Genomic DNA, 144,179 nt, shown 5'->3' on the forward strand with positions numbered 1-144,179 from the left:
GCAGTGCCACTGACTTATAGAGTAATAGATGCAGTGCCACTGACTTATCGAGTAACAGATGCAGTGCCACTGACTTATAGAGTAACAGATGCAATGCCACTGACGTATAGAGTAACTCATGCAGTGCCACTGACGTATAGAGTAACTCATGCAGTGCCACTGACTTATAGAGTAACAGATGCAGTGCTACTGACGTATAGAGTAACACATGCAGTGCCACTGACATATAGAGTAACTCATGCAGTGCCACTGACTTATAGAGTAATAGATGCAGTGCCACTGACTTATCGAGTAACAGATGCAGTGCCACTGACTTATAGAGTAACAGATGCATTGCCACTGACATAGAGTTACAGATGCAGTGCCACTGACTTATACAGTAACAGATGCAGTGCCACTGACTTATCGAGTAACGGATACAGTGCCACTGACTTATAGAGTAACAGATGCATTGCCACTGACGTATAGAGTAACTCATGCAGTGTCACTGACGTATAGAGTAACTCATGCAGTGCCACTGACTTATAGAGTAATAGATGCAGTGCCACTGACTTATCGAGTAACAGATGCAGTGCCACGGACTTATAGAGTAACAGATGCAATGCCACTGACGTATAGAGTAACTCATGCAGTGCCAATGACTTATAGAGTAACAGATGCAATGCCACTGACGTATAGAGTAACTCATGCAGTGCCACTGACTTATAGAGTAACAGATGCATTGCCACTGATGTATAGAGTAACGGATGCATTGCCACTGACTTATATAGTAACAGATGCAGTGCCACTGACTTATAGAGTAACGGATACAGTGCCACTGACTTATAGAGTAACAGATGCAGACTTATAGAGTAACAGACTTATTTAACAGATGCAGTGCCACTGACTTATAGAGTAACAGATGCAGTGCCACAGACTCATAGAGTAACTCATGCAGTGCCACTGACTTATAGAGTAACATATGCAGTGCCACTGACTTATAGAGTAACAGATGCAGACTTATAGAGTAACAGATGCAGTGCCACTGACCTATACAGAAACTGATGCAGCGCCACTGACCTATAGAGAAACTCATGCAGTGCCACTGACTTATAGAGTAACAGATGCAGACTTATAGAGTAACAGATGCAGTGCCACTGAACTATACAGAAACTGATGCAGCGCCACTGACTTATAGAGAAACAGATGCAGTGCCACTGACCTATAGAGAAACTCATGCAGTGCCACTGACTTATAGAGTAACTCATGCAGTGCCACTGACTTATAGAGTAACTCATGCAGTGCCACTGACTTATAGAGAAACAGATGCCGTGCCACTAACTCATAGAGTAACTCATGCAGTGCCACTGACTTATAGAGAAACAGATGCAGTGCCACTGACTTATAGAGAAACAGATGCAGTGCCACTGACTTATAGAGAAACAGATGCAGTGCCACTGACTTATAGAGTAACAGATGCAGTGCCACTGACTCATAGAGCAACTCATGCAGTGCCACTGACTTATAGAGAAACAGATGCAGTGCCACTGACTTATAGAGAAACAGATGCAGTGCCACTGACTTATAGAGAAACAGATGCAGTGCCACTGACTTATAGAGTAACAGATGCAGTGCCACTGACTCATAGAGTAACTCATGCAGTGCCACTGACTTATAGAGAAACAGATGCAGTGCCACTGACTTATAGAGAAAAAAAATGCAGTGCAACTGACTTATAGAGAAACAGATGCAGTGCCACTGACTTATAGAGAAACAGATGCAGTGCCACTGACTTATAGAGAAACAGATGCAGTGCCACTGACTTATAGAGAAACAGATGCAGTGCCACTGACTTATAGAGAAACAGATGCAGTGCCACTGACTTATAGAGTAACAGATGCAATGCCACTGACTTATAGAGTAAAAGATGCAGTGCCACTGACTTATAGAGAAACAGATGCACTGCCACTGACTTATAGAGTAACAGATGCAATGCCACTGACTTATAGAGTAAAAGATGCAGTGCCTTTGACTTATCGAGTAATAGATGCAGTGCCACTGACTTATAGAGAAACAGATGCAGTGCCACTGACTTATAGAGAAACAGATGCAGTGCCACTGACTTATAGAGTAACAGATGCAATGCCACTGACTTATAGAGTAAAAGATGCAGTGCCACTGACTTATAGAGAAACAGATGCAGTGCCACTGACTTATAGAGTAACAGATGCAATGCCACTGACTTATAGAGTAAAAGATGCAGTGCCTTTGACTTATCGAGTAATAGATGCAGTGCCACTGACTTATAGAGTAACAGATGCAGTGCCACTGACGTATAGAGTAACACATGCAGTGCCACTGACATATAGAGTAACTCATGCAGTGCCACTGACTTATAGAGTAATAGATGCAGTGCCACTGACTTATCGAGTAACAGATGCAGTGCCACTGACGTATAGAGTAACTCATGCAGTGCCACTGACTTATAGAGTAACAGATGCGGTGCCACTGACTTAGCGAGTAACCGATGCAGTGCTACTGACGTATAGAGTAACTCATGCAGTACCACTGACTTATAGAGTAACAGATGCAGTGCCACTGACTTATAGAGTAATAGATGCAGTGCCACTGACGTATAGAGTAACTCATGCAGTGCCACTGACTTATAGAGAAACAGATGCAGTGCCACTGACTTATAGAGAAACAGATGCAGTGCCACTGACTTATCGAGTAACAGATGCAGTGCCACTGACTTATAGAGTAACAGATGCATTGCCACTGACATAGAGTTACAGATGCAATGCCACTGACTTATACAGTAACAGATGCAGTGCCACTGACTTATCGAGTAACAGATGCAGTGCCACTGACTTATAGAGTAACAGATGCATTGCCACTGACATAGAGTTACAGATGCAATGCCACTGACTTATACAGTAACAGATGCAGTGCCACTGACTTATCGAGTAACGGATACAGTGCCACTGACTTATAGAGTAACAGATGCATTGCCACTGACGTATAGAGTAACTCATGCAGTGTCACTGACGTATAGAGTAACTCATGCAGTGCCACTGACTTATAGAGTAATAGATGCAGTGCCACTGACTTATCGAGTAACAGATGCAGTGCCACTGACTTATAGAGTAACAGATGCAATGCCACTGACGTATAGAGTAACTCATGCAGTGCCACTGACGTATAGAGTAACTCATGCAGTGCCACTGACTTATAGAGTAACAGATGCAGTGCTACTGACGTATAGAGTAACACATGCAGTGCCACTGATGTATAGAGTAACTCATGCAGTGCCACTGACTTATAGAGTAATAGATGCAGTGCCACTGACTTATCGAGTAACAGATGCAGTGCCAATGACTTATAGAGTAACAGATGCATTGCCACTGACATAGAGTTACAGATGCAATGCCACTGACTTATACATTAACAGATGCAATGCCACTGACTTATAGAGTAAAAGATGCAGTGCCTTTGACTTATCGAGTAATAGATGCAGTGCCACTGACTTATAGAGTAACAGATGCAGTGCCACTGACGTATAGAGTAACACATGCAGTGCCACTGACATATAGAGTAACTCATGCAGTGCCACTGACTTATAGAGTAATAGATGCAGTGCCACTGACTTATCGAGTAACAGATGCAGTGCCACTGACGTATAGAGTAACTCATGCAGTGCCACTGACTTATAGAGTAACAGATGCGGTGCCACTGACTTAGCGAGTAACCGATGCAGTGCTACTGACGTATAGAGTAACTCATGCAGTACCACTGACTTATAGAGTAACAGATGCAGTGCCACTGACTTATAGAGTAATAGATGCAGTGCCACTGACGTTTAGAGTAACTCATGCAGTGCCACTGACTTATAGAGAAACAGATGCAGTGCCACTGACTTATAGAGAAACAGATGCAGTGCCACTGACTTATCGAGTAACAGATGCAGTGCCACTGACTTATAGAGTAACAGATGCATTGCCACTGACATAGAGTTACAGATGCAATGCCACTGACTTATACAGTAACAGATGCAGTGCCACTGACTTATCGAGTAACAGATGCAGTGCCACTGACTTATAGAGTAACAGATGCATTGCCACTGACATAGAGTTACAGATGCAATGCCACTGACTTATACAGTAACAGATGCAGTGCCACTGACTTATCGAGTAACGGATACAGTGCCACTGACTTATAGAGTAACAGATGCATTGCCACTGACGTATAGAGTAACTCATGCAGTGTCACTGACGTATAGAGTAACTCATGCAGTGCCACTGACTTATAGAGTAATAGATGCAGTGCCACTGACTTATCGAGTAACAGATGCAGTGCCACTGACTTATAGAGTAACAGATGCAATGCCACTGACGTATAGAGTAACTCATGCAGTGCCACTGACGTATAGAGTAACTCATGCAGTGCCACTGACTTATAGAGTAACAGATGCAGTGCTACTGACGTATAGAGTAACACATGCAGTGCCACTGATGTATAGAGTAACTCATGCAGTGCCACTGACTTATAGAGTAATAGATGCAGTGCCACTGACTTATCGAGTAACAGATGCAGTGCCAATGACTTATAGAGTAACAGATGCATTGCCACTGACATAGAGTTACAGATGCAATGTCACTGACTTATACATTAACATATGCAGTGCCACTGACTTATCGAGTAACGGATACAGTGCCACTGACTTATAGAGTAACAGATGCATTGCCACTGACGTATAGAGTAACTCATGCAGTGTCACTGACTTATAGAGTAATAGATGCAGTGCCACTGACTTATCGAGTAACTCATGCAGTGCCACTGACTTATAGAGTAACAGATGCATTGCCACTGACATATAGAGTAACGGATGCATTGCCACTGACTTATAGAGTAACAGATGCAGTGCCACTGACTTATAGAGTAACGGATACAGTGCCACTGACTTATAGAGTAACAGATGCAGACTTATAGAGTAACAGACTTATTTAACAGATGCAGTGCCACTGACTTATAGAGTAACAGATGCAGTGCCACAGACTCATAGAGTAACTCATGCAGTGCCACTGACTTATAGAGTAACATATGCAGTGCCACTGACTTATAGAGTAACAGATGCAGACTTATAGAGTAACAGATGCAGTGCCACTGACCTATACAGAAACTGATGCAGCGCCACTGACTAATAGAGAAACAGATGCAGTGCCACTGACCTATAGAGAAACTCATGCAGTGCCACTGACTTATATAGTAACTCATGCAGTGCCACTGACTTATAGAGTAACTCATGCAGTGCCACTGACTTATAGAGAAACAGATGCCGTGCCACTAACTCATAGAGTAACTCATGCAGTGCCACTGACTTATAGAGAAACAGATGCAGTGCCACTGACTTATAGAGAAACAGATGCAGTGCCACTGACTTATAGAGAAACAGATGCAGTGCCACTGACTTAGAGTAACAGATGCAGTGACACTGACTCATAGAGCAACTCATGCAGTGCCACTGACTTATAGAGAAACAGATGCAGTGCCACTGACTTATAGAGAAACAGATGCAGTGCCACTGACTTATAGAGAAACAGATGCAGTGCCACTGACTTATAGAGAAACAGATGCAGTGCCACTGACTTATAGATAAACAGATGCAGTGCCACTGACTTATAGAGTAACAGATGCAATGCCACTGACTTATAGAGTAACAGATGCAGTGCCACTGACTTATCGAGTAACAGATGCAGTGCCACTGACTTATAGAGTAACGGATACAGTGCCACTGACTTATCGAGTAACAGATGCAATGCCACTGACTTATAGAGTAAAAGATGCAGTGCCTTTGACTTATCGAGTAACTCATGCAGTGCCACTGACTTATAGAGTAACATATGCAGTGCCACTGACGTATAGAGTAACACATGCAGTGCCACTAACGTATAGAGTAACTCATGCAGTGCCACTGACTTATAGAGTAACAGATGCAGTGCCACTGACTTAGCGAGTAACAGATGCAGTGCCACTGACGTATAGAGTAACTCATGCAGTGCCACTGACTTATAGAGTAACAGATGCAGTGCCACTGACTTATAGAGTAATAGATGCAGTGCCATTGACGTTTAGAGTAACTCATGCAGTGCCACTGACTTATAGATAAACAGATGCAGTGCCACTGACTTATAGAGAAACAGATGCAGTGCCACTGACTTATAGAGAAACAGATGCAGTGCCACTGACTCATAGAGTAACAGATGCAATGCCACTGACTCATAGAGTAACTCATGCAGTGCCACTGACTTATAGAGAAATAGATGCAGTGCCACTGACTTATAGAGAAACAGATGCAGTGCCACTGACTTATAGAGACACAGATGCAGTGCCACTGACTTATAGAGAAACGGATACAGTGCCACTGACTTATCGAGTAACAGATGCAGTGCCACTGACTTATAGAGTAACAGATGCAATGCCACTGACTTATAGAGTAAAAGATGCAGTGCCTTTGACTTATCGAGTAATAGATGCAGTGCCACTGACTTATAGAGTAACAGATGCAGTGCCACTGATGTATAGAGTAACACATGCAGTGCCACTGACGTATAGAGTAACTCATGCAGTGCCACTGACTTATAGAGTAATAGATGCAGTGCCACTGACTTTTCGAGTAACAGATGCAGTGCCACTGACTTATAGAGTAACAGATGCATTGCCACTGACATAGAGTTACAGATGCAATTCCACTGACTTATACAGTAACAGATGCAGTGCCACTGACTTATCGAGTAACGGATACAGTGCCACTGACGTATAGAGTAACACATGCAGTGCCACTGACGTATAGAGTAACTCATGCAGTGCCACTGACTTATATAGTAATAGATGCAGTGCCACTGACTTATCGAGTAACAGATGCCACTGACTTATAGAGTAACAGATGCAATGCCACTGACGTATAGAGTAACTCATGCAGTGCCACTGACGTATAGAGTAACTCATGCAGTGCCACTGACTTATAGAGTAACAGATGCAGTGCCACTGACTTAGCGTGTAACAGATGCAGTGCCACTGACATATAGAGTAACTCATGCAGTGCCACTGACTTATAGAGTAACAGATGCAGTGCCACTGACTTATAGAGTAATAGATGCAGTGCCACTGATGTATAGAGTAACTCATGCAGTGCCACTGACTTATAGAGTAACAGATGCAGTGCCACTGACTTATAGAGTAACGGATACAGTGTCACTGACTTATAGAGTAACAGATGCAGTGCCACTGACGTATAGAGTAACTCATGCAGTGCCACTGACGTATAGAGTAACAGATGCAGTGCCACTGACTTAGCGAGTAACAGATGCAGTGCCACTGACGTATAGAGTAACTCATGCAGTGCCACTGACTTATAGAGTAACAGATGCAGTGCCACTGACGTATAAAGTAACTCATGCAGTGCCACTGAGTAATTATTACTATCATCACAGTGATCACAGGGTACACTATGCATTGTGACGCCTCTGTAGCTTGTGAAGATGTCGGCATTACTCTATATCCCAGGGATGATGCATTTACATCGTACACATTAATCTAAGAAGGTTGTTGGTGCGTATGTCTGCATGTGTATGTACTGCACATGTGTGCGCTTCTGTGTGTGCGTATGTACTGCACATGTGTGCGCTTCTGTGTGTGCGCATGTACTGCACATGTGTGCGCTTCTGTGTGTGCGCATGTACTGCACATGTGTGCGCTTCTGTGTGTGCGCATGTACTGCACATGTGTGCGCTTCTGTGTGTGCGCATGTACTGCACATGTGTGCGCTTCTGTGTGTGCGCATGTACTGCACATGTGTGCGCTTCTGTGTGTGCGCATGTACTGCACATGTGTGCGCTTCTGTGTGTGCGCATGTACTGCACATGTGTCTGTATGTAGACATAGAGGGGAAAGGACTGTAAGCTCCTCTGCGCCAGTCATGCACAGTGCTGTGAGTGAGGTTGATGCTACAGACAGTAGTTATTATGAGACTATAATTACAGATAATAGAATTAGGTTAGACGGACCCCTGGGCTATGCAGAAGAATGAGAAGATATTTTATATTAATTTCCGAGCAGTAGGCCACAGGGATTATACACTGAGAGCTGCTGAGCCCCGAGACGTTGGCGTCCGGCTAATGAGTCCCCCACGTATCTCCTCATCTGGACTCTTCTCAAATGAAGTTTTCAAGGATTTCCTAAATTGAAGCCTGTGGCGCGGTCTGCAGCGTCTGCAAAGTTTGTCTCTCGTTATTCCAAAGTTACTGCTCAGCCGACGTCTCCTGAGCAGGGATCACGTGAGATCTGTGGTGAGATCACCTGCAGGATCGGTGCAGGATCCATGACAGTCTATAGCTGACCACACATCAGGACGACCAGCATCAGATCCGAGTCGTCTCCCGATTTCCCAGACACACCCAGACACACGATAGATCTACTGCATGTGTGTGATTCCTCATAAGATCTATGGTAAGATCTGCAACTCCAGCACACTGGTCATTGGAGGCATCCTCAGACCTTACGTGCAGCACAGAAGATCTGGGGATCGACCCGCCGGACGGTGCATCATACTGAAACTCCTCAGCCAGTGGCGTAACTATAGCTCTGCAGCCCCCGCGGTGGCGGGGAAGCGCAGAGAAAGTGTGGGCGCCAGGGGTCTGCGGGGCTATAGTTGCCCGCTGCTGTCTGCTGTTACCTGGCCTGCCGTCACGGTCCCGTGTCTCCCGGCGCCGGCTCCTGCTGCTATAATGAAAACTGGCACTTAGAAAATGGCTGCCCCCTCTAGCATTCTTAAAAACTTTCTGCAGTATGGGGGCAGCCATTTTCTAAGTGTCAGTTTTCATTATAGCAGCAGGAGCCGGCGCCGGGAGAGACCGTGACTGCAGATGCGGCCGGGCAGGTACGAGCATGGGGGGGGGGGGGTTTGCGAAAAATTTGCAGCGGGGGGGGGGGGGGGCGCGCAAATTAGGTAGATTAGGTAGTCACATCACTGTCCTCAGGATGTGCACTCACACACTCACACACATACGTGTGTGCGTGCGGGCCGGAGATCGCTCTGATGTATGGCGAGGTTACCGCAGCAGTCGCTGTCTGTGGTGCCGCATCCATTGTGTAGGTACATGGGGTGTCCCTGGGAACTGAGGGTGATGGCATGCATGCCCCCATCAGATTACATGGGGTCACACACATCCACACGGCACAGACCATGGGGCTTTTTATGTAAAGTGCTGCGTGTGACGGAACAGGGCCACGCCCCTGTCCGCTATGTGTTTTTCTTCCGCCTCTTTCTGCGCTTCAGCAAGAGGATTGTAAAAATATCACTGACTGTATTTGCTTCTGGGCTTTATTCCCCAGGCTTCTGTATACCAGGGACATCACAAGACTGTGTTCTCTATAGCAATAGAATGTGACTTATTATATACCAGATGTATCGGGAAATAGTCCCTTGTTTTTATAAGTGTTGCGCCTATCAGGGCATATACCCCTGAGCCTGACAGGTGTCTGGCATAGTATGTACGGGTTATTGCACGTGTGTGATTTCTTCCTGTCCCCCCCATGGTCACAAACCCTCCTGCATAGGAAACAGCAGTCAGCTGAGGGGGCTGTGACATCACAAATGACTACAAGGGGTTAACAGGATTCATTATACGACCAGAAGGTGGACCTCCCCCTTATCAGCATAATTACCTGGCCTTTGTTCTAAGGGGAATCATTGCAGTCTACATGTCTCCAAAACCACAGGGGGTCTCAATATAGCTCTGAGACACCTTCTAAAGAGCAGGATTGAAATCCCTCCAATCAGGACACTCCGTGAGGTCACCAGGGGAGCGGAGCATTCTGGGAGGGTGGAAGTTTTGAAGAGGGCACGCACCAGGGGTGGGGGTTGTTGTTGAGCTGGGAGACTGCAGAGGACACAGGTGGCTGCCAGGACCCAAGCCTGTCCACCTGGGAGATGGGAACACAGCCAAGCGTATTGCCCCACCAGAGCAATCACATGCCCCGGGCTTAGGTGTTTTACTTTCTGCATCCATCCAGGATCCCTGACCCGGTGAGGCAGGATCCCAGGGGAGGAGACTGAGGTCCCTCCAGACCCCACCAGAACATCAGCAGTGGGCAGTCGGCCCTGGCGCAGTGGATCCCATACCACAGTCAGCGGTTGCATCCATCGTGCCAGCACCCCGACGGCACCCACAGGCCAAGCGGCTGGGATTCATCACCTGCAGGACCGGCAGCGGGCATCGGCCCTGGCTCAGTGGAGCCCATACCTCCGCCGGGGTTTTGCATCCCCCTCACCGAGGCTCCACCAGCCTCAGCTCAGAGACTGCCCAAGGTGATTATTGACTGTGGAAGGGAAGGGGAAGTGTTCATCTTTGTGTGGTTCTGATATAGTTAGTGTGTGCTGTGTATATTGTAGGCTACTTGTATTGTGTAGTATTAGTGGTGGGGTTATGGTTTTCATATGTATTGATAATATGAAATAAAGGTGCGTTTTGTACCTTCGCTTTTGTGGCCTTACTGTGTGATCCACGAACCGAGGTCCTCCCGGGACTGTGCACTGCTGTAAACACTGCCTTTCTCAAGGCGGATACGCATACCTCCCAACTGTCCCGATTTTCGGGTCCTGTCCCGCTGTCCCACCCGCGGCAGGCATTGTCCCGCTGTGGGGGGTGGCAGTTGGGAGACCCCCCAATGTAGTAGAATAGACGCTGTGCGCATGCGCACAGCGTCTATTCTCGTATGAAAATGAGGTCGCGGCTAATTAGCATAAGCCACGCGAGTGTCCCTATTTCGTCCGGACTGAAGTTGGGAGGTATGGATACGAGCGCTAGGTCCCTACGTGCACCCATGAGCCCGGGAGTCCTCACACTGCAGAAGTCTGATATAGGGACCGATTCAGACCAAATTCTGCCCCATCCACAATGGTGGGTGAGTGCACTAAGGCATAGTCGCTCATGTTCACACCCCCCCCCACCCACCCACCCCCAGGAGCGAACGCATTCGCCGAGTCATACACTGATGGGCAGGCAGGGAGAGGACGCCGGGGGGCGGCAGGGAGAGGACGCCGGGGTGCTTGTGCCGGGCGGCTGACGTCACATGACCCCCACCCCCAATTCACCAGTCTCTGTGCAGGTATGGACTATTATCTGCGAGGTGAGTAACTATCGAATGGGAAATGCAAGCGAACACATACACTCGCATCATGTCGCAGCGATTCAGTCAGCGGATGGGCGTGCGTTTGGCGGGGTGGTGTTTACCTGTGCACGAGTATATGCAGTCTAGTGAGCAGGCCTGAATCACCCCATTGTTTTCTTGTTTGTGTTCAGAGCAAGGCTGTGCCGCTTTGTGCAGCCGAGGATACAGAGAGCAGGCCTGAATAACCCCATTGTTTTCTTGTGTGTGTTCAGAGCGAGACTGTGCCTCTTAGTGCAGCCGAGGATACAGAGAGCAGGCCTGAATAACCCCATTGTTTTGTTGTGTTCAGAGCAAGGCTGTGCCTCTTAGTGCAGCCGAGGATACAGAGAGCAGGAGGCCTGTGAGTGAGCTGGCATTGTGGGGCAGATACCGCTGCGGCAGGCGATACATATCTGTGGTTATGTGAACAGCAGCTGCTGTAACGGCATCTTGTAGGCCAATAATGAATTTATATTGTAACCTTCCAGTACAGGTAAGGAATGGCTATTCTGATGGAATACGGTTGGAAGGACACCGGTCCTCAGTGGACTATCTCACACCAGACACATTGACGGCCCACTGGCCATACTACAATTCAGCCTATTTAGTCAATTAAACAATTAAATTAACTTACTAATGAATGAATCCTTCTTTCTTAGGAGAGAAAAGGCCATAAAAGAAGAATGTTTGGTACTTATATGTTAGTTGGGCGCCCACTGAGCTATTTGCTTAGTGGGCTATTCTGCGTAGGGAGATTTTTAATGTCATTTATTCACTGCTCTGTGTGCCCCCAAGGTATCGCATCGCACCTGCCGCAAAATCGCATGGGATCGCATGCAATTTTATAGGGTATGCAATGCCATTAAGTTAGGTATACAATAATATGATTGCATGTCCTAAAAATAGCTTTTACGCACCCCCCACCCCCCCCACTATCCACGCCACCCTGAAGCGTGGCGAGCGGTGGTGGAACGCGTCCTCCGAACTTTCCATACCCCCACTATCCACGTCAGCGTGGAGTTGACCTTATATCCGTGTGTTGAGCGCAGCGAGCCCCGCGTGGGGACACGGAAGACATGTAAGGTAATCTGCGTCCCCTCGTGGGGCTCACCACGCTTCGGGCTCAGTGGCTCGCCACACTATATAAAATGATCTTCACGGCGACGTTGATAGTGGGGGTATGAAAAGGTTGGAGGACGCGTACCGCTGCGCTCGCCACGCTTCGGGCTCCGTGGCTCGCCACACTATATAAAATGATCTTCACGGCGACGTTGATAGTGGGGGTATGAAAAGGTTGGAGGACGCGTACCGCTGCGCTCGCCACGCTTCGGGCTCCGTGGCTCGCCACACTATATAAAATGATCTTCACGGCGACGTTGATAGTGGGGGTATGAAAAGGTTGGAGGATGCGTACCGCTGCGCTCGCCACGCTTCGGGGTGGCGTGGATAGTGCGTAAAAGCTATTTTTAGGACAAACAATCATAATATTGTATACCTAATGTAATGGCATCGCACACCTTATAAAATCGCATGCGATTTGCGGGAGGTGCGATGCGATGCGATCCCCCGGGGCTAAAAGAGCAGTGAATAAATGACATAGGAAAATCGCATTGCATCGCATGCCCCTTAAAATGGCCCATGCGATGAGATGCGATTTTCCTAAGTTAGCGTACGTATGCTAATCAGGCGCCCAACTAACATCTAAGTACCGAATTTTGTGATCAAAAATACCATTTCCCAATACCACTATTGATTACACATTTTCTGAATCAAACAATTAAATGAGATTAACTTCCGAATCCGTCCTTCATTCCTCTACCTGCCTCCCACTACATACAAACTTCTTGTCGCTTGGGCCTCTTATATTGATTGATGGAAACATTCTCGATTACTTCCTATGGGGTCATACACAGATGTGTCGCTGCTGCAGATAGTGGCGGTGTGTAGTCCCAGCGTCATGCGCACGAGTCGCAGCTGGAAAGGCCTGTAGGGTGATCGAGCTGGAAATCGATGTTATTGGCTGTAATAATGCCGCAGGGACATACACAGGCCCCAAATGACCTGATTTTAGCAGTTGTTATAGCATCTGCAATATACTGACCTGTACCGTGGTCAGAGAACGTCCCTATCCATTCAGTAACAGAACCTCCGGACGTCGGATAATTAATGTGGCTTATGGCTAATTAGTGTCGTATGATAATGAGCTGGATATTATATCGGCTAGAGGCGAGATCAGTAACAATATGTCACGTTCACCCCACAGGAGGATGAGGAGGGGGGATGGGATTCTGGGCAGACTGTTCCCTGTGGTGTCTCCAGTTCCTCTGCACGTGTCCCATATTATAATGGGCGCTTCCAGCCACGAGGTCGTTGTGATTAATGAATGAGACTATTAAAAGGTATCCAGGGGACACTGTCACAGAGATCGTCCCCGGCCTCCCGCCATGTCCTAATCCGGCACTTATACCACAATGTCTTCATTTAAATCCTATGGAGAAATACATTTATATATATATATATATATATATTGCGGCAGGGGCAGCATTAGCAGCACCTGTGCTCTCCTGATAGAAGTGTTTCCAGGGCAGGAGATCATTGTTCCTGATGCTGGAACAGCTGCCCAGGTGATGGGCCGGGGGTGTGGGATATGGTAGGGACCCATGGAACATACTGAGGAGTTTGTACTGTGCTGTGACACCTGTATGCTGCAATGCTGGAACCATCCATGGCCTATGCTGTGCACCTGCTACAAAATAAAGACCAATACTTTATCTTATACAGTGTATGTGATTCTTGTCACTACGACCCTTCTTCAGGACATCCAGTCTGCTGTGAACCTGACTCACTGGATGTCTTGAAAAAGGGTCGTAGGAGGACCCGAAACGCCGACTGTCATGTCTGATTATTATTGGAGAAATTAAAGAATTGGATTTTAAACTATCTGAAGTCGCGCTCTATGGCTACCTTCCTGTTGTGGATATCTATACAAACTTTTTTACAAGAACCATACATATATTCACGTATAAAACTGTTTATTAAAACTTAGATTTCTTTAAAACAGGTTCTTCTTGTCATAGAAGTACAATCTTTGTTTTATAGATAAAACCCTGTATATATATACACAGTATATACGCATCATATATTTCATCAGCCCTAGTCCATAATTAATGAGTTGTTGTTAGCCATAATCACCCAGCACATAGATGGTGCACAGCGGGGTATACTCAGCACTGATTTATATTGTAGCAGAGCACATTAGAAAGGGGTCGGCCACCGGTCCTGTAATAATAACCATCACTTATCCCAATTACACACACCAATAATTTTCAATTAAGAAGACATTGAAAATATGATGAACCTCTCACTGAATCCACCACTCCCCCATGTAATCCTCAGTGATGAGATACCCAAACCTACCAGACACAAATAACACACTCACACTAACACATTCCATCACAAAAACACACCCATACTAACACACTCACACTAACACACTGACATTCACACTAACACACGCCCTGCACTAACACGCTCACACTAACAAACTGACAGTCACACTAACACACTCCATCACACTAACACACTGACACTCACACACTCCCTGCACTAACACACTCACACTAACACACTCCCTCACACTAACATATTCCATCACACAAAAACACCCATACTAACACACTCACACTAACACACTGACATTCACACTAACACACGCCCTGCACTAACACACTCACACTAACACACTGACATTCACACTAACACACGCCCTGCACTAACACGCTCACACTAACAAACTGACAGTCACACTAACACACTCCATCACACTAACACACTGACACTCACACACTCCCTGCACTAACACACTCACACTAACACACTCCCTCACACTAACATATTCCATCACACAAAAACACCCATACTAACACACTCACACTAACACACTGACATTCACACTAACACACGCCCTGCACTAACACACTCACACTAACACACTGACATTCACACTAACACACGCCCTGCACTAACAGACTCATACTAACAAACTGACAGTAACACTAACAAACTCCATCACACTAACACGCTCCCTCACACTAACACTCACACACTCCCTGCACTAACACACTCACACTAAAACACTCCCTCACACTAACATATTCCATCACACAAAAACACTCACACTAACACACTCACTCACACTAACACACTCACACTCATACACTGACACTCACACTAACACACTCCCTGCACTAACACACTCACACTAACACACTCCCTCACACTAACGCATTCCATCACACAAAAACACTCACACTAACACACTCCCTGCACTAACACTCACTCACACTAACACCTTCCCTCACACAAAAACACACACACACACTCACACTAACATACACACTCACACTAACACATTCCATCACACAAAAACAATCACACACACTCACACTAACACACTCACACTAACACACTCCCTCACACTAACTCGGTCACACTAACACACTCCCTCACACTAACACACTCCCTCACACTAACACACACACTCACACACTCACACTAATATGCTTCCTCACACTAACACGCTTCCTCACACTAACATGCTTCCTCACACAAAAACACTCACACTAACACACTCCCTGCACTAACACTCACACTAGCACACTCCCTGCACTAACACACTCACACTGACACACTCCCTGCACTAACACACTCACACTAACACTCTCATACTAACACTCTTATACTAACACACTCCCTCACACTAACACTCTCACACTAACACCCTCCCTGACACTCCCTCATGCACACATTACAGCAGCCGCTCCCTGGTCTGTGAGTGTACTGTCTGGCCCAGTCCACTATGTCTGTCTGTGATTACCCCGTGTGTATCATCACTGTAACTGAATCTGCTGCGCTATATAAGACGCTGTAACGGAATCTGCTGCGCTATATAAGACACTGTAACGGAATCTGTTCTGCTATATAAGACGCTGTAACGGAATCTGCTGCGTTATATAAGACGCTGTAACGGAATCTGCTGCGCTATATAAGACACTGTAATGGAATCTGTTCCGCTATATAAGACGCTGTAACGGAATCTGCTGCTGCTATATAAGACACTGTAACGGAATCTGCTGCGCTATATAAGACGCTGTAACGGAATCTGCTGCGCTATATAAGACACTGTAACGGAATCTGCTGCGCTATATAAGACGCTGTAACGGAATCTGCTGCGCTATATAAGACACTGTAACGGAATCTGCCACCCTATATAAGACACTGTAACTGAATCTGCTGCGCTATATAAGACGCTGTAACGGAATCTGCTGCGCTATATAAGACACTGTAACGGAATCTGTTCCGCTATATAAGACGCTGTAACGGAATCTGCTGCTGCTATTTAAGACACTGTAACGGAATCTGCTGCGCTATATAAGACACTGTAACGGAATCTGCTGCGCTATATAAGACACTGTAACGGAATCTGCTGCGCTATATAAGACGCTGTAACGGAATCTGCTGCGCTATATAAGACACTGCAACGGAATCTGCTGCGCTATATAAGACACTGTAATGGAATCTGCTGCGCTATATAAGACGCTGTAACGGAATCTGCTGCGCTATATAAGATGTTGTAACAGAATCTGCTGCGCTATATAAGACGCTGTAACGGAATCTGCTGCGCTATATAAGACACTGTAATGGAATCTGCTGCGCTCTATAAGACACTGTAACGGAATCTGCTGCGCTATATAAGACACTGTAACGGAATCTGCTGCGCTATATAAGACGCTGTAACGGAATCTGCTGCGCTATATAAGACACTGTAACGGAATCTGCTGCTCTATATAAGACGCTGTAACGGAATCTGCCGCGCTATATAAGACGCTGTAACGGAATCTGCTGCGCTATATAAGACGCTGTAACGGAATCTGCTCCGCTATATAAGACACTGTAACGGAATCTGCCGCTCTATATAAGACGCTGTAACGGAATCTGCCGCGCTATATAAGACGCTGTAAAGGAATCTGCTGCGCTATATAAGACGCTGTAACGGAATCTGCTGCGCTATATAAGACACTGTAACGGAATCTGTTGCGCTATATAAGACACTGTAACGGAATCTGCTGCGCTATATAAGACGCTGTAACGGAATCTGCTGCGCCATATAAGACGCTGTAACGGAATCTGCCACCCTATATAAGACACTGTAACTGAATCTGCTGCGCTATATAAGACGCTGTAACGGACTCTGCTGCGCTTTATAAGACACTGTAACGGAATCTGCTGTGCTATATAAGACACTGTAACGGAATCTGCTGCGCTATATAAGATGTTGTAACGGAATCTGCTGCGCTATATAAGACACTGTAACGGAATCTGCTGCGCTATATAAGACACTGTAACGGAATCTGCTGCTCTATATAAGACGCTGTAACGGAATCTGCTGCACTATATAAGACACTGTAACGGAATCTGCTGCGCTATATAAGACACTGTAACGGAATCTGCTGCTCTATATAAGACGCTGTAACGGAATCTGCTGCACCATATAAGACACTGTAACGGAATCTGCTGCGCTATATAAGACCCTGTAACGGAATCTGCTGCGCTATATAAGACGCTGTAACGGAATCTGCTCCGCTATATAAGACGCTGTAACGGAATCTGCTGCGCTATATAAGACGCTGTAACGGAATCTGCTGCGCTATATAAGACGCTGTAACGGAATCTGCTGCGCTATATAAGACACTGTAACGGAATCTGCTGCGCTATATAAGACGCTGTAACGGAATCTGCTGCGCTATATAAGACGCTGTAACGGAATCTGCTGCTCTATATAAGACACTGTAACGGAATCTGCTGCGCTATATAAGACACTGTAACTGAATCTGCTGCGCTATATAAGACGCTGTAACGGAATCTGCTGCGCTATATAAGACACTGTAACGGAATCTGCGGCGCTATATAAGACACTGTAACTGAATCTGCTGCTATATAAGACACTGTAACGGAATCTGCTGCGCTATATAAGACACTGTAACGGAATCTGCTGCGCCATATAAGACACTGTAAGTAAATAGACAGTCCATGTTGTGGCCACCATAGTGCTGGTCTGTGCCCTTCTGGTGCCAACTTGACTATCACATCATAGCAATCCTGTGGGCAAACGCTGAGCGAGAAATGGCCGGGAGAGACGCTGGGTGACATGCCGCTGCCGGGGCTGGAGATAAGGACCTTGGGGCAGATGTAGTAAGCTTTAAAAAGAGATAAATCCAAGGGTGATAAGGAGAGATAAACGCCCAGCCAATCACCTGCTAGCTGCCATGTTACAGGCTGTGTTTGAAAAAAGTCAGTAAGGAGCTGATTGGCTGGACGTTTATCTCTCTTTATCACCCTTGCATTTATCTAGTTAACGCTTAATACGTCTGCCCCATGACCCGATGCCAGGACCACCCGGACCAGCTTATTGCAGCACTATGTGTTATAGGTAGTAAGGAATGGGGAATGGTGCCACAGGTTACGATAATGTCCGGTTCCCATATACACCTGGGTGGGTCTCCAGTGGATTGTATTGTCCTGGATCAATGTGTATCTCCGTCCGTCTGACACCTGCCCTACACCTGCTCGACACCTGCCCGACACCTGCCCTACACTTGCCCTACACCTGCCCGACACCTGTCCTACACCTGCCCGACACCTGCCCTACACCTGCCCTACACCTGCCCGACACCTGCACGACACCTGCTCTACACCTGCCCGACACCTGCCATACACCATTCCGACACCTGCCCGACACCTGCCATACACCAGTCCGACACCTGCACGACACCTTCCCTACACCAGTCCGACACCTGCCCTACACCTGCCCGACACCTGCCCTACACCTGCACGACACCTTCCCTACACCAGTCCGACACCTGCCCTACACCTGCCCGACACCTGCCATACACCAGTCCGACACCTGCCCGACACCTGCCATACACCAGTCCGACACCTGCCCTACACCTGGCAGACACCTGCCCTACACCAGCCCGACACCTGCCCTACACCTGCCCGACACCTGCCATACACCAGTCCGAAACCTGCCATACACCAGTCCGACACCTGCCTGACACCTGCCCTACACCTGGCAGACACCTGCCCTACACCTGCCCGACACCTGCCCTATACCTGCCCTACACCTGGCAGACACCTGTCCTACACCTGCCCTACACCTGCCCGACACCTGCCCTATACCTGCCCTACACCTGGCAGACACCTGTCCTACACCTGCCCGACACTTGGCAGACACCTGTCCTACACCTGCCCGACACCTGGCAGACACCTGCCCTACACCTGGCAGACACCTGTCCTACACTTGCCCGACACCTGCCCTCTACCTGCCCTACACCTGGCAGACACCTGTCCTACACCTGCCCGACACCTGGCAGACACCTGTCCTACACCTGCCCGACACCTGGCAGACACCTGCCCTACACCTGGCAGACACCTGTCCTACACCTGCCCGACACCTGCCCTACACCCGGCAGACACCTGCCCTACACCTGGCAGACACCTGCCCTACACCTGGCAGACACCTGTCCTACACCTGGCAGACACCTGTCCTACACCTGCCCTACACCTGCCCGACACCTGCCCTACACCTGGCAGCCATCTGCCCTACACCTGGCAGACACCTGTCCTACACCTGCCCGACACCTGCCCTACACCTGCTCGACACCTGCCCTATACCTGCCCGACACCTGCCCGACACCTGGCAGACACCTGCCCTACACCTGTCCGATACCTGCCCTACACCTGGCAGACACCTGTCCGACACCTGCCCTACACCTGTCCGACACCTGCCCGACACCTGCCCGACACCTGCCCTATACCTGCCCTACACCTGCCCGACACCTGCCCTACACCTGCCCGACACCTGCCCTACACCTGGTTCATAGGTCAACATTGCCAAAAGGTCACAATTTAATTTCATCATTTTTTGGACTATTTCATACTTAAACAGCTAATCCCACATCTGCCCCTGCTCTGACCACAGACGGGCAAACACCCCCCTGCTAATCCCACATCTGCCCCTGCTCTGACCACAGACGGGCAAACACCCCCCTGCTAATCCCACATCTGCCCCTGCTCTGACCACAGGAGGGCAAACACCCCCCCTGCTAATCCCACATCTGCCCCTGCTCTGACCACAGACGGGCAAACACCCCCCCCCCCTGCTAATCCCACATCTGCCCCTGCTCTGACCACAGGTGGGCAAACACCCCCCCTGCTAATCCCACATCTGCCCCTGCTCTGACCACAGACGGGCAAACACCCCCCTGCTAATCCCACATCTGCCCCTGCTCTGACCACAGGAGGGCAAACACCCCCCCTGCTAATCCCACATCTGCCCCTGCTCTGACCACAGACGGGCAAACACCCCCCCCCCCTGCTAATCCCACATCTGCCCCTGCTCTGACCACAGACGGGCAAACACCCCCCCCCCCCCCTGCTAATCCCACATCTGCCCCTGCTCTGACCACAGGCGGGCAATTAACCCCCCTGCTAATCCCACATCTGACCCTGCTCTGACCACAAACGGGCAATTAACCCCCCTGCTAATCCCACATCTGCCCCTGCTCTGACCACAGGCGGGCAAACACCCCCCCTGCTGATCCCACATCTGCCCCTGCTCTGACCACAGGCGGGCAAACAGCCCCCCAGCTAATCCCACATCTGCCCCTGCTCTGACCACAGGCGGGCAAACAGCCCCCCTGCTAATCCCACATCTGCCCCTGCTCTGACCACAGGCGGGCAATTAACCCCCCTGCTAATCCCACATCTACCCCGGCTCTGACCACAGACGGGCAATTAACCCCCCTGCTAATCCCACATCTGCCCCGGCTCTGACCACAGGCAGGCAAACACCCCCCTTGATAATCCCACATCTGCCCCTGCCACTAGTAGATATTTCTGCAGATGGATTGGGCAGCGTTTTGCTGTATCCATCGGGAATAACATCCCAAATGTGCAGGTGCATGTGATCGCTGAGCTGTCAATCACCAGAGAGAGGTACAGTACGTCATCTTCCCTCTGTGACTATGGGAGAGGTACAGTACGTCAGCTTGCCCCTGTGACTTGGGGAGAGGTACAGTACGTCAGCTTGCCCCTGTGACTCAGGGAGAGGTACAGTACGTCAGCTTGCCCCTGTGACTCAGGGAGAGGTACAGTACGTCAGTCTGTCCCTTGACTCCAGGAGAGGTACAGTACGTCAGCCTGCCCCTGTGACTCCGGGAGAGGTACAGTAAGTCAGCTTCCCCTTGTGACTCGGTGAGAGGTATAGTACTTCAGTCTGTCCCTGTGACTCCGGGAGAGGTACAGAACGTCAGCTTCCCCCTGTGACTCGGTGAAAGGTACAGTATCTCAGCTTTGCCATGTGACTCGGAGAGAGGTACAGAAAGTCAATCTGTCCCTTTGACTCCGGGAGAGGTACAGTACGTCAGTCTGTCCCTGTGGCTCCGGGAGAGGTGCAGTAAGTCAGTCTGTCCCTGTGGCTCCGGAGAGGTGCAGTACGTCAGTCTGTCCCTGTGGCTCCGGGAGAGGTGCAGTGCGTCAGTCTGTCCCTATGACTCGTGGAGAGGTACAGTATCTCAGCTTTGCCCTGTGACTCAGGGAGAGGTGCAGTACGTCAGCCTGCCCCTGTGACTCCGGGAGAGGTACAGTAAGTCAGCTTCCCCTTGTGACTCGGTGAGAGGTACAGTACGTCAGTCTGTCCCTTGACTCCAGGAGAGGTACAGTATGTCAGTCTGTCCCTGGGACTCCGGGAGAGGTACAGTACGTCAGTCTGTCCCTGTGACTCCAGGAGAGGTACAGTATGTCAGTCTGTCCCTGTGACTCCGGGTGAGGTACAGTACGTCAGTCTGTCCCTGTGACTCCGGGAGAGGTACAGTACATCAGTCTGCCCCTGTGACTCGGGGAGAGGTACAGTACATCAGTCTGCCCCTGTGACTCAGGGAGAGGTACAGTACGTCAGTCTGTCCCTTGACTCCAGGAGAGGTACAGTACGTCAGCCTGCCCCTGTGACTCCGGGAGAGGTGCAGTACGTCAGTCTGTCCCTGTGACTCCGGGAGAGGTACAGTACGTCAGTCTGTCCCTGTGACTCCGGGAGAGGTGCAGTACGTCAGTCTGTCCCTGTGACTCCGGGAGAGGTGCAGTACGTCAGTCTGTCCCTGTGACTCCGGGAGAGGTGCAGTACGTCAGTCTGTCCCTGTGACTCCGGGAGAGGTGCAGTACGTCAGTCTGTCCCTGTGACTCCGGGAGAGGTACAGTACGTCAGCCTGAGGGTCAGCAGGGGGAGACATTATTCCATCTAGAGTCGTTTTACAGAAGTAAAAACAAAAGATCTTGTGACCACGTCTGATGTAATCTGGATCCCAGCTGCACTGCCGGTCCCATCCCCACATATCATATCATTATCAGTACTTACCCGTACCTACCCTGGGCCGGCATCACTCAGACTCCACTCTCCTTACAGGGCATGCCAGGGACTATCACTGGCTAAGCATAATGTGGGTCCAGCACATTGCCTACCCTCACCCCCTTTTAAGCAGTGTTTGTGGGTCATAGTCGGCTTCCTGATAGATGGTGAGGGTAATGGTTAGGTTACTGGGAAAGGAGAGTGGGTTACGCTAAGGGGGATGGGAGGGTAAGGGTTAGGTGGCGGGATGGGAGGGTAAGGGTTAGGTGGCGGGATGGGAGGGTAAGGGTTAGGTGGCGGGATGGGAGGGTAAGGGTTAGGTGGCGGGATGGGAGGGTAAGGGTTAGACTATGGCAGGAGGTGTAAGGGTTAGGCTATGGGGGAGGGATAAGGGTTAGGCTATGTGTAAGGGTTAGGATAAGGGGGTGTTATGATAAGGGGGGAGGGGTGTTAGGATAAGGCAGTGGGGGTTTAGGATAAGGTGGGAGGGGCAGGGCCAGCGCCACCACTAGGCAGGACTAGGCATTTGCCTAGGGCGCCGGCCACTGGAGGGCGGTACTGAGCCGCCGAGGTACCATAGAGAGGTACCAGAAAGCGGGGAGCAGGTAAGACTGTAGTCCTCCTCCCCCTCCCCGACCCCCATCCCGCCTGTTAATTAACGCTGTGCCCCCGCGCCGCCCACTCCCTGCTCCCCGCTGGGGGGATTTCAGCGTGGCAATATTGCCAGCGCACACACCATCCCCCCCGTGCCGTATCGCACCCCCTCACACCCCCCCCCCTCCCTGTGCCGCATTATCGTCTGCACCCACCCCCCCGGCGGGCAGCGGGCGGCGTGGGGATTTTGCCTTAGGCGGGTAGGGGGCTTGCACCGGCCCTGGGGAGGGGTGTTAGGATAAGACAGTGGGGGGTTTAGGATAAGGGGGAGGGGTGTTAGGATAAGGGGGGAGGGGTGTTAGGATAAGGGGGAGGGGTGTTAGGATAAGGGGGGAGGGGTGTTAGGATAAGGGGGAGGGGTGTTAGGATAAGGCAGTGGGGGGTTTAGGATAAGGGGGGGGTGTTAGGATAAGGGGGGAGGGGTGTTAGGATAAGGGGGAGGGGTGTTAGGATAAGGGGGAGGGGTGTTAGGATAAGGGGAGGGGTGTTAGGATAAGAGGGGAGGGGTGTTAGGATAAGGGGGAGGGGTGTTAGGATAAGGGGGAGGGGTGTTAGGATAAGGGGGGAGGATAAGGGGGAGGGGTGTTAGGATAAGGGGGAGGGGTGTTAGGATAAGGGGGGAGGGGTGTTAGGATAAGGGGGGAGGGGTGTTAGGATAAGGGGAGGGGTGTTAGGATAAGGGGGAGGGGTGTTAGGATAAGGGGGGAGGGGTGTTAGGATAAGGGGGAGGGGTGTTAGGATAAGGCAGTGGGGGGTTTAGGATAAGGGGGGGTGTTAGGATAAGGGGGAGGGGTGTTTGGATAAGGGGGAGGGGTGTTAGGATAAGGGGGAGGGGTGTTAGGATAAGGGGAGGGGTGTTAGGATAAGGGGGAGGGGTGTTAGGATATGGGGGGAGGGGTGTTAGGATAAGGGGGAGGGGTGTTAGGATAAGGGGGGAGGATAAGGGGGAGGGGTGTTAGGATAAGGGGAGGGGTGTTAGGATAAGGGGGGAGGGGTGTTAGGGTAAGGGGGAGGGGTGTTAGGATAAGGGGGAGGGGTGTTAGGATAAGGGGGGGTGTTATTAGGCAGTGGGGGGTGTTATTAGGCACTAAGGACAGTGGGCTGGGTGCGATGTTGTGTGATAGTGACTTTTTACCTGGGTCTGATTCAGTCCTGCTCGTAGATGCCCTAATTCTAACCCTCCAGCGATGTTTGCGGTCTGCGCATGCGCACCTTCAGTAGGCTTGCCTACCCTCCCATAATTCGGGCAGCCTCCATGGGAACAAGTGACGCAATGTGAGTCTTTATAGCCCCGCCCCCCGCTGGGCAATGCCTGAAATACCGGCCATGAGGATGCTATTGCATTGGCCACACCCCCACACTCATTATCTGCCGGCTGCCCCGCCCCTCCCTGTCAGTGCCCCCCCCCCCATGCCTTCAGCTAGCTTTTTCTTTGCAGAGGCAATCACAGCCTGAGTGACAGGCAGGGGGGGCTCTTGGGTGGACCCCCGAGGTTTCATGGGCATGCTCTCATAGAAACACTGGGCGGGAGTCGGGACCCAGCAAATGGTTTCTCCTCCTCTGCCCAGTGGTCGCAGCCGCCGCAAAAACTGGACAAATTCTGTCTCTAATGGAGAAAACCATGTGCACTGCAGGTGGGGCAGATGTAACAGGTGCAGAGAGAGTTAGATTTGGGTGAGTTATTTTGTTCCTGTGCAGGGTAAATACTGGCTGCATTATTTTTACACTGCAATATACTGTAGATTTCAGTTTCAACACACCCCACCCAAATGTAACTCTCTCTGCACCTGTTACATCTGCCCCATCTGCAGTGCACATGGTTTTGTCCATTAGAGAGAGAATTTGCTCTGGAAAGTGAACCAGAATCAGGCCCATAGTGTAGCGACTTACACAGATGGGACATGCAAGCCCGAGACACCCCCCCCCCCCCCCCCCCGGAATTCCCAGAACAGAGACCAGCCCTGGGATATGTTCTGTAAGGAAACAATTACAGAGATGAAAGGAGGAAGAGAGTTCTGTGTGTGACCCGGGACCCCGAATCCCCCCGGAATATCTGCTAGGAATTATCTCTCTGTGGGAACTGGCGGACACTTTGGGAATCTCTATTCAGCCTGTCTAGAAGTTTCTATGAGATGGTAGCGCAGAGTTCCCGATGTGTGACGTTGTTTGGGCTCTGCGTCCCCGTCCCCCTGTCCCCACCCAACAGCCCCGCCCCCCCCCCCCCCCCCCTCTTCCGTCCTCCCCGGTGGTGCTGGTGATGATCTCATTATTCTGGGTACCAGCATGGCATATACTGTATATATATATATATATATAGAGAGGCTGGCAGGACCAATGCTGGGTACACACTAACACACTGCGCCATCCGATGCCATGGCAGAACGCGGTGCACCGTTTATCAGCATGGTGTCATCATTGCGTCGTCTGATCCGCTGTGGGATGAACCACTGCTGGGCACGCAGGTTCTGGCGCACTCACTATATGATCTGTGCAATGTATTGCTCCAATACACCGCGCCGCAGCCAAATATCAGAAGATGCGCGGCGAGGACACTAGGTCTACTATCAGCCGGGACTGACCTGGGCTCTATAGTGCATAAGGTCAAAATGAAATCGGTCAACATGGTGAAAAGGTCGGCATGGGTAATAGAAAAACAGTCGACATATGAAAGGGTCAACATTTGTTTTTCGCAATTTTTTTTCTTTTCTTGGGGAATGTTTTCAGAATTTACCATCCACGAGGACGAGAACTGAGAATGGTAAAGTGTGCCGAGCGGAGGGTACGCGTTACATTATTTGGGTGTCCATGTCAACAGCTGTTGACATTAACACCAAAAACTGTGAAAAGCTCAAGTCAACATTTTTATGTGTCAACCTGTTGACTGCCTATCTAGACACAGTCTATGTAATAATTCCCCCCAGTCTGACCCCAATCGGCCCATGGATTTATACCATCATCAGATGGCGCAGCCACGCCTATGACCAATCAGAGCAGCCCCTGGCACACATGGTTGCATGTCTATGGCAGTGTCCATCATGCAGAAACCTGGTGCCAACAGCGCCCCTAGTGGTGGCGATGTCATTATATAAAAATAATAATATTGTTTTCAACAGGAACTACAAGTGCCAGCATGTCTAGACATCAAGGGACTGCTGGTACTTGCAGTCCACATGTAAATAAAAATGACGGCAGGAGACACAAGGCATATAATAATATAGACCCCGCCCCCCCAATTGTTGCCCTGTAAGTGGCGGCACTGCCGGATTGCGCGCATACTCCCGCTATCACACCGGAGCTGGCCAACATAATGGTGAGCATTAGGCATGGCCATCGATGGTGATAGTGCATATGGTAATCAATGGCAGCATAATATGTAATGGATGACCATCGATGGTTTAAACTATCGATGGTAATACATTTTGTTTGACTGACTGGCCTGTGGGCCAATAAGAACCTGGGGGTGGGGTTTCATGGGTGTCAGGGGCAGAGCCATGCTTCAGGATAATAAAAAAATAGCTATTGTGGAACTACCAATCCCAGCTTGCCCTGCCACAGATTATATATAATGGATTGCTAAAACTGTGGCAGGGCATGCTGGGATGTGTAGTTCCACAACAGCCGGAGGGCCATGAGTTTGATACCACCGAGTAGGGGAACCATCGGGTTGTCCCCCATCTATGGCAAAACTATTCTACATCAGCCATAAACCATCGATGATTATGAATCATCGATGGTCAATGGATATTGCGCCCGCTATGGTTAGGAGGCACGGGGGGGGGGATTGGGGAGCTGTGCACACAGTCAGTAGTAGGGTCCCATTACCATAGCGGCCCATGGGGGAGGCACCACAGCAGTGGCAGGGTAAGCAGCATTATACCTGTACCCAGTGGCTTAAGTTTGTCCCAGTTGCCCGGAGGCAAGATAAATATTGGTCCCCCCCACACAAACACACATACACCACCTTAAATAAATACAGGTTATGTATATTATGTTTAAAATTTAGAGTGTAACATTTATGGTCCTGCTAGGAGGTGGAGTCAGCCACTTAACCGTTATCGACAACTTTCAATTAACTGATTCAAATGTGCAGGGGAAGAGAGGTGCCCCTTTGGGAGCAGGAGCCCGGCTGCAGATGACTCCATTGCCTCCCAGAGTTCTGCCTCTGCCTTTACCCCATTATTGCTGTCTCAGAGCAAGGTCACATGACTTAGGGGCGTATTTACTAAGGCCGACGCCCGCGGTTCTGTGGATCGATGCTGTGATGGTTTTCAGTATTAATCTTACATGTTAGTAAATGCGTTTTAGCCCCTGAAACACAACATTGACTTAGAACGATGTTATATCAATAGGAAACGGCCTCAGTAAATACCCCCGGTAGTGAGAGGCCGGCGGCTTGTGTCCTGCTGATAAGAGGACGGGGGCCGGTATACAGATCCAGTAAATCCGCGGGGCGCCTGTGCGTGCCTGGGGTCGGGGTCACACCACTGCCAGAGCACTACACAGCCGCCGGTGCTCTCACATTCGCCGCCTCTATCAATTTCAAGGGTAATTGCAGATAAAGGACGCGCTAATTCCTTATCAAACAGCAATTGGCAGCAGAATGACATCACAGGGGTGAGAGGGTCCCGCGCAGCGGTGCAGAGGCAAACACAAAGCACTGAGGCTGGAATGATTAAATAAAAAGCTTTTGTGCGCTCGGCCAGGGAGCGTAATGAGAAAGATAAGAGCCAGGATTACGGGCCCGCGGCAGGTGCCAATTCCTCCATTAGGCCGGTAAATGTGTTTACTTAGCTGGAGATTGCTGGAGTCAGCGGGGAGCGTAGGACAAGCTCGCCGCGTCCCCTCTCCCCGTCACATACCCGGGGGGTGACATTATTCTCTCCCTCATCTCTGTCAATCAGACAAGTAAGGAGATGATTTATCCCGTGTCATTACTGTCACCCTCCTGTCACAAACATCTCTCTCATCCTTTTACCATGGCGCCGCGGTGACAGTACTAACAGGTCTTCCTGGGGACACGATGGTGGTCTTATATGTAAGCACTGCTGCAGGGTATGCTGAGACTTGTGGTTCCACAGCATCTGGATTGCTAACATCAGGAACCAGTACCATCAACACCAGTAACTGCTATGGCTAACACCAGGGGCCACTATCACTAACACCAGGGCCTGTTACAGCTAACACCAGGGGCCACTATCGCTAACACCAGGGGCCTCTGTTGGACACAGGAACCAGTGCACTGCTTCACTTGCGATGCTTCAGGCACTATTTTATTCTTCCACCGCGCCCTAGTGGAGGGTAGGGCATGAAATACCACCTGTCGGCACATGTCGGCTCAAAAAACAGTGACAAACCCCATGTCAACCTTTTGACTGTCGACCTAGACCCTAGTGACCTAATGCTTGTGTCGACCTAATGACCCGTTGATCTAAACCCAATGTCGACCTATCCCCTAATGCTTGTGTCGACCTAATGACCTGTCGACCTAGCGGTATTGAACCAACGCTTGTCGACCACCTTGCTGTAGACCCAGTGACCATATCCCGGCTCACACGGGGTGTATATGTGGAGCGGACAGCGTCCTGTGCTGCGCTCTGTGAAGAGGTCGTTGTGCATGAGTTCGGCCCCAGTGGACATGGACCAGCTCCGTCACCTGGCATGTGTACAGTGTCCATATCACAGGGTTTATACACAACTGTTCCGGGTCAGTGACAAAAGTCCTTGTGAGGAATGTTGGAACAATCTCCTGAGTCTTGTGCTGAGCAGTCAGCAGCGCGTGGTGTCATTCCCCATAGTCTGCGCTGCAGACCGAGCGGGCCCGGTGCCTCGCTACGCTCGGCACACTAATTTATTCTCCCTCCAGGGGTGTCGTGGACACCCCAGGAGGGAGAAAGTGTCGGCATTTCGGCGGTCGGGATTCCGGCGTCGGGATTCTGAACGCCGGGATCCCGACCGCCGGGATCGTAACTGCATCCCGTTTATACACCTGCACCGCAGAGTTGCTGCTGGAATGGTTTGTCAAGATGCCCCTGTGTCTGTTCCCCGCGTGGTGGCATGTCACCCTTACTTGTTGACAAACCATACTGGACATGGGCGCCGCCATGACACCTCTGATCAGCTGACCTTTGCTCACCTATCCAGAAGAAGAGTGAGCGCAGGTATGATCACATGACACAGGTAGAACCAGGTGAATCCGCTTCCTGGTTGTGCACTAATCACTGCTGCAGTCAGCAGCCAATCATCAGCATAGGCGTGCGCAGCACATTTTATTAGGGGGTGCACTGTCAAAGTGGTGTGCCTAGCACCACCTCTTGGGCATGTCTAACACTGCCATTGGGTCTGTCTGACACCGCCAATCAGGCGTGCACTCACTACAATATAAAACGTCTCAGCCACACCATAATCTCCGGCCTATTTCAGTTTTAATCTTCTAATTACTCTGTATAACAGTACATGCAAATAAAGTCAAAATCATATCTGGATGACACATATATGTAGTGATACTGTATGACAATGGTGTAATACAATTAATAATGCAAAACACACATACTGTAATTGATTGATGGGCGCTTGTTTTAATGGAATACAGGTCTAAAAAGCAAAAGTCTTTGGTAAAAGGTATTGCTGGTATTACTAGCAGCAAAAAGTGTGGGGGTGGGGGCACAGCATTAGGGGGTGCCTGTGCACCCTTAACACTCAATGTGCGCACACCTATGATCATCAGGCACCTAGGGGATATAAGCAGGCTTCCCAGAGTCCTCCAGGGCCTTGAACAACTTGTTACTTCCTGTGATTGTTCCAGAGTTATCCCAAGGCTCCAGGCTGCTTCCTATACTACTACTTGCTGCAATAGCGCCTGACCACTCTTCTGCTGCCAGATGGACTCCTGCGGGTCTCTGTGCTCAGTCCGGGATCCTGCAGAGTAGCCATAACCTGTTTCCATGGTAACCAGCCCAATAACATGTTGCCGTCGGTACCCAGCCCGATATCCTTTTGCCATAGCTACCCAGTCCAAAATCCATCTGCAGTCATCCACATCTGTCCTCCATCAGTCATCGTCATCTGCCCTCCTGCAGTCATCCACATCTGTCCTCCATCAGTCATCGTCATCTGCCCTCCTGCAGTCATCCACATCTGTCCTCCATCAGTCATCGTAATCTGCCCTCCTGCATCATCCTCATCTGACATCCAGCAGTCATCTGCATCTGCCCTCCAGCAGTCATCCGTATCTGTCCTCCAGCAGCCATCCGCATCTGTCCTCCAGCAGTCATCTGCATCTGCCCTCCAGCAGTCATCCATATCTGTCCTCCAGCAGCCATCCGCATCTGCCCTCCAGCAGTCATCTGCATCTGCCCTCCAGCAGTCATCTGCATCTGCCCTCCAGCAGTCATCCGTATCTGTCCTCCAGCAGTCATTCTCATCTGACCTCCAGCAGTCATCCTCATCTGACCTCCTACATCATCCTCATCTGCCCTCCAGCAGTCATCCGCATCTGTCCTCCAGCAGTCATCCGCATCTGCCCTCCAGAAGTCATCTGCATCTGCCCTCCAGCAGTCATCTGCATCTGCCCTCCAGCAGTCATCCTCATCTGACCTCCAGCAGTCATCCTCATCTGACCTCCAGCAGTCATCCGCATCTGTCCTCCAGCAGTCATCCGCATCTGACCTCCAGCAGTCATTTGCATCTGCCCTCCAGCAGTCATCGCATCTGCCTTCCAGCAGTCATCTGCATCTGCCCTACAGCAGTCATCCGAATCTGCCCTTCAGCAGTCATCTGCATCTTCAGTCATCCGCATCTGCCCTCCAGCAGTCATCCGTATCTGCCTTCCAGCAGTCATCCGCATCTGCCCTCCAGCAGTCATCTGCATCTGCCCTGTTTGTCTACCTATGTGTGCTTTGGCAGTCATCCGCATCAGCCCTACAGCAGTCATCCGTATCTGCCCTCCAGCAGTCATCTGCATCTTCAGTCATCCGCATCTGTCCTCCAGCAGTCATCTGCATCTTCAGTCATCTGCATCTGTCCTCCAGCAGTCATCTGCATCTTCAGTCATCTGCATCTGCCCTCCAGCAGTCATCTGCATCTTCAGTCATCTGCATCTGCCCTCCAGCAGTCATCGCATCTGCCCTACAGCAGTCATCCGCATCTTCAGTCATCCGCATCTGCACTCAAGCAGTCATCTGTATCTGTCCCCCAGCAGTCATCCACATCTCACCTCCAGCAGTCATCCTCATCTGCAGTCATCCGCATCTGCCCTCCAGCAGTCATCCGCATCTGCCCTCCAGCAGTCATCCGCATCTGCCCTCCAGCAATCATCCGCATCTGCCCTCCAGCAGTCATCCGCATCTTCAGTCATCCGCATCTGCCCTCCAGCAGTCATCCGCATCTGCCTTCCAGCAGTCATCCGCATCTGCCTTCCAGCAGTCATCCGCATCTGCCCTCCAGCAGTCATCCTCATCTGCAGTCATCCACATCTCACCTCCAGCAGTCATCCTCATCTGCAGTCATCCGCATCTGCCCTCCAGCAGTCATCCGCATCTGCCCTCCAGCAGTCATCCGCATTTGCCCTCCAGCAGTCATTCGCATCTGTCCTCCAGCAGTCATTTGCATCTGTCCTCCAGCAGTCATCTGCATCTGTCCTCCATCAAACAGAGAGAGAGTTAACGAGGATCTGAAAGCATTCCTCCAGTTGTATGTGTCATCATTTGCAGGATAATATGGTCAGTCTTCTACCTTGGGCCGAATTTGCACATAATTCCCGCGGCTGGATATTCACCTTTTTTTATGGTCAACATCCTCAACCTCCTGTTTTCAAGAATCTTCTGCCTTTAGAGGCAGGGTTCTCATATTGGTCCTCAGGACCCCACACAGTTCCTGTTTTCCAGATCACCCGACAGGTGCACAGGTGCATTTGTTACTGACTGACACATTTTTAAAAGATCCACAGGTGGAGCTAATTATTTCACTTGCGATTCTGTGAGGAGACCTGGAAACCTTGCCCTGTGTGGGGACCGAGTTTGAGAACCTGTGCTTCTGCCACACTGAAACATTTCTCCCATGTGTGGAGAAACGTTTATGTCTCTCTAGTCAGTGTTCTACATCTTTCCTGACCGCACATGAAGAATTGCTCCACTACTAAAGTCTGGCCATAAAGTCTGGCTGTGTACCGGACGCGGTCCCGACTGTCGGAACCCTATACCACACCCCTATGGCTTTCCACTCACAACCTGCCGTTGCTCAATGAAATTTGCTCCTCGGTTCATTGGTCCATTCCCTGTGACGCAGGTAATTCATTCTGTGGTGTACAAGTTATGATTCCCTGCATATTTGAGAATTCCCAATGTTCCCATATTTCTCTATGGAGACCTGTCACGGGCTTGGCTTGTGTTCCCGGTAGAGACCTGGGTGAGCCAGTGCAGGGCGCAGGGAACTGGAAGCTTGGTGGTCACAGGTAGGGAAAGCTCATGTGCTGGAGAGCTCTGGGAGAATACACAGTGGATACAGAGAATTGGTGAGGTGTGAGTCAAAAGGCCCCATACACTATACGATATGGGAACGATTTCACCTGATTCGGAGAATCGGGGCAGTGGAATCAGCCCAAATCGCACTTGTAGACATCCCGTCCGATCCGATGCGTGGTCCCGAGCGCATCGGATCAGGGTCGGGAGGTCGGACGGGCTGCACATAAGATTTGCGAAATTTTATGTGCAGCCCAGAGACGTGCAGAGGACGGCAGCGGGCGGGGGATGCCGGCTATAGAGAGCCGAGCAGGGGGAGGCTGCATAGGGAGCCGGGCAGGAGGAGGGAGCCAGGCGAGGGATGCCGGCTAATAGAGAACCGAGCAGGGGGAGGCTGCATAGGGAGCCGGGCAGGAGGAGGGAGCCAGGCGGGGGATGCCGGCTATAGAGAGCCGAGCAGGGGGAGGCTGCATAGGGAGCCGGGCAGGAGGATGGAGCCAGGCGGGTGATGCCGGCTAATAGAGAGCCGAGCAGGGGGAGGCTGCATAGGGAGCCGGGCAGGAGGATGGAGCCAGGCGGGTGATGCCGGCTAATAGAGAGCCGAGAAGGAGGAGGCTGCATAGGGAGCCGGGCAGGAGGAGGGAGCCAGGCGAGGGATGCCGGCTAATAGAGAACCGAGCAGGGGGAGGCTGCATAGGGATCCGGGCAGGAGGAGGGAGCCAGGAAGGGGATGCCGGCTAATAGAGAACCGAGCAGGGGGAGGCTGCATAGGGAGCCGGGCAGGAGGAGGGAGCCAGGCGGGGGATGCCGGCTAATAGAGAGCCGAGCAGGGGGAGGCTGCATAGGGAGCCGGGCAGGAGGAGGGAGCCAGGCGGGGGATGCCGGCTATAGAGAACCGAGCAGGGGGAGGCTGCATAGAGAGCCGGGCAGGAGGAGGGAGCCAGGCGGGGGATGCCGGCTAATAGAGAGCCAAGCAGGGGGAGGCTGCATAGGGAGCCGGGCAGGAGGAGGGAGCCAGGCGGGGGATGCCGGCTATAGAGAGCCGAGCAGGGGGAGGCTGCATAGGTAGCCGGGCAGGAGGATGGAGCCAGGCGGGTGATGCCGGCTAATAGAGAGCCGAGAAGGAGGAGGCTGCATAGGGATCCGGGCAGGAGGAGGGAGCCAGGAAGGGGATGCCGGCTAATAGAGAACCGAGCAGGTGGAGGCTGCATAGGGAGCCGGGTAGGAGGAGGGAGCCAGGCGGGGGATGCCGCTATAGAGAGCCGAGCAGGGGGAGGCTGCATAGGTAGCCGGGCAGGAGGAGGGAGCCAGGCGAGGGATGCCGGCTAATAGAGAGCCGAGAAGGAGGAGGCTGCATAGGAAGCCGGGCAGGAGGAGGGAGCCAGGCGGGGGAAGCCGGCTAATAGAGAACCGAGCAGGGGGAGGCTGCATAGGGAGCCGGGCAGGAGGAAGCTGTTGCAGTGAGGTGACAGTGGGAGCAGGGCTCCGGGCAGGGAGAACTTGAAGACGCTGGCTGCCGGGCAGTGGCGGAGCCAGGAGGAACAGATAACTTGAAAGAAAAAAATGCCCATAGAGATGACTAGGAAGCCATTGATTGGCTGAGACCGCTCTCAGCCAATCAGCGATTGGCTGAGAAAGGTCTCAGCCAATCAATGACTTGCTAGTCATTTGTATGGGCGTTTTTTTTTTTTAAGTTATCTGTTCCTCCCAGCTCCCGCCACTGACCCCCTCCCCATTCCCCTCCCACTGCATAGCAGCCTTAAAAAACTCAATGCTCCAATCATATATTAAAACTTACAGGGAGTTGTCTGTCACGATCCCCGCTGCTCCCTCCTGCCGCAGCTGCTCCTTCTGGGCCCTCTTGCTGTCACTGTGCCCTCCTGACACTGCTGCTCCCGCTAAGCCCTCAGCTTCACCACATGGAGTCAACTGAGCTCCTTACAAGTGGCGCGCAGGTGCGCGGTGATATCACCCACGCACCCCCGCAATATATTCCTGGGACCACTGCTGTTTCAGGAGTGTGTAGGTGGTCCGCATCTCTGTCCTTTGCGGTCCGGAGATGGACCCCGGTCCGCCAGTTGCCTACCACTGTCCTAGAGTATATACCCATTGGGGAGTAGAATTTGATGTACAGATGGAGCCCCCTCATTTAATCCCGGTGCCCACCAGAACTCCATTAAACTGGGACGCACTTGCGTCTCACTGGCACGTGCGTCTAAGTCTTTCGGGGGCTAGGCAGTGGATCCCTGCCCGTCTCCGCTTCAGGGAGATGGGCAGGGTAAGGGGGTCGGGGTGGCGGTGGGAAGACTGTCAGCGGGGGAGGCGGCAGATGGCGGAGGGGAGCTCCGTCGCCACGGGTGCGCAAGCGTCTCGTGCGTCCCCCAGCGGGAGCTGGCGGTTGGTGACAGGTTCGCCAACCCCTGCAATAACACTACGGGCTCCATCCTGTAGACAAGATTGGAAGGGTTATGGGCCAGAAGAAAGAAGTTGTATAGACTCAGCTGATGTCCTTGCTACCCATCTGATCGCAGATTTCCATAAAGAAAATCCTTCCAAGTCATGATGGTGTTCGGTGCCCACCCTTAAAGGGTGTGGGAAAGGGTTATGCGGCATGGGGGAAGGTAGGGATAGGCACTAGGGGGAGGTTAGGGTGAGCACAGGGGGAGGTTAGGGTTGGGCACTGTGGGGAGGGTTAGGGTTGGGCACTGGGGAGGTTACGTTTGGGCACTGGGGGAGGTTACAGGTGGGATATGGGGGGAGGTTAGGGTTGGGCACTGGGGGAGGTTACGGTTGGGCACTGGGGGGAGGTTAGTGTTGGTCACTGGGGGAGGTTACGGTTGGGCACTGGGGGAGGTTACAGGTGGGCACTGGGGGAGGTTAGGGTTGGGCACTGGGGGGAGGTTACAGTTAGGCACTAGGGGGAGGTTACGGTTAGGCATTGGGGGAGGTTAGGGTTGAGCACTGGGGGGGGGATAGGGTTAGGCACTGGGGGGAGTTACAGTTGGGCACTGGGGGAGGTTACGGTTGGGCACTGGGGGAGGTTAGGGTTGGGCACTGGGGGGAGGTTACAGTTAGGCACTGGGGGGAGGTTACGGTTAGGCATTGGGGGAGGTTAGGGTTGAGCACTGGGGGGAGGGATAAGGTTAGGCACTGGGGGGAGTTACAGTTGGGCACTGGGGGAGGTTACGGTAGGGCACTTGGGGGAGGTTAGGGTTGGGCACTGGGGGAGGTTATGGTTAGGCACTAGGGGGAGGTTAGTCACTGGGGGAGGTTACAGTTAGGCACTGGGGGGAGGTTACGGTTAGGCATTGGGGGAGGTTAGGGTTGAGCACTGGGGGGGAAGGATAGGGTTAGGCACTGGGGGAGGTTACGGTTAGGCATTGGGGGAGGTTAGGGTTGAGCACTGGGGGGAGGGATAGGGTTAGGCACTGGGGCGAGGTTACAGTTGGGCACTGGGGGGAGGTTAGGGTTTGGCACTGGGGGAGGTTATGGTTGGGCACTTGGGGGAGGTTAGGGTTGGGCACTGGTGGGAGGTTAGGGTTGGGCACTGGGGGAGGTTACAGTTGGGCACAGGGGGGAGGTTAGGGTTTGGGCACTGGGGGAGGTTACGGTTAGGCACTGGGGGAGGTTAGGGTTAGGCACTGGGGGGAGGTTAGGGTTGGGCACTGGGGGGAGGTTAGGGTTAGGCACTGGGGGGAGGTTAGGGTTGGGCACGGGGGGAGGTTAGGGTTGGGCACTGGGGGAGGTAAGGGTTGGGCACTGGGGGAGGTTACAGTTGGGCACCTGGGGGTAGGTTAGGGTTGGACACTGGGGGAGGTTAGGGTTGGGCACTGGGGAGGTTACAGTTGGACACTGGGGGTAGGTTAGGATTGGGCACTGGGGGGAGGTTACGGTTAGGCACTGTGTTGAGGTTAGGGTTATGCACTGGGGGAGGTTAGTCACGGGGAGGTTAGGCACTGTCGTGAGGTTAGGGTTAGGCACTATGGTGAGGTTAGGGTTAGGCACTGGGTGAGGTTACGGTTAGTCACTGGGGGAGGTTAGGCACTGGGGGAGGTTAGGCACTGGGGGATGTTAGGCACTGTGGTGAGGTTAGGGTTAGGTACTGTGGTGAGGTTAGGGTTAGGTACTGTGGTGAGGTTAGGGTTAGGTACTGTGGTGAGGTTTGGGTTAGGTACTGGGGGAGGTTAGGCACTGTTTTGAGGTTAGGCACTGGGGGAGGTTAGGCACTGGGGGATGTTAGGCACTGTGGTGAGGTTAGGCACTGGGGGAGGTTAGGCACTGGGGGATGTTAGGCACTGTTGTGAGGTTAGGGTTAGGTACTATGGTGAGGTTTGGGTTAGGTACTGGGGGAGGTTAGGCACTGTGGTGAGGTTTGGGTTAGGCACTGGGGGATGTTAGGCACTGTGGTGAGGTTAGGGTTAGGTACTGTGGTGACTTTTGGGTTAGGCAATGAGGGATGTTAGGCACTTTGGTGAGGATAGGGTTAGGTACTGTGGTGAGGTTTGGGTTCGGCACTGTGGTGAGGTTAGGGTTAGTCACTGGGGGAGGTTACTCACTGGGGGATGTTAGGCACTGTGGTGAGGTTAGGGTTAGTCACTGGGGGAGGTTAGGAACTGGGGGATGTTAGGCACTGTGGTGAGGTTAGGGTTAGTCACTGGGGGATGTTAGGCACTGTGGTGAGGTTAGGGTTAGTCACTGGGGGATGTTAGGCACTGTGGTGAGGTTAGGGTTAGGTACTGTGGTGAGGTTTGGGTTAGGCACTGTGGTGAGGTTAGGGTTAGGCACTGGGGAATGTTAGGCACTGTGGTGAGGTTAGGGTTAGGTACTGTGGTGAGGTTTGGGTTAGGCACTGTGGTGAGGTTAGGGTTAGTCACTGGGGGAGGTTAGGCACTGGGGGATGTTAGGCACTGTGGTGAGGTTAGGGTTAGGCACTGGGGGATGTTAGGCACTGTGGTGAGGTTAGGGTTAGTCACTGTGGTGAGGTTAGGGTTAGTCACTGTGGGAGGTTAGGCACTGTGGTGAGGTTAGGGTTAGGCACTGTGGTGAGGTTTGGGTTAGGCACTGTGGTGAGGTTAGGGTTAGTCACTGGGGGAGGTTAGGCACTGGGGGATGTTAGGCACTGTGGTGAGGTTAGGGTTAGGCACTGGGGGATGTTAGGCACTGTGGTGAGGTTAGGGTTAGTCACTGTGGTGAGGTTAGGGTTAGTCACTGTGGGAGGTTAGGCACTGTGGTGAGGTTAGGGTTAGGCACTGTGGTGAGGTTAGGGTTAGTCACTGGGGGAGGTTAGGCACTGTGGTGAGGTTAGGGTTAGGCACTGGGGGATGTTAGGCACTGTGGTGAGGTTAGGGTTAGGCACTGGGGGAGGTTAGGCACTGGGGGGAGGTTAGGCACTGTGGTGAGGTTAGGGTTAGGCACTGGGGGAGGTTAGGCACTGTGGTGAGGTTAGGGTTAGGCACTGGGGGAGGTTAGTCACTGGGGGAGGTTAGGCACTGGGGGGAGGTTAGGCACTGTGGTGAGGTTAGGGTTAGGCACTGGGGGAGGTTAGGCACTGGGGGAGGTTAGTCACTGGGGGGAGGTTAGGGTTAGGCACTGGGGGATGTTAGGCACTGTGGTGAGGTTAGGGTTAGGCACTGGGGGAGGTTAGGCACTGGGGGAGGTTAGTCACTGGGGGGAGGTTAGGGTTAGGCACTGGGGGAGGTTAGGCACTGGGGGAGGTTAGTCACTGTGGTGAGGTTAGGGTTAGGCACTGGGGGATGTTAGGCACTGTGGTGAGGTTAGGGTTAGGCACTGTGGTGAGGTTAGGCACTGGGGGGAGGTTAGGCACTGTGGTGAGGTTAGGGTTAGGCACTGGGGGAGGTTAGGCACTGTGGTGAGGTTAGGGTTAGGCACTGGGGGAGGTTAGTCACTGGGGGAGGTTAGGCACTGGGGGGAGGTTAGGCACTGTGGTGAGGTTAGGGTTAGGCACTGGGGGAGGTTAGGCACTGTGGTGAGGTTAGGGTTAGGCACTGGGGGAGGTTAGGCACTGGGGGGAGGTTAGGCACTGGGGGAGGTTAGGCACTGGGGGGAGGTTAGGCACTGTGGTGAGGTTAGGGTTAGCACAGGCAGGCAGGATGAGCATGACCATATCTGTACATCACTGCCTCTCTGGGTACACCAATTGTGTAGCTGTGTACACGGCGCAGTACTGTACGTCTGTATAACTGTAACGTACCAGATGTCATCCCTGTGCACACAAAGTAATATCTACCACTGGCACAAGCAGCGTTCTTCTGTTCTGTGCCAGGTGACGTCCTCGCAGAGAGGTTACTTATCTGGAGCTGGAGGTTGGGCAGAGGCCAACGTGTGCCCAGGGACTGATCACTCAGCTTCTCTGCTGCCCTTATATGTCAGTAAATTCCCAAATGACAGGTACAGGGCTCTCCCGAGGGTGCAGAGGAGTCTCCTAATTCCATTCATTATACTGTTTGGTCTTGTCATTGTTAGTGGGGGAGATAATTAGTGATATTCAGGCCTCCTCAGATATAGCAGGGACAGCCCCTCTCTCTGGCTTCTGTGCTGCACAGAGGGGTCATCACCATTACTGCTGTGTAGCTGCAGACAGTTCAGTGGGGTCCCAGCCTGCGGTCACTAGGTAACGTGGGTGGGGTACAGGATCACAGTGCTCGGGGTGCTGGGGGTCAGAACAGTGACAGCGGCATTCCCATGCACAGAATACAGACACCTCTATTGGTGACACCTGGACATGACAGTATCCCGGCACAGGTCACAGCGTTCGACATAGGGAATACCCTTCCCGATGTGCAGGGGGTACAGTATACCAGGATGGCACAACCTCAGGGGCAAACGCAGGATTTTCAGAAGGGGGTTTCCAGAGGGGCGGAGCAAAGCACGGAGATGGACCCAGTATATGCAGGGTCAGTTAAAGTATTATAGATAGACCAAATGTATATAAATAATAATAATTAAAAAAAAAATATATATATATATATATATATACACATACATACATACATACATACATACATACATACAGACACACACACACACACACAGTACATACAGGGGTGTCAACAGCAGTGTATTGGGGCCCCTACCTATCCTCCAGCAGTAGGGATGGGGGGTTCTATGAGCGGAAGCTTTGATGTCCCGCGGGTGGTAGGGGTATTATATCAACCGCTCAGCATGTAGGGCCTGGATCAGTAATTTCCACTAATTACCCCTTTACTGCACAGATGGTGGGAGATGGGGTGGGAGAAGGGGGCATTGGGCTGAATGAAGGGGACCTGATACATAACTTCCAGGGTGGTAGAGGATGTTTAATATGCTGAGGAGGGGTGTATAGTGGAGTGGGCTTATTATTCATAATTTTCTGGTGGGAGGACAGCTTGCTTGACTGCAGATATCTCCAGTTCCCAGAAATAGATTTCTTAGATTTGAATGGAATTAAAAACTAGACAATCCCACCCACCAAAAGTTCTGGGGACTAGGGGATCAGAGTTCAGGAGGCAGAGCAATCTGCCAACGAGTATATTAAACTACATACCAGGTGTGTGGAGCTGGAGCAGTAACCAGCTGCTGGAAGGCTGATATCTCTGGTTCTGGGAACAGTAGAGACAAGCTACTAGTGTCCATCAAAGGGGGAGAGTCCCAGCTTTTGGAATATACCCTCTGAAAAACTCAGAAAGAACCTAATGGGTGACATTCTATGCTTTGAGATAAATGCGCATGTTTTTTTAGCGCACCACATCGCCGCAAATCGCACTTTTTCAAATCGCACTTTTCAGTCAAAATTCGCATATATAATGTGATGCGTTTTGGAGGCTGAAAAGTGCAAAGTGGTGCGATTTGCGGCGAATTGGTGCGCTGTCTTTAGTCCTGAAAATGTGTGATTTTCATGTCTGAAAATCGCACGTTTGCAGGAAAGCGCAAAGTAAAAAAAAAAAAACGCGCGCGGGGTCCCCCGCCAGAGCATAACCAGCCCCGGGCTCATTGAGCCGGTGCTGGTGACATAAAATCAGGGTCCCCGGCAAATAGGGGTCCCCTTGATTTCATGAAACCAGCACCAGGCTCAAGGTCCGGCGCTGGTTCCCAAAATACTTGGAGAACCACAAGTCCCAGCATGCGGGGCATTAAAGGGCCCGCTGGCACTTGTAGTTCTACAGTACAAAAAATAGTTAAAGAAAACACACTGACACCCTAAAAAATTAAAGTTTAATACACACAGAACACACACACACTGATACTTACCTACCTTGAGCCCGTAGGTCGGTCCCTGGATCCTGGGTCCGGGCTCCGGGGCTCCAGGGCAGAAGAGTCCGGTTCCGGGGCCTTGGTCCTGGTTCCGGGGCTGGTCCGGGGTTCCGGGGCTCCTGGCCTGAAGAATCCGGGGTCCAGGATCCGAGGTAGTCCCCAGGGGTACCTAAGGAAGGAAATCCTACTCACCTGGTCCCCGGCGACGACCTCGGCATCCTCTCCAGCTGAAGCGCTGCTCCCATCTGGTACCCGGCTTACAGGACTTCACCGGCGCAGAGATGTTTCTTCCTCGGCATCTCTAGACAGAATGATTTCTGGAGTTATCCCCCACTACCACACCAAAGAGTGCCATCCCCCCACTATCACACCAAAGAGTTATCCCCCACTACCACACCAAAGAGAGTCATCCCCCGCTATCACACCAAACAGAGTCATTCCCCACTACCACACCAAAGAGAGTCATCCCCCACTACCACACCAAACAGAGTCATTCCCCACTACCACACCAAAGAGTTATCCCCCGCTATCACACCAAAGAGAGTCATTCTCCACTACCACACCAAAGAGAGTCATCCCCCACTACCACACCAAACAGAGTCATTCCCCACTACCACACCAAAGAGAGTCATCCCCCACTACCACACCAAACAGAGTCATTCGCCACTACCACACCAAAGAGAGTCATCCCCCACTACCACACCAAACAGAGTCATTCCCCACTACCACACCAAACAGAGTCATTCCCCACTACCACACCAAAGAGTGCCATCCCCCCACTATCACACCAAAGAGTTATCCCCCACTACCACACCAAAGAGAGTTATCCCCCACTACCACACCAAACAGAGTCATTCCCCACTACCACACCAAACAGAGTCATTCCCCACTACCACACCAAACAGAGTCATTCCTCACTACCACACCAAAGAGTCATTCCCCACTACCACACCAAACAGAGTCATTCCTCACTACCACACCAAAGAGTCATCCCCCACTACCACACCACAGAGAGTCATCCCCCACTACCACACCAAAGAGAGTCATCCCCCACTACCACACCACAGAGAGTCATCCCCCACTACCACACCACAGAGAGTCATCCCCCACTACCACACCAAAGAGAGTCATCCCCCACTATCCTGATATACATTCCCTACCATCCCCCACAGCGAGATTCATTCCCCACTACCACACCTAAGATAGTTATTCACCATACATATTAAGGATGTATAATTCCCAATAACAATGTACAGACAGTTCATGCCGAATCCTTTCTTTGCTGCATTTAACATTGAAATGAATCAGATTCCCTGGAGTTATCGCTGGGGCTGCCTGCTGCTGCTCTGTCATGCCTAGGAGATCGGATATAACATAGAAAATGTGCTTTGTGATTGAGTCTGAATTAGGCCCAACGTGTGACCCTGTGTAGCAGCAGCGCGCTGAGTATTCTGCCCCCACTGTGAGTATTTGGCTTTTTCCATGGAGTCTGGTCCTCAGCGCAGGGACCCAGCCAGTGTAACAGGAGCCGCCATCACAAGGTCTCAGCTCAAACAGGATCCATCCCGCAAGGCCGTGCTGTGCGCTGTGGGTGTTACAGGGTGAGCAGCAGGTCGCACTGGTTAATCTCTGTGCTGGCTGAAGGACAACCTGGGGCAGTGACAATGTCTCCTCCGCCTGATATGGATTTATCAGGACAGAAACACGACATTCTCCCAGCAGCACTGTCAGTGTTATATGTACACGGCGTCTGCTGGTCACTGCTGTCCTTACAGGAGATAGTACAGGATCTCCCAGCAGCACTGTCAGTGTTATATGTACACAGCGTCTGCTGGTCACTGCTTTGTGCAGGATATAGTACAGGATCTCCCTGCAGCACTGTCAGTGTTATATGTACACAGCGTCTGCTGGTCACTGCTTATCTTACAGGAGATAGTACAGGATCTCCCAGCAGCACTGTCAGTGTTATATGTACACGGCGTCTGCTGGTCACTGCTTTCCTCACATGAGATAGTACAGGATCTCCCAGCAGCACTGTCAGTGTTATATGTACACAGCGTCTGCTGGTCACTGCTGTCCTTACAGGAGATAGTACAGGATCTCCCAGCAGCACTGTCAGTGTTATATGTACACAGCGTCTGCTGGTCACTGCTTTGTACAGGAGATAGTACAGGATCTCCCAGCAGCACTGTCAGTGTTATATGTACACGGCGTCTGCTGGTCACTGCTGTCCTTACAGGAGATAGTACAGGATCTCCCTGCAGCACTGTCAGTGTTATATGTACACGGCGTCTGCTGGTCACTGCTGTCCTTACAGGAGATAGTACAGGATCTCCCAGCAGCACTGTCAGTGTTATATGTACACAGCGTCTGCTGGTTACTGCTTTGTACAGGAGATAGTACAGGATCTCCCTGCAGCACTGTCAGTGTTATATGTACACAGCGTCTGCTGGTTACTGCTTTGTACAGGAGATAGTACAGGATCTCCCTGCAGCACTGTCAGTGTTATATGTACACAGCGTCTGCTGGTCACTGCTTTGTGCAGGAGATAGTACAGGATCTCCCAGCAGCACTGTCAGTGTTATATGTACACAGCGTCTGCTGGTCACTGCTGTCCTTACAGGAGATAGTACAGGATCTCCCAGCAGCACTGTCAGTGTTATATGTACACAGCGTCTGCTGGTCACTGCTTTCCTTACAGGAGATAGTACAGGATCTCCCAGCAGCACTGTCAGTGTTATATATATACAGCGTCTGCTGGTCACTGCTGTCCTTACAGGAGATAGTACAGGATCTCCCAGCAGCACTGTCAGTGTTATATGTACACAGCGTCTGCTGGTCACTGCTGTCCTTACAGGAGATAGTACAGGATCTCCCAGCAGCACTGTCAGTGTTATATGTACACAGCGTCTGCTGGTCACTGCTTTCCTTACAGGAGATAGTACAGGATCTCCCAGCAGCACTGTCAGTGTTATATATATACAGCGTCTGCTGGTCACTGCTGTCCTTACAGGAGATAGTACAGGATCTCCCAGCAGCACTGTCAGTGTTATATGTACACAGCGTCTGCTGGTCACTGCTTTGTGCAGGAGATAGTACAGGATCTCCCTGCAGCACTGTCAGTGTTATATGTACACAGCGTCTGCTGGTCACTGCTTTGTGCAGGAGATAGTACAGGATCTCCCAGCAGCACTGTCAGTGTTATATGTACACAGCGTCTGCTGGTCAATGCTTTGTGCAGGAGATAGTACAGGATCTCCCTGCAGCACTGTCAGTGTTATATGTACACAGCGTCTGCTGGTCACTGCTTATCTTACAGGAGATAGTACAGGATCTCCCAGCAGCACTGTCAGTGTTATATGTACACAGCGTCTGCTGGTCACTGCTTTCCTTACAGGAGATAGTACAGGATCTCCCAGCAGCACTGTCAGTGTTATATGTACACAGCGTCTGCTGGTCACTGCTGTCCTTACAGGAGATAGTACAGGATCTCCCAGCAGCACTGTCAGTGTTATATGTACACGGCGTCTGCTGGTCACTGCTTTCCTCACATGAGATAGTACAGGATCTCCCAGCAGCACTGTCAGTGTTATATGTACACAGCGTCTGCTGGTCACTGCTTTGTACAGGAGATAGTACAGGATCTCCCAGCAGCACTGTCAGTGTTATATGTACACAGCGTCTGCTGGTCACTGCTTTCCTTACAGGAGATAGTACAGGATCTCCCAGCAGCACTGTCAGTGTTATATGTACACAGCGTCTGCTGGTCACTGCTGTCCTTACAGGAGATAGTACAGGATCTCCCAGCAGCACTGTCAGTGTTATATGTACACAGCGTCTGCTGGTCACTGCTTTCGTTACAGGAGATAGTACAGGATCTCCCAGCAGCACTGTCAGTGTTATATGTACACAGCGTCTGCTGGTCACTGCTGTCCTTACAGGAGATAGTACAGGATCTCCCAGCAGCACTGTCAGTGTTATATGTACACAGCGTCTGCTGGTCACTGCTTTGTGCAGGAGATAGTACAGGATCTCCCAGCAGCACTGTCAGTGTTATATGTACACAGCGTCTGCTGGTCACTGCTGTCCTTACAGGAGATAGTACAGGATCTCCCAGCAGCACTGTCAGTGTTATATGTACACAGCGTCTGCTGGTCACTGCTTATCTTACAGGAGATAGTACAGGATCTCCCAGCAGCACTGTCAGTGTTATATGTACACGGCGTCTGCTGGTCACTGCTTTCCTCACATGAGATAGTACAGGATCTCCCAGCAGCACTGTCAGTGTTATATGTACACAGCGTCTGCTGGTCACTGCTGTCCTTACAGGAGATAGTACAGGATCTCCCAGCAGCACTGTCAGTGTTATATGTACACAGCGTCTGCTGGTCACTGCTTTGTACAGGAGATAGTACAGGATCTCCCAGCAGCACTGTCAGTGTTATATGTACACGGCGTCTGCTGGTCACTGCTGTCCTTACAGGAGATAGTACAGGATCTCCCTGCAGCACTGTCAGTGTTATATGTACACGGCGTCTGCTGGTCACTGCTGTCCTTACAGGAGATAGTACAGGATCTCCCAGCAGCACTGTCAGTGTTATATGTACACAGCGTCTGCTGGTTACTGCTTTGTACAGGAGATAGTACAGGATCTCCCTGCAGCACTGTCAGTGTTATATGTACACAGCGTCTGCTGGTTACTGCTTTGTACAGGAGATAGTACAGGATCTCCCTGCAGCACTGTCAGTGTTATATGTACACAGCGTCTGCTGGTCACTGCTTTGTGCAGGAGATAGTACAGGATCTCCCAGCAGCACTGTCAGTGTTATATGTACACAGCGTCTGCTGGTCACTGCTGTCCTTACAGGAGATAGTACAGGATCTCCCAGCAGCACTGTCAGTGTTATATGTACACAGCGTCTGCTGGTCACTGCTTTCCTTACAGGAGATAGTACAGGATCTCCCAGCAGCACTGTCAGTGTTATATATATACAGCGTCTGCTGGTCACTGCTGTCCTTACAGGAGATAGTACAGGATCTCCCAGCAGCACTGTCAGTGTTATATGTACACAGCGTCTGCTGGTCACTGCTGTCCTTACAGGAGATAGTACAGGATCTCCCAGCAGCACTGTCAGTGTTATATGTACACAGCGTCTGCTGGTCACTGCTTTCCTTACAGGAGATAGTACAGGATCTCCCAGCAGCACTGTCAGTGTTATATATATACAGCGTCTGCTGGTCACTGCTGTCCTTACAGGAGATAGTACAGGATCTCCCAGCAGCACTGTCAGTGTTATATGTACACAGCGTCTGCTGGTCACTGCTTTGTGCAGGAGATAGTACAGGATCTCCCTGCAGCACTGTCAGTGTTATATGTACACAGCGTCTGCTGGTCACTGCTTTGTGCAGGAGATAGTACAGGATCTCCCAGCAGCACTGTCAGTGTTATATGTACACAGCGTCTGCTGGTCAATGCTTTGTGCAGGAGATAGTACAGGATCTCCCTGCAGCACTGTCAGTGTTATATGTACACAGCGTCTGCTGGTCACTGCTTATCTTACAGGAGATAGTACAGGATCTCCCAGCAGCACTGTCAGTGTTATATGTACACAGCGTCTGCTGGTCACTGCTTTCCTTACAGGAGATAGTACAGGATCTCCCAGCAGCACTGTCAGTGTTATATGTACACAGCGTCTGCTGGTCACTGCTGTCCTTACAGGAGATAGTACAGGATCTCCCAGCAGCACTGTCAGTGTTATATGTACACGGCGTCTGCTGGTCACTGCTTTCCTCACATGAGATAGTACAGGATCTCCCAGCAGCACTGTCAGTGTTATATGTACACAGCGTCTGCTGGTCACTGCTTTGTACAGGAGATAGTACAGGATCTCCCAGCAGCACTGTCAGTGTTATATGTACACAGCGTCTGCTGGTCACTGCTTTCCTTACAGGAGATAGTACAGGATCTCCCAGCAGCACTGTCAGTGTTATATGTACACAGCGTCTGCTGGTCACTGCTGTCCTTACAGGAGATAGTACAGGATCTCCCAGCAGCACTGTCAGTGTTATATGTACACAGCGTCTGCTGGTCACTGCTTTCGTTACAGGAGATAGTACAGGATCTCCCAGCAGCACTGTCAGTGTTATATGTACACAGCGTCTGCTGGTCACTGCTGTCCTTACAGGAGATAGTACAGGATCTCCCAGCAGCACTGTCAGTGTTATATGTACACAGCGTCTGCTGGTCACTGCTTTGTGCAGGAGATAGTACAGGATCTCCCAGCAGCACTGTCAGTGTTATATGTACACAGCGTCTGCTGGTCACTGCTGTCCTTACAGGAGATAGTACAGGATCTCCCAGCAGCACTGTCAGTGTTATATGTACACAGCGTCTGCTGGTCACTGCTTTCCTTACAGGAGATAGTACAGGATCTCCCAGCAGCACTGTCAGTGTTATATGTACACAGCGTCTGCTGGTCACTGCTTTGTGCAGGAGATAGTACAGGATCTCCCAGCAGCACTGTCAGTGTTATATGTACACAGCGTCTGCTGGTCACTGCTTTGTGCAGGAGATAGTACAGGATCTCCCAGCAGCACTGTCAGTGTTATATGTACACAGCGTCTGCTGGTCACTGCTTTCCTTACAGGAGATAGTACAGGATCTCCCAGCAGCACTGTCAGTGTTATATGTACACAGCGTCTGCTGGTCACTGCTTATCTTACAGGAGATAGTACAGGATCTCCCAGCAGCACTGTCAGTGTTATATGTACACAGCGTCTGCTGGTCACTGCTTTGTGCAGGAGATAGTACAGGATCTCCCTGCAGCACTGTCAGTGTTATATGTACACAGCGTCTGCTGGTCACTGCTTTGTGCAGGAGATAGTACAGGATCTCCCACAAGCACTGTCAGTGTTATATGTACACGGCGTCTGCTGGTCACTGCTTTGTGCAGGAGATAGTACAGGATCTCGCTGCAGCACTGTCAGTGTTATATGTACACGGCGTCTGCTGGTCACTGCTTTGTGCAGGAGATAGTACAGGATCTCCCTGCAGCACTGTCAGTGTTATATGTACACAGCGTCTGCTGGTCACTGCTTTGTACAGGAGATAGTACAAGATCTCCCTGCAGCACTGTCAGTGTAATATGTACACGGCGTCTGCTGGTCACTGCTTTGTGCAGGAGATAGTACAGGATCTCCCAGCAGCACTGTCAGTGTTATATGTACACAGTGTCTGCTGGTCACTGCTTTGTGTAGGAGATAGTACAGGATCTCCCAGCAGCACTGTCAGTGTTATATGTACACAGCGTCTGCTGGTCACTGCTTTGTACAGGATATAGTACAGGATCTCCCAGCAGCACTGTCAGTGTTATATGTACACAGCGTCTGCTGGTCACTGCTTTGTGCAGGAGATAGTACAGGATCTCCCAGCAGCACTGTCAGTGTTATATTTACACAGCGTCTGCTGGTCACTGCTTTGTACAGGAGATAGTACAGGATCTCCCAGCAGCACTGTCAGTGTTATATGTACACAGCGCCTGCTGGTCACTGCTTTGTGCAGGAGATAGTACAGGATCTCCCAGCAGCACTGTCAGTGTTATATGTACACAGCGCCTGCTGGTCACTGCTTTGTGCAGGAGATAGTACAGGATCTCCCTGCAGCACTGTCAGTGTTATATGTACACAGCGTCTGCTGGTCACTGCTTTGTACAGGAGATAGTACAGGATCTCCCAGCAGCACTGTCAGTGTTTTATGTACACGGCGTCTGCTGGTCACTGCTTTGTACAGGAGATAGTACAGGATCTCCCTGCAGCACTGTCATTCTCCCCTTATGTCCTCGGGATAAATTATGAAAAACTCACGTCAAACTTTATCCATATCATTCTCTTTCCATGTCGAGCTGCTGACTGTCTACCTAAACCCCGTAGAACCTAATGACCGCGTCCCACTTACACACACACTCCCGGAAGGTGCGAGAGACTCGACTTTTGGGTAGTAACCGGACCCCCAGAATACAGATAATTCCAGGAATCGCTGGTTGGAAAGGTGAGTGGGGGGGGGGGTCTAAAATAAAAATGGAACTCATCATTTCACCCCAAAATCCTCCACGAGGACACAACCTTCACACATGACACTGCTCTGTACCGATAATGGCTACATTCTCCGTGACATGTTAACCTGCGCAGTCATACATGGCCGACCTGGGGTCACTGCCCCCCCCCCCCAGATTACACTGGCTCAGTGCTTCCTGGCATACTCTGTGCTGCTGTTTACATTCTCCCCTATTGCACAGATTACAGTCTCATAACTGGTTATATATAGAAGTTTAGGAGATGGACGTATCTAACATGTCTGGTCCAGGAATCAGATGTGGCCCCCCTCAAAAAAAGAGAGGGTGAAGGGGTGTGGCTACATGGTGTTGTGGGCTTGGCTTTACCCCTGGGGGCGTGTCTAGTAAGAAAAATAATTATTCGGAATCATGTTTCGCGGTAATACAGGTTTTATTTCGGTACTTGTGTACTAGCACGGCGCCCACGATATTAGGTCGCACGACATATAATCGCATCGCATTGCATGGCATGCACCCGATGCACTGCAATGCGATTTTAAATTGTATAAGCCCCCTATACGATGTTTAAGTGTATAGGCACCTTAATGGGGGCTTACAATGTTAAATGCACCCCCACTATGAACGCCAACCCGAAGCGCGGTGGCGGTACGCGTCCTCCGACCTTTTCATACCCCACTATCCACGTCGATGTGGAGTTGATCCTACCTAGTGTGGCGAGCGCAGCGAGCCACCGAGCCCGAAGCGTGGCGAGCGCAGCGGTACGCATCCTACGACCTTTTCATACCTCCACTAACCACGTTGGCATGGAGTTGACTTTGTAAAGTGTGGCGAGCGCAGCGAGCCACCGAGCCCGAAGCGTGGCGAGCGCACGCGTATTACTTTACATGTATTACGCGTGCTCTCGCCATGCTTTGGGCTCGGTATATAAAGTCAACTCCACGCCAACGTGGATAGTGGGGGTATGAAAAGGTCGTAGGAGGCGTACCGCTGCACTCGCCATGCTTCGGGTTGGCGTTGATAGTGGGGGTGCCGTTGGGGGTGCTTTTAACACAGTAAGCACCCCAACATGTTTCATTAACTAATAGGGGCCACTTTTAACATTGGAAAACCATTTAGGGTGCTTATACAATTTTAAATCGCATACCATTGTATATACGATAGAATGCCATACAATTCAATGGTATACAATTTAAAATTGTATAACATCGGCTGCCATCGCATCGCATGCCTTATGGTCTGCAATGCGATGGGCGCCGTGCTAGTACACTAGTACCTTTTTTTTTTAATTGTGAGAAGCATTAATGTATGTACACACTAGACGGACATCATGAAGGAGATGGCGCTAGGTACACACCGTCTGATGCATACCCGGCTTTAGACTGTAAGCTCTGCTGATCACGGACACGCATCTAGGAAATAGCACACGGTGCATATTATAAGATACAGAGTGAGACCATTAAGGACAGAGTGCGGATGATCAGCCATGCGTGTGACGCGTCTCGCCTCCTGCCCAGGTCTCTGATATCAGGGGGATATCGTTGGTATAAAATATGAGCGTATTCAATGATAAATAATTTACGACGACTAGTGAAATATTTATTGCGGAGAATAAGGAACAGCCGGAATGCAGGCGCTCGGTGAACCAAACACTTACCGACAGGACACGGAGCCAGCAATCCCTAACACAAAACTGTATATACACAACATCAAGTACAACCTATATACAAAGGTCCTCCTATTAGTCAGGAGCCAACTCCAGAATCGCACCGACTGGAGGCTGTTTGCATCGGATTGATCAAAGTAAACCACACGTGGACGCAACAGAACGATCGGAACATGCAATAACTGTGGCTGAGTACAGTCCAGGACACTGTTCTGTTTGTTCTACGGAGATGGGTGTCACACCCCGTGTCTACGGAACGGAACCCGGCACAGTCCTGGTTTTGGCCCGGGTTGATAAATAAAATTAAATAAAAAAATAAAAATCCTTTTTTTTTACTTCAAATTTTTACATCATTGAAATTCCTTCCAGCGGCTCATCCACGTTGGCTGCATTTGGCACTGAAGGTGGAAGGAGCCACGTCACATGTACGGGGAGAGCGCCACGTCTGGCTATATAATCTATGGCTGTGTCTCCAGTCTCTATATTACACTACAGGACAGGCGATGGAGAAACTGGCGGATCCTTAGTGGCTGTGCGACGTGGTGAGACGTGGTCCTATGAGAATGGAATGAGCGTGGCACAGGAAAGGTGGCATCTGTAAGGCTTTCAGGGAACTCACAGTTCTGGGGAATTGTCCGTGGTCCTGAAAGCAGAAGTGTGTCCCCCGACACCAGTCATGGTTTGGCGTGAGGCCAGAGGCGTAACTAGATATTCATAGGCCCCATAGCAAAAGTTTGTAAGGGCCCCTATTTAGCAACTGATGGTGATAAATGTATGTAAAACAGATTACTTAGACAGCAAAGATGGGCCCCCTGCAGCTCTAGGCCCCACAGCAGCTGCACCCCATGCACCGATGGTATTTCCGCCCTTGCGTGAGGCCACAAAGACTTGGACCTGACCGGTGGCCTTAGTGGTGGCTGTCCTGAGAGCAGATCCTCTGCAGGGGTAGAGCGGCCCTCAGGGGGGACCCAAGCTGCTGACAGTGGTATAGCTGAATTTGGAGAGGGACGCCCCAGTGGCGCCTATATCCTCCTCTGGCTCCCGAAAACGCCGGCACGGCTTGATGCAAATGGCGAAGGTTCCCAGAAAGGCCTTGCGGAAACGCTTGTTCATGAAACAGTAGATGATGGGGTTGACGCACGCGGACGTGTAAGACAGCAGGTGAATGAAGGAGATGGGGGCTCCGGATAACAGGTCGAAGGCGGACTTCTCGTCAAAGGCCTTCCAGGTGTTGGCGACGTAGATGGGCATCCAGCAGATGAAGAACATGGCCACGATGACAATCAGCATGCGGATGACGCGTTTCTTGGCCATCAGCTTGGTCTCGGAGTTGTTGATGCGCGCGCGGTCGATCTTGGAGCAGCTGGCGGGGGTCAGAGTAGACATCTCCATGGTGTTACGCCGTTTGTTGACTTGGATGTAGCAGCCGTCACCCTCGTCACAGATGGCGGTAGATGATGTCGCTGCATTCACCCCGTTCTTATGAGCTGCAGAAGACCAAGCAACACGGTTATTTCTGCATGTCACATACGTGTTAGCTATAGCTGCGGCTGATGTGTGACTGTGGGAACTGCATGGCTGTATGCTGCATGTTACATACGTGTTAGCTATAGCTGCGGCTGACGTGAGACTACTGGAACTGCATGGCTGTATGCTACATGTTACATACGTGTTAGCTATAGCTGCGGCTGATGTGTGACTGTGGGAACTGCATGGCTGTATGCTGCATGTTACATACGTGTTAGCTATAGCTGCGGCTGACGTGTGACTGTGGGAACTGCATGGCTGTATGCTGCATGTTACATACGTGTTATCTATAGCTGCGGCTGACGTGTGACTGTGGGAACTGCATGTCACATACGTGTTAGCTATAGCTGCGGCTGACGTGTGACTGTGGGAACTGCATGGCTGTATGCTACATGTTACATACGTGTTGGCTATAGCTGTGGCTGACGTGTGACTACTGGAACTGCATGGCTGTATGCTGCATGTTACATACGTGTTATGTATAGCTGCGGCTGATGTGTGACTGTGGGAACTGCTTGGCTGTATGCTGCATGTTACATACGTGTTAGCTATAGCTGCGGCTGACGTGTGACTGTGGGAACTGCATGGCTGTATGCTACATGTTACATACGTGTTAGCTATAGCTGCGGCTGACGTGTGACTGTGGGAACTGCATGGCTGTATGCTGCATGTTACATACGTGTTATCTATAGCTGCGGCTGACGTGTGACTGTGGGAACTGCATGGCTGTATGCTGCATGTTACATACGTGTTATCTATAGCTGCGGCTGACGTGTGACTGTGGGAACTGCATGGCTGTATGCTGCATGTTACATACGTGTTAGCTATAGCTGCGGCTGACGTGTGACTGTGGGAACTGCATGGCTGTATGCTGCATGTTACATACGTGTTATCTATAGCTGCGGCTGACATGTGACTGTGGGAACTGCATGTCTGTATGCTGCATGATACATACGTGTTAGCTATAGCTGCGGCTGACGTGTGACTGTGGGAACTGCATGGCTGTATGCTGCATGTTACATAGATGTTAGCTATAGCTGCGGCTTACGTGTGACTGTGGGAACTGCATGGCTGTATGCTACATGTTACATACGTGTTAGCTATAGCTGCGGCTGATGTGTGACTGTGGGAACTGCATGGCTGTATGCTGCATGTTACATATGTGTTAGCTATAGCTGCGGCTGACGTGTGACTACTGGAACTGCATGGCTGTATGCTACATGTTACATACATGTTAGCTATAGCTGCGGCTGACGTGTGACTGTGGGAACTGCATGGCTGTATGCTACATGTTACATACGTGTTATCTATAGCTGCGGCTGACGTGTGACTGTGGGAACTGCATGGCTGTATGCTGCATGTTACATACGTGTTAGCTATAGCTGCGGCTGACATGTGACTGTGGGAACTGCATGGCTGTATGCTGCATGTTACATACGTGTTATCTATAGCTGCGGCTGACGTGTGACTGTGGGAACTGCATGGCTGTATGCTGCATGTTACATACGTGTTAGCTATAGCTGTGGCTGACGTGTGACTACTGGAACTGCATGGCTGTATGCTGCATGTTACATACGTGTTATCTATAGCTGCGGCTGATATGTGACTGTGGGAACTGCATGGCTGTATGCTGCATGTTACATATGTGTTAGCTATAGCTGCGGCTGACGTGTGACTACTGGAACTGCATGGCTGTATGCTACATGTTACATACGTGTTAGCTATAGCTGCGGCTGACGTGACTGTGGGAACTGCATGGCTGTATGCTGCATGTTACATATGTGTTAGCTATAGCTGCGGCTGACGTGTGACTACTGGAACTGCATGGCTGTATGCTACATGTTACATACGTGTTAGCTATAGCTGCGGCTGACGTGTGACTGTGGGAACTGCATGGCTGTATGCTGCATGTTACATACGTGTTATCTATAGCTGCGGCTGACGTGTGACTGTGGGAACTGCATGGCTGTATGCTGCATGTTACATACGTGTTAGCTATAGCTGCGGCTGACATGTGACTGTGGGAACTGCATGGCTGTATGCTGCATGTTACATACGTGTTATCTATAGCTGCGGCTGACGTGTGACTGTGGGAACTGCATGGCTGTATGCTGCATGTTACATACGTGTTAGCTATAGCTGCGGCTGACATGTGACTGTGGGAACTGCATGGCTGTATGCTGCATGTTACATACGTGTTATCTATAGCTGCGGCTGACGTGTGACTGTGGGAACTGCATGTCTGTATGCTGCATGATACATACGTGTTAGCTATAGCTGCGGCTGATGTGTGACTGTGGGAACTGCATGGCTGTATGCTGCATGTTACATACGTGTTATCTATAGCTGCGGCTGACGTGTGACTGTGGGAACTGCATGGCTGTATGCTGCATGTTACATACGTGTTAGCTATAGCTGCAGCTGACATGTGACTGTGGGAACTGCATGGCTGTATGCTGCATGTTACATACGTGTTATCTATAGCTGCGGCTGACGTGTGACTGTGGGAACTGCATGGCTGTATGCTGCATGTTACATACGTGTTATCTATAGCTGCGGCTGACGTGTGACTGTGGGAACTGCATGGCTGTATGCTGCATGTTACATACGTGTTAGCTATAGCTGCGGCTGACATGTGACTGTGGGAACTGCATGGCTGTATGCTGCATGTTACATACGTGTTATCTATAGCTGCGGCTGACGTGTGACTGTGGGAACTGCATGGCTGTATGCTGCATGTTACATAGATGTTAGCTATAGCTGCAGCTTACGTGTGACTGTGGGAACTGCATGGCTGTATGCTACATGTTACATACGTGTTAGCTATAGCTGCGGCTGATGTGTGACTGTGGGAACTGCATGGCTGTATGCTGCATGTTACATATGTGTTAGCTATAGCTGCGGCTGACGTGTGACTAATGGAACTGCATGGCTGTATGCTACATGTTACATACGTGTTAGCTATAGCTGCGGCTGACGTGTGACTGTGGGAACTGCATGGCTGTATGCTGCATGTTACATACGTGTTATCTATAGCTGCGGCTGACGTGTGACTGTGGGAACTGCATGGCTGTATGCTGCATGTTACATACGTGTTAGCTATAGCTGCGGCTGACATGTGACTGTGGGAACTGCATGGCTGTATGCTGCATGTTACATACGTGTTATCTGTAGCTGCGGCTGACGTGTGACTGTGGGAACTGCATGGCTGTATGCTGCATGTTACATACGTGTTAGCTATAGCTGCGGCTGACATGTGACTGTGGGAACTGCATGGCTGTATGCTGCATGTTTCATACGTGTTATCTATAGCTGCGGCTGACGTGTGACTGTGGGAACTGCATGTCTGTATGCTGCATGATACATACGTGTTAGCTATAGCTGCGGCTGACGTGTGACTGTGGGAACTGCATGGCTGTATGCTGCATGTTACATACGTGTTATCTATAGCTGCGGCTGACGTGTGACTGTGGGAACTGCATGGCTGTATGCTGCATGTTACATACGTGTTAGCTATAGCTGCGGCTGACATGTGACTGTGGGAACTGCATGGCTGTATGCTGCATGTTACATACGTGTTATCTATAGCTGCGGCTGACGTGTGACTGTGGGAACTGCATGGCTGTATGCTGCATGTTACATACGTGTTATCTATAGCTGCGGCTGACGTGTGACTGTGGGAACTGCATGGCTGTATGCTACATGTTACATACGTGTTAGCTATAGCTGCGGCTGACGTGTGACTGTGGGAACTGCATGGCTGTATGCTGCATGTTACATAGATGTTAGCTATAGCTGCAGCTTACGTGTGACTGTGGGAACTGCATGGCTGTATGCTGCATGTTACATACGTGTTAGCTATAGCTGCGGCTGACGTGTGACTACTGGAACTGCATGGCTGTATGCTACATGTTACATACGTGTTAGCTATAGCTGCGGCTGACGTGTGACTGTGGGAACTGCATGGCTGTATGCTGCATGTTACATAGATGTTAGCTATAGCTGCAGCTTACGTGTGACTGTGGGAACTGCATGGCTGTATGCTGCATGTTACATACGTGGTAGCTATAGCTGCAGCTGACGTGTGACTGTGGGAACTGCATGGCTGTATGCTACATGTTACATACGTGTTAGCTATAGCTGCGGCTGACGTGTGACTGTGGGAACTGCATGGCTGTATGCTGCATGTTACATAGATGTTAGCTATAGCTGCAGCTTACGTGTGACTGTGAGAACTGCATGGCTGTATGCTGCATGTTACATACGTGTTAGCTATAGCTGCGGCTGACGTGTGACTACTGGAACTGCATGGCTGTATGCTACATGTTACATACGTGTTAGCTATAGCTGCGGCTGACGTGTGACTGTGGGAACTGCATGGCTGTATGCTGCATGTTACATAGATGTTAGCTATAGCTGCAGCTTACGTGTGACTGTGGGAACTGCATGGCTGTATGCTGCATGTTACATACGTGGTAGCTATAGCTGCAGCTGACGTGTGACTGTGGGAACTGCATGGCTGTATGCTGCATGTTACATACGTGTTAGCTATAGCTGCGGCTGACGTGTGACTATGGGAACTACATGGCTGTATGCTGCATGTTACATACGTGTTAGCTATAGCTGCGGCTGACGCGTGACTGTGGGAACTGCATGTCTGTATGCTGCATGATACATACGTGTTATCTATAGCTGTGGCTAACGTGTGACTGTGGAAACTGCATGGCTGTATGCTGCATGTTACATACGTGTTATCTATAGCTGCGGCTGACGTGTGACTGTGGGAACTGCATGTCTGTATGCTGCATGTTACATACGTGTTATCTATAGCTGCGGCTGACGTGTGACTGTGGGAACTGCATGTCTGTATTCTGCATGTTACATACGTGTTATCTATAGCTGCGGCTGACGTGTGACTGTGGGAACTGCATGGCTGTATGCTGCATGTTACATACGTGTTGGCTATAGCTGCGGCTGACGCGTGACTGTGGGAACTGCACGTCTGTATGCTGCATGTTACATACGTGTTAGCTATAGCTGCGGCTGACGCATGACTGTGGGAACTGCACGTCTGTATGCTGCATGTTACATACGTGTTATCTATAGCTGCGGCTGACGTGTGACTATGGGAACTGCACGGCTGTATGCTGCATGTTACATACGTGTTATCTATAGCTGCGGCTGACGTGTGACTGTGGGAACTGCATGGCTGTATGCTGCATGTTACATACGTGTTAGCTATAGCTGCGGCTGACGTGTGACTGTGGGAACTGCATGTCTGTATGCTGCATGTTACATACGTGTTATCTATAGCTGCGGCTGACATGTGACTGTGGGAACTGCATGGCTGTATGCTGCATGTTACATACGGGATGGCTATAGCTGCGGCTGACGTGTGACTGTGGGAACTGCATGTCTGTATGCTGCATGTTACATACATGTTATCTATAGCTGCAGCTGACGTGTGACTGTGGGAACTGCATGGCTGTATGCTGCATGTTACATACGTGTTAGCTATATCTGTGGCTGACGTGTGACTGTGGGAACTGCATGTCTGTATGCTGCATGTTACATATACGTGTTAGCTATAGCTGCGGCTGACGCGTGACTGTGGGAACTGCATGGCTGTATGCTGCATGTTACATACGTGTTATCTATAGCTGCGGCTGACGCGTGACTGTGGGAACTGCATGGCTGTATGCTGCATGTTACATACGTGTTAGCTATAGCTGCGGCTGACGTGTGACTGTGGGAACTGCATGTCTGTATGCTGCATGTTACATACGTGTTATCTATAGCTGCGGCTGACATGTGACTGTGGGAACTGCATGGCTGTATGCTGCATGTTACATACGGGATGGCTATAGCTGCGGCTGACGTGTGACTGTGGGAACTGCATGTCTGTATGCTGCATGTTACATACGTGTTATCTATAGCTGCGGCTGACGTGTGACTGTGGGAACTGCATGGCTGTATGCTGCATGTTACATACGTGTTAGCTATATCTGTGGCTGACGTGTGACTGTGGAAACTGCATGTCTGTATGCTGCATGTTACATACGTGTTATCTATAGCTGCGGCTGACATGTAACTGTGGGAACTGCATGGCTGTATGCTGCATGTTACATACGTGTTAGCTATAGCTGCGGCTGACGCGTGACTGTGGGAACTGCATGGCTGTATGCTGCATGTTACATACGTGTTAGCTATAGCTGCGGCTGACGCGTGACTGTGGGAACTGCATGTCTGTATGCTGCATGTTACATACGTGTTAGCTATAGCTGCAGCTGACGCGTGACTGTGGGAACTGCACGGCTGTATGCTGCATGTTACATTCATGTTAGCTGCAGCTGACGTGTGACTGTGGGAACTGCACGGCTGTATGCTGCATGTTACATACATGTTAGCTATAGCTACGGCTGACGTGTGACTGTGGGAACTGCATGGCTGTATGCTGCATGTTACATATGTGTTAGCTATAGCTCTGGCTGACGTGTGACTGTGGGAACTGCATGTCTGTATGCTGCATGTTACATACGTGTTGGCTATAGCTGCGGCTGACGTGTGACTGTGGGAACTGCATGGCTGTATGCTGCATGTTACATACGTGTTAGCTATAGCTGCAGCTGACGTGTGACTGTGGGAACTGCACGGCTGTATGCTGCATGTTACATACGTGTTAGCTATAGCTACGGCTGACGTGTGACTGTGGGAACTGCATGGCTGTATGCTGCATGTTACATACGTGTTAGCTATAGCTGTGGCTGACGTGTGATAGTGGGAACTGCATGGCTGTATGCTGCATTTTACATACGTGTTAGCTATAGCTGTGGCTGACGTGTGACTGTGGGAACTGCATGGCTGCATGCTGCATGTTACATACGTGTTAGCTATAGCTACGGCTGACGTGTGACTGTGGGAACTGCATGGCTGTATGCTGCATGTTACATACGTGTTAACTATAGCTCTGGCTGACGTGTGAGTATGGGAACTGCCTGGCTGTATGCTGCATGTTACATACGTGTTACCTATAGCTGTGGCTGACGTGTGATAGTGGGAACTGCATGGCTGTATGTTACATACGTGTTAGCTATAGCTGTGGTGTACAAGTCATGTTATTACCCAGGTTAGTAGATATCCAGGTGAGTAACCCTGATAGTGTGATGGTCGCTGCCTCATACAAGTCATTATCCCTTTGCCCCATACCGGATCTCCAGGTATTAGCAGGTGCCGATAGGCTCTGATCTGCTGTTACACCGAGGGGTCACTACAATAATAACCCCCAGGTAAGTGGCGGGTGCACCGAAACCCTGTGCTGCGGCTGCTCCACTGCTGAATAGGGGCGTGTTCTCCTGAGCCCCGGGTGCAGTGTGCCGGAACCACAGTCGGCCCACTGCTGTATACGGGCGTGTTCTCCTGAGCCCTGGGTGCAGTGTGCCGGAACCACAGTCGGCCCAGTGCTGTATACGTGCGTGTTCTCCTGAGCCCCAGGTGCAGTGTGCCGGAACAACAGTCGGCCCACTGCTGTATACGGGCGTGTTCTCCTGAGCCCCAGGTGCAGTGTGCCGGAACCACAGTCGGCCCACTGCTGTATAGGGGTGTGTTCTCCTGAGCCCCGGGTGCAGTGTGCCGGAACCACAGTCGGCCCAGTGCTGTATAGGGGTGTGTTCTCCTGAGCCCCGGGTGCAGTGTGCCGGAACCACAGTCGGCCCACTGCTGTATAGGGGCGTGTTCTCCTGAGCCCCGGGTGCAGTGTGCTGGCACCACAGTCGGCCCACTGCTGTATAGGGGTGTGTTCTCCTGAGCCCCGGGTGCAGTGTGCCGGAACCACAGTCGGCCCAGTGCTGTATAGGGGTGTGTTCTCCTGAGCCCCGGGTGCAGTGTGCCGGAACCACAGTCGGCCCACTGCTGTATAGGGGCGTGTTCTCCTGAGCCCCGGGTGCAGTGTGCTGGCACCACAGTCGGCCCACTGCTGTATACGGGCGTGTTCTCCTGAGCCCCGGGTGCAGTGTGCTGGAACCACAGTCGGCCCACTGCTGTATAGGGATGTGTTCTCCTGATCCCTGGGTGCAGTGTGCCGGAACCACAGTCGGCCCACTGCTGTATAGGGATGTGTTCTCCTGATCCCTGGGTGCAGTGTGCCGGAACCACAGTCGGCCCACTGCTGTATAGGGGCGTGTTCTCCTGAGCCCTGGGTGCAGTGTGTCGGAACCACAGTCGGCCCAGTGCTGTATACAGGCGTGTTCTCCTGAGCCCCGGGTGCAGTGTACCGGAACCACAGTCGGCCCAGTGCTGTATACGGGCGTGTTCTCCTGAGCCCCAGGTGCAGTGTGCCGGAACAACAGTCGGCCCACTGCTGTATACGGGCGTGTTCTCCTGAGCCCCGGGTGCAGTGTGCTGGCACCACAGTCGGCCCACTGCTGTATAGGGGCGTGTTCTCCTGAGCCCCGGGTGCAGTGTGCTGGAACCACAGTCGGCCCACTGCTGTATAGGGATGTGTTCTCCTGATCCCTGGGTGCAGTGTGCCGGAACCACAGTCGGCCCACTGCTGTATAGGGATGTGTTCTCCTGATCCCTGGGTGCAGTGTGCCGGAACCACAGTCGGCCCACTGCTGTATAGGGGCGTGTTCTCCTGAGCCCCGGGTGCAGTGTGCCGGAACCACAGTCAGCCCACTGCTGTATAGGGATGTGTTCTCCTGATCCCTGGGTGCAGTGTGCCGGAACCACAGTCGGCCCACTGCTGTATAGGGGCGTGTTCTCCTGAGCCCTGGGTGCAGTGTGTCGGAACCACAGTCGGCCCAGTGCTGTATACAGGCGTGTTCTCCTGAGCCCCGGGTGCAGTGTACCGGAACCACAGTCGGCCCAGTGCTGCCTTTCATGTAAATGCTCTATAGGGGCTGACAGCACGCCTATATGTACTGGATAAAGCACTTTCTATCTCTGTACAGGTTTATTGCTAAATAAGTGGTTATATAAAGCCATGCGACTGTGGTTGCCATGGTATTCTAGAATATTAAATTATCAATAGGAGCTTGAAGAAACAAGCCAAGGAAAATAATAACATTCTTTCTGTAGATTTATGTAAAAAAGCAGACAAGTAATTGCTGATTGGTTCTCTGTACTTTTACCCTTATGGTGTAATTGCTGATTGGTTCTCTGTACTAATACTCTCGGTGTAATTGCTGATTGGTTCTCTGTACTAATACTCTCGGTGTAATTGCTGATTGGTTCTCTGTACTAATACTCTCAGTGTAATTGCCGATTGGTTCCATGTACTAATACTCTCACTTTATTACCTTTTGCTTCTTTGTTTAAATCCATCTCAAACTGAATCCCCCGGTACAGCTCGTGTGAGATGAGCCCATACGCCACAATCATCACCACCCCAGGGATAAAGAAGAGCATGGTCAGGAGGATGACGTACCTGGGTGCAGAAGACAAAGCGGACAGGTTAGGTTATAGAGAAGCGCCCCCGGGAGCAACAGGTTCCTACAGTACACACAACATGGCACCCGACACGCGCAGACCCCACACAACATGGCACCCGACACGCGCAGACACCACACAACATGGCACCCGACACGCGCAGACACCACACAACATGGCACCCAACACGCGCGGACCCCACACAACATGGCACCCGACACGCGCAGACACCACACAACATGGCACCCAACACGCGCGGACCCCACACAACATGGCACCCGACACGCGCAGACCCTACACTACAAGTCACCCGACACGCGCAGACCCCAAACTACAAGTCACCCGACACGCGCAGACCCCAAACTACAAGTCACCCGACACGCGCAGACCCCACACTACAAGTCACCCGACACGCGCAGACCCCACACTACAAGTCACCTGACACGCGCAGACCCCACACTACAAGTCACCTGACACGCGCAGACCCCACACTACAAGTCACCCGACACGCGCAGACCCCACACTACAAGTCACCCGACACGCGCAGACACCACACAACATGGCACCCGACACGCGCAGACACCACACAACATGGCACCCGACACGCGCAGACCCCTCACAACATGGCACCCGACACGCGCAGACCCCTCACAACATGGCACCCGACACGCACAGACACCACACAACATGGCACCCGACACGCGCATACACCACACATCATGGCACCCGACACGCGCAGACCCCACACTACAAGTCACCCGACACGCGCAGACCCCACACGCGCAGACCCCACACTACAAGTCACCCGACACGCGCAGACCCCACACTACAAGTCACCCGACACGCGCAGACCCCACACTACAAGTCACCCGACACGCGCAGACCCCACACTACAAGTCACCCGACACGCGCAGACCCCACACTACAAGTCACCCGACACGCGCAGACCCCACACGCGCAGACCCCACACTACAAGTCACCCGACACGCGCAGACCCCACACTACAAGTCACCCGACACGCGCAGACCCCACACTACAAGTCACCCGACACGCGCAGACCCCACACTACAAGTCACCCGACACGCGCAGACCCCACACTACAAGTCACCCGACACGCGCAGACCCCACACTACAAGTCACCCGACACGCGCAGACCCCACACTACAAGTCACCCGACACGCGCAGACCCCACACTACAAGTCACCCGACACGCGCAGACCCCACACTACAAGTCACCCGACACGCGCAGACCCCACACTACAAGTCACCCGACACGCGCAGACCCCACACTACAAGTCACCCGACACGCGCAGACCCCACACTACAAGTCACCCGACACGCGCAGACCCCACACTACAAGTCACCCGACACGCGCAGACCCCACACTACAAGTCACCCGACACGCGCAGACCCCACACTACAAGTCACCCGACACGCGCAGACCCCACACTACAAGTCACCCGACACGCGCAGACCCCACACTACAAGTCACCCGACACACGCAGACCCCACACTACAAGTCACCCGACACGCGCAGACCCCACACTACAAGTCACCCGACGCGCGCAGACCCCACACTACAAGTCACCCGACGCGCGCAGACCCCACACTACAAGTCACCCGACGCACGCAGACCCCACACTACAAGTCACCCGTCTCGCGCAGACCCCACACTACAAGTCACCCGACACGCGCAGACCCCACACTACAAATCACCCGACACGCGCAGACCCCACACTACAAGTCACCCGACACGCGCAGACCCCACACTACAAGTCACCCGACACGCGCAGACCCCACACTACAAGTCACCCGACACGCGCAGACCCCACACTACAAGTCACCCGACACGCGCAGACCCCACACTACAAGTCACCCGACACGCGCAGACCCCACACTACAAGTCACCCGACACGCGCAGACCCCACACTACAAGTCACCCGACACGCGCAGACCCCACACTACAAGTCACCCGACACGCGCAGACCCCACACTACAAGTCACCCGACACGCGCAGACCCCACACTACAAGTCACCCGACACGCGCAGACCCCACACTACAAGTCACCCGACACGCGCAGACCCCACACTACAAGTCACCCGACACGCGCAGACCCCACACTACAAGTCACCCGACACGCGCAGACCCCACACTACAAGTCACCCGACACGCGCAGACCCCACACTACAAGTCACCCGACACGCGCAGACCCCACACTACAAGTCACCCGACACGCGCAGACCCCACACTACAAGTCACCCGTCACGCGCAGACCCCACACTACAAGTCACCCGACACGCGCAGACCCCACACTACAAGTCACCCGACACGCGCAGACTCCACACTATAAGTCACCCGACACTCAGAGACCCCAAACTACAAGTCACCCGACACGCGCAGATCCCACACTACAAGTCACCCGACACGTACAGACCCCACACTACAAGTCACCCGACACGCACAGACCCCACACTACAAGTCACCCGACACGCGCAGACCCCACACTACAAGTCACCCGACACGTACAGACCCCACACTACAAGTCACCCGACACGCACAGACCCCACACTACAAGTCACCCGACAGCGCAGACACCACACTACAAGTCACCAGACACGCGCAGACACCACACTACAAGTCACCCGACACGCGCAGACCCCACACTACAAGTCACCCGACACGCGCAGACCCCACACTACAAGTCACCCGACACACGCAGACCTCACAATACAAGTCACCCGACACGCGCAGACCCCACACTACAAGTCACCCGACACGCGCAGACCCCACACTACAAGTCACCCGACACGCAGACCCCACACTACAAGTCACCCGACACGCGCAGACCCCACACTACAAGTCACCCGACGCGCGCAGACCCCACACTACAAGTCACCCAACACGCGCAGACCCCACACTACAAGTCACCCGACACACGCAGACCTCACAATACAAGTCACCCGACACGCGCAGACCCCACACTACAAGTCACCCGACACGCGCAGACCCCACACTACAAGTCACCCGACACGCAGACCCCACACTACAAGTCACCCGACACGCGCAGACCCCACACTACAAGTCACCCAACACGCGCAGACCCCACACAACATATCGAGCAGTGCAGCAGAGATTTCCCCGGCTACTCTGCTCCTTATCTGCCGCTGTGACCTTCCCTCCTGTTACATATCAGTCACAGGCGTTAGTACATAGCCCCGGCCTGCAGACTGCGGAGGTGTTACAGGAACATTGCTGCCATTCCTCAGATCTGATAACGGACGTAGTGTAAATAGGACACTTAATGCCCTTGTGCAGTTATGTAACTCTCTCCTGAGGCCTGTTATCTGCTGCCAGTATACACAGTAGTTGTAGGCCAGGGGTGCGGGCGCATGCTCCTTCCTGCCCTCTATATACACTGCCCACACACATAGGCCGGGGGTACGGGCGCACGCTCCTTCCTGCCCTCTATATACACTGCCCACACACATAGGCCAGGGGTACGGGCGCACGCTCCTTCCTGCCCTCTATATACACTGCCCACACACATAGGCCGGGGGTACGGGCGCATGCTCCTTCCTGCCCTCTATATACAATGCCCACACACATAGGCCGGGGGTGCGGGGGCATGCTCCTTCCTGCCCTCTATATACAATGCCCACACACATAGGCCGGGGGTACGGGCGCATGCTCCTTCCTGCCCTCTATATACAATGCCCACACACATAGGCCGGGGCTACGGGCGCATGCTCCTTCCTGCCCTCTATATACAATGCCCACACACATAGGCCGGGGGTGCGGGGGCATGCTCCTTCCTGCCCTCTATATACACTGCCCACACACATAGGCCGGGGCTACGGGCGCATGCTCCTTCCTGCCCTCTGTATACAATGCCCACACACATAGGCCGGGGGTACGGGCGCACGCTCCTTCCTGCCCTCTATATACACTGCCCACACACATAGGCCGGGGCTACGGGCGCATGCTCCTTCCTGCCCTCTATATACAATGCCCACACACATAGGCCGGGGGTGCGGGGGCATGCTCCTTCCTGCCCTCTATATACACTGCCCACACACATAGGCCGGGGGTGCGGGCGCATGCTCCTTCCTGCCCTCTATATACAATGCCCACACACATAGGCCGGGGGTACGGGCGCACGCTCCTTCCTGCCCTCTATATACACTGCCCACACACATAGGCCGGGGGTACGGGCGCACGCTCCTTCCTGCCCTCTATATACACTGCCCACACACATAGGCCGGGGGTGCGGGCGCATGCTCCTTCCTGCCCTCTATATACACTGCCCACACACATAGGCCGGGGGTACGGGCGCACGCTCCTTCCTGCCCTCTATATACAATGCCCACACACATAGGCCGGGGGTGCGGGCGCATGCTCCTTCCTGCCCTCTATATACAAAGCCCACACACATAGGCCGGGGGTACGTGCGCACGCTCCTTCCTGCCCTCTATATACACTGCCCACACACATAGGCCGGGAGTACGGGCGCACGCTTCTTCCTGCCTTCTATATACAAAGCCCACACACATAGGCCGGGGGTACGGGCGCACGCTCCTTCCTGCCCTCTATACACAATGCCCACACACATAGGCCGGGAGTACGGGCGCACGCTTCTTCCTGCCTTCTATATACAAAGCCCACACACATAGGCCGGGGGTACGGGCGCACGCTCCTTCCTGCCCTCTATACACAATGCCCACACACATAGGCCGGGGGTACGTGCGCACGCTCCTTCCTGCCCTCTATATACAACGCCCACACACATAGGCCGGGGGTACGGGCGCACGCTTCTTCCTGCCTTCTATATACAAAGCCCACACACATAGGCCGGGGGTACGGGCGCACGCTCCTTCCTGCCCTCTATACACAATGCCCACACACATAGGCCGGGAGTACGGGCGCACGCTTCTTCCTGCCTTCTATATACAAAGCCCACACACATAGGCCGGGGGTACGGGCGCATGCTCCTTCCTGCCCTCTATATACACTGCCCACACACATAGGCCGGGGCTACGGGCGCACGCTCCTTCCTGCCCTCTATATACAACGCCCACACACATAGGCCGGGGGTACGGGCGCACGCTCCTTCCTGCCCTCTATATACAATGCCCACACACATAAGCCGGGGGTACGGGCGCATGCTCCTTCCTGCCCTCTATATACACTGCCCACACACATAGGCCGGGGGTACGGGCGCACGCTCCTTCCTGCCCTCTATATACACTGCCCACACACATAGGCCGGGGGTGCGGGCGCATGCTCCTTCCTGCCCTCTATATACACTGCCCACACACATAGGCCGGGGGTACGGGCGCATGCTGATACACCAGGGCAGACAAGCACTACCCATTATTGCACCCTCATACACCAGGGCAGACAAGCACTACCCATTATTGCACCCTCATATAGCATTGTCACTCTGCAGAGCATCTCACCAGCTGATACACCAGGGCAGACAAGCAGTACCCATTACTGCATCTTCATATAGCATTGTCACTCTGCAGAGCATCTCACCGGCTTATACACCAGGGCAGACAAGCAGTACCCATTACTGCACCTTCATATAGCATTGTCACACTGCAGAGCATCTCACCGGCTGATACACCAGGGCAGACAAGCAGTACCCATTACTGCACCCTCATATAGCATTGCCGCTCTGCAGAGCATCTCACCGGCCGATACACCAGGGCAGACAAGCACTACCCATTACTGCACCTTCATATAGCATTGACGCTCTGCATAACATCTCACCGGCCAATACACCAGGGCAGACAAGCACTACCCATTACTGCACCTTCATATAGCATTGTCACTCTGCAGAGCATCTCACCGGCTGATACGCCAGGGCAGACAAGCACTGCCCATTACTGCACCTTCATATAGCATTGCCACTCTGCAGAGCATCTCACCGGCCGATACACCAGGGCAGACAAGCACTACCCATTACTGCACCTTCATATAGCATTGTCACACTGCAGAGCATCTCACCGGCCGATACACCAGGGCAGACAAGCACTGCCCATTACTGCACCTTCATATAGCATTGCCACTCTGCAGAGCATCTCACCGGCCGATACACCAGGGCAGACAAGCAATACCCATTACTGCACCTTCATATACCATTGTCGCTCTGCAGAGCATCTCACCGGCCGATACACCAGGGCAGACAAGCAATACCCATTACTGCACCTTCATATAGCATTGTCACTCTGCAGAGCATCTCACCGGCCGATACACCAGGGCAGACAAGCACTGCCCATTACTGCACCTTCATATAGCATTGTCACTCTGCAGAGCATCTCACCGGCCGATACACCAGGGCAGACAAGCAATACCCATTACTGCACCTTCATATAGCATTGTCACTCTGCAGAGCATCTCACCGGCCGATACACCAGGGCAGACAAGCACTGCCCATTACTGCACCTTCATATAGCATTGCCGCTCTGCAGAGCATCTCACCGGCTGATACACCAGGGCAGACAAGCAATACCCATTACTGCACCTTCATATAGCATTGTCGCTCTGCAGAGCATCTCACCGGCCGATACACCAGGGCAGACAAGCAATACCCATTACTGCACCTTCATATAGCATTGTCACTCTGCAGAGCATCTCACCGGCCGATACACCAGGGCAGACAAGCACTGCCCATTACTGCACCTTCATATAGCATTGTCACTCTGCAGAGCATCTCACCGGCCGATACACCAGGGCAGACAAGCAATACCCATTACTGCACCTTCATATAGCATTGTCACTCTGCAGAGCATCTCACCGGCCGATACACCAGGGCAGACAAACACTACCCATTACTGCACCCTCATATAGCATTGTCACTCTGCAGAGCATCTCACCGGCCGATACACCAGGGCAGACAAGCACTGCCCATTACTGCACCTTCATATAGCATTGCCGCTCTGCAGAGCATCTCACCGGCTGATACACCAGGGCAGACAAGCATTTCACATTTGTGCACTTTGCCAGAACCACAGCTCTCTGTTCTGATGGTCCTGACATAGCAGCAGAGATATACTGAGCATTGTGCAGCTTGCCCTGCTCATCACACTATCCTGGGTCCAATTATTCTCTGCCCATTAAATATTACATGCCCACACCCTTTTATTTATCTTATTACAATAATGTTATGTGGGAATGGGGAATGAGAGAGCGGGGAACGAGGAAGGGTAAGGAGAGAGCAGGAATAGAGGGAGCGGGGAACGAGGAAGGGTAAGGAGAGAGCAGGAATAGAGGGAGCGGGGAACGAGGAAGGGTAAGGAGAGAGCAGGAATAGAGGTAGCGGGGAACGAGGAAGGGTAAGGAGAGAGCAGGAATAGAGGTAGCGGGGAACGAGGAAGGGTAAGGAGAGAGCAGGAATAGAGGGAGCGGGGAACGAGAAAGGGTAACGAGAGAGCAGGAATAGAGGGAGCGGGGAACGAGGAAAGGGTAACGAGAGAGCAGGAATAGAGGGAGCGGGGAACGAGGAAAGGGTAATGAGAGAGCAGGAATAGAGGGAGCGGGGAACGAGGAAGGGTAAGGAGAGAGCAGGAATAGAGGGAGCGGGGAACGAGGAAGGGTAACGAGAGAGCAGGAATAGAGGGAGCGGGGAACGAGGAAGGGTAACGAGAGAGCAGGAATAGAGGGAGCGGGGAACGAGGAAGGGAAAGGAGAAAGCAGGAATAGAGAGAGCGGGGAACGAGGAAGGGTAACGAGAGAGCAGGAATAGAGGGAGCGGGGAACGAGGAAGGGTAAGGAGAGAGCAGGAATAGAGGGAGCGGGGAACGAGGAAGGGTAAGGAGAGAGCAGGAATAAAGGGTAACGAGAGAGCAGGAATAGAGGGAGCGGGGAACGAGGAAGGGTAACGAGAGAGCAGGAATAGAGAGAGTGAGGAACGAGGAAGGGTAAGGAGAGAGCAGGAATAGAGGGAGCGGGGAACGAGGAAGGGTAAGGAGAGAGCAGGAATAGAGGGAGCGGGGAACGAGGAAGGGTAACGAGAGAACAGGAATAGAGAGAGAGCAGGTAACAGGTAAAGGGCAATGAGAGAGCAGGGAACGAGAAAGCGTCAGGACTGAGGGTTGAGGACGACCCTGGGAAGCCCCAGGCATAGAGGCAGGTGTATTAATAAACCTGGGAGCCCTAAAGGGTCTTAGACGTCCACTAACACATGAAGGAGGGCCCGAAGGTGTGACCAGGACAACGAGGTGAATAAAGTCTTTAAGAAAGTATATGCAATGACAGTGGTATCGATGTTGGAACTGTGGTACTGACAACTGAATGTTCATTAGCATGATACCATGTGAACCATCGATAGAATATCGGAGACAACAGTGACTGCAGGTAAGGAGTAGGAGAAGATCACCAGATTCCCATAACACAGGCACAGGAAGAAAGTACACTGATGATGGTCAATGATGGGTCATTGATGGTGGCTGTATTGATGATGTATTTCTGAGAGGTGTCTGGTAGAAGCTTAGTGGTACCGGGTAGATGAGCAGTAACAGCAGATGAAGCTTAGAGGTTACACACAATGATGGTGAGCCGATGGTGAGCCAGTAGAGGATCGGGTGGGCACTGTAGTGTAGACAGGAGCAGACGCTGACTGCAAACAGCAGGAGCAGACGCTGACTGCAAGTATCAGGAGCAGAGGCTGACTGCAAGCAGCAGGAGCGGGAGCTGACTGGAAGCAGCAGGAGCTGACTGGAAGCAGCAGGAGCTGACTGGAAGCAGCAGGAGCTGACTGGAAACAGCAGGAGCGGAGGCTGACTGCAAGCAGCAGGAGCAGAGGCTGACTGCAAGCAGCAGGAGCGGAAGCTGACTGGAAGCAGCAGGAGCAGAAGCTGACTGGAAGCAGCAGGAGCAGAAGCTGACTGGAAGCAGCAGGAGCAGAAGCTGACTGGAAGCAGCAGGAGCTGACTGGAAGCAGCAGGAGCGGAGGCTGACTGCAAGCAGCAGGAGCGGAAGCTGACTGGAAGCAGCAGGAGCAGAGGCTGACTGCAAGCAGCAGGAGCAGAGGCTGACTGCAAGCAGCAGGAGCAGAGGCTGACTGCAAGCAGCAGGAGCAGAGGCTGACTGCAAGCAGCAGGAGCAGAGGCTGACTGCAAGCAGCAGGAGCTGACTGGAAACAGCAGGAGCTGACTGGAAACAGCAGGAGCTGACTGGAAACAGCAGGAGCTGACTGGAAACAGCAGGAGCGGAGGCTGACTGCAAGCAGCAGGAGCAGAGGCTGACTGCAAGCAGCAGGAGTGGAAGCTGACTGGAAGCAGCAGGAGCAGAGGCTGACTGGAAGCAGCAGGAGCAGAGGCTGACTGGAAGCAGCAGGAGCGGACGCTGACTGGAAGCAGCAGGAGCGGACGCAGTAGCACTGCTAGACGTCGGACTGTGATGGAGCTGGTAATACTGGAGGACAGGAACATCCAACTGGAGGATTGACAATTGAAGCACTGACAGAGTGCAGGAGTCTTCCCAGTATATACCTGCAGATAGAAGGATTGACTAGCCAATTACCAGGAGGGAAGATGCAGCGGATTGGCAGGAAAAGTCCATGTGATACTGGCAAATATGGCTGCACTCATGTTTGTCTATGGAGGGAAAGTGTGTTTGTTTGTTTGCCGCATGGTTGAGGCCTATAACAAATTGTGTCCTCCTGGAGAGGGGCATGCTGGGAGGTATGGATAATGTAGGATTGCCATCACCTGTGGGGAGCTAGGTAACTGATAAGAAAGGTGTCACCACAGGTGCTGGCAATCATACATTACCAGGGAAGCCCAGGAGCAGAGCATTGTGTCCTCCTGCAGAGGGGCATGCTGGGAGGTATGGATAATGTATGATTGCCAGCACCTGTGGGGAGCTAGGTAACTGATAAGAAAGGTGTCACCACAGGTGCTGGCAATCCTACATTACCAGGGAAGCCCAGGAACAGAGCATTGTGTCCTCCTGGAGAGGGGCATGCTGGGAGGTATGGCTAATGTAGGATTGTCAGCACCTGTGGGGAGCTAGGTAACTGATAAGAAAGGTGCAATCATACATTACCAGGGAAGCCCAGGAACATAGCATTGTGTCCTCCTGGAGAGGGGCATGCTGGGAGGTATGGATAATGTATGATTGCCAGCACCTGTGGGGAGCTAGGTTACTGATAAGAAAGGTGTCACCACAGGTGCTGGCAATCATACATTACCAGGGAAGCCCAGGAGCAGAGCATTGTGTCCTCCTGGAGAGGGGCATGCTGGGAGGTATGGATAATGTAGGATTGCCAGCACCTGTGGGGAGCTAGGTAACTGATAAGAAAGGTGTCACCACAGGTGCTGGCAATCATACATTACCAGGGAAGCCCAGGAGCAGAGCATTGTGTCCTCCTGGAGAGGGGCATGCTGGGAGGTATGGATAATGTATGATTGCCATCACCTGTGGGGAGCTAGGTAACTGATAAGGAAGGTGTCACCACAGGTGCTGGCAATCATACATTACCAGGGAAGCCCAGGAACAGAGCACTGTGTCCTCCTGGAGAGGGGCATGCTGGGAGGTATGGATAATGTATGATTGCCAGCACCTGTGGGGAGCTAGGTAACTGATAAGAAAGGTGTCACCACAGGTGCTGGCAATCCTACATTACCAGGGAAGCTCAGGAGCAGAGCATTGTGTCCTCCTGGAGAGGGGCATGCTGGGAGGTATGGATAATGCATGATTGCCATGACCTGTGGGGAGCAAGGTAACTGATAAAGGTGTCACCACAGGTGCTGGCAATCATACATTACCAGGGAAGTCCAGGAACAGAGCACTGTGTCCTCCTGGAGAGGGGCATGCTGGGACGTATGGATAATGTATGATTGCCAGCACCTGTGGGGAGCTAGGTAACTAATAAGAAAGGTGTCACCACAGGTGCTGGCAATCATACATTACCAGGAAAGCCCAGGAACAGAGCATTGTGTCCTCCTGGAGAGGGGCATGCTGGGAGGTATGGATAATGTATGATTGCCAGCACCTGTGGGGAGCTAGGTAACTGATAAGAGAGGTGTCACCACAGGTGACAGGAGATCACCGGAGAATCTGTGCTGTGATCACACATAGAACTAACAGCACTAAGGATATCCAGACCTGGAGCACAGTGACAATCCGGAGAGACACTTTAAAGGTAAAAATAAGTATTAGTTTATCTGGATCGTGACAGAGAGCGGGGAATGAGGGAGCGGAGAATGAGAGAGCGGGGAATGAGGGTGCGGGGAATGAGGGAGCGGAGAATGAGGAGCGGAGAATGAGGGAGCGGAGAATGAGGGAGCGGAGAATGAGGGAGCGGAGAATGAGGGAGCGGAGAATGAGGGAGCGGAGAATGAGGGAGCGGAGAATGAGGGAGCGGGGAATGAGGGAGCGGGGAATGAGGGAGCGGGGAATGAGGGAACGGGGAATGAGGGAGCGGAGAATGAGGGAGCGGAGAATGAGGGAGCGGGGAATGAGGGAGCGGGGAATGAGGGAACGGGGAATGAGGGAGCGGAGAATGAGAGAGAGGGGAATGAGGGAGAGGGGAATGAGGTAGCGGGGAATGAGGGAGCGGAGAATGAGGAAGCGGGGAATGAGGGAGCGGAGAATGAGGGAGCGGAGAATGAGGGAGCGGGGAATGAGGGAGCGGGGAATGAGGGAACGGGGAATGAGGGAGCGGAGAAAGAGGGAGCGGAGAATGAGGGAGCGGAGAATGAGGGAGCGGAGAATGAGGGAGCGGGGAATGAGGGAGCGGGGAATGAGAGAGCGGGGAATGAGGGAGCGGAGAATGAGGGAGCGGAGAATGAGGGAGCGGAGAATGAGGGAGCGGAGAATGAGGGAGCGGGGAATGAGGGAGCGGGGAATGAGGGAGCGGGGAATGAGGGAGCGGGGAATGAGGGAGCGGGGAATGAGGGTACCCTGGAACGAGCCTCCAGTTGGTCACACACAGACAGACCGCAGTGAGCATCTTACCAGGCCTGCTGCACCTCTTCATTGGGCCACTTCAGTCTGCACTGGTAGCCCTGTCGGCTTCCGGCTTTCATGCTGAAGACCACCAGCTTATTGTAAACCAGATACGGGATCATTATCACAATGGACAAGATCCAGGTGGCAGCGATGACCTTATAGGCATGGGACCGCGTCTGCCAGACACGAGATTTCAAGGGATTGCAGATGGCGCTGTAGCGTTCAATGGCGATGGCCACCAGATTGAAGGTGGAGACACTGACAGAGATACCTGTAAAAGGACGACATTAGCTGTGAGCATTGAGAAACATGTATGAGACAGTAGCAGTTAGACAATAGCAGTGAGACAGTAGCAGTTAGACAATCGCAGTGAGAGTAGCAGTTAGACAATAGCAGTGAGACAGTAGCAGTTAGACAATAGCAGTGAGACAGTAGCAGTTAGACAATAGCAGTGCTTCTTATCATACATTGTGCACAGTGTCATGCAACACCCATAGTAATTACAGGCACACATGGGGCATGATTCTGGTTCACTTGCAAAAGCAATTTCTTTAATGGACAAAACCATGTGCACTGCAGGTGGGGCAGATGTAACATGTGCAGAGAGAATTAGAGGTGGAGGGGGTTTGTTCTTCAAATTGATCATCTGTATAGCAGTGTAAAATAAAGCAGCCAGTATTTACCCTGCACAGAAACAAAAAAACACCCAAGTCTATCTCTCTGCACATGTTACATCTGCCCCACCTGCAGTGCACATGGTTTTGTCCATTAGAGAGATAATTTGCTTTTGCAAGTGAACCAAAATCAGACCCCATGGTGCGCAATGTAGTGAGCAGAGAGGCTTGGAAATGTCCCCCTGAGCTCTGCTTTAGCAGAGAGGCTTGGAAATGTCCCCTTGAGCTCTGCTTTTCTGTGCACGGTGACCTTATGACCTTCAATCCTTCTCATTGCCATCACATGACATGTTGAGAGGTGTGTGTGTGTGTGTGTGTGTGTATGTGTGCCCCTCTGGCAGGCATCCAGGATGCCCCTCCAGAGAGGTTTTGAAAGGAGAAAATGTTTTTTTGGAAGATAGCGAAGACACCTGAAATGAAAAATTAAACTTCGGGCCTAATTCAGCCGCAGTTGTAGTTTTGTGAGGATTCGTAAAACTACAACTTCCGGTGGTAGCATGTGGGCGGCACATGGCAAGGCCATCCCACATCCCGGGTCCCACCCCGTGCCTCAATCTGACATTTTGTGATTACATCACTATTATGCACAGCCGAACTGTGACCCTCACAAACGCACCACTGCCATGCCGATTTGACACCCCATAATCTGCCATCACTACAGTTTAAGAGGTTGCGTGTTTGAACCCATGACCTCAGTGCTGTGAGGCAGTAATGCTAACCATTACACCGTCCGTACTGCCCCGTTTAAATAACACATGGTGGGAATAGAACCCATGACCTCAGTGCTGTGAGGCAGTAATGCTAACCATTACACCATCCGTACTGCCCCGTATATATAACACATGGTGGGAATAGAACCCATGACCTCAGCGCTGTGAGGCAGTAATGCTAACCATTACACTGTCCGTACTGCCCTGTATATATAACACATGGTGGGGATAGAACCCATGACCTCAGCTCTGTGAATCAGTAATGCTAACCATAACACCATCCGTACTGCCCCGTATATATAACACATAGTGGGAATAGAACCCATGACCTCAGCGCTGTGAGGCAGTAATGTAACCATTACACCATCCGTACTGCCCCGTATATATAACACATGGTGGGAATAGAACCCATGACCTCAGCGCTGTGAGGCAGTAATGCTAACCATTACACCGTCCGTACTGCCCCGTATATATAACACATGGTGGGAATAGAACCCATGACCTCAGCGCTGTGAGGCAGTAATGCTAACCATTACACCATCCGTACTGCCCCGTATATATAACACATGGTGGGAATCTAACCCATGACCTCAGTGTTGTGAGGCAGTAATGCTAACCATTACACCGTCCGTACTGCCCCGTATATATAACAGATGGTGGGAATAGAACCCATAACCTCAGCGCTGTGAGGCAGTAATGTAACCATTACACTGTCCGTACTGCCCCGTATATATAACACATGGTGGGAATAGAACCCATGACCTCAGCGCTGTGAGGCAGTAATGCTAACCATTACACCGTCCGTACTGCCCCGTATATATAACACATGGTGGGGATAGAACCCATGACCTCAGCGCTGTGAGGCAGTAATGCTAACCATTGCACCGTCCGTACTGCCCGTATATATAACACATGGTGGGGATACCATTACACCATCCGTACTGCCCCGTATATATATAACACATTGTGGGAATAGAACCCATGACCTCAGCGCTGTGAGGCAGTAATGCTAACTATTACACCGACCGTACTGCCCCGTATATATAACACATGGTGGGGATAGAACCCATGACCTCAGAGCTGTGAGGCAGTAATGTAACCATTACACCATCCGTACTGCCCCGTATATATAACACATGGTGGGGATAGAACCCATGACCTCAGCGCTGTGAGGCAGTAATGCTAACCACACCGTCCGTACTGCCCCGTTTAAATAACACATGGTGGGAATAGAACCCATGACCTCAGTGCTGTGAGGCAGTAATGCTAACCATTACACCATCCGTACTGCCCCGTATATATAACACATGGTGGGAATAGAACCCATGACCTCAGCGCTGTGAGGCAGTAATGCTAACCATTACACTGTCCGTACTGCCCTGTATATATAACACATGGTGGGGATAGAACCCATGACCTCAGCTCTGTGAATCAGTAATGCTAACCATAACACCATCCGTACTGCCCCGTATATATAACACATAGTGGGAATAGAACCCATGACCTCAGCGCTGTGAGGCAGTAATGTAACCATTACACCATCCGTACTGCCCCGTATATATAACACATGGTGGGAATAGAACCCATGACCTCAGCGCTGTGAGGCAGTAATGCTAACCATTACACCGTCCGTACTGCCCCGTATATATAACAGATGGTGGGAATAGAACCCATAACCTCAGCGCTGTGAGGCAGTAATGCTAACCACACCGTCCGTACTGCCCCGTGTATATAACACATGGTGGGGATAGAACCCATGACCTCAGCACTGTGAGGCAGTAATGCTAACCATTACACCGTCTGTACTGCCTGTATATATAACACATGGTGGGGATAGAACCCATGACCTCAGCGCTGTGAGGCAGTAATGTAAGCATTACACCGTCCGTACTGCCCCGTATACCCCGTATGCCCCATATGCTAACCATTACACCATCCGTACTGCCCCGTATATATAACACATGGTGGGGATAGAACCCATGACCTCAGCGCTGTGAGGCAGTAATGCTAACCATTACACCGTCCGTATATATAACACATGGTGGGGATAGAACCCATGACCTCAGCGCTGTGAGGCAGTAATGCTAACCACACCGTCCGTACTGCCCCATATATATAACACATGGTGGGAATAGAACCCATGACCTCAGCGCTGTGAGGCAGTAATGCTAACCATTACACCGTCCGTACTGCCCCGTATATATAACACATGGTGGGGATAGAACCCATGACCTCAGCTCTGTGAATCAGTAATGCTAACCATAACACCATCCGTACTGCCCCGTATATATAACACATAGTGGGAATAGAACCCATGACCTCAGCGCTGTGAGGCAGTAATGTAACCATTACACCATCCGTACTGCCCCGTATATATAACACATGGTGGGAATAGAACCCATGACCTCAGCGCTGTGAGGCAGTAATGCTAACCATTACACCATCCGTACTGCCCCGTATATATAACACATGGTGGGAATCTAACCCATGACCTCAGTGTTGTGAGGCAGTAATGCTAACCATTACACCGTCCGTACTGCCCCGTATATATAACAGATGGTGGGAATAGAACCCATAACCTCAGCGCTGTGAGGCAGTAATGTAACCATTACACTGTCCGTACTGCCCCGTATATATAACACATGGTGGGAATAGAACCCATGACCTCAGCGCTGTGAGGCAGTAATGCTAACCATTACACCGTCCGTACTGCCCCGTATATATAACACATGGTGGGGATAGAACCCATGACCTCAGCGCTGTGAGGCAGTAATGCTAACCATTGCACCGTCCGTACTGCCCGTATATATAACACATGGTGGGGATACCATTACACCATCCGTACTGCCCCGTATATATATAACACATTGTGGGAATAGAACCCATGACCTCAGCGCTGTGAGGCAGTAATGCTAACTATTACACCGACCGTACTGCCCCGTATATTTAACACATGGTGGGGATAGAACCCATGACCTCAGAGCTGTGAGGCAGTAATGTAACCATTACACCATCCGTACTGCCCCGTATATATAACACATGGTGGGGATAGAACCCATGACCTCAGCGCTGTGAGGCAGTAATGCTAACCACACCGTCCGTACTGCCCCGTGTATATATAACACATGGTGGGGATAGAACCCATGACCTCAGCACTGTGAGGCAGTAATGCTAACCATTACACCGTCCGTACTGCCCCGTATATATAACACATGGTGGGGATAGAACTCATGACCTCAGCGCTGTGAGGCAGTAATGTAAGCATTACACCGTCCGTACTGCCCCGTATATATATAACACATGGTGGGGATAGAACCCATGACCTCAGTGTTGTGAGGCAGTAATGTAACCATTACACCGACCGTACTGCCCCGTATATATAACACATGGTGGGATAGAACCCATGGCCTCAGTGCTGTAAGGCAGTAATGTAACCATTACACCATCCGTACTGCCCCGTATATATAACACATGGTGGGGATAGAACCCATGACCTCAGCGCTGTGAGGCAGTAATGCTAACCATTACACCGTCCGTATATATAACACATGGTGGGGATAGAACCCATGACCTCAGCGCTGTGAGGCAGTAATGCTAACCACACCGTCCGTACTGCCCCGTATATATAACACATGGTGGGAATAGAACCCATGACCTCAGTGCTGTGAGGCAGTAATGTAACCATTACACCGTCCGTACTGCCCCGTATATATAACACATGGTGGGGATAGAACCCATGACCTCAGCTCTGTGAATCAGTAATGCTAACCATTACACCATCCGTACTGCCCTGTATATATAACACATGGTGGGGATAGAACCCATGACCTCAGCTCTGTGAATCAGTAATGCTAACCATTACACCGTCCGTACTGCCCCGTATATATAACACATGGTGGGGATAGAACCCATGACCTCAGCGCTGTGACGCAGTAATGTAACCATTACACCGTCCGTACTGCCCTGTATATATAACACATGGTGGGGATAGAACCCATGACCTCAGCGCTGTGACGCAGTAATGTAACCATTACACCATCCGTACTGCCCCGTATATATAACACATAGTGGGAATAGAACCCATGACCTCAGCGCTGTGACGCAGTAATGTAACCATTACACCGTCCGTACTGCCCTGTATATATAACACATGGTGGGGATAGAACCCATGACCTCAGCGCTGTGACGCAGTAATGTAACCATTACACCATCCGTACTGCCCCGTATATATAACACATAGTGGGAATAGAACCCATGACCTCAGCGCTGTGAGGCAGTAATGCTAACCATTACACCGTCCGTACTGCCCCGTATATATAACACATGGTGGGGATAGAACCCATGACCTCAGCGCTGTGAGGCAGTAATGTAACCATTACACCATCCGTACTGCCCCGTATATATAACACATGGTGGGGATAGAACCCATGACCTCAGCTCTGTGAATCAGTAATGCTAACCATTACACCGTCCGTACTGCCCCGTATATATAACACATGGTGGGGATAGAACCCATGACCTCAGCGCTGTGAGGCAGTAATGTAACCATTACACCATCCGTACTGCCCCATATATATAACACATGGTGGGGATAGAACCCATGACCTCAGCGCTGTGAGGCAGTAATGTAACCATTACACCGTCCGTACTGCCCCGTATATATAACACATGGTGGGGATAGAACCCATGACCTCAGCGCTGTGAGGCAGTAATGCTAACCATTACACCATCCGTACTGCCCCGTATATATAACACATGGTGGGGATAGAACCCATGACCTCAGCGCTGTGAGGCAGTAATGCTAACAACACCGTCCGTACTGCCCCGTGTATATATAACACATGGTGGGGATAGAACCCATGACCTCAGTGCTGTGAGACAGTAATGTAACCATTACACCGTCCGTACTGCCCCGTATATATAACACATGGTGGGGATAGAACCCATGACCTCAGCGCTGTGAGGCAGTAATGTAAGCATTACACCGTCCGTACTGCCCCGTATATATATAACACATGGTGGGGATAGAACCCATGACCTCACCGCTGTGAGGCAGTAATACTAACCATTACACCGACCGTACTGCCCTGTATATATAACACATGGTGGGATAGAACCCATGGCCTCAGTGCTGTAAGGCAGTAATGTAACCATTACACCATCCGTACTGCCCTGTATATATAACACATGGTGGGGATAGAACCCGTGACCTCAGTGCTGTGAGGCAGTAATGTAACTATTACACCATCTGTACTGCCCCGTATATATAACACATGGTGGGAATAGAACCCATGACCTCAGCGCTGTGAGGCAGTAATGCTAACCATTACACCGTCCGTACTGCCCTGTATATATATAACACATGGTGGGGATAGAACCCATGACCTTAGTGCTGTGAGGCAGTAATGCTAACCATTACACCATCCATACTGCCCCGTATATATAACACATGGTGGGGATAGAACCCATGACCTCAGCGCTGTGAGGCAGTAATGCTAACCATTACACCGTCCGTATATATAACACATGGTGGGGATAGAACCCATGACCTCAGCGCTGTGAGGCAGTAATGCTAACCACACCGTCCGTACTGCCCCGTATATATAACACATGGTGGGGATAGAACCCATGACCTCAGCGCTGTGAGGCAGTAATGCTAACCATAACACAATCCGTATTGCCCCGTATATATAACACATAGTGGGAATAGAACCCATGACCTCAGCGCTGTGCGTCAGTAATGCTAACCATAACACCATCCGTACTGCCCCGTATATATAACACATAGTGGGAATAGAACCCATGACCTCAGTGCTGTGAGGCAGTAATGCTAACCATAACACCGTCCGTACTGCCCCGTATATATAACACATGGTGGGAATAGAACCCATGGCCTCAGCGCTGTGAGGCAGTAATGCTAACCATTACACCGTCCGTACTGCCCCGTATATATAACACATGGTGGGGATAGAACCCATGACCTCAGCGCTGTGAGGCAGTAATACTAACCATTACACCGTCCGTACTGCCCTGTATATATAACACATGGTGGGGATAGAACCCATGACCTCAGCGCTGTGAGGCAGTAATACTAACCATTACACCGTCCGTACTGCCCCGTATATATAACACATGGTGGGAATAGAACCCATGACCTCAGTGCTGTGAGGCAGTAATGTAACCATTACACCGTCCGTACTGCCCCGTATATATAACACATGGTGGGGATAGAACCCATGACCTCAGTGCTGTGAGGCAGTAATGTAACCATTACACTGTCCGTACTGCCCCGTGTATGTATAACACATGGTGGGGATAGAACCCATGACCTCAGCGCTGTGAGGCAGTAATGTAACCATTACACCATCCGTACTGCCCCGTATATATAAGACATGGTGGGGATAGAACCCATGACCTCAGCGCTGTGAGGCAGTAATGTAACCATTACACCATCCGTACTGCCCCGTATATATAACACATGGTGGGGATAGAACCCATGACCTCAGTGCTGTGAGGCAGTAATGCTAACCATTACACAGTCCGTACTGCCCCGTATATATAACACATGGTGGGATAGAACCCATGGCTTCAGTGCTGTGAGGCAGTAATGTAACCATTACACCATCCGTACTGCCCCCTATATATAACACATGTTGGGGATAGAACCCATGACCTCAGCGCTGTGAGGCAGTAATGCTATAACCATTACACCATCCGTACTGCCCCGTATATATAACACATGGTGGGGATAGAACCCATGACCTCAGCGCTGTGAGGCAGTAATGCTAACCATTACACCGTCCGTACTGCCCCGTATATATAACACATGGTGGGGATAGAACCCATGACCTCAGCGCTGTGAGGCAGTAATGCTAACCATTACACCGTCCGTACTGCCCCGTATATATAACACATGGTGGGGATAGAACCCATAACCTCAGCGCTGTGAGGCAGTAATGTAACCATTACACCATCCATACTGCCCCGTATACATAACACATGGTGGGGATAGAACCCATGACCTCAGTGCTGTGAGGCAGTAATGCTATAACCATTACACCATCCGTACTGCCCCGTATATATAACATATGGTGGGGATAGAACCCATGACCTCAGCGCTGTGAGGCAGTAAATAACCATTACACCATCCGTACTGCCCCGTGTATATAACACCATCCGTACTGCCCCGTGTATATAACACATGGCAGGGATAGAACCCATGACCTCAGTGCTGTGAGGCAGTAATATAACCATTACACCGTCCATACTGCCCCGTATATATAACACATGGTGGGAATAGAACCCATGACCTCAGTGCTGTGAGGCAGTAATGTAACCATTACACCGTCCGTACTGCCCCGTATATATAACACATGGTGGGAATAGAACCCATGACCTCAGCGCTGTTAGGCAGTTATGCTATAACCATTACACCGTCCGTACTGCCCCGTATATATATATAACACATGGTGGGAATAGAACCCATGACCTCAGCGCTGTGAGGCAGTAATGCTATAACCATTACACCATCCGTACTGCCCGTATATATAACACATGGTGGGAATAGAACCGATGACCTCAGTGCTGTGATGCAGTAACGTAACCATTACACCGTCCGTACTGCCCCGTATATATAACACATGGTGGGGATAGAACCCATGACCTCAGCGCTGTGAAGCAGTAATGCTAACCATTACACCGTCTGTACTGTCCCGTATATATAACACATGGTGGGGATAGAACCCATGACCTCAGCGCTGTGAGGCAGTAATGCTAACCATTACACCGTCTGTACTGTCCCGTATATATAACACATGGTGGGGATAGAACCAATGACCTCAGTGCTGTGAGGCAGTAATGCTAACCATTACACCATCTGTACTGCCCCGTGTATATAACACATGGTGGGGATAGAACCAATGACCTCAGTGCTGTGAGGCAGTAATGCTAACCATTACACCGTCCGTACTGCCCGGTATATATAACACATGGTGGGAATAGAACCCATGACCTCAGTGCTGTGAGACAGTAATATAACCATTACACCATCCGTACTGCCCCGTATATATAACACATGGTGGGGATAGAACCCATGACCTCAGTGCTGTGAGGCAGTAATGCTAACCATTACACCGTCCGTACTGCTCCGTATATATAACACATGGTGGGGATAGAACCCATGACCTCAGTGCTGTGAGGCAGTAATATAACCATTACACCATCCGTACTGCCCCGTATATATAACACATGGTGGAGATAGAACCCATGACCTTAGCGCTGTGAGGCAGTAATGCTAACCATTACACCGTCCGTACTGCCCGGTATATATAACACATGGTGGGGATAGAACCCATGACCTCAGTGCTGTGAGGCAGTAATGCTATAACCATTACACCGTCCGTACTGCCCCGTATATAACACATGGTGGGGATAGAACCCATGACCTCAGTGCTGTGAGGCAGTAATGCTAAACATTACACCGTCCGTACTGCCCCGTATATATAACACATGGTGGGGATAGAACCCATGCCCTCAGCGCTGTGAGGCAGTAATGCTAACCATTACACCGTCCGTACTGCCCCATATATATAACACATGGTGGGGATAGAACCCATGACCTCAGCGCTGTGAGGCAGTAATGTAACCATTACACCATCCGTACTGCCCCGTATATATAACACATGGTGGGGATAGAACCCATGACCTCAGTGCTGTGAGGCAGTAATGCTAACTATTACACCGTCCGTACTGCCCCATATATATAACACATGGTGGGGATAGAACCCATGACCTCAGCGCTGTGAGGCAGTAATGTAACCATTACACCATCCGTACTGCCCCGTATATATAACACATGGTGGGGATAGAACCCATGACCTCAGCGCTGTGAGGCAGTAATGTAACCATTACACCATCCGTACTGCCCCGTATATATAACACATGGTGGGATAGAACCCATAACCTCAGCGCTGTGAGGCAGTAATATAACCATTACACCATCCGTACTGCCCAGTATATATAATACATGGCAGGGATAGAACCCATGACCTCAGTGCTGTGAGGCAGTAATGTAACCATTACACCGTCCGTACTGCCCTGTATATATAACACATGGTGGGGATAGAACCCATGACCTCAGCGCTGTGAGGCAGTAATGTAACCATTACACCGTCCGTACTGCCCCGTATATATAACACATGGTGGGGATAGAACCCATGACCTCAGTGCTGTGAGGCAGTAATGTAACCATTACACCGTCCGTACTGCCCCGTATATATAACACATGGTGGGGATAGAACCCATGACCTCAGTGCTGTGAGGCAGTAATGTAACCATTACACTGTCCGTACTGCCCCGTGTATGTATAACACATGGTGGGGATAGAACCCATGACCTCAGCGCTGTGAGGCAGTAATGTAACCATTACACCATCCGTACTGCCCCGTATATATAAGACATGGTGGGGATAGAACCCATGACCTCAGCGCTGTGAGGCAGTAATGTAACCATTACACCATCCGTACTGCCCCGTATATATAACACATGGTGGGGATAGAACCCATGACCTCAGTGCTGTGAGGCAGTAATGCTAACCATTACACAGTCCGTACTGCCCCGTATATATAACACATGGTGGGATAGAACCCATGGCTTCAGTGCTGTGAGGCAGTAATGTAACCATTACACCATCCGTACTGCCCCCTATATATAACACATGTTGGGGATAGAACCCATGACCTCAGCGCTGTGAGGCAGTAATGCTATAACCATTACACCATCCGTACTGCCCCGTATATATAACACATGGTGGGGATAGAACCCATGACCTCAGCGCTGTGAGGCAGTAATGCTAACCATTACACCGTCCGTACTGCCCCGTATATATAACACATGGTGGGGATAGAACCCATGACCTCAGCGCTGTGAGGCAGTAATGCTAACCATTACACCGTCCGTACTGCCCCGTATATATAACACATGGTGGGGATAGAACCCATAACCTCAGCGCTGTGAGGCAGTAATGTAACCATTACACCATCCATACTGCCCCGTATACATAACACATGGTGGGGATAGAACCCATGACCTCAGTGCTGTGAGGCAGTAATGCTATAACCATTACACCATCCGTACTGCCCCGTATATATAACATATGGTGGGGATAGAACCCATGACCTCAGCGCTGTGAGGCAGTAAATAACCATTACACCATCCGTACTGCCCCGTGTATATAACACCATCCGTACTGCCCCGTGTATATAACACATGGTGGGAATAGAACCCATGACCTCAGCGCTGTGAGGCAGTAATGTAACCATTACACCATCCGTACTGCCCCGTATATATAACACATGGCAGGGATAGAACCCATGACCTCAGTGCTGTGAGGCAGTAATATAACCATTACACCGTCCATACTGCCCCGTATATATAACACATGGTGGGAATAGAACCCATGACCTCAGTGCTGTGAGGCAGTAATGTAACCATTACACCGTCCGTACTGCCCCGTATATATAACACATGGTGGGAATAGAACCCATGACCTCAGCGCTGTTAGGCAGTTATGCTATAACCATTACACCGTCCGTACTGCCCCGTATATATATAACACATGGTGGGAATAGAACCCATGACCTCAGCGCTGTGAGGCAGTAATGCTATAACCATTACACCATCCGTACTGCCCGTATATATAACACATGGTGGGGATAGAACCGATGACCTCAGTGCTGTGATGCAGTAACGTAACCATTACACCGTCCGTACTGCCCCGTATATATAACACATGGTGGGGATAGAACCCATGACCTCAGCGCTGTGAAGCAGTAATGCTAACCATTACACCGTCTGTACTGTCCCGTATATATAACACATGGTGGGGATAGAACCCATGACCTCAGCGCTGTGAGGCAGTAATGCTAACCATTACACCGTCTGTACTGTCCCGTATATATAACACATGGTGGGGATAGAACCAATGACCTCAGTGCTGTGAGGCAGTAATGCTAACCATTACACCATCTGTACTGCCCCGTGTATATAACACATGGTGGGGATAGAACCAATGACCTCAGTGCTGTGAGGCAGTAATGCTAACCATTACACCGTCCGTACTGCCCGGTATATATAACACATGGTGGGAATAGAACCCATGACCTCAGTGCTGTGAGACAGTAATATAACCATTACACCATCCGTACTGCCCCGTATATATAACACATGGTGGGGATAGAACCCATGACCTCAGTGCTGTGAGGCAGTAATGCTAACCATTACACCGTCCGTACTGCTCCGTATATATAACACATGGTGGGGATAGAACCCATGACCTCAGTGCTGTGAGGCAGTAATATAACCATTACACCATCCGTACTGCCCCGTATATATAACACATGGTGGAGATAGAACCCATGACCTTAGCGCTGTGAGGCAGTAATGCTAACCATTACACCGTCCGTACTGCCCGGTATATATAACACATGGTGGGGATAGAACCCATGACCTCAGTGCTGTGAGGCAGTAATGCTATAACCATTACACCGTCCGTACTGCCCCGTATATATAACACATGGTGGGGATAGAACCCATGACCTCAGTGCTGTGAGGCAGTAATGCTAAACATTACACCGTCCGTACTGCCCCGTATATATAACACATGGTGGGGATAGAACCCATGCCCTCAGCGCTGTGAGGCAGTAATGCTAACCATTACACCGTCCGTACTGCCCCATATATATAACACATGGTGGGGATAGAACCCATGACCTCAGCGCTGTGAGGCAGTAATGTAACCATTACACCATCCGTACTGCCCCGTATATATAACACATGGTGGGGATAGAACCCATGACCTCAGTGCTGTGAGGCAGTAATGCTAACTATTACACCGTCCGTACTGCCCCATATATATAACACATGGTGGGGATAGAACCCATGACCTCAGCGCTGTGAGGCAGTAATGTAACCATTACACCATCCGTACTGCCCCGTATATATAACACATGGTGGGGATAGAACCCATGACCTCAGCGCTGTGAGGCAGTAATGTAACCATTACACCATCCGTACTGCCCCGTATATATAACACATGGTGGGATAGAACCCATAACCTCAGCGCTGTGAGGCAGTAATATAACCATTACACCATCCGTACTGCCCAGTATATATAATACATGGCAGGGATAGAACCCATGACCTCAGTGCTGTGAGGCAGTAATGTAACCATTACACCGTCCGTACTGCCCTGTATATATAACACATGGTGGGGATAGAACCCATGACCTCAGCGCTGTGAGGCAGTAATGTAACCATTACACCGTCCGTACTGCCCCGTATATATAACACATGGTGGGGATAGAACCCATGACCTCAGTGCTGTGAGGCAGTAATGTAACCATTACACCGTCCGTACTGCCCCGTATATATATCACATGGTGGGGATAGAACCCATGACTTCAGCACTGTGTAACCATTACACCATCCGTACTGCCCTGTATATATAACACATGGTGGGGATAGAACCCATGGCCGCAGTGCTGTGAGGCAGTAATGTAACCATTACACCGTCCGTACTGCCTGTATAATTTCCCATTGGCATGATAAGTGACAATAAGAAATTGCAATTATAGTCGTCAAGTCCCAACGATTAGTAAATAAGCCGCATAGTGGGCGGTGGGGCCTCACCCATGAAGTAAGCCGCCGTCTTGCAGATGACCTCTCCGAAGATGAAGTTCTCCATGATGTTGGGGATGAGGGTGAAGGGCATGCAGAAGAGAGACAGCATGATGTCACTGACGGCCAGGGACAGCAGGAAGGAGTTGGTGATGGTTCGGAGACGTTTGTTCATCACCAGGACGATGATGATGAGGGTGTTTCCAAAGACGCTGAGCAGGAATATTATGCAGTACAGCAGGATCCGCACCCAGTTAAAGTCTGAAAAAAGAAAATGTTTCTGTCAGCTCTAGAAATCTGCCACAGCGCCATTACTATCAAACCCACCAACAACCCTCCCCTGGTGCTGCCACCACAATGTCCTTCACCCAAAGCTGGTGCAGAGGCAAAAAGGTGCTGCACCACATTACCCTCCAGGCATCCACTATCATATAACCTGCTGGGTAAGGGTCACTAGGGGTTACACCACCTCTGTCCTGTGCACCAGGCATCCACTATCATATAACCTGCTGGGTAAGGGTCACTAGGGGTTACACCACCTCTGTCCTGTGCACCAGGCATCCACTATCATATAACCTGCTGGGTAAGGGTCACTAGGGGTTACACCACCTCTGTCCTGTGCACCAGGCATCCACTATCATATAACCTGCTGGGTAAGGGTCACTAGGGGTTACACCACCTCTGTCCTGTGCACCAGGCATCCACTATCATATAACCTGCTGGGTAAGGGTCACTAGGGGTTACACCACCTCTGTCCTGTGCACCAGGCATCCACTATCATATAACCTGCTGGGTAAGGGTCACTAGGGGTTACACCACCTCTGTCCTGTGCACCAGGCATCCACTATCATATAACCTGCTGGATAAGGGTCACTAGGGGTTACACCACCTCTGTCCTGTGCACCAGGCATCCACTATCATATAACCTGCTGGGTAAGGGTCACTAGGGGTTACACCACCTCTGTCCTGTGCACCAGGCATCCACTATCATATAACCTGCTGGGTAAGGGTCACTAGGGGTTACACCACCTCTGTCCTGTGCACCAGGCATCCACTATCATATAACCTGCTGGGTAAGGGTCACTAGGGGTTACACCACCTCTGTCCTGTGCACCAGGCATCCACTATCATATAACCTGCTGGATAAGGGTCACTAGGGGTTACACCACCTCTGTCCTGTGCACCAGGCATCCACTATCATATAACCTGCTGGGTAAGGGTCACTAGGGGTTACACCACCTCTGTCCTGTGCACCAGGCATCCACTATCATATAACCTGCTGGGTAAGGGTCACTAGGGGTTACACCACCTCTGTCCTGTGCACCAGGCATCCACTATCATATAACCTGCTGGATAAGGGTCACTAGGGGTTACACCACCTCTGTCCTGTGCACCAGGCATCCACTATCATATAACCTGCTGGATAAGGGTCACTAGGGGTTACACCACCTCTGTCCTGTGCACCAGGCATCCACTGACTATCATATAACCTGCTGGATAAGGGTCACTAGGGGTTACACCACCTCTGTCCTGTGCACCAGGCATCCACTATCATATAACCTGCTGGATAAGGGTCACTAGGGGTTACACCACCTCTGTCCTGTGCACCAGGCATCCACTATCATATAACCTGCTGGTTAAGGGTCACTAGGGGTTACACCACCTCTGTCCTGTGCACCAGGCATCCACTATCATATAACCTGCTGGGTAAGGGTCACTAGGGGTTACACCACCTCTGTCCTGTGCACCAGGCATCCACTATCATATAACCTGCTGGGTAAGGGTCACTAGGGGTTACACCACCTCTGTCCTGTGCACCAGGCATCCACTATCATATAACCTGCTGGGTAAGGGTCACTAGGGGTTACACCACCTCTGTCCTGTGCACCAGGCATCCACTAACTATCATATAACCTGCTGGATAAGGGTCACTAGGGGTTACACCACCTCTGTCCTGTGCACCAGGCACCCACTATCATATAACCTGCTGGATAAGGGTCACTAGGGATTACACCACCTCTGTCCTGTGCACCAGGCATCCACTATCATATAACCTGCTGGGTAAGGGTCACTAGGGGTTACACCACCTCATTCCTGTGCACCAGGCATCCACTATCATATAACCTGCTGGATAAGGGTCACTAGGGATTACACCACCTCTGTCCTGTGCACCAGGCACCCACTATCATATAACCTGCTGGATAAGGGTCACTAGGGATTACACCACCTCTGTCCTGTGCACCAGGCATCCACTATCATATAACCTGCTGGGTAAGGGTCACTAGGGGTTACACCACCTCTTTCCTGTGCACCAGGCACCACTATCATATAACCTGCTGGGTAAGGGTCACTAGGGGTTACACCACCTCTGTCCTGTGCACCAGGCATCCACTAACTATCATATAACCTGCTGGATAAGGGTCACTAGGGGTTACACCACCTCTGTCCTGTGCACCAGGCATCCACTATCATATAACCTGCTGGGTAAGGGTCACTAGGGGTTACACCACCTCATTCCTGTGCACCAGGCATCCACTATCATATAACCTGCTGGGTAAGGGTCACTAGGGGTTACACCACCTCTGTCCTGTGCACCAGGCATCCACTATCATATAACCTGCTGGGTAAGGGTCACTAGGGGTTACACCACCTCTGTCCTGTGCACCAGGCATCCACTATCATATAACCTGCTGGGTAAGGGTCACTAGGGGTTACACCACCTCTGTCCTGTGCACCAGGCATCCACTATCATATAACCTGCTGGGTAAGGGTCACTAGGGGTTACACCACCTCTGTCCTGTGCACCAGGCATCCACTGACTATCATATAACCTGCTGGATAAGGGTCACTAGGGGTTACACCACCTCTGTCCTGTGCACCAGGCATCCACTATCATATAACCTGCTGGGTAAGGGTCACTAGGGGTTACACCACCTCTGTCCTGTGCACCAGGCATCCACTAACTATCATATAACCTGCTGGGTAAGGGTCACTAGGGGTTACACCACCTCTGTCCTGTGCACCAGGCATCCACTAACTATCATAAACCCTGCTGGGTAAGGGTCACTAGGGGTTACACCACCTCTGTCCTGTGCACCAGGCATCCACTATCATATAACCTGCTGGGTAAGGGTCACTAGGGGTTACACCACCTCTGTCCTGTGCACCAGGCATCCACTATCATATAACCTGCTGGGTAAGGGTCACTAGGGGTTACACCACCTCTGTCCTGTGCACCAGGCATCCACTATCATATAACCTGCTGGGTAAGGGTCACTAGGGGTTACACCACCTCTGTCCTGTGCACCAGGCATCCACTATCATATAACCTGCTGGGTAAGGGTCACTAGGGGTTACACCACCTCTGTCCTGTGCACCAGGCATCCACTATCATATAACCTGCTGGGTAAGGGTCACTAGGGGTTACACCACCTCTGTCCTGTGCACCAGGCATCCACTATCATATAACCTGCTGGGTAAGGGTCACTAGGGGTTACACCACCTCTGTCCTGTGCACCAGGCATCCACTATCATATAACCTGCTGGTTAAGGGTCACTAGGGGTTACACCACCTCTGTCCTGTGCACCAGGCATCCACTATCATATAACCTGCTGGGTAAGGGTCAGTAGGGGTTACACCACCTCTGTCCTGTGCACCAGGCATCCACTATCATATAACCTGCTGGGTAAGGGTCACTAGGGGTTACACCACCTCTGTCCTGTGCACCAGGCATCCACTATCATATAACCTGCTGGGTAAGGGTCACTAGGGGTTACACCACCTCTGTCCTGTGCACCAGGCATCCACTATCATATAACCTGCTGGATAAGGGTCACTAGGGGTTACACCACCTCTGTCCTGTGCACCAGGCATCCACTATCATATAACCTGCTGGGTAAGGGTCACTAGGGGTTACACCACCTCTGTCCTGTGCACCAGGCATCCACTATCATATAACCTGCTGGGTAAGGGTCACTAGGGGTTACACCACCTCTGTCCTGTGCACCAGGCATCCACTAACTATCATATAACCTGCTGGGTAAGGGTCACTAGGGGTTACACCACCTCTGTCCTGTGCACCAGGCATCCACTATCATATAACCTGCTGGATAAGGGTCACTAGGGGTTACACCACCTCTGTCCTGTGCACCAGGCATCCACTATCATATAACCTGCTGGATAAGGGTCACTAGGGGTTACACCACCTCTGTCCTGTGCACCAGGCATCCACTGACTATCATATAACCTGCTGGATAAGGGTCACTAGGGGTTACACCACCTCTGTCCTGTGCACCAGGCATCCACTATCATATAACCTGCTGGTTAAGGGTCACTAGGGGTTACACCACCTCTGTCCTGTGCACCAGGCATCCACTATCATATAACCTGCTGGGTAAGGGTCACTAGGGGTTACACCACCTCTGTCCTGTGCACCAAGCATCCACTATCATATAACCTGCTGGGTAAGGGTCACTAGGGGTTACACCACCTCTGTCATGTGCACCAGGCATCCACTATCATATAACCTGCTGGGTAAGGGTCACTAGGGGTTACACCACCTCTGTCCTGTGCACCAGGCATCCACTAACTATCATATAACCTGCTGGATAAGGGTCACTAGGGGTTACACCACCTCTGTCCTGTGCACCAGGCACCCACTATCATATAACCTGCTGGATAAGGGTCACTAGGGATTACACCACCTCTGTCCTGTGCACCAGGCACCACTATCATATAACCTGCTGGGTAAGGGTCACTAGGGGTTACACCACCTCATTCCTGTGCACCAGGCATCCACTATCATATAACCTGCTGGGTAAGGGTCACTAGGGGTTACACCACCTCTGTCCTGTGCACCAGGCATCCACTATCATATAACCTGCTGGGTAAGGGTCACTAGGGGTTACACCACCTCTGTCCTGTGCACCAGGCATCCACTATCATATAACCTGCTGGGTAAGGGTCACTAGGGGTTACACCACCTCTGTCCTGTGCACCAGGCATCCACTATCATATAACCTGCTGGGTAAGGGTCACTAGGGGTTACACCACCTCTGTCCTGTGCACCAGGCATCCACTGACTATCATATAACCTGCTGGATAAGGGTCACTAGGGGTTACACCACCTCTGTCCTGTGCACCAGGCATCCACTATCATATAACCTGCTGGGTAAGGGTCACTAGGGGTTACACCACCTCTGTCCTGTGCACCAGGCATCCACTAACTATCATATAACCTGCTGGGTAAGGGTCACTAGGGGTTACACCACCTCTGTCCTGTGCACCAGGCATCCACTAACTATCATAAACCCTGCTGGGTAAGGGTCACTAGGGGTTACACCACCTCTGTCCTGTGCACCAGGCATCCACTATCATATAACCTGCTGGGTAAGGGTCACTAGGGGTTACACCACCTCTGTCCTGTGCACCAGGCATCCACTATCATATAACCTGCTGGGTAAGGGTCACTAGGGGTTACACCACCTCTGTCCTGTGCACCAGGCATCCACTATCATATAACCTGCTGGGTAAGGGTCACTAGGGGTTACACCACCTCTGTCCTGTGCACCAGGCATCCACTATCATATAACCTGCTGGGTAAGGGTCACTAGGGGTTACACCACCTCTGTCCTGTGCACCAGGCATCCACTATCATATAACCTGCTGGTTAAGGGTCACTAGGGGTTACACCACCTCTGTCCTGTGCACCAGGCATCCACTATCATATAACCTGCTGGATAAGGGTCACTAGGGGTTACACCACCTCTGTCCTGTGCACCAGGCATCCACTATCATATAACCTGCTGGGTAAGGGTCACTAGGGGTTACACCACCTCTGTCCTGTGCACCAGGCATCCACTATCATATAACCTGCTGGGTAAGGGTCACTAGGGGTTACACCACCTCTGTCCTGTGCACCAGGCATCCACTATCATATAACCTGCTGGGTAAGGGTCACTAGGGGTTACACCACCTCTGTCCTGTGCACCAGGCATCCACTATCATATAACCTGCTGGATAAGGGTCACTAGGGGTTACACCACCTCTGTCCTGTGCACCAGGCATCCACTATCATATAACCTGCTGGGTAAGGGTCACTAGGGGTTACACCACCTCTGTCCTGTGCACCAGGCATCCACTATCATATAACCTGCTGGGTAAGGGTCACTAGGGGTTACACCACCTCTGTCCTGTGCACCAGGCATCCACTATCATATAACCTGCTGGGTAAGGGTCACTAGGGGTTACAACACCTCTGTCCTGTGCACCAGGCATCCACTATCATATAACCTGCTGGGTAAGGGTCACTAGGGGTTACACCACCTCTGTCCTGTGCACCAGGCACCAGACATCTCCCCTAATATTATTGTGGCTTAAAGACCAAAATCTATAAGTTGAGTTGAGAATAGAAAGTGTGGCGAGCGCAGCGAGCCACCGAGCCCGAAGCGTGGCGAGCGCAGCGAGCCCCGCGTGGGGACGCGGATACCTTCACAGGTATCAGAGTCCCCTTGCGGCCTTCACAGGTATCCGCGTCCCCTTGCCACGCTTCGGGCACTTTCTATTCTCAACTCCACGCCGACGTGGAGAGTGGGGGTATGAAAAGGTCGGAGGACGCGTACCGCTGCGCTCGCCACGCTTCGGGTTCACGTTTATAGTGGGGGGGCGGGGGGGTGGCGGGGGGGTGCATTTAACATTGTAAGCACCCATTAGGGTGCTTATACAATGTTTAATCGCATCGCATTGTATGGCATTGTACAATATCGCGCGATATCGCGTCGCATCGCATACCATCGTATGCGAGGCGATGGGCGCAGCCAAAATACACAAGTACCAAATCTTTTAAAAGTAGATGAAGTAGAACAAATTCCTGGTGACTGCTGTGTCCATTATATAAAGCCTGGTTTCAGGGCTCAGTAGCAGTGACCGGAAGATGGTGTTGTCCCCATCTGTGCGAGCAGGCGGTGTAAGAGGTGCTACCATGACAAGTTTACAGAGCGAGGTCACCACTGCTGGGAGACGCGGGATCGGCAGGGAACGTGCTCAGAGAGGATCACAGGCGAATGCCCAGGACATAAATATGGGGAATACATGGGACGCAAACATCAAATAGCCCACATTTAACGAGACTGCACATGCCATCAGGTCTGAATTAGCCCCACAGTCTTACACACACACACACACACACATACAAACACACACATTGTCACAAACCAGGCTTGCCTACCCTCCCAGAATGGCCGGCAGCCTGCCAGAAATCAGGTCCTTCTCCCGGCCCCCGGGGAAGGTGGGCAAGTCTCCCGCATTCTGGGATTTGCCCCGGTCGTCCCGTACCCGCCCCCTCTCCGCGGCCCAGCAGCAATCTCCCTCTCTCCCTCATTAGTCTGGCAATCTCCCTCATGTCACCTAGTCCACAATACACTGTTACATCATAGTTACCTCCCCTCCTGCATTCTGCAGGAGACTCCCTGACATAGCAGCAATCTCCTTCTCTCCCCCATTAGTCTAGCAATCTCCCTCATGTCACCTAGCCCACAATACACTGTTACATCATAGTTACCTCCCCTCCTGCATTCTGCAGGAGACTCCGTGACATAGCAGCAATCTCCTTCTCTCCCTCATTAGTCTAGCAATCTCCCTCATGTCACCTAGCCCACATTACACTGTTACATCATAGTTACCTCCCCTCCTGCATTCTGCAGGATACTCCCTGACATAGCAGCAATCTCCCTCTCTCCCTCATTAGTCTAGCAATCTCCCTCATGTTACCTAGCCCACATTACACTGCTACATCATAGTTACCTCCCCTCCTGCATTCTGCAGGAGACGCCCTGACATAGCAGCAATCTCCCTCTCTTCCTCATTAGTCTAGCAATCTCCCTCATGTCACCTAGCCCACATTACACTGTTACATCATAGTTACCTCCCCTCCTGCATTCTGCAGGAGACTCCCTGACATAGCAGCAATCTCCCTCTCTCCCTCATTAGTCTAGCAATCTCCCTAATGTCAAATAGCCCACATTACATTGTTACATCATAGTTACCTCCCCTCCTGCATTCTGCAGGAGACTCCCTGACATAGCAGCAATCTCCCTCTCTCCCTCATTAGTCTAGCAATCTCCCTCATGTCACCTAGCCCACATTACACTGTTATATCATAGTTACCTCCCCTACTGCATTCTGCAGGAGACTCCCTGACATAGCAGCAATCTCCCTCTCTCCCTCATTAGTCTAGCAATCTCCCTCATGTCACCTAGCCCACATTACACTGTTACATTATAGTTACCTCCCCTCCTGCATTCTGCAGGAGACTCCCTGACATAGCAGCAACCTCCCTCTCTCCCTCATTAGTCTAGCAATCTCCCTCATGTCACCTAGCCCACATTACACTGTTGCATCATAGTTACCTCCCCTCCTGCATTCTGTAGGAGACTCCCTGACATAGCAGCAACCTCCCTTTCTCCCTCATTAGTCTAGCAATCTCCCTCATGTCACCTAGCCCACACTACACTGTTACATCATAGTTACCTCCCCTCCTGCATTCTGCAGGAGACTCCCTGACATAGTAGCAATCTCCCTCTCTTCCTCATTAGTCTAGCAATCTCCCTCATGTCACCTAGCCCACATTACACTGCTACATCATAGTTACCTCCCCTGCTGCATTCTGCAGGATACTCCCTGACATAGCAGCAATCTCCCTCTCTCCCTCATTAGTCTAGCAATCTCCCTCATGTCACCTAGCCCACATTACACTGTTACATCATAGTTACCTCCCCTCCTGCATTCTGCAGGAGACTCCCTGACATAGCAGCAACCTCCCTCTCTCCCTCATTAGTCTAGCAATCTCCCTCATGTCACCTAGCCCCACATTACACTGTTACATCATAGTTACCTCCCCTCCTGCATTCTGCAGGAGACTCCCTGAAATAGCAGCAATCTCCCTCTCTCCCTCATTAGTCTAGCAATCTCCCTCATGTCACCTAGCCCACATTACACTGTTACATCATAGTTACCTCCCCTCCTGCATTCTGCAGGAGACTCCCTGACATAGCAGCAATTTCCCTCTCTCCCTCATTAGTCTAGCAATCTCCCTCATGTCACCTACCCCACATTACACTGTTACACCATAGTTACCTCCCCCCTGCATTCTGCAGGATACTCCCTGACATAGCAGCAATCTCCCTTTCTCCCTCATTAGTCTAGCAATCTCCCTCATGTCACCTAGCCCACATTACACTGTTACATCATAGTTACCTCCCCTCCTGCATTCTGCAGGAGACTCCCTGACATAGCAGCAATCTCCCTCTCGCCCTCATTAGTCTAGCAATCTCCCTCATGTCACCTAGCCCACATTACACTGTTACATCATAGTTACCTCCCCTCCTGCATTCTGCAGGAGACTCCCTGACATAGTAGCAATCTCCCTCTCTTCCTCATTAGTCTAGCAATCTCCCTCATGTCACCTAGCCCCACATTACACTGTTACTTCATAGTAACCTCCCCTCCTGCATTCTGCAGGAGACTCCCTGACATAGCAGCAATCTCCCTCTCTCCCTCATTAGTCTAGCAATCTCCCTCATGTCACCTAGCCCACATTACACTGTTACATCATAGTTACCTCCCCTCCTGCATTCTGCAGGAGACTCCCTGACATAGCAGCAATCTCCCTCTCGCCCTCATTAGTCTAGCAATCTCCCTCATGTCACCTAGCCCACATTACACTGTTACATCATAGTTACCTCCCCTCCTGCATTCTGCAGGAGACTCCCTGACATAGCAGCAATCTCCCTCTCGCCCTCATTAGTCTAGCAATCTCCCTCATGTCACCTAGCCCACATTACACTGTTACATCATAGTTACCTCCCCTCCTGCATTCTGCAGGAGACTCCCTGACATAGCAGCAATCTCCCTCTCTCCCTCATTAGTCTAGCAATCTCCCTCATGTCACCCAGCCCACATTATACTGTAACATTTTTGAGTAAAAAAGGAATGAGAGACAGATACATTTACATTCAATCATCTGCAGTGTCTTGTGTAAGGTACGGACGAATTTTGGATATGTTTTTTAGATGCATGTAACACGATTTAGAGACAATGTGAGGAATGAAGGACAGTTCAGAGTCAAGGATGACACCTAGGCAGCGAGCTTGTGGGGTAGGATTAATTGTTGTGTTCTCAACAGTGATAGAGATATCAGGTTGGTAACTACTCTTGGCTGGTGGGAATATAAGTAATTCTGTTTTGGAAATGTTGAGTTTGAGGTGGCGAGATGACATCCAAGATGAGATGGTAGAAAGACAATCAGAGACACGGAGCAATACTGATAGTGACAATTCCGGGGAGGATAGATAGATTTGAGTATCATCAGCGTACAGGTGATACTGAAATCCAAAAGAGTTGATTAGTTTCCTAAGTGAGGAGGAATAGATTGAGAAAAGCAGAGGACCTAAGACTGAGCCTTGTGGTACTCCAACGGACAGTGGTAGTGAGGAGGAGGTAGAGTCAGAGAAGCGAATAGTGAAAGAGCGATTAGATAGGTAAGTTGAGAACCAGGAAAGGGCTGTGTTCTGAAGACCTAGGGATTGTAGTGTTTGTATGAGAAGAGAGTGGTCATCAGTGTCAGAGGCAGATGAGAGATCTAGAAGAATTAGTAGTGAGAAATGGCATTTAGATTTAGCAGTGGCCAGATCATTGACTACTTTAGTCAGTGCTGTCTCAGTGGAGTGTTGAGAGCGAAAGCCTGACTGAAGTGGGTCCAATAAGTTGTAGGAGTTAAAAAAGTGTGTGAGGTGAGTGTAGGCAAGTCTCACAAGTAGCTTGGAGAAGCATGGGAGCTGAGAGATGGGACAGTAGTTAGAGAGACAGTTTGTATCAGAATTGTGTTTTTTTAGAATGGGAGTAATAAGTGCAGGATAAGGAGTAATAAGTGCAGAATGGGAGTAATAAGTGCAGGATAAGGAGTAATAAGTGCATGCTTGAACAGAGAAGGAAAGATACCAGTAGAGAGAGAGAGGTTACAGATTTTAATTAAGCTTGGGATAAGCACAGGAGACAGAGCTTTACTGACTTGTAAGGGTATAGGATCAAGAGGAGAGTTAGTGGAGTAGGAAGATGAGAAGAGTGTGGATACTTCATCCTCACTTGTGGGGTCAAATGAGGATAGAGTGGCAAAGGGCTCAGGATGGGAAGTAAGCAAGTCACTGGCTGAAGAGGAGCATGACATTTCATCTTGGATTTTAGCAATCTTTTCCTTGAAGAAGGAGCAAGCTCTGGCAGGTGGGGAGGGTGAAGGAGGGTAAAGAAGTGATTTAAATGTATTAAAAAGTCTGGTTCAGGTGGGTTACAGCTGTCTCAGGCAGTGACAGATTAAGCCTTCAGGGGGCCCGGGGTACTTTAGCCAGAGGGGCCCCCTTGCACTTGTCATTACTTGCCGCACACTGCATGGAAGAATATTACACTGTCAAAACACAGAGTAAAGGCAGTATAAACTTGGTCAATGGGTAACTGCATATATATACGTTTAATTAAGGAAAACATAGGCCCACTAACTGATACTAGTGGAAAAAGTGTTACTGAGGACAAGGGAAAAGCAAAACTGTTAAATGAGTTCTTCTCATCAGTATTTACTAAGGGAGAGCAGACTGTGGAACGAACATTTACCACAAACGGGACAAATAAGCCAGATCTCATTGTGGATTTCACGCCGAAGGAAATAATACTGAGGCTAAGCAAACTCAAAACAAATAAGTCACCAGGGCCAGATGGGATTCATCCGAGGGTATTAATGGAATTAAGGGATGAACTAGCTACCCCCCTACATTATATCTTTAGCAAGTCACTATCATCAGGTATAGTACCAAAAGATTGGAGAATAGCAGAGGTAGTGCCAATATTCAAAAAAGGAAAAAAGGAAGATTCCGCTAATTACAGACCCGTTAGTTTAACATCAATTGTGGGTAAACTATTTGAAGGATTTTTAAGGGATGGTATCCAGAAATATTTAGATCATCACAGTCTACTCAGTGCTAACCAACATGGGTTCGTGAAAAATCGTTCATGCCAAACTAATCTACTAGGGTTCTATGAAGAGGTTAGCAAAAACCTTGATAATGGAAATGCTGTAGATGTGATTTTCCTAGATTTCGCTAAAGCATTTGATACTGTCCCACACAAGAGATTGATTAATAAAATGGAGAATCTAGGATTGGGTGAAAATATCTGCAGATGGGTAGGGAATTGGCTATGTAATAGAGAACAAAGAGTGGTTGTGAATTGTGCCGTATCAGATATGATACCGGTACTAAGTGGAGTGCCCCAGGGTTCGGTTTTGGGGCCCATTTTGTTTAACATTTTTATAAACGATATTAGGATAGGGTTACTCAGCAATGTATCCATCTTTGCGGACGATACAAAACTTAGCAAAGTCATCAAATCATCAGAAGATGTCACCATGCTTCAAAATGATCTTGCAATTCTAGATGAGTGGGCAAAAAAATGGAAGATGAGGTTCAATGTAGATAAATGTAAGGTTATGCACCTTGGGAGACACAACCAGTGTGCAAGTTACAACCTTAGCGGAGAGGAACTGGGTAATTCCATACTTGAAAAGGATCTAGGAGTCCAAATAGACAGCAAACTAGGATGTAGTGCCCATTTTAATGTAGCTACAAAAAAGGCCAACAAAATTCTGGCATGTATTAAGAGGGGAATGGAAACTAGGGACTCGAGGGTAATTATGCCACTATATAAAGCATTGGTGAGACCTCACCTAGAGTACGGAGTACAGTTCTGGGCCCCACACTATAAAAAGGACATCATAGAATTAGAAAAAGTCCAAAGGCGAGCAACAAAGCTTATTAGGGGAATGGAGAATTTAAACTACGGGGAGAGATTAAGCAATTTGGGACTATTTACATTAGAAAAGAGACGTTTAAGGGGGGACATGCTCAACATGTACAAGTATATCAAGGGCCAATATAAGGAACTGTCATGCGCCCTCTTTTCTACTAGAAAGGAATCTAGGACGCGAGGGCATGAGTGTAGATTAGAAGAAAAAAGATTTCATTCAGCTAGTAGAAAGAATTTCTTTACGGTCAGAACAGTCAAACTCTGGAACTCTCTTCCCAGAGAGGTGGTAACGGCTGGCTCATTAAATGCGTTCAAGGCAAAGTTGGACAAACATTTACTGGAGAAAAACATCCATGGGTACAAATAAGAAATATAATTTGTCTGTAAAATACCAGAACCTACCAAATCAGCAATGGATATCTATACCAGGTTGAACTAGATGGACGCAAGTCTTTTTTCAGCCTTACCTACTATGTAACTATGTAACATACACACACACACATACATACCATAAGAAAAGCCTGTGTTTGTTTCTCTGCACCTCATTCTGTAGGAGACCTCACAGTCCTAGTGCTGCCTCTGATTAAAAACCCTCCCATGACTAAGCTGCTGCTGCTGTTCTCCATGGGCATGTAATGAGCTCCACCAATTAGAGCTCAGCACAAGCCTCTCAGTCTCTGCCCTCTGGTTTAAAGTGTCATGGGACTTAGTCAACTCCCAGTAATGCACTGCACACTTGTGCAATCAGTGTGCCTTGGCTCCTGATGCTCAGCACCATTAATCATTGTCACATTGGCATTGTTTGGGAAGCCCAGGTGAGCTGTGCAACACACAGAGAGAAAGGGGTGAAAACCCTGATAGAGCGAACTTCAAATGATGTGGAAGTGAGTGAGGTAACCGGTGGTAGGACTGTGTATGTGCACAGCTGGGACAGGTAATATACCTATCCCACCTCCTTTACTGTTACCAGGCCTGGAGGTGTGTGTGAAGTAGGGATGGCCACCGTTGCCATTGCCATCGATGGTTGCCATCGATGGCAATTCTGCAACTGGCCATCGATAGTGCTTAACTATGCAATGGATGACCATCAATATTTTTACATATCGATGGTCATCCATTTTATTTGATTGATTGGCCTGTGGGCCAATCAAAACACAGGGGGTGGGGCTTCACGGTTGTTGGGGCGGAGCTATGCTCCATGTCCTGGCACTTTGAAAAAAAAAAACCTGCAAAACATCGTTTTGCTAATCCATTGATGGAGAGAAACCATCTGGTTCTCCCCCATCGATGGCAAAAGTATTTCACATCTGCCATGAATCAGCGATGATTTTGAATCATTGATGGTCGATGGCCATCCCTAGTGTGAAGTAGAAACCACCATGTGACAGTGCTGCAGGCGAGGCCGTGTCTGACTGTGTGACCATGTTACAGTTACCAGGCCTGGAGGTGTGAGTGAAGTGGAAACCACCATGTGACAGTGCTGCAGGGGAGGCCGTGTCTGACTGTGTGACCATGTTACAGTTACCAGGCCTGGAGGTGTGAGTGAAGTGGAAACCACCATGTGACAGTGCTGCAGGGGAGGCCGTGTCTGACTGTGTGACCATGTTACAGTTACCAGGCCTGGAGGTGTGTGTGAAGTGGAAACCACCATGTGCCAGTGCTGCAGGGGAATCTGTGTCTGATTGTGTGACCATGTTACAGTTACCAGGCCTGGAGGTGTGTGGGGTGGAGACCACCATGTGACAGTGCTGCAGGGGAGGCCGTGTCTGATTGTCTGACCATGTTACAGTTACCAGGCCTGGAGGTGTGAGTAAAAAGAGAAAATGGGGGTCAGCACTAGGTGTTGCCCCCGGGAGCGCTTATTATGAACTGTTTATTCAATAAGCTGCTGCTATGAAAGGGGAGGGTCAGTCCCCACAAAGAGAACAAGAAATTTACAGAGAAATTTCTGGAGGTGTGAGTGAAGGGGAAACCACCATGTGCCAGTGCTGCAGGGGAGGCCGTGTCTGACTGTGTGACCATGTTACAGTTACCTGGCCTGGAGGTGTGTGTGAGGTGGAGACCACCGTGTGACAGGGCTGCAGGGGAGGCCGTGTCTGATTGTGTGATCCAGGTCTCTGTAATGGCCAGCAGGTTGGAGTTGCCAGAGATGAAGAGGTTGTGGACTGATGTTAGTTTATTGCACACAGAACGTGCATTTAGTAAGGCACATTATAGTGACCTGGAGGGTGATGGGATACATGTGACATTTATGAGGTTGGCTAGATTTCTATATAGTTATGACTCAGCTGAATGTGAGTGTGGCAGGTGATTAGGGCCTAGATTTGAGGATATATCACCAGCTAATAGAAGCAGAAGAGCTAAATGAATGTTAGTGGAGGTTTGTGAATATTTGGTGCGGTGACAAGTTTTGGATGATAAAGTGCATGTAGAGAAGTGAGTAAAGGCTCATGAGTGTTCAGAGAGGGGAGTGAATAATGGAAGCAGAGATGTGCACAGAGGGGACAGTTGTAGGGGTCGTGTAGGATGAGTAGATTTGACATGACATGATGGGGGAAATTTACTAAAGGAAATTTGTAAAAAATAGGTGTATTTGTATCCAGAAATACACTCATTTTTGACATTTACTATCCCGAAAATACGGCAATTCGTATTGATAGCACATCAATACGAATACGAATTGCCGTATTTTCGGGATAGTAAATGTCAAAAATGAGTGTATTTCTGGATACAAATACACCTATTTTTTTTTTACAAATTTCCTTTAGTAAATTTCCCCCGATATGTAAATGAGTAGTTTGGCGAGCATGCTGTCAGTTATAAGGAAAAGTTATTATCATAGGGCAAAAGTAATAGTTCTTTACCTTTCCATAATGTTGTCTACAGCAAAATGACTTGCAGGTATTATGTGCAATGAAAGGTTTCTACAGAATAAATTCCAACAATTGCAGGACACGTAGAAAGTTACTGATGGATCAGATCTACATTTGTACAAGTCATTATAAAAGATTCCTCTCAGATGTAGCAGTACACACCCACCAGTGGCGGCTCCTTCTATTGAGCTGCAGAACTGCAGCCCCTCCAGTTAATATCACAACACACAGAAAGACAGCACCAGAGCTCAGGTGATGCGGGCTACCTCCGGAGCTCTGGTGCTGGCTGTCTGCGTCTCTGACACGCTGGTAACGTCCTCTCACCAGACTCCATGAAGCAGTAGGACAGACACAGCAACAGCCCAACCCTGCATGTGGTAGCTTCCTATTGGAAGCTGCTACTGCTCATCATACACAGAGCTGGAAACTCCTCCCCCTCTTGGGCTGCCAGTACATGGAGTGATGACAGCAATAGCTTCCAGCAGGAAGCCGTTCTGTGCACATCACCAGAGCTACAGTGGTTCTATGAGCTGCTGTCTGTGCAGCCCAGCAGCAATCCTCTGCAGTGAGCATGCCCAGACTCCGTGAGTCACTCAGTGTGATGCAGCTGAAGGAAGGTATGCAGTGCACCAGAGAGGTGCATGGAAGTTTATTTTATTTGAATAATATTTGTGTGTAGATCTTTATTAAGAGTATTATTTTGTGTACTTTAATTAATATTAAAGTTATTAAGAGTGTGTATTTTGACTTCTGCTTCCGGCTGTATCCGGGCAGCAGCGTGATAGACACTGCTCCGCACACGGACTCACCCACCCGCAGATAGGGCTTCCTCTCAGCCCTCCAAATCACCGCCAGCCCTTCCAGAAATGCCGCTCCCGACAATGGAGAAATTTCTATCTCCGCCAGGCACCTTAAAAGCGCCACAGCAGAGAAACGAAAAGCGCCCAGCCGAATCCAAGATGGCGCCCGGACCGGACTCTGCTCCGAGTCCCCACAACCCTGCCTTAAAGCATCAGAATCACAGGGACCTCAGGCTGCATCTAGTGTGTCCGCCCCAGTCACATATAGTGACATTATCACTGCAATAAATACAGCCATGGCACCTTTACTAAACAAAGCAGTAGCCGACATCACACTGCAGCTGCAGCACCTTAACACGAGGGTTACAGACAATGAAAACAAATAGGAGCGATATCCCGTGATATGCATCTTGTCCAGCGTGACACCATCAGGCTCCAAAAGGACAATTTACACATCTGGAACAAATTAGACGACATGGAGAACCACTCCAGACGTAATAATGTCAGAGTGGTTGGGTTACCTGAATCTCTTAAAGGGCCAGCGTTAGTTTCCTTTGTCACGGAAACGCTGCCGTCTTTGCTGGGGATCTCAACTGAGTGCAAGGACTTAATCATAGAGAGAGTCCACAGGGTAGGACCCCCACCCAGACCCACAGACAAACGTCCCAGAGCAATATTATTTCGATGCATGAACTACCCTCACAAAATGGCGTTCTGGAGATCATCCCGCAAATTTCAAAATCTGATGTGGGAGGGCCACAAGATAAGACTCAAGTCTACTCAGTGGAACTTTCCAGGCAACGCAAAGCTTTTTCCCCAATTTGCACCGCATTGGTTACACAAAAAACCAAGTTTGCCCTGATGTACCCAGCAAAGCTGCGTATCTTTACTGAGGACTCCCAATACAATTTCTCCACTCCGGAAGATGCCCAAGAATTCCTTAAGGAGAGCCAAATCCCATGACCTCTCTGACCCACCAACCTGAAATTACCGTCCCCTACTGCGTTCCTATTTGACACCCTTCTGTCACTTACTCCCGTGGAACTATTGCTACTGCTTCCCCCATCCTGAGGACACCGGTCATATAATATATAAGCTGTTTGATATTAAGGTAGCCATTCTGCATGTACCAGAAGAAAGCTGGTCTACCAAATGACTGTCTGATGACTATCACTTATGTGTCTTTCACAAAAACTTTACCAAGAATTATAAGGTTGATTGCAAAAAAAAAAAAAAATGTGCTCCTTGTTCCTCCCCCCCCCCCCCTAATCTCTATTTCTCCCACCTTCACTCCCAACCCCTCCTCCATTTCTCCATTAATATATCACTCTGAAAATTCTTCTCTAGATAGCGGTTTAAGATCATTTAAGTTATATATATATATAAATAAAAAAATAAAAGATAACAAAGGTGATTTATAATTAACACTTACAAAGGGTCCGGATGCACCCGTTATATTCCGGTCACCCCATATTATGTCCTTAGCCGTATTCGGGCTACAATGTTTAATCATATTTTATTTACTTACTAAGCGGATAGTCAATGCTAGTACTAGGTACTTTGATGTGTGGATCGCATCACCTAGCTATGTTAGGTTGTCCCCCATGTCTTGTCAAGGTATGTCTCCCCCCTCCCCTTTCTTTCCTTCTCGTCTCTTAGTATCCAGAAACTCCAGCTTGAACGTTAATCGGAGGATGAAGATGGAAGCAATCTACTCATCACACCCGGACACACATGACTGAGATAAGGGTCGGTACGTTTAATGTAGGCGGGTTTCACTCGCCTATTAAGAGACAAAAATGATGCTATACTTGCAGAAAAAAGCCATCAATGTAGTATGCCTACAGGAAACACATTTACTCCCCCCAGAACTTTTAAAGTTACAAATGTACAATTGGAGATTATTGGTATCCGCCCCTTATAACAGCAAAGCGAGGGGGATAGCGTTAATGATTTCCAAACATATTCCAGTAGAAGTTAACTTTACACAGAGTGATCCTGAGGGAAGATTTCTAATAGCCTCACTAAATATCTACAACAAACCAATTATTATCTGCTCGATCTATGCCACAAACACCTACTCCAAAATATTTTTTAGAAATATATGCACTATGCTCACCCCACATATGTCAACCCCCATGATCCTGTGTGGAGACTTCAACTTAACAGCTCATCCACTACTGGATAGATCCTCTCAATCCTCTAAGGCTAGACATTCCCCTAAAATAGGAATCCCATTCTTACTCAAATCACTAGGATTAATAGATACTTGGCGTGCCCTTAACCCCACTTCAAGGGAATATACCTGTATATCAGCGGCACACGGAACATTCTCAAGGATAGACTACCTATGTGTCTCTACGTGTCTTTTCCCCAGATCATCCAGTGCAGAAATTCATCCCATTTGTCTATCGGATCATTGCATTAATCCACATTAGAGATTCCCGGCCCACCTCACGCAGTCCCCTCTATTTGCGAAACACATCCATTCTGAACTTACAGAATTTCCTTCACACAACAAAGACATGCGTGATACAAACCCCCCAGTATACTGGATGGCTGCAAAAGCAGTTCTTAAAGGATCAATAATTAAATACGAAGCACAACTTAAACGCCACCAAACCAAAGCCTACATCAGGTTACAAGAGACACTAACTGAATCCTACTCTGCGTACATCTCCCACCCGACATTAATTAATAGGACGGCCTATCAACAAGCAAAATCATTACTTGAGGATACGACAGATAAACTCCAATTCCTAGCAAATTACAGATATCACAAGTATGGAAAAAAACTAGTAAACTTCTTACCAATATTTTAAATTCTACTAGACCCCCTATGTTAGTCCATCCTTTGAAAATACCAGATGGCTCTCTGACCTCCTCAAATGCCCAAATAACCAAAATAATGTCAGATTTCGGTACTTCTTTACTTTCACAGCGCCACTAGATAGGATATCGCGGTCATCGCGGGCATTGAATGCACTAAAAAATCAATTGTTAACGCTACCCCACGATCAACGTGAACCCGAAGCGTGGCGAGCGCAGCGAGCCCGCGAGGGGCGGCGGTACGCGTCCTCCGACCTTTTCATACCCCCACTATCCACGTCGGCGTGGAGTTGAGAATAGAATAGTGTGGCAAGCGCAGCGAGCCACCGAGCCCGAAGCGTGGCGAGCGCAGCGAGCCCCGCGAGGGGACGAGGATACCTGTGAAGCCCGCGAAGGGGACGAGGATACCTGTGAAGCCCGCGAAGGGACGCGTTTACCTGTGAAGGTATCCGCGTCCGCTCGCCACGCTTCGGGCTTGGTGGCTCGCTGCGCTCGCCACACTATTCTATTCTCAACTCCACGCCGACGTGGATAGTGGGGGTATGAAAAGGTCGTAGGACGCGTACCGCCGCCCCTCGCGGGCTCGCTGCGCTCGCCACGCTTTGGGTTGACGTTGATCGTGGGGTGGCGTTAACAATTGTGGGGGCCATTTCACACTTGAGGGTGCCTATTTGGCCTCTGTGGGCCATTTAACATTGTTTCCTATGGAAAAATCGTGTCAATTGCGGCATTGAACAGCAAAATCGGGTCAATTGAGAAATTTAACATTGTTCCCTATGGGAAATCGCGGGCATCGCGTCGGTCGCGTCGCACCCGATTTTTAGTGCATTCAATGGCCGCGATGCCCGCGATTTCTAGTGGCGCCGTGAAAGTAAAGAAGTACCCAGATTTCTATGCCTCCATTTACTCTCCCCAACTACCAGGAAGTTCTACCTCCCCTCCCTTACCTCAGGAACAACCCACACAGGAATCTGACCAATCCTATTGGGAAGACCTTTTATATCCCCAAATTTCTACAGTACACTCAGAATTACTTACCAAACCATTTTCCATGGATGAAGTTAATAAAGCCATAAAACATATGAAACCAGCTAAAGCCCCAGGACCTGATGGTTTCTCAGGTGATTTTTATTGCACAAATCTAGATAGATTAACTCCGATCTTAGTATCAGTATTTAATCACATACTATCCACTAATCAACTACCACCCCACTTCAACTCCGCCATAATAAAAGTCCTCCCTAAACCGGGCAGGGACCTCTCTAACCCTGGATCCTACCGTCCCATATCCCTTCTTAATCTCTTATATATTTGGCTACATCTGTCACTCAAAGTGTGTGAGTGTGTCTGTAACGCTGGGTGGAGCCTCTGACTCACATGACAGAGAACCAGCCCAGTGAGCCCACAGTGCCAGACACCCTCTGCCTCCCCATGCTGCCCAGGAACCTACTCCACAGCCACCAGGTGAGCATCCCCCGCCCCCCCCCCCTCCCGCTATTCGCGTAAAAAAAAAACCCTACCGCGATTCGTGGCACCCCCACCCCCCTCCTGCGACACCCCCTCCCGCGATTCGCTGCAAAACACGCCTCCACCCCCCCCTCCCGCAATTTGCGGCACACCCCCCCCCCACCCCGCTACCCAGCTCTCGCAATTCGCGGCACCCCCCCCCACAATTCGCGGCAAGCCCCGCGAGCCCCTCCCTCCCATGATTCGCGGCACCCCCCCAGCAACCCCCCCCACGCAACCCCCCCCCCTCCCGCGATTCGCAGCAACCCTGCCCCCGCAACCTCCCGTGATTCGCGGCACCCCCCCCGAGACCCCCCCTCCCGCAATTCGCGGCACCCCCCCTGCGAACCCCCCTCCCGGGATTTGCGGACACCGCCCACCTCCCCCCCCCCCCACGATTCACGGCAACCCCAGGATTAAATGGCACATGCAAAACACTGACATGGCTATGGTCGACAATGAAAAAGGTTGACGTGTTTTTGAAAATTTATTTTTCAATTTTTTAATGTTTTCATATACATTCTCATGTGTCGACATGGACACCAATGAAGTGCCACCCCCCCTCCAGTGATCTGCGGCACACCCCCGTTTCGCGACCCCCCCTCCCCGACCCAGTGATCAGCTGTGTGTGTCTGATGGACCCGGCCAGTGTGATCAGCTCTGTGTGTGTCTGATGGACCTGGCCAGTGTGATCAGCTCTGTGTGATTCGCGGAACCCACCCCCCGCGACCCACCCTCCCGCAATTCACTGCAAACCCCCCCAACCCCCCCTCCCGTGATTCGCAGCCCCCCCAACTCCCCCTCCCTCCTGTGATTCACGGCACCCATCCCCCGCGACCCCCCTCCCGCAATTCGCTGCACCACCGACCCACCCTCCCGCGATTCACGGACCCCCCCAACCACCAACTCCCCCCCCCCCCCGCGATTCACAGCACAAGCAAAACACTGACATGGATATGGTCGACAATGAAAAAGGTTGACATGAGTTTTTGAAGATTTATTTTCATATATATATTTCATATATATTTGTTTTCATATTCATTCTCATGTATCGACATGGACACCAATGAAGTGCCACACTTATGTCAACATTTACATGTTTCTGTGTTTATTTTTTCTTGTGGCGATTCGCGGCACCCCCCACCCCCCGCGCCCCCCCCTCCCGCAATTTGCAGCACCCCCCACAATTCGCGGCACCCCGCACCCCCTCCCACGATTCGCGGCAACCCCAGCGACCCCCGCCACCCGCGATTTGCGGCAGCCCACCGCCCCCCCCCCCCCCGCGATTCCCGACACGCACACACCCCCCCCCCCCGAATGCCCACACACCCTTATCACTACCCAGCTTCCTGCTCTCCTGAACCGTAACTTCCACCACTGTGGAGTCGCTGACGCTGTGTTGCCCACATACCCCTATCATGCCTCATAGCCCAGCCTCCTGCTCTCATGCACCCTAACTCCCACCCAGTAGGAGGACACTGACTTAGGGCCACAGTCCTGTACGCCTGTGCTGCCACGCTGGACCCTCACCCACTGGCAGAAGCTGCACAGTTCCCCCACCCTCTTCTTTAGTCCCCCTTATTCCCACACACCCCTATCACTATCCAGCTTCCTGCTTTCCTGAACCGTAACTTCCACCACTGGGGAGTCGCTGATGCTGTGTTGCCCACATGCCCCTATCATGCCTCATAGCCCAGCCTCCTGCTCTCATGCACCCTAACTCCCACCCAGTAGGAGGAGACACTGACTCAGGGCCACCATCCTGTACTCCTGTACTGCCACACTGGACCCTCACCCACTGCCAGAAGCTGCACAGTATCTCCCACCCTCCTCTTTAGTCCCCCGTATGCCCTTACACCCCTATCACTACCCAGCCTCCTGTTTTCCTGTGTCGTGACCTCCGCCAGTGGGGAGCCGCTGACTCAAAAACACCCTACTATACTATTGCACACACACACACACCTAAACAACATGCACACACAGCCCCCCCCACACCCACAAATGTCACTGTACCATCCACACTATCAATGTACATCTTACTCTGTAACCGCTTTTTAATTAAACAAAACAATACACACCCCCTTCCAAATCATATGCTCTCTATTTAACACATTTCACCTATAACTCAAGTTGCAATATAGGCATCTTTCATACAATTCTAACCATATTTCTCATATACAAATGTTCACAAATTAAGGGGGCGCAGTCCCTTACGCCGGTGTGAAGAGCGCCCGTAGGGCGCGATGAATCACCTAGTTGTGATTATAAAATCCTCACAAAAATCCTAGCGGACAGATTAAACCCAATATTACCACACATCATTCACCCGGATCAGACGGGATTTATAACCAGCAGACATTCGGTCCGAAACATAAGAAAAGTACTAGCTGCCACCCAACATCTATATTCCACTAAAAGTTCAGACAATCCAAACCTAATTTTAACAATAGACGCTGAGAAAGCCTTTGACCTAGTCTTATGGCCCCACCTTTTTTCCTCCATGACCAAGTTTGGTGTCCCTTCCACTTATATCTCCTCTATAGAAACTATATATACCAACTCATCATCCCAAGTCGCCTGTAATGGGTTCCTCTCTCCTCCTTTCCTTATACAAAGAGGAACGAGACAGGGATGTGCCTTATCCCCCTTGCTTTTTGCCATAGCCATAGAACCCCTAGCCATAGCTTTAAGATCTTCCCCTAATTTTACTGGTATATCCATCAGAAACATTGAACTGAAATTGGCCCTATTTGCGGATGATATGCTTCTCTTTATCGCAAATCCGTTATCATCAATCCCTGCAATAATGGGAATAATAGAAGCATATGGTCCCGCTGCGGAATATGTATGCGCTATATAAGAAACTGTTAATAAATAAATAAATAAATAAATCCGGTTATGAAATGAATGTCACTAAATCTGAGATCCTCCCCATATCCTCCCCATCAGCAAGGATTCTCAATCATCCCAGTAAGACCCAATTTACAATACAACAAACAAACATTAATATTTAGGAATCTCCATTACCAAAGACCCACATCGTATCTACAAAGCTAACTTTACTCCAATAATAACCAAAATCACATCCCAACTAGATTGCTGGAATAAACTTCCACTATCATTATTGGGGAGAGCTTCGCTGTTGAAAAGTTTCATATTCCCTAAAACATTTTATTGCCTTCAACTACTGCCATGCATCCTTCCCAACGCGGAGCCTTCTTCTTAATAAGCTCACGTCTAAATTCCTATAGAGTGGAAAAAAAAACAAGAATGTCCATATCTAAATTGATGAGGGGACAGGCGGATGGTGGACTCAGACTCCCAAATATTAAATTTTACTCTTGGTCAGTACAATTTAAATTTATTAATGACTGGTTTCATAACACGCCCATATACACGAACAACTTACTTGACAAGGCAATTTTCCACCCCTTATCCCCTAGTGCCCTTCTCCACACACCACTACACAAGTAATGACTCACATATTATTCCAAGGCACATATAATGCGTGGACTTCCATCAACAGGAAGATAAAAAGGGATCCTACCATAACACCTGTTATCCCCCTGTGGGGAAACCCCGGATTCGCACCATCACTATCCAACTCGTGCTTTCAGGGATGGAAACTAAAGGGCTTAGACCTTGCCACTAAACTCTTCGACCCAGGAGGAGTGATAATCCCTTTCTCTACCATAAAGGACACATATGACATCACTAATGCACATTTTTATATGTATTTACAGGCGAGACATTATGTGTCTCCACTAATCCTAAACATACCCAACCCCCCCGAACCAGATCCTCTCCTTCATTTGTTCAATGTCCTAGCCAACACCAAATTTAAAACCAGCTTTATATATGATACACTCCTTACATATACATATATTTGAAGTGCAGAATGAGTAACGCAAAATACTTTCACTGTTTCTGGTCTTGCTCTAAGATCCTGAGATTTTGGCGAAAGTTAATGGCATATATTAACAAAATATATTCAGCAGACTTCCCTCTGGATCCTCTGGCATGTATTTGTATTAATTTTAAAAAGTGGTCTATTCCCCCTCCAGTCTCGGCTACCATACCCTTCCTCACAATAACGTTCACAATGGCTAAGAAACTAATTCTGACCCATTGGACAGTGAGAACAGCGCCAACTCTAAACGAACTACAAGATAGATTATATCAAATTCTCCTCTTTAGTAAGAGAGCAACCACCCAATTGCCTCACTATTCAATGGATGAGCTGATGCAGAAATGGGGAATATTCATTGAATCCCTACCTTTGACCCAAAAGCTACAGATATTATCCCCCATACCTCATACCAGTACGCCTTAACACCACAGCATCCATAGCGTTTAATATAACTCGTAATATAACATTGCTCCAGTCACCCCCTCAACCTACTCAGATCTTGTGACTTTTCTTCGCATAACTGCCTCTCACGGAGACCAGTTTGACTGGGACCTTCTCTCATTCATGTGTACCAGAAGACGAAAGGAAAACAGAAGATCTTAAACCTCTCAACGCCCCCATAACATTCATGGCTGTCCCTCCTTTTGGAAATACTACTCCCCCCCCCCCCCCCCCAACTACAATTTTCCGCTTACCCCTTTCCTGATGTGTCTTGTATGTTTTATAGTTATTAAGGTTACTGAGAAAAGTTATAAAGGTGATAATACTGTTGAAGTAACGGTCCAGTTGCAAGTTTAAAGTGATACGTTTTGCACTTCTCCATAGACCACTGTACAACTCAATAATCATTGTGACTTTGCCTTAAATGTTATGCTAAATGTTTACATGATCAAAAGCCATTGGGAGAAGATCTCTAACCCATATACTTTATATACACAAGTTTTATATGTAACATGTCGCAGCTTCGACTGTTGTTTAAAAATGACAAAAGACAAATAAAAATTTTGAAACAAAAAAAAAAAGTGTGTATTTTTCTCTGTACCTGCGTTTGTGTGCATATGAGTACATCATTTATTTACAGTAATTGCACACAAACACTGGTACAGCGCAAATCAATCTAATAACCTGCAAATAATTAATGACTGTTTGCAACGAGCAGTAGCCAGGAAATTGCAGCTCCATTAAGTCTAAAGGCAGGAGCCGCCACTGACACCCAGGCTTCACAATCACTCCATATATGGAACTAGCCACGCCCTATGGATGGAGCATAACACGCCCCCTCAATGGGGCGTTGTGCAAAATTCTACTACCAACTATAATCTCCCAGAAACTAGTTTTCAAAAGTAGGCAAGTACAGTATGACACAGAGGGGAGCATACCCAACAGCTTGCCCTGGCTAATGTATAAGTCTGCCAGGCTGATGGGAAGATGGCAGGGAAAGACGAGGGGTCCTGACTATTTTATCAGTCCCAGGCCTCACTCGGAGTCACAATAATAACATTGCAGCACAATATAATGTAGGCTTCTGTGGCTGTATATAATGCAGTAAACAGACCTATCGGCTGGTGCAGCGGACAGATCTGGCTGCATCCCTGGGACGCCGCGTCCTCAGCAGAACACAGCTACATAGCCCCAGGCACCAGGAGGAAGACGTGACTGAGCGGAGACTGGTCCTGCAAGGCTTCGGGAACTGACGGAGGAATTAGCCCGTCGCTGGATCTCCCTCATGAATGCTGACACCTATAATCGTACATAGAATGTATTTCACTGATGTCAGTCCCTGCCCCCTGGAGATTATATAGCGCTGTACAGAGAATATATGTCACTGATATCAGTCCCTGCTCCCTGGAGATTATATAGTGCTGTATATAGAATATATGTCACTGATGTCAGTCCCTGCCCCCTGGAGATTATATAGCGCTGTACATAGAATGTATGTCACTGATGTCAGTCCCTGCCCCCTGGAGATTATATAGTGCTGTATCTATATAATAAGTTGAAGAATCTGTGTGCGTGTGTGTGTGTGTGCGTGTCCGTCGCATTGCGGACACACCGTGGCACTCAGAGACACCAAATTCAGCAACAAGATACCTCTGGACCCGGTGGTGTGCACCTCGAAGCCGTTTTTGGGAAATTTCACTTAGAAATTTAAAAAACACCAAGTTGTAATTTACCTTCATTGATGTTCTGGGGAAAAGATCGATGATCTGGGAAACCGTTTGCAAAGGAACAACTCCACACCTGATTGTATTGCTATCATTGAGTATGAATGACACATTCTAACATTATGGTGAAGGCTTTAAACAATTAGGAAATAATTGAGGATATACATAGACCACACAACACACACACACACATACACATTGTACACACACACACACACACACACAGTACACCACATACGCACACATAGCACACAACACACACATTATACGTAGAGCACCTCACACACTTACACATTGGACAGATACACACACACAACACACCACATGCAGTACAATACAAATCCATACACACTACAACACACACCCAAAAACAGTACAACAAACACACAGAACACACACACTTAAACATTGCCAGGATACGCAAAGCACACTACACACACATTTATACGTAGCACACATCACAAACTTACACATTCGGCAGATACACACAACACAACACTCACAGTACAACACACACACCCACATTCACTACAACACATACCCAAAAACAGTACAATACACAAAACACACACTTAAACATTGCACAGATACACAAAGATACAACACACACATACTGTATATACATAGCACACCTCACACACTTACGCATTGGACAGATACATACAATACAACACACACAACCACATACACTACAACACACACACAAAAACAGTACAACACACACAAATACACAGAACACATAAAAAATAATTTGCCGTTTATTTAACCATCTGTACCGGCAAATAAAAACTGTACCTAATGTACCGTTTCTACTTTGTTCCCCATATCCGTCTCTCCAGTCCTCCAGCCTGTCACTGCGCTCCCCGGCCAGTTGCACTGAGAAATATTTGTCCTGGCCAATGCACCCATTGATCAATACAAAGTGGGTACACTGCACTCACCCAGTTAGTCAGTTGGATATCAGGCACTTTTGGTTCATAGATAATGTTTGGTCGATGGGCATGAGCGCTGCATGCATTTGTTTGAATGTTATGAGTGTAAGAAGTTGAAGAATAAGACTGAGATGAAGATTTGTCATGTTATAGTGTACAATTTACTCAATAAATCGTGAAAAAAATATGTGTACATAGAAGTACAGTACAATCAAGAAATGAAAGTAGGATTAAAAAATAAATTCTGATTCAAGATGATTATTGTTTGGATGGCGGTGGGTTGCGAAACAAATCTATAGGTGGAGGGGGTATGGATATTGTGGGCATAATTGGTGTATGGTACACCTACAGGGGGTCCCCAGTTGATGAGAAATTCTCACTACAGTGTCACCGTAGGAGGATTTCCAATTGGGGTTCAGGTGGTCTTTTAGGGACCCCTTTACAATCCCGTTGGTCTCTTCTCCTGGAGCCTACGGTCTCCCTCAGTGATTGACTATCATTAAGGGAGACTGTAAGCTCAAGGAGAAGAGACCTACAATATTGTAAAGGGTCCCTAAAAGACCACCTGGACCCCAATTGGGAATCCCCCTATGGTGACACTGTGACCGTGACACTGTAGTGAAAATCCCATCAATTGAGGGCTCCCTGTAGGTGTAAAAACACCAATTATGCCCACAATATCCATACCCTCACCTATAGATTTGTTTCACAACCCACCCCATCCAAACAATTATCAGTTTGAATCAGAACTTATTTTTTAATCCTACTTTCATTTCTTGATTGTACTTCTATGTACACTTACATTTTTTTCACGATTTATTGAGTAAATTGTACACTTTGTAACATGGCAATTCTTTTTTTCAGTCTTATTCTTCAACTTCTTAAACTCCAAACCTTATCAATGCATCCATTGATGATTGTGATGGCTGGATCAGTGGATTGGCCTGGCGGGTGTAGGGAAGAATTTGGCACATTGCACCCATTCCCAGTGGTGCATTACAGTGGTGCGGATAGTGTGCGTCGCGTCATGACATCATGTGGCCAGGCCTGCGGACCTGCTCCCACACTCAGGGGCTGCCCCACTGTTTGGTAGAGATGCTCGGTGCATGTGCTTTACAGATCCCCAGACCTCAGAGACTGCTGCAGGCAGGTTCGGTGAGGGGAGTGGCAGTGGCAGGGAGCAGTGAATTTTTAATTAATTATGGCGCGGTAAGTAACGCCCACCCCGGACCCCACGCACTCAGCGCCTGTAATTACACACCCTAGAAACTGTACCATTGAAAGTATAGAAATTGAGGTGTGGACATGTCCCTTTCTGATTTTGTACCGATTTCTGACCCTCAGATGTTGGAGGATATGTCATACAGTAGGTGCTAAATCTCAGGAGTGGATGTGGAATTCATCAACACATACAAGTTTTCAACTCAGGAGCGTTGTGTTTCAAACAACAACACCACACCGGATTTCATTGCCATCATTGAGTATCAATGCAAACACATTCTAACATTATGGTGGAATCTATAACAAATTACAATCTTAGGTCTTTGGCACAGCATACTGTAAGATGACATTTTTCAGCAATTTTGTAAATAAAGAAACCCCAAGGTTTTCCCGGGCAACGCCGGGCGGGTCAGCTAGTCTATATAATAAGTTGAAGAGTCTGTGTGCGTGTGTGTGTGTGTGCGTGTCCGTCGCATTGCGGACACACCGTGGCACTCAGAGACACCAAATTTGGCAACAAGATACCTCTGGACCCGGTGGTGTGCACCTCGAAGCCGTTTTTTGGGAAATTTCACTTAGACTTTTAAAAAACACCAAGTTTTAAGTTTCCTTCATTGATGATTTGGGGAAAAGATCGACGATCTGGGAAACCGTGGACGAAGGAACAACTCCACACCTGATTTCATTGCTGTCATTGCATATGACAGACACATTCTAACATTATGGTGAAGGCTTTAAACAATTAGGAAATAATTGAGGATATACATAGACCACACATAACACACACACACGTACACATTGTATACTCACACACACACACAGTACACCACATACGCACACATAGCACACACACACGTACACATTGTACCACACATAACGCACATACACAGTACACCACATACGCACACATAACACATAGCACACACCACACACATTTATACGTAGAGCACCTCACACACTTAAGCTGTGTACACACGGGGGAGATAGGGGCTGAAATCGCTGGAAACACACCGCATGCAGTACAATACAAATCCATACACACTACAACACACACCCAAAAACAGTACAACAAACACACAACTCCTGGCTTCAATCAATTCTATGGAGACGGACCACGATAAAATGGCCGCCCCATAAAGCAGACAGTTCTCTGAAACTGTTTGCGGTATGGGGGCGGCCATTTTATCGTGGTCCGTCTGCATAGAATTATTAATTGAAGCCAGGAGGGGAGCCGGGAAGCATAGACAAGTAAGCCTGCGGCGATGGGGGGGTGGCACCGGCGGCCGGGGTGGGGAGGGGGGGAGGCGCCCCCCCATTAACGGCGGGGGTAGGGAGGCCAGCTGGGAGGGGGGGAGGCGCCCCCCTATTAACGGCGGGGGGGGGGGGGGGGGCGCCCCAAACCAAGCTACGCCACTGAGAACACACACACTTAAACATTGCCAGGATATGCACAGCACACTCCACACACATATATATGTAGCGCACCTCACAAACTTACACATTCGGCAGATATACACACAACACAACACAACACACACACACATAACACACAACTGACAGTACAACACACACCAACATTCACTACAACACACACCCAAAAACAGTACAATACACAGAACACACACTTAAACATTGCACTGATACACACACATATTATACCTCTAACAGCACAACACACACCCACATTCACCACACACACCCAAAAAACAGTACAACACACACAAAACACACATTTAAACTTTGCACAGATACACAAAGACACAACACACACATACTGTATATACATAGCACACCTCACACATTTACGCATTGGACAGATACATACAATATAACACACAAAACCACATACATTACAACACACACACACACAAAAACAGTACGACACACACAAACACACAGAACACATAAAAAATAATTTGCCGTTTATTTAACAGTCTGTACTGGCAAATAAAAACTGTACCTAATGTACCATTTCTACTTTGTTCCCCATATCCGTCTCTCCAGTCCTCCAGTTGCACTGAGAAATCTTTGTCCTGGCCAATGCACCCATTGATCAATACAAAGTGGGTACACTGCACTCACCCTGTTAGTCAGTTGGATATCAGGCACTGCTCTGCCTTAAGGGTTTCCCAGACTCTTTTGGTTCATAGATAATGTTTGGTCGATGGGCATGAGCGCTGCATGCATTTGTTTGAATGTTATGAGTGTAAAAAGTTGAAGTACAGTATAAGACTGAGATGAAGATTTGTCATGTTATAGTGTACAATTTACTCAATAAATCGTGAAAAAAATATGTGTACATAGAAGTACAATCAAGAAATGAAAGTAGGATTAAAAAATAAATTATGATTCAAACTGATAATTGTTTGGATGGCGGTGGGTTGCGAAACAAATCTATAGGTGGGGGGTATGGATATTGTGGGCATAATTGGTGTTTGGTACACCTATAGGGGGTCTCCAGATGATGAGAAATTTTCACTACAGTGTCACCGTAGGGGGATTTCCAATTGGGGTTCAGGTGGTCTTTTAGGGACCCCTTTACAATTCCGTTGGTCTCTTCTCCTGGAGCCTATGGTCTCCCTCAGTGATTGACTATCATTAAGGGAGACCGTAAGCTCAAGGAGAAGAGACCTACAGGATTGTAAAGGGTCCCTAAAAGATCACCTGGACCCCAATTGGGAATCCCCCTATGGTGACAATGTGACCGTGACACTGTAGTGAAAATCCCATCAATTGAGGGCCCCATGTAGGTGTAACAAACACCAATTATGCCCACAATATCCATACCCCCACCCAGTGCTATTTTTCAGCAGGAACCAGCAGGAACTCAGTTCCTGAACCTCTAATTAAATATGACATCATCAGGAAATGAAAATGTACTTTTCATAAGATAAGTTTTATTTTAAAGTCACCTGTGAGTGTCTTTGTTTCTAAATACAATATATACATCTATCTGTTCTTCCCTCTCTCTATTATATATGTTTTTTTTTTTATATAATAGATCCACCCCCAGACCTGGAGTTCCTGAACCTATTTTCCAGAAAAATAGTATTGCCCCCACCTATAGATTTGTTTCACAACCCACTCCATCCAAACAATTATCAGTTTGAATCAGAACTTATTTTTCAATCCTACTTTCATTTCTTGATTGTACTTCTATGTACACTTACATTTTTTTCACGATTTATTGAGTAAATTGTACACTTTGTAACATGGCAAATCTTTATCTCAGTCTAATTCTTCAACTTCTTACACTCAAACCTTATCTATGCACCCATTGATGATTGTGATGGCTGGATCAGTGGATTGGCTCGGCGGGTGTAGGGAAGAATTTGGCCCATTGCACCCATTCCCAGTGGGGCATTACAGTGGTGCGGGTAGCGTGCGTCGCGTCATGAAATCATGTGGCCAGGCCCGTGGACCTGCTCCCACACTCAGGGGCTGCCCCACTGTTTGGTAGAGATGCTCGGTGCATGTGCTTTACAGATCCCCAGACCTCAGAGACTGCTGCAGGTTCGGTGAGGGGAGTGGCAGTGGCAGGGAGCAGTGAATTTTTAATTAATTATGGCCGGGTAAGTAACGCCCACCCCGGTCCCTTCGCACTCAGCGCCTGTAATTACACACCCTAGAAACTGTACAATTTGAAAGTATAGAAATGGACGTGTGGCCACGTCCCTTTCTGATTTTGTACCGATTTCTGGCCCTCAGATGTTGGAGAATATGTCATACAGTAGGTGCTAAATCTCAGGAGTGGATGTGGAATTCATCAACACATACAAGTTATCAACTCAGGAGCGCTGTGTTGCAAACAACAACACCACACCTGATTTCATTGCCGTCACTGAGTATCAATGCAAACACATTCTAACATTATGGTGGAATCTATAACAAATTACAATCTTAGGTCTTTGGCACAGCATATTGTAAGATGACATTTTTCAGCAATTTTGGAAATAAAGAAACCCCAAGGGTTTCCCGGGCAACGCCGGGCGGGTCAGCTAGTATAGAATATATGTCACTGATGTCAGTCCCTGCCCCCGGAGATTATATAGTGCTGTACATAGAATATATCTCACTGATGTCAGTCCCTGCCCCCTGGAGATTATATAGCGCTGTACATGGAATATATGTCACTGATGTCAGTCCCTGCCCCCTGGAGATTATATAGTGCTGTACATAGAATATATGTCACTGATGTCAGTCCCTGCCCCCTGGAGATTATATAGCGCTGTACATAGAATATATGTCACGGATATCAGTCCCTGCCCCCTGGAGATTATATAGCGCTGTACATAGAATGTATGTCACTGATATCAGTCCCTGCCCCCTGGAGATTATATAGCGCTGTACATAGAATGTATGTCACTGATATCAGTCCCTGCCCCCTGGAGATTATATAGCGCTGTACATAGAATGTATGTCACTGATATCAGTCCCTGACCCCTGGAGATTATATAGCGCTGTACATAGAATGTATCTCACTGATGTCAGTCCCTGACCCCTGGAGATTATATAGCGCTGTACATAGAATGTATATCCCTGATATCAGTCCCTGCCCCCTGGAGATTATAGAGCGCTGTACATAGAATGTATGTCACTGATGTCAGTCCCTGCCCCCTGGAGATTATAGAGCGCTGTACATAGCATGTATGTCACTGATGTCAGTCCCTGCCCCCTGGAGATTATAGAGCGCTGTACATAGAATGTATGTCACTGATGTCAGTCCCTGCCCCCTGGAGATTATATAGTGCTGTACATAGAATGTATGTCACTGATATCAGTCCCTGCCCCCTGGAGATTATATAGCGCTGTACATAGAATGTATGTCACTGATATCAGTCCCTGCCCCCTGGAGATTATATAGCGCTGTACATAGAATGTATGTCACTGATGTCAGTCCCTGCCCCCCGGAGATTATATAGCGCTGTACATAGAATGTATCTCACTGATATCAGTCCCTGACCCCTGGAGATTATATAGCGCTGTACATAGAATGTATCTCACTGATGTCAGTCCCTGACCCCTGGAGATTATATAGCGCTGTACATAGAATGTATCTCACTGATATCAGTCCCTGCCCCCTGGAGATTATAGAGCGCTGTACATAGAATGTATCTCACTGATGTCAGTCCCTGCCCCCTGGAGATTATATAGCGCTGTACATAGAATATATGTCACTGATGTCAGTCCCTGCCCCCTGGAGATTATATAGCGCTGTACATAGAATGTATCTCACTGATATCAGTCCCTGCCCCCTGGAGATTATATAGCGCTGTACATAGAATATATGTCACTGATGTCAGTCCCTGCCCCCTGGAGATTATATAGCGCTGTACATAGAATGTATGTCACTGATATCAGTCCCTGCCCCCTGGAGATTATATAGTGCTGTACATAGAATATATGTCACTGATATCAGTCCCTGCCCCCTGGAGATTATATAGCGCTGTACATAGAATGTATGTCACTGATATCAGTCCCTGACCCCTGGAGATTATATAGCGCTGTACATAGAATGTATCTCACTGATGTCAGTCCCTGACCCCTGGAGATTATATAGCGCTGTACATAGAATGTATCTCACTGATATCAGTCCCTGCCCCCTGGAGATTATAGAGCGCTGTACATAGAATGTATGTCACTGATGTCAGTCCCTGCCCCCTGGAGATTATAGAGCGCTGTACATAGCATGTATGTCACTGATGTCAGTCCCTGCCCCCTGGAGATTATAGAGCGCTGTACATAGAATGTATGTCACTGATATCAGTCCCTGCCCCCTGGAGATTATATAGTGCTGTACATAGAATATATGTCACTGATATCAGTCCCTGCCCCCTGGAGATTATATAGCGCTGTACATAGAATGTATGTCACTGATATCAGTCCCTGCCCCCTGGAGATTATATAGCGCTGTACATAGAATATATCTCACTGATATCAGTCCCTGCCCCCTGGAGATTATATAGCGCTGTATATAGAATGTATGTCACTGATATCAGTCCCTGCCCCCTGGAGATTATATAGCGCTGTACATAGAATATATGTCACTGATATCAGTCCCTGCCCCCTGGAGATTATATAGCGCTGTACATAGAATATATGTCACTGATATCAGTCCCTGCCCCCTGGAGATTATATAGCGCTGTACATAGAATATATGTCACTGATGTCAGTCCCTGCCCCCTGGAGATTATAGAGCGCTGTACATAGAATGTATGTCACTGATATCAGTCCCTGCCCCCTGGAGATTATATAGTGCTGTACATAGAATATATTTCACTGATATCAGTCCCTGCCCCCTGGAGATTATATAGCGCTGTACATAGAATGTATCTCACTGATATCAGTCTCTGCCCCCTGGAGATTATATAGAGCTGTACATAGAATATATATCACTGATATCAGTCCCTGCCCCCCGGAGATTATATAGCGCTGTACAAAGAATGTATCTCACTGATATCAGTCCTTGCCCCCCGGAGATTATATAGTGCTGTACATAGAATATATGTCGATGATATCAGTCCTTGCCCCCCTGGAGATTATATAGTGCTGTACATAGAATATATGTCACTGATATCAGTCCCTGCCCCCGGAGATTATATAGCGCTGTACATAGAATGTATGTCACTGATGTCAGTCCCTGCCCCCTGGAGATTATATAGCGCTGTACATAGAATATATGTCACTGATGTCAGTCCCTGCCCCCTGGAGATTATATAGCGCTGTACATAGAATATATCTCACTGATATCAGTCCCTGCCCCCTGGAGATTATATAGCGCTGTACATAGAATATATCTCACTGATATCAGTCCCTGCCCCCTGGAGATTATATAGCGCTCTACATAGAATGTATCACCCTGACATCAGTCTCTGCCCCCTGGAGATTATATAGTGCTGTACATAGAATATATGTCACTGATATCAGTCCCTGCCCCCGGAGATTATATAGTGCTGTACATAGAATGTATCTCACTGATATCAGTCCCTGCCACCTGGAGATAATATAGCGCTGTACATAAAATATATGTCACTGATATCAGTCCCTGCCCCCGGAGATTATATAGTGCAGCCCGAGGAGCACGGTTATGGTATAAAACAGTGGTTCCCAAACTTTTTTGCTTCACGGCACCCTAGATTATCATAATATTTGTCACGGCCCCCTAGGTGCAAAGTTTGCTACCGAGAATTTCAGAAAACAATATTAAATTAAATAAATTGTGTCATCCTTAGGTCCAGTTATGTGGTTAGGGACAGGATTCACTTCGGTTTATCCACAGACAAACGGTCGACATGGAATAAGGTTGAAATTCGTTTTTTTAATGTTTTTAGGGTGTCTATGTACTGCGTCCCCTCGCATGGCTCGCTGCGCTCGGCACACTATTCTAGTCTCCCTCCATGCCCTTGTGGATGGTAGGGCATGAAATACCGCCTGTCGGTACATGTCGGCTGAAAATTTTGTAAAAAAAACACGTCTAAATTTTTCATGTCAACCTTTACCATGTTGACATTTTGACCATATCGACCTTTAGACCATGTTAACACATTGTGTGTCGACCTTTTAACCCTGTCAACCTTCTGACTGTCTCCCGTTTGACCCTGTCAACCTTGTGACTGTCCACCATTAGTGGTGGACCATATGACGGCCAACAGCGCAGGATTTATGTGACGTCACACTTTATATAATACGGATAATGTAACTGGATAGGAAACAGGTGCAAGGGTCGGAGCTGGCGGCGCAGAGATGTAGTAAATATTGGAGATGCATCATATACTGTAATAGCGCTGTGCAGATAACTGATAACCAGCATTGTACTGCAGATAACCGATAACCAGCATTGTACTGCAGATAACCGATAACCAGCATTGTAATGCAGATAACGATAACAAGCATTGTACTGCAGATAACGATAACAAGCATTGTACTGCAGATAACCGATAACCAGCATTGTACTGCAGATAACCGATAACCAGCATTGTACTGCAGATAACGATAACAAGCATTGTACTGCAGATAACCGATAACCAGCATTGTACTGCAGATAACCGATAACCAGCATTGTACTGCAGATAACCGATAACCAGCATTGTACTGCAGATAACCGATAACCAGCATTGTACTGCAGATAACCGATAACCAGCATTGTACTGCAGATAACCGATAACCAGCATTGTACTGCAGATAACCGATAACCAGCATTGTACTGCAGATAACCGATAACCAGCATTGTACTGCAGATAACCGATAACCAGCATTGTACTGCAGATAACCGATAACCAGCATTGTACTGCAGATAACCGATAACCAGCATTGTACTGCAGATAACCGATAACCAGCATTGTACTGCAGATAACCGATAACCAGCATTGTACTGCAGATAACCGATAACCAGCATTGTACTGCAGATAACCGATAACCAGCATTGTACTGCAGATAACCGATAACCAGCATTGTACTGCAGATAACCGATAACCAGCATTGTACTGCAGATAACCGATAACCAGCATTGTACTGCAGATAACCGATAACCAGCATTGTACTGCAGATAACCGATAACCAGCATTGTACTGCAGATAACCGATAACCAGCATTGTACTGCAGATAACCGATAACCAGCATTGTACTGCAGATAACCGATAACCAGCATTGTACTGCAGATAACCGATAACCAGCATTGTACTGCAGATAACCGATAACCAGCATTGTACTGCAGATAACCGATAACCAGCATTGTACTGCAGATAACCGATAACCAGCATTGTACTGCAGATAACCGATAACCAGCATTGTACTGCAGATAACCGATAACCAGCATTGTACTGCAGATAACCGATAACCAGCATTGTACTGCAGATAACCGATAACCAGCATTGTACTGCAGATAACCGATAACCAGCATTGTACTGCAGATAACCGATAACCAGCATTGTACTGCAGATAACCGATAACAAGCATTGTACTGCAGATAACCGATAACAAGCATTGTACTGCAGATAACCGATAACAAGCATTGTACTGCAGATAACCGATAACCAGCATTGTACTGCAGATAACCGATAACCAGCATTGTACTGCAGATAACCGATAACCAGCATTGTACTGCAGATAACCGATAACCAGCATTGTACTGCAGATAACCGATAACCAGCATTGTACTGCAGATAACCGATAACAAGCATTGTACTGCAGATAACCGATAACAAGCATTGTACAGCAGATAACCGATAACCAGCATTGTACTGCAGATAACCGATAACCAGCATTGTACTGCAGATAACGATAACCAGCATTGTACTGCAGATAACCGATAACCAGCATTGTACTGCAGATAACCGATAACCAGCATTGTACTGCAGATAACCGATAACCAGCATTGTACTGCAGATAACCGATAACCAGCATTGTACTGCAGATAACCGATAACCAGCATTGTACTGCAGATAACCGATAACAAGCATTGTACTGCAGATAACCGATAACCAGCATTGTACTGCAGATAACCGATAACCAGCACTGTACTGCAGATAACCGATAACCAGCACTGTACTGCAGATAACCGATAACCAGCACTGTACTGCAGATAACCGATAACCAGCACTGTACTGCAGATAACCGATAACCAGCACTGTACTGCAGATAACCGATAACCAGCATTGTACTGCAGATAACCGATAACAAGCATTGTACTGCAGATAACCGATAACAAGCATTGTACAGCAGATAACTGATAACCAGCATTGTACTGCAGATAACCGATAACCAGCATTGTACTGCAGATAACGATAACCAGCATTGTACTGCAGATAACCGATAACCAGCATTGTACTGCAGATAACCGATAACCAGCATTGTACTGCAGATAACCGATAACCAGCATTGTACTGCAGATAACCGATAACCAGCATTGTACTGCAGATAACCGATAACAAGCATTGTACTGCAGATAACCGATAACCAGCATTGTACTGCAGATAACCGATAACCAGCACTGTACTGCAGATAACCGATAACCAGCACTGTACTGCAGATAACCGATAACCAGCACTGTACTGCAGATAACCGATAACCAGCACTGTACTGCAGATAACCGATAACCAGCATTGTACTGCAGATAACCGATAACCAGCATTGTACTGCAGATAACCGATAACCAGCATTGTACTGCAGATAACCGATAACAAGCATTGTACTGCAGATAACCGATAACCAGCATTGTACTGCAGATAACCGATAACCAGCATTGTACTGCAGATAACCGATAACCAGCATTGTACTGCAGATAACCGATAACCAGCATTGTACTGCAGATAACCGATAACAAGCATTGTACTGCAGATAACCGATAACCAGCATTGTACTGCAGATAACCGATAACAAGCATTGTACTGCAGATAACCGATAACCAGCATTGTACTGCAGATAACCGATAACAAGCATTGTACTGCAGATAACCGATAACCAGCATTGTACTGCAGATAACCGATAACCAGCATTGTACTGCAGATAACCGATAACCAGCATTGTACTGCAGATAACCGATAACCAGCATTGTACTGCAGATAACCGATAACAAGCATTGTACTGCAGATAACCGATAACAAGCATTGTACTGCAGATAACCGATAACAAGCATTGTACTGCAGATAACCGATAACAAGCATTGTACTGCAGATAACCGATAACCAGCATTGTACTGCAGATAACCGATAACCAGCATTGTACTGCAGATAACCGATAACAAGCATTGTACTGCAGATAACCGATAACAAGCATTGTACTGTAGAGATATCTATGTAACTTGTGAATTCTGGCTGCATATCACCTTCTGAGCGCAACACGGCAGAGGGATTATACATTGTCTGCTGTCAGGAGAGGAACTGAAGAGAGGCGTTAATTAAATATCTTATACTCCAGGGAGATCATTAATCAGAAATGTCTCCAACAAGTCAGCCAGAAGCAGCTGTCAAAGGGCAACATCTGCCCCTCATCACTTGTAGCAACAGCTCAGATACAGGACTACTGTCCAACTACAGCAACAGCTCAGATACAGGGTTACTGTCCACCTATAGCAACAGCTCAGATACAGGGCTACTGTCCAACTACAGCAACAGCTCAGATACAGGGTTACTGTCCACCTATAGCAACAGCTCAGATACAGGACTACTGTCCAACTACAGCAGCAGCTCAGATACAGAACTACTGTCCAACTACAGCAACAGCTCAGATACAGGGCTACTGTCCAACTACAGCAACAGCTCAGATACAGGGTTACTGTCCAACTACAGCAACAGCTCAGATACAGGGCTACTGTCCAACTACAGCAACAGCTCAGATACAGGGTTACTGTCCAACTACAGCAGCAGCTCAGATACAGGGTTACTGTCCAACTACAGCAACAGCTCAGATACAGGGCTACTGTCCCACTACAGCAACAGCTCAGATACAGGGCTACTGTCCCACTACAGCAACAGCTCAGATACAGGGTTACTGTCCAACTACAGCAACAGCTCAGACACAGGGCTACTGTATAACTACAGCAACAGCTCAGACACAGGGTTACTGTTCAACTACAGCAACAGCTCAGACACAGGGTTACTGTCCAACTACAACAGCAGCTCAGATACAGGACTACTGTCCAACTACAGCAGTAGATCAGATACAGGGCTACTGTCCAACTACAGCAGTAGATCAGATACAGGGCTACTGTCCAACTACAGCAACAGCTCAGATACAGGGTTACTGTCCTACTATAGCAACAGCTCAGATACAGGGTTACTGTCCAATTATAGCAACAGCTCAGATACATGGCTACTGTATAACTACAGCAACACTGTATAACTACAGGACTACTGTCCAACTACAGCAACAGCTCAGATACAGGACTACTGTCCCACTACAGCAACAGCTCAGATACAGGGCTACTGTCCCACTACAGCAACAGCTCAGATACAGGGCTAATGTCCCACTACAGCAACAACTCAGATACAGGGCTACTGTCCCACTACAGCAACAGCTCAGATACAGGGCTACTGTTCAACTACAGCAACAGCTCAGATACAGGGCTACTGTCCAACTACAGCAACAGCTCAGATACAGGGCTACTGTCCCACTACAGCAACAGCTCAGATACAGGGCTACTGTCCAACTACAGCAACAGCTCAGATACAGGGCTACTGTCCAACTACAGCAACAGCTCAGATACAGGGCTACTGTCCAACTACAGCAACAGCTCAGATACACGGCTACTGTCCAACTACAGCAACAGCTGAGATACAGGACTACTGTCCCACTACAGCAACAGCTCAGATACAGGGCTACTGTCCCACTACAGCAACAGCTCAGATACAGGGCTACTGTCCCACTACAGCAACAGCTCAGATACAGGGTTACTGTCCAACTACAGCAACAGCTCAGACACAGGGCTACTGTATAACTACAGCAACAGCTCAGACACAGGGTTACTGTCCAACTACAACAGCAGCTCAGATACAGGACTACTGTCCAACTACAGCAGTAGCTCAGATACAGGGCTACTGTCCAACTACAGCAATAGCTCAGATACAGGACTACTGTCCAACTACAGCAACAGCTCAGATACAGGGTTACTGTCCCACTACAGCAACAGCTCAGATACAGGGCTACTGTCCCACTACAGCAACAGCTCAGATACAGGGCTACTGTCCCACTACAGCAACAACTCAGATACAGGGTTACTGTCCAACTACAGCAACAGCTCAGACACAGGGTTACTGTCCAACTACAGCAACAGCTCAGACACAGGGTTACTGTCCAACTACAACAGCAGCTCAGATACAGGACTACTGTCCAACTACAGCAGTAGATCAGATACAGGGCTACTGTCCAACTACAGCAACAGCTCAGATACAGGGCTACTGTTCAACTACAGCAGCAGCTCAGATACAGGGTTACTGTCCAATTATAGCAACAGCTCAGATACATGGCTACTGTATAACTACAGCAACACTGTATAACTACAGGACTACTGTCCAACTACAGCAACAGCTCAGATACAGGACTACTGTCCCACTACAGCAACAGCTCAGATACATACCTCCCAACTTTTCATGTGAAGAAATAGGGACACTCGCGCGGCGAAGCCGCGCGAGCGTCCGAAAAGGGGGCGTGGCGTATGCAAATGAGGGCGCGGCTTATGCTAATTAGCCGCGACCTCATTTTCATACGAGAATAGACGCTGTGCGCATGCGCACAGCGTCTATTCTACTACATTGGGGGGTCTCCCAACTGCCACCCCCCGCAGCGGGACAATGCCTGCCGCGGGTGGGACGTCGGGACAGGACCCGAAAATCGGGACTGTCCCGACGGAATCGTGACAGTTGGGAGGTATGCAGATACAGGGCTACTGTCCCACTACATCAACAGCTCAGATACAGGGCTAATGTCCCACTACAGCAACAACTCAGATACAGGGCTACTGTCCCACTACAGCAACAGCTCAGATACAGGGCTACTGTTCAACTACAGCAACAGCTCAGATACAGGGCTACTGTCCAACTACAGCAACAGCTCAGATACAGGGCTACTGTCCCACTACAGCAACAGCTCAGATACAGGGCTACTGTCCAACTACAGCAACAGCTCAGATACAGGGCTACTGTCCAACTACAGCAACAGCTCAGATACAGGGCTACTGTCCAACTACAGCAACAGCTCAGATACACGGCTACTGTCCAACTACAGCAACAGCTGAGATACAGGACTACTGTCCCACTACAGCAACAGCTCAGATACAGGGCTACTGTCCCACTACAGCAACAGCTCAGATACAGGACTACTGTCCAACTACAGCAACAGCTCAGATACAGGGCTACTGTCCCACTACAGCAACAGCTCAGATACAGGGCTACTGTTCAACTACAGCAACAGCTCAGATACAGGGCTACTGTCCAACTACAGCAACAGCTCAGATACAGGGCTACTGTCCAACTACAGCAACAGCTCAGATACACGGCTACTGTCCAACTACAGCAACAGCTGAGATACAGGACTACTGTCCCACTACAGCAACAGCTCAGAAACAGGACTACTGTCCAACTACAGCAACAGCTCAGATACAGGTCTACTGTCCCACTACAGGAACAGCTCAGATACACAGCTACTGTCGTACTACAGCAACAGCTCAGATACAGGGTTACTGTCCAACTACAGCAACAGCTCAGATACAGGGCTACTGTCCAACTACAGCAACAGCTCAGATACAGGGCTACTGTCCAACTACAGCAACAGCTCAGATACAGGACTACTGTCCCACTACAGCAACAGCTCAGATACAGGACTACTGTCCCACTACAGCAACAGCTCAGATACAGGGCTACTGTCCAACTACAGCAACAGTTTAGATACATGACTACTGTCCAACTACAGCAACAGCTCAGATCCAGGGTTACTGTCGAACTACAGCAACAGCTCAGATACAGGGTTACTGTCCTACTATAGCAACAGCTCAGATACAGGACTACTGTCCAACTATAGCAACAGCTCAGATACAGGACTACTGTCCAACTATAGCAACAGCTCAGATACAGGGCTACTGTCCAACTACAGCAACAGCTCAGATACAGGGCTACTGTCCAACTACAGCAACAGCTCAGATACAGGGCTCCTGTCCAACTACAGCAACAGCTCAGATACATGGCTACTGTCCAACTACAGCAACAGCTCAGATACAGGGCTCCTGTCCAACTACAGCAACAGCTCAGATACAGGACTACTGTCCAACTACAGCAACAGCTCAGATACAGGGCTACTGTCCCACTACAGCAACAGCTCAGATACAGGGCTACTGTCCAACTACAGCAACAGCTCAGATACAGGGCTACTGTCCCACTACAGCAACAGCTCAGATACAGGGCTACTGTCCAACTACAGCAACAGCTCAGATACATGGCTACTGTCCAACTACAGCAACAGTTCAGATACAGGGCTACTGTCCAACTACAGCAACAGCTCAGATACACGGCTACTGTCCAACTACAGCAACAGTTCAGATACAGGACTACTGTCCTACTACAGCAACAGCTCAGATACAGGACTACTGTCCCACTACAGCAACAGCTCAGATTCAGGGTTACTGTCCAACTACAGCAACAGCTCAGATACAGGACTACTGTCCAACTACAGCAACAGCTCAGATACAGGGTTACTGTCCAACTACAGCAACAGCTCAGATACAGGGTTACTGTCCAACTACAGCAACAGCTCAGATACAGGGCTACTGTCCAACTACAGCAACAGCTCAGATACAGGGCTACTGTCCAACTACAGCAACAGCTCAGATACAGGGCTACTGTCCCACTACAGCAACAGCTCAGATACAGGACTACTGTCCAACTACAGCAACAGCTCAGATACAGGGCTACTGTCCAACTACAGCAACAGCTCAGATACAGGGCTACTGTCCAACTACAGCAACAGCTCAGATACAGGGTTACTGTCGAACTACAGCAACAGCTCAGATACAGGGCTACTGTCCCACTACAGCAACAGCTCAGATACAAGGCTACTGTCCAACTACAGCAACAGCTCAGATACAGGACTACTGTCCCACTACAGCAACAGCTCAGATACAGGGCTACTGTCCAACTACAGCAACAGCTCAGATACAGGGCTATTGTCCTACTACAGTAACAGCTCAGATACAGGGCTACTGTCCAACTACAGCAACAGCTCAGATACAGGGCTACTGTCCAACTACAGCAACAGCTCAGATACAGGGCTACTGTCCCACTACAGCAACAGCTCAGATACAGGACTACTGTCCAACTACAGCAACAGCTCAGATACAGGGTTACTTTCCAACTACAGCAACAGCTCAGATACAGGGCTACTGTCCTACTATAGTAACAGCTCAGATACAGGGCTACTGTCCTTCTATAGTAACAGCTCAGATACAGGGCTACTTTCCAACTACAGCAACAGCTCAGATACAGGGCTACTGTCCCACTACAGCAACAGCTCAGATACAGGACTACTGTCCAACTACAGCAACAGCTCACATACAGGGCTACTGTCCCACTACAGCAACAGCTCAGATACAGGGCTACTGTCCAACTACAGCAACAGCTCATTAGAGGGGAATAACGTATTAGAGGCGAAGGAGAGTGGGAACCAATAGAGGGGCAGGAAGAAGGGAAGAGAGGAGGAGCAGTAGATAGGGGAAGGGGAAGGAGAAGGGGAAAATGGTGGGGAGAACAGTAGGTGGGTAGAGAGGAGTAGAAGAGAAGACAGAAGAGGAGAGTGTGTGGAAGAGAACCTTAGAGGGGAGGGAAGAGTGCATTAGAGAGGGGTTGAGAAGGGGAGAGTGGGCAAGAGAAAGAATTAGAGGGGGAGGGGGAATGGGAGAGTTGGGGGGAGAGAGCCTAAGAGGGTGGAGGGAGTAGTGGAGAGTGAGGAAGAGAAAGCACCAAAGAGGGAGGAGGAGAGAGGGGGGGCTTTAGAGGGGTGGGAGAAGGGGAAAGTGGGTGGAAAGAATATTAGAGAAGGGAAGGGACTAGGGTCGAGGGGGGAAAAGAAAGCATTAGAGGGGGAGGGAGAAGAGGAGAGTCAGGGGTGAGAGCACTAGAGAGAGGGAAGGGGAGAGTGAGGAAGAGAATCTATTAGAGTGGCAAGAAGGAGAGAGTCAGGGGAACATTAGAGGGGTGGTAGAGTGCATCAGAGAGGGGAAGGGAGTAGGGGAGAGTGGGAAAGATAAATCATTAAGAGGGGAGGGAGAATGGCAGGAAGAGAGCGTTATAGAAAGGAAAGGGAGAAGGGGAGAGAGAGAATTAGATAGTGAAAGGGGAGAATGGGTGGAAGAGCACCTTAGAGAGAGGGAATGAGAAAGGGATATAGGGTAAAGAGAGAATTAGATGGGAGGGAGAAGGGGAAAGTGGGGAAGAGAAAGCATTAGAAAGGAGGGAGAAGGGGAGAGTGGGGGAGGAAGCGCATAGAGAGAGAGGGTGACAAAGGGAGAGAGTGGGGGGATAGCCTTGGAGGGGTAGGGGGAGTGGGGGAAGAGAGCACTAGAGTGGGGGTAGGGAGAAGAGTAGATTGAGGGGGGAAAACATCATATATGAGAAGAGGAGTGCAGGGAAGAGAAGGCATTAGAGGGGAGGGAGAAGGGGAGAGTGGGGGGGGGGGTAGCCTTGTAGGGGGAATGGGTGGAGAAAGCATTAGAGAGAGAATGGAGAAGGGAAAAGTGTGCAGAAGAGATCATTACAGACTGGGAGGGAGAATGGGGGGAAGAGAACCTTAGACAGGGTGAGAGTGCTTTAGAGAGGGGGATTGAGAAGGGGAGATTGCGAAAGAGAAACCATTAGAGAGGGAGGGAAAAGGGAGAGTGGGGGGAATAGAGCCTTAGAGCGGGAGGGGAGAGTGGGGGGGAGAGAGTACTAGAAAGTGGGATGGAGAAAGTGAGAGTAAAGAAAATAAAGAATTAAATGGGGGAGGAGAGAGTATGAGGGGTGGGAGAAAGTATTAGAGAGGGATAGTGAGAAGGGCAGACTGGGGGAGAGCAGTAGAGGGGGGTGAAAGAGCATTAGAGGAGAAGGAGAGAAGTAAACAATAGAGGGGAAGGAAGAAGGGAAGAGAAGGGGAGCAGTATATAGGGGAAGGAGAAGGGGAGTGTGACCGGACGCCTGCCCTTACGCTCTGGCTACGCCCTTCCTGTCCACAGATTCCTGTTCTCACAGGACCAGGCCAATAGGGATTCCCTGTTACCGCCTGTTACTGACTCCGCCCACTTTGCAGTGGGCTGGGATATCGCTGCCACCACCAGGCTCCCACTTAGGTGATGCTTGGAATCACCGTTACCTCCTCAGGCCCAAACACTGGCACCTGAGTACTACCTGCTGGAGCGTGTGACACACGGACCAGACCTCTGCTTCGGTAGCTGGCAAGGCGGAGACTGGGAGGACGCTGGATACTGGTACACAGAACAGCCGGAGAACGGAATTATTGCAGTAATTCTGTTGGTCACAAGATGAAAGTGGTCGTCTGGAGGCAATAGATGGTTTATTTGCTCAAATATAAGCTCTTATACGAGCCCTCTCCTAGGTCCCTAGGGGCACAGCATACAGGTAATGTTACAGCATTGAAGTCAGGCAGAAGTACAATCTTACACAGGGCAGCAGCCCTCCTTTTATGCTTCTCCAATACACGTTACTACAGGGGGTAAGCCCACCCTGTGGTCTCCAACTAATCAGCTTAAATTCCAGAGATGTGCATGCGCTGGGCACATGCACACTCTGCATTGGTCTTGATGGACAGAGGGGAGTGGTTACTCCTCTGAGCCACAGCCCACCTGGGGGGCCAGGTACCACCCAGGTGCCGGTCTGTCTGGCTAGGGGGAAGGTTTTCCTCCAAAACAAACTTCCAGGAGCCAGCCAGGGGACCAGCTGAACACCTCTAGCCCAGACTGCACAGGCTCCACAACCAAACAACACATTTTAAATACATTTACAATATATTTGTTTTACACTGTGCCTAGTGCTCAGCACTGGGTTCCCTTAACCCCTGCTGGCTGCAGGGGCTTACAGTGGGCACAGTCCCCCCCAGTGACCATGGCTTTGGCGGCACATCCGCTTTCCCCTAGCCCCTGGGCTCTAGGGGTTAATCCTTTATTCTGCCTGCCGTGTCCAGACGCCCAGCGGCAGCGCCGGTCAGCTTTCCGGCCTCTGACCCACCACAGCTCTTGGTGGGACCTGCGGGGTACACACAGAGGGTGTCCGTGGCCGCCGGATGGGGACTGGTGCCACGGCGCCCATGAAAAAAAACACAATACTATCCACATTTGAATTTGGCGCCAAGCGCCCTTTGTCTATGGTGGCGCCGCGGCACAGATGGTTAACCCCTTCAGTGCCGTGGTGGCCATTAACCATGTGTGCCGGGCTCTCCGGCCACAGGGAGAGTCGTGGGGAGAAAGTGTGGGGAGAGGAGACAGAAGAGTAGAGTGTGTGGAAGAGAACCTTAGAGGGGGAGGGGAGAGTGCATTAGAGAGGGGGGTTGAGAAGGGGAGAGTGGGCAAGAGAAAGAATTAGAAGGGGAGGGAGAAGGGGAGAGGGGTGGAAAGAGCATTAGAGGAGGTGAGAGAAGGGGAGGGGAAAGGGGAGAGAGCAGTAGATGGGGAGAAAGGAGGGGAGAGACCAGTAGATGGGGAGAAAGGAGGGGAGAGAGCAGAAGAGGGGGGAGAAGAGGAGAGTGGGGGAGGGAGAATGGGAGAGTAGGGGGAGAGAACAATTGAGGGGGAGGGAGAAGAGGAGAAAGCAGTAGAGTGGGGAGGGAGAAAGGGAGAGAGCAGAAGAGGGGGGAGAAGAGGATAGTGGGGGGGAGAAGGGGAGGGGGAGGGTGCAGTAGAGGGGGAGGGAGAAGGGGAGAGAACATTTGAGGGAGAAGGGGAGAGTGGGGGGAGAGAGCAGTAGAGAGGTAGGGAGAGTGGGGGGAGAGAACATTTGAGGGGGAGGGAGAAGAGGAGAGTGGGGGGAGAGAGCAGTAGAGTGGGGAGGGAGAAGGGGAGAGAGCAGAAGAGGGGGGAGTGGGGAGGGAGAAGGGGAGAGAGCAGAAGAGGGGGGAGAAGAGGAGAGTGGGGGAGGGAGGGAGAAGGGGAGAGTGGGGGAGAGCAGTAGAGGGAGAGGGAGAAGGGGAGAGTGGGGGGGAGAGAACATTTGAGGGGGAGGGTGAAGGGGAGAGAGTGGGAGAGCAGTAGAGGGGGAGGGAGAAGGGGAGAGTGGAGGGAGACAGCAGTGGAGTGGGAGGGAGAAGGGGAGAGAGCAGAAGAGGGGGGAGAAGAGGAGAGTGGGGGAGGGAGGGAGAAGGGGAGAGTGGGGGAGAGCAGTAGAGGGGGAGGGAGAAGGGGAGAGTGGAGGGAGACAGCAGTGGAGAAGGAGGGAGAAGGGGATAGCAGAGGAGATGAGTTTACTCACTCTCCGTCTTTATGTTCAGACCTCATTTCCACAGAAGTAAGGCTAGAAGAATATTACTCCCCAGAGGAATCCTGCTCACACAATGCTGCAACCTAAGGCATAGAGAGTTAAGCTGGGAAATGTAAGTGCTGCAGTGTGAGAGAAGCTGGTCCCTGGAGTATATGGGAAGCCTCATGCAAAGATGTGAGACTCATGCCGCTGCAGCACATTTGTCACTGTGGTATAAAGCGTAACCCCATGTATACGGTCAAAGATCTCCTGTATACGGAGAGTCTCCCAGACTCCCCCTGCTGGAGCCAAGTGGAAGGTCTCATGCTTTTATACAATGTAATGTACAGTAGATGCCTGTCTGCGACTACACAGCCCTTCCCTGCCGTACATCTGTACGTTTGTATGTGCGAGGACTGAGCTGCCCATTGCAAGCGCTGTATACACGCCCATACACACGTAGCGATGTGTGCTGAGCTATCTAGGCAGATCACTCCGCACATCGCCGGTAGATCGCCCATACACACGTAGCGATGTGTGCTGAGCTATCTAGGCTAGGCAGATCACTCTGCACATCGCCGGTAGATCGCCCATACACACGTAGCGATGTGTGCTGAGCTATCTAGGCTAGGCAGATCACTCCGCACATCGCCGGTAGATCGCCCATACACACGTAGCGATGTGTGCTGAGCTATCTAGGCAGATCACTCCGCACATCGCCGGTAGATCGCCCATACACACGTAGCGATGTGTGCTGAGCTATCTAGGCAGATCACTCCGCACATCGCCGGAAGATCGCCCATACACACGTAGCGATGTGTGCTGAGCTATCTAGGCTAGACAGATCACTCCGCATATCGCCGGTAGATCGCCCATACACACGTAGCGATGTGTGCTGAGCTATCTAGGCAGATCACTCCGCACATCGCCGGAAGATCGCCCATACACACGTAGCGATGTGTGCTGAGCTATCTAGGCTAGGCAGATCACTCCGCATATCGCCGGTAGATCGCCCATACACACGTAGCGATGTGTGCTGAGCTATCTAGGCTAGGCTGATCACTCCGCACATCGCCGGTAGATCGCCCATACACACGTAGCGATGTGTGCTGAGCTATCTAGGCAGATCACTCCGCACATCGCCGGTAGATCGCCCATACACACGTAGCGATGTGTGCTGAGCTATCTAGGCAGATCACTCCGCACATAACCGGTAGATCGCCCATACACACGTAGCGATGTGTGCTGAGCTATCTAGGCTAGGCAGATCACTCCCCACATCGCCGGTAGATCGCCCATACACACGTAGCGATGTGTGCTGAGCTATCTAGGCTAGGCAGATCACTCCGCACATCGCCGGTAGATCGCCCATACACACGTAGCGATGTGTGCTGAGCTATCTAGGCTAGGCAGATCACTCTGCTCATCGCCGGTAGATCACCCATACACACGTAGCGATGTGTGCTGAGCTATCTAGGCAGATCACTCCGCACATCGCCGGTAGATCGCCCATACACACGTAGCGATGTGTGCTGAGCTATCTAGGCTAGGCAGATCACTCCGCACATAACCGGTAGATCGCCCATACACACGTAGCGATGTGTGCTGAGCTATCTAGGCAGATCACTCCGCACATCGCCGGAAGATCGCCCATACACACGTAGCGATGTGTGCTGAGCTATCTAGGCTAGGCAGATCACTCCGCACATCGCCGGTAGATCGCCCATACACACGTAGCTATGTGTGCTGAGCTATCTAGGCTAGGCAGATCACTCCGCACATCGCCAGTAGATCGCCCATACACACGTAGCGATGTGTGCTGAGCTATCTAGGCTAGGCAGATCACTCCGCACATCGCCGGTAGATCGCCCATACACACGTAGCGATGTGTGCTGAGCTATCTAGGCTAGGCAGATCACTCCGCACATCGCCGGTAGATCGCCCATACACACGTAGCGATGTGTGCTGAGCTATCTAGGCAGGTCACTCTGCTCATCGCCGGTAGATCACCCATACACACGTAACGATGTGTGCTGAGCTATCTAGGCAGATCACTCCGCACATCGCTGGTAGATCGCCCATACACACGTAGCGATGTGTGCTGAGCTATCTAGGCTAGGCAGATCATTCCGCACAACGCCGGTAGATCGCCCATACACACGTAGCGATCTGTGCTGAGCTATCTAGGCTAGGCAGATCACTCTGCACATCGCCGGTAGATCACCCATACACACGTAGCGATGTGTGCTGAGCTATCTAGGCTAGGCAGATCACTCCCCACATCGCCGGTAGATCGCCCATACACACGTAGCGATGTGTGCTGAGCTATCTATGCTAGGCAGATCACTCTGCACATCGCCGGTAGATCACCCATACACACGTAGCGATGTGTGCTGAGCTATCTAGGCTAGGCAGATCACACCCCACATCGCCGGTAGATCGCCCATACACACGTAGCGATGTGTGCTGAGCTATCTAGGCAGATCACTCCGCACATCGCCAGTAGATCGCCCATACACACGTAGCGATGTGTGCTGAGCTATCTAGGCAGATCTCTCTGCACATCGCCTGTAGATCACCCATACACACGTAGCGATGTGTGCTGAGCTATCTAGGCAGATCACTCCGCACATCGCCAGTAGATCGCCCATACACACGTAGCGATGTGTGCTGAGCTATCTAGGCTAGGCAGATCACTCCCCACATCGCCGGTAGATCGCCCATACACACGTAGAGATGTGTGCTGAGCTATCTAGGAAGATCACTCCGCACATCGCCAGTAGATCGCCCATACACACGTAGCGATGTGTGCTGAGCTATCTTGGCAGATCACTCTGCACATCGCCTGTAGATCACCCATACACACGTAGCGATGTGTGCTGAGCTATCTAGGCAGATCACTCTGCACATCGCCGGTAGATCGCCCATACACACGTAGCGATGTGTGCTGAGCTATCTAGGCTAGGCAGATCACTCCGCACATCACCGGTAGACCGCCCATACACACGTAGCGATGTGTGCTGAGCTATCTAGGCAGATCACTCTGCACATCGCCAGTAGATCACCCATACACACGTAGCGATGTGTGCTGAGCTATCTAGGCTAGGCAGATCACTCTGCACATCGCCGGTAGATCGCCCATACACACGTAGCGATGTGTGCTGAGCTATCTAGGCTAGGCAGATCACTCCGCACATCGCCGGTAGATCACCCATACACACGTAGCGATGTGTGCTGAGCTATCTAGGCTAGGCAGATCACTCCGCACATCGCCGGTAGATCGCCCATACACACGTAGCGATGTGTGCTGAGCTATCTAGGCAGATAACTCCGCACATCGCCGGTAGATCGCCCATACACACGTAGCGATGTGTGCTGAGCTATCTAGGAAGGCAGATCACTCCGCACATCGCCGGTGGATCACCCATACACACGTAGCGATGTGTGCTGAGCTATCTAGGCAGATCACTCCGCACATCGCTGGTAGATCGCCCATACACACGTAGCGATGTGTGCTGAGCTATCTAGGCTAGGCAGATCACTCCGCACATCACCGGTAGATCGCCCATACACACGTAGCGATGTGTGCTGCGATATCTAGGCAGATCACTCTGCACATCGCCGGTAGATCACCCATACACACGTAGCGATGTGTGCTGAGCTATCTAGGCTAGGCAGATCACTCTGCACATCGCCGGTAGATCGCCCATACACACGTAGCGATGTGTGCTGAGCTATCTAGGCTAGGCAGTTCACTCCGCACATCGCCGGTAGATCACCCATACACACGTAGCGATGTGTGCTGAGTTATCTAGGCTAGGCAGATCACTCCGCACATCGCCGGTAGATCGCCCATACACACGTAGCGATGTGTGCTGAGCTATCTAGGCAGATAACTCCGCACATCGCCGGTAGATCGCCCATACACACGTAGCGATGTGTGCTGAGCTATCTAGGCTAGGCAGATCACTCCGCACATCGCCGGTGGATCACCCATACACACGTAGCGATGTGTGCTAAGCTATCTAGGCAGATCACTCCGCACATCGCTGGTAGATCGCCCATACACACGTAGCGATGTGTGCTGAGCTATCTAGGCTAGGCAGATCATACCGCACATCACCGGTAGATCGCCCATACACACGTAGCGATGTGTGCTGAGATATCTAGGCAGATCACTCCACACATCACCGGTAGATCGCCCATACACACGTAGCGATGTGTGCTGAGCTATCTAGGCTAGGCAGATCACTTCGCACATCGCCGGTAGATCGCCCATACACACGTAGCGATGTGTGCTGAGCTATCTAGGCTAGGCAGATCACTCCGCACATCGCCGGTAGATCGCCCATACACACGTAGCGATGTGTGCTGAGCTATCTAGGCAGATCACTCCGCACATCGCTGGTAGATCGCCCATACACACGTAGCGATGTGTGCAGAGCTATCTAGGCTAGGCAGATCACTCCGCACATCACCGGTAGATCGCCCATACACACGTAGCGATGTGTGCTGAGCTATCTAGGCTAGGCAGATCACTCCGCACATCGCCGGTAGATCACCCATACACACGTAGCGATGTGTGCTGAGCTATCTAGGCAGATCACTCCGCACATCGCCGGTAGATCGCCCATACACACGTAGCGATGTGTGCTGAGCTATCTAGGCAGATCACTCCACACATCGCCGGTAGATCGCCCATACACACGTAGCGATGTGTGCTGAGCTATCTAGGCAGATCACTCCGCACATCGCCGGTAGATCGCCCATACACACGTAGCGATGTGTGCTGAGCTATCTAGGCTAGGCAGATCACTCTGCACATCGCTGGTAGATCGCCCATACACACGTAGCGATGTGTGCTGAGATATCTAGGCTAGGCAGATCACTCCGCACATCGCCGGAAGATCGCCCATACACACGTAGCGATGTGTGCTGAGCTATCTAGGCTAGGCAGATCACTCCGCACATCGCCGGTAGATCGCCCATACACACGTACCGATGTGTGCTGAGCTATCTAGGCTAGGCAGATCACTCCGCACATCGCCGGTAGATCGCCCATACACACGTAGCGATGTCTGCTGAGCTATCTAGGCTAGGCAGATCACTCCGCACATTGCCGGTAGATCGCCCATACACACGTAGCGATGTGTGCTGAGATATCTAGGCTAGGCAGATCACTCCGCACATCACCGGTAGATCGCCCATACACACGTAGCGATGTGTGCTGAGCTATCTAGGCAGATCACTCCGCACAAGGCCGGTAGATCACCCATACACTCGTAGCGATGTGTGCTGAGCTATCTAGGCTAGGCAGATCACTCCGCACATCGCCGGTAGATCGCCTTTACAGTCTCTTATCTGTACACAAAGTGCTACAAAGTAGCAGCTGCAGCTTTTTTCTGTCCCGCTCCGTATACAGACTCAGTCGCAGACAGTATACAAGTTCTGTTCTACTCCGTATACAGACTCAGTCGCAGACAGTATACAAGTTCTGTTCTACTCCGTAAACAGACTCAGTCGCAGATAGTATACAGGTTCTGTTCTACTCCGTATACAGACACAGTCGCAGACAGTATACAGGTGGCACATATCACATTACACAGTAAGAGGTGTGCGGCACCTGGTGGCTCACTTGCACCTGGCATCTCGGGCACAGCTATCGAGGACACAGCTATCTGTCACCGCACAGGAACACTCAGCACTTCTCCAAGATATTTCCTCCCTTTCGCACCGTTGTGTGGTCAGTCTGTGTTGAGGGGGCAGACTGGGTTGCCGGAAATGGGGGTGTTTTCTGTGAAGAGGCTTGGCTTGCAATCCGCCCTGCAATGGGCAGCCTAAGAAAGTATGATGCAGTCACAGTGGAGAAACATCCCAAACATTTTCAGCAATCATTAATGCAGATAGGAGGTGGTGTGCAGGCAGGGGGCGGTGTGCAGGCAGGAGGTGGTGTGCAGGCAGCGGGTGGTGTGCAGGCAGGAGGTGGTGTGCAGGCAGCGGGTGGTGTGCAGGCAGGGGGCGGTGTGCTGGCAGGGGGAGGTGTGCAGGCAGGGGGTGTGTGCAGGCAGGGGGCGGTGTGCAGGCAGGAGGTGGTGTGCAGGCAGCGGGTGGTGTGCAGGCAGGGGGCGGTGTGCTGGCAGGGGGCAGTGTGCAGGCGGGGGCGGTGTGCTGGCAGGAGGTGGTGTGCAGGCAGGGGGCGGTGTGCAGGCAGGGGGCGGTGTGCAGGCAGCGGGTGGTGTGCTGGCAGGAGGTGGTGTGCAGGCAGCGGGAGGTGTGCAGGCAGGGGGCGGTGTGCAGGCAGGGGGCGGTGTGGCTGTGTTACTCTGCGTGTTCTCCTTGTGTAATAGGTGTGTGGCTGTGTTACTCTGCGTGTTCTCCATGTGTAATAGGTGTGTGGCTGTGTTACTCTGCGTGTTCTCCATGTGTAATAGGTGTGTGGCTGTGTTACTCTGCGTGTTCTCCATGTGTAAAAGGCGTGTGGCTGAGTTACTCTGCGTGTTCTCCATGTGTAATAGGTGTGTGGCTGTGTTACTCTGCGTGTTCTCCATGTGTAATAGGTGTGTGGCTGTGTTACTCTGCGTGTTCTCCATGTGTTATAGGTGTGTGGCTGTGTTACTCTGCGTGTTCTCCATGTGTAAAAGGCGTGTGGCTGAGTTACTCTGCGTGTTCTCCATGTGTAATAGGCGTGTGGCTGTGTTACTCTGCGTGTTCTCCATGTGTAATAGGTTTGTGGCTGTGTTACTCTGCGTGTTCTCCATGTGTAATAGGTGTGTGGCTGTGTTACTCTGCGTGTTCTCCATGTGTAAAAGGCGTGTGGCTGTGTTACTCTGCGTGTTCTCCATGTGTAATAGGCGTGTGGCTGTGTTACTCTGCGTGTTCTCCATGTGTAAAAGGCGTGTGGCTGAGTTACTCTGCGTGTTCTCCATGTGTAATAGGCGTGTGGCTGTGTTACTCTGCGTGTTCTCCATGTGTAATAGGTTTGTGGCTGTGTTACTCTGCGTGTTCTCCATGTGTAATAGGTGTGTGGCTGTGTTACTCTGCGTGTTCTCCATGTGTAATAGGTGTGTGGCTGTGTTACTCTGCGTGTTCTCCATGTGTAAAAGTCGTGTGGCTGTGTTACTCTGCGTGTTCTCCATGTGTTATAGGTGTGTGGCTGTGTTACTCTGCGTGTTCTCCATGTGTTATAGGTGTGTGGCTGTGTTACTCTGCGTGTTCTCCATGTGTAAAAGGCGTGTGGCTGTGTTACTCTGCGTGTTCTCCATGTGTAATAGGCGTGTGGCTGTGTTACTCTGCGTGTTCTCCATGTGTAAAAGGCGTGTGGCTGAGTTACTCTGCGTGTTCTCCATGTGTAATAGGCGTGTGGCTGTGTTACTCTGCGTGTTCTCCATGTGTAATAGGTTTGTGGCTGTGTTACTCTGCGTGTTCTCCATGTGTAATAGGTGTGTGGCTGTGTTACTC

General features: G+C 50.1%; 1 protein-coding gene across 1 annotated transcript; it reads right to left on the bottom strand.

Moving 5' to 3' along the window:
* Positions 1-50,653: 50,653 nt before the first annotated feature.
* On the bottom strand, positions 50,654-104,848 carry LOC146053356 (cholecystokinin receptor-like). Its single transcript, XM_083167993.1, has 5 exons — positions 104,755-104,848; positions 87,726-87,974; positions 73,661-73,925; positions 61,566-61,693; positions 50,654-52,229 (listed from the first exon to the last, which is right to left on the bottom strand). The coding sequence occupies exons 1-5, from the start codon at positions 104,846-104,848 to the stop codon at positions 51,700-51,702; spliced, it is 1,266 nt and encodes a 421-aa protein (XP_083024119.1). The 3' UTR covers positions 50,654-51,699.
* Between the last annotated feature and the right edge of the window lie 39,331 nt (positions 104,849-144,179).

The sequence above is a fragment of the Crinia signifera genome, unplaced genomic scaffold (genome assembly GCF_055691185.1).
Source record: "Crinia signifera unplaced genomic scaffold, ASM5569118v1 HAP2_SCAFFOLD_158, whole genome shotgun sequence".
In the NCBI taxonomy this organism is placed as follows: domain Eukaryota; kingdom Metazoa; phylum Chordata; class Amphibia; order Anura; family Myobatrachidae; genus Crinia; species Crinia signifera.

Excerpts from the sequence above, each read along its gene's own strand:
- LOC146053356 (XM_083167993.1), bottom strand. The coding sequence starts at position 104,848 with ATGATTAAGTCCTTGCACTCAGTTGAGATCCCCAGCAAAGACGGCAGC. Across the intron at positions 73,926-87,725 it reads GACGGCGGCTTACTTCATGG|GTATCTCTGTCAGTGTCTCC; the intron begins GTGAGGCCCCAC and ends GTCCTTTTACAG. Across the intron at positions 61,694-73,660 it reads GAAGAGGTGCAGCAGGCCTG|GTACGTCATCCTCCTGACCA; the intron begins GTAAGATGCTCA and ends TTCTGCACCCAG.